We start from the raw sequence: 121,896 nt of genomic DNA on the forward strand, positions 1-121,896 counted from the left end.
CCACGAAGGGACAACCCTGAGGTCGGTGGTGTCGGGGGCAAAGAAGGGGGCCTTTGATGACCCCAGGAGGCTGCTGGGCACGTGCTGGGAGCCTCTGCTCATGGACTTCTGCTTGGCCTGACGGTCAAGCGTCCTCACTGTGGAAGCCGTTTTCCGCTGAGCAGTCTGTTGCTCGTATGGGACGTGTCCTGATGGCAAACACCAGGTCTCTCCTTGCAACACCTTTCTCCTGCTCACACGTCTTAAATACCGGCGAGTGTATACACATACGCCGATAAAAATACGTCACTGTACTTTCTGGCTATAATTATGAGCAATTAAGTCTATGTCGGAAAGTATGGAAAGTATACATAGAAAAAGAGATGAAAGAGGGGACCAGTGTCGTAAAAGAGTAAGAGTGGAAATCTTAAGAACAAAACCACAGATGGTACCATTTCTTCCATGTTTCTGTATGTTACACGTTTTTTATGAAAACAGACATGAATCTCCAGATGGAAAAAATAAACCTTCTTTGTAAGAAAGAAGGCTCTCACAATGGCACACTTTGGTAGCAGTAGGAGGAACCGGCTGGAGGTTCACGGGGCTGAAGGCGCGGTGGGCGTCACCGCGTCACTGCGCCACCGCGCGAGGGCTGCTGCCTCCTTTCCTAGAGCCCAAGAATAGAAAAATGGGGATGGGCCGGATTTATACCCAGAAAAATTAAAAATTAAAGCGCTTCTGTCTCACAAAAAGAGCAGGAGCTGGGCTGCACGGTCCCAGGCCTCTCCCCACAGAAGTGGCCAGGCCCCAACCAGAACGGTATGGCTGTCACTCAGCCACAACACAGGAGGCTTTATAGTCCCAAACGCGGCTTTTCCACGCAAGGCCCGGAGACATAGCTGCACATGCTCAGTCATGTGGCCTTGAGTGTACAACACTAATTAGGCCTGAAATTTCTTATTGTTGCCTTTGTTCGTGTGAACCGAGCTTGGGTGGCAGGAGTACAAATGTCCCCAAATGGTCGCCCTGTCAGCCTGTGACTTCGACGCGGCTCAGAATCCCACACTGTATTGTCCTGGGATGTGAGGTGGGATGTATTTGGAGGTCTGTGCCATGAAGGGGAAAATACACACTCACGGGGAAGGCCCACGCCCTTCTTCTTTCAAAATGGCAGTCCCCGACTGTCAACAGATATTACTTATCTAAGAAATTTCTGGCAACTGGCTGCGGAAACATAAGAGTTTGTCCTTAAAAAAAAAAAAAAAAAAATCAAAGGAGTAAAAAAATAAACCGGTAACACTTCCCATCTAGTTTCAAAGACAACACACCCATTAAGGCAGGGAGAGGGGAGTGCGCGCAGGAACCAAGTGGTCCCGGTGGGTCTGCAACGATCAGGTGGGAGCTCGGTCAGCCTTGGGGCACGGGGGGTGCTGTGCTGTGGGCTGGGTAGGGGGTGGGGGGGAGGGGGGTCTGGGAAAGCCAGAAGAGCAGGGACCCTCCCGGGAGGTCCCCGAACGCGCCAGGGCGCAGGCACCGAGCGCGGGCCACGTGTAGGAGGTGGTGCACGTCAACCGGCAGAGATGGAAGGAAAGATGGAGCAGAGGAGACAGACTGGGGAAGTTAGGGGTGGTCCCGGCATGGGGGGGAGGCGGTGGGGGGGAGCCAGACGGAAGGCTTGAATTCCAGCTCCTCCACTTCCTTGAGGCCTGGCCTCAGGCAAGTCAGTTCCTTTTCTTTCTCTGCTTTTTGTCTTCCTCCTCCTTCCCCCCGCCCCGCCCCAAATTTTGGCTTCATTCTTTTTAACGTTTCATTATGAAAACTTTCGAGCATGCACACAAGCAGAAAACGGCAGCGCGGCCCACGTTCCGTCCTCCCCTTCTTCCGCACCTGGCCCGCGCTGTCCCACCGGCGCGCTCCTCACGCCTGCGCTCCCTCCGCACCTCGATTAAGCAAGGCGTCCCTGCAGGCGGGAGAGGCAGAGAGGGGCGCCCGTGAGGGCCCACGTGAGAGCGGCATGTCCCTTAGACTCAAGACACTGAGGTCCCAGCCTCAGTCTCATCCTTAAAGGGCCGGCGCCCGCCCTCCCCGGGCCACGCCCCTCCCCACGGGGGGAGGCGTCCCGAGGAAAGGCCCCCACCTGGAGCCTGTGCCCCCTCAACAGGCACCGGTACCCGGAGGCGGCTCCAGGCCGCTCCGGGCGCGCTCGAAGCCCTGCGGTGCCCGGCGGGGTGTGCACGGCGCGCACAGCGGCTGCTGGAGAGGTGGCCGTGGGCCGAGCCACGACCTGGGACCGAGTCCGCACCCACGGGTGTGGGGCCCTCCAGAAGTACTTAGTGGGAGAGTAGGGGTGCGAAAACAGCGCCCCCCTTGTTCCTGCCGACCAGGACCTTCCCTGGGGCCCCTGTCCTGCCTCACAGCCCACAAATCTCTTTAAATGCCTGAAAGTAAGGGAATCGACAGTGTTTCTTCGTATTCTCGCGAGCAGATTATGTCAGCTCACAGGGCAGGCGAGGGCCCGCGAGCCGCGTCGGGTTGCCCGGGAGAAGGGATACCGGGTACAGGAAACACGACGTTGCCCGCGGCGGTCAGCGGAGCAGGGCGCGCGGAACCACCAGGCCAAAGCAGAGCTTCCGCCGCCCCAGCGTTAAAGGGAGTCCCTTCCTCGGCTCCCCACCCTCCCGCGGGACACTCCTGAAAAATAACACCCCCGTTGTAGGAAGCTTTCGCCCTTGTCTGAGACAAGGGGACGCGCTTCTGACCTTGGGAATCTCCCCACCGCGTTCAAGCAGAAGCCCCGTGTGGGCGCCTCTGCACAAAACCGAATTCTTCGCACAAAGAGGGAATGCCCTCACAGCCTAGACCTCAGCCACGCACGTGCGAGCCGGTGGAGGAGGCACAGTGGGGCAGCCCACGGCTGCCGTTAGGGTTTTGTATTCCTGAGTGGATAACACCTGGTTTCTTTCGGATCGGAACACAATCTCCATTAACGTAACTCCAACAACAGTCCAAGCTGGTGACCTAGAAAGGCACTTTCAGGCACATCCTCGCTGCTTGGAAATTAAAAGTGAATCAGTCCTTCCACGGTAATTACCAGGACACAGAACCTCAGGTGGGCCTTCCGCGCGGCACTGAGCCAGCGGGACACGGCTCTCGGCCTTGGCCAGGAGCCTTGCGGGATGTCAGGTGCAGGAAAAGCTGTTTCTCTGTGTGGGAAATACTGATGGAGACATTGGGAGAAATCGTTTGCAGCATCCACGGGGAGAAACAAGGAGAAAGGCCTAATTAAAAGAAGGCCTTTTTAAAGAATTGAACTTATTGGGGTGACACTGGTTAATAACATTATCTAGGTTTCAGGGGTACAATTCTATGCTACGCCATCAGCATATTGTATGGTGTGTTCACCACCCAAAGGCATCTCCTTCCATCACCGTTTATCTCTCCTTTACCCTCTTCTACCCCCTCTTCCCTCTCTCCTCTTTGTAGTCTCTGTTTAATCCCTTCGCCCACCTCACCCAGCCCCGCCCCCACCCCACCCTGCCAGCTGTCAGCCTGTTCTCTGTATCCAGGGGTCTGTCTCCGCTTTGGAAAAGGGTCCCCAGCCCCCCCACGAGGACAGTCCTCAGCTCTGCAGTTGTCGCAACCTCCTCCCCAAGGGACGTACGCACACAGCAAGGAAATTATACCTTTCTTTGAAATGCTGGTATCTGCACCCTGTTTCATTATGGAAGTGGAAATAATTTTAGAAACCAAAAATAAAATTAAATAAAGTCAGGACAAAGAATGTGCCTTGACCCCTGGTGCTTCGGAAGACGGTGTCACCCGTGTTGGTGACCAGGAGGGATGCGAGAAGACCAGAGACAGAAGACAACGCAGAGGAATAGTTGTCTCCACTTTAATTATCTGAATCAAGGAAAATGGGAACAGATGAAACCTTAGTAAGAGAGAAATGGTACATGCACTAAGGGAGATAGATCAATAAAACAACTGCTGACCTATTGTTGGTGATGAACATCCTTGCTGGGCTTTGTTTTACTACAGACACATCAAAGTTTCCTGCAACTCCCATAATTGTTCAAATGCACGCACGTCCTCAGTCTCCCGCCTTACAATGACCAGGAGGGAGACAAAGCAATCACCCAGGTGACAGAGGCGACTCAGCCCCGGTCAGACGGCTGACACATGTCTATTGTAAATTTCTTCCCGTTTCCATGTGATAAAGTGATTTTACACGATTGTGCATGTCCAAACTTTCTAAGTAAACTTAGTAAACCAGAGATGAAGATGACAAGCCTCAAATCATACATGTTAGAACGGGTTCCCATTTGAACCGCCTGTCGCTCATAGCTGTGTTTGTCACACCTCCGGTCACAGACACGATAGCAATGTTAATGCCATGGTCGTATACACAGCTGCATGAGAAGCAGTGCTGCCTCCTAATGGGTGGCTTTACCAAAACCCAAAGCGGGCACAGGTGGCTTTGCACACCACGCTATTGATCCATCTTGACTGCGGTTCCATTTGCAAGAGAAAGTCCCAGCTGGGCATTTTCTCATAAATTGGGTCAAGAGGAGAAGAATTCTGGGTAGCCAGAGGTGTCTCTGTGTCTCTTTTCAAATAATCAAAGGCTCCTTCTCCTGGCGTCCAGAAGAAGTAAAATGTCCTTGTCTCGGGGGTATTGCTTTAGTAGGCCACATGCCAGTAAGTTCTAGCATCTAGGAGCATGCAACAGCGGCTGGCATGAGCTACGCAGTCACGGTAGTATCAGGGTTTAATTAGGTCGTGTGCACTGAGATCTTTTTCATAGTAAAGAGAAAACAGAAGAACTGGCTTCCCCCCACAGCCATTACAGTAAAGAGTTCAAAGCTGCAATCACCCCGCTAGGGCAAGTCAGTGGACTGCGGAAGGAGCGGGCTGCAGCGCGCAAGCATGCTCACAGGACACGCGGACCCGTTCCTGAAACTCAGAAGCCTCCTGCGTCCTCAGAATCCCACGCTGGCTCAGAGCACCCAGCATCAGCACGACGGCAACGTGCCGCTCTAACACTCAACGCCACTGAAAGGGTAGTAAGGACTGGAAAATAGTATATCTGGTTTTTTTCTCACTGGCTAAGATTCTATCTCGTTCGGGAATGATTTTGCTTCATTTAAAAAACAAACAAACACACAAAAAACCCTTTTAAGAATAAAGGGCTGAGGTCTTTGTGGCCGTTCCTACGGGGCACACACCTCCGATTCCATTCTCCAGGGGAATGTACAAAGATAAATGACAGCAGAAGCACCCTGGAAGATGGGGTGCTTTCTGAAACACATGTGAAATATTCGTCCTTCTATCCAATGTATTACTGTCCTGCGCCTCCTGCAGATTCAGGGCGCTCCATACACATCATGAGACAATGAAGGTGGTAATGCGTTATCCCAGTTCTTTTTCCCAAATGGTTGAAATACATGAATTGGTCCTTTTCAAAAGTCAGTTTGCACGTTCTCTCAGTCTCTCTCCGGTGTTTTGACTTTAGGGTGTCTCTAGATCACAGAAACGAGGGGTAAAAATCAGGCAGCCGCCCCAAATGGCTTCGGGGTCCCCGTTCAGGGCAAGACCCTGGCTCCCGGGAGTGGGAGGCGAGCTCTTCGCACCAGTTTCCTGGGCGTCACGCAGGAGCCTTGGGCAGGGGGCCCTTTCCGAGGGCGGGAGGCGACGGGGAAGCCGGGACGCTGGGAGCCTAGACTCTCCGCCTCCCCGGGTCACCAGTGCTGGCCGGCGGCGCGGGTGCCCAGCGGCGCCTGGGACACGGCGGGCGCGGCGGGCGCGTCCCCCACGCCGGGCAGGACGGAGCGCACGGAGCGGCGGAACTCCTCGTTCCTCCACGTGTAGAGCAGCGGGTTGAGCGCGGACAGAGCGCAGCACAGGAGCCAGCTGGCCGCCTGCACTCCCCAGGGCACGGGCAGCGCGAGACCGCTGGCCAGGCTGACCCACACGAGCGGCTGCGTGGCCAGCAGGAAGACGCAGCACAGCAGCAGCACCGACAGGCCGCTGAGCCGTCGCTGCGCGCGGCGGGGCTGCAGCGGGGCCGGCAGGGGAGGCGGGGGCGCGGAGAGCGCGGGCAGCGCAGGGGCGCCAGGGCCCGGCGCGCGCGGGGCGGCGGGGAGCGCGGCGGCGGCGGCCGCGCAGCCGGGCAGCTGGTGCAGCAGGTGGAAGTTGAGCACGCTGACCCGCTTGACGCTGACGCGCACGCGGCGCACGATGCCCAGGTAGCAGTGCAGCAGCAGCGCCGTCTGCGCCAGCAGCGCGGCGGCCGCCAGCAGCGCGGGGTAGTGCACGCCCGGGGCCTCGGGGCCGGGGCGCGGCGCCCACGGCGGCAGCGCCAGCACGAGGCCCAGCGCAAGCGCCCAGGACAGCGCCAGCATGCCCGCCGTGTGGCGCCGCTGGTACAGCGCCTGGTAGGTGGCGGGCGCCCGGGTGATGAGCAGGTAGCGGTTCAGCGCCACGAGGCAGTGCGACAGCAGGGACACCGTGAGTCCCAGGCCCAGCAGCGCGCCCCGCAGCAGGCGGTAGCTGCCCCCCGCGCCGTCCCAGCCGCCGGGGGGCCCGGCCGCGCCGGCGGGCAGCAGCCCCAGCACCGCCTCCTGCGGCATCCAGAGGGCGCAGACGCTGAGGTCGGCAGCGCACCCGTTGACGATGAAGGCGTTGCTGGTGGTCTGCAGCTTGCGGAAGGACGACACGAGGTAGATGACCATGCCGTTGGCCAGCGTGCCCCCAATGGCCAGGCCGGAGTACAGGAGGGACACGGGGATGCGCCGGCCCGCCCACGACCCCTCTTCCTCGCAGAGCAGCAGCAGGGACCCTCCGGCTGTGGAGGACGCGGACTCGGAGGAGGAGTTGGTCATTCTGGCCGGCGCTTCACACCTCGCGGGCTAGCGCGGCGCCCGGCTGCAGGGAGGGCAAAGGCAGCCTTCAGCCTCCTGCCAGCGGCACAAAAGGCTGCAACAGGAACCTGGGCTGGGGGAGGGGGAGAGGCAGCCCGAGGAGACGGGGGCGGCAGATGACAGGTGCGTGCCTGGGGCGTGTCTCCGCGCCGGGGAAGGGCCTCTGCGCTGGGCCGGCGCCCGCGGGGGCCGTGCGCGGGCGCAACGCCAGGAACAGCCTCCCCCTGCCCCACGGGTCCACACTCACACACTCACCGTCACACTCGCACACGCACGCAGGGGACACTGCCAGGTGGAGCCCCTACTTTCCAGGAGGAAGCAGAGGTGTCCCAGCTGGGGAAAATGCCAGGGGAAAGGAGCTGGGGGTTACCTTACTTTGGGACTGGTCCTTAGCCGGCGGTGGCAGAGGGAGGGACGCCAGGAAATGCCTCCTCGTTAGCAGCATCTGTGGTCCCCAGATCAGCAGGACAAACTCAGCGGGGATCGGCGCCCAGAGAGAGTGCCCGCTCCTCCCAGGCAGCATCCACGCGCATGGTCCCAGGGCAGAAACCAGCAGCGGGCGGCGGCGTGGAGCCCGCTGAGCGGGCAGGGCCGCGGCAGGCTGTGAGCCCAGCCGGTGGGCAGGAGGCAGCGGGCGCAGGGGTGCCTGTCTGCAAAGCAGTAGCTGAGCTCCGCAGCGGAGCACCCACTCTGTGCTCGGAAGCAAGAGGGGTGGCTGACGAGCGAACCCACTCGAAGCTCTCTCCTGCTCAGTTACCCATTACCCAGGGAGAAGGCAGCCTTTCCAGGCGCGGAATGAATTATTCAACAGCTTCTAACTTGTGAGAGGAAGAAAAATATCTTGCTCCGAAAGTCCTGTAATTAACAAGTTTCTCCGCCTTGTCTTTTCTCTCTCTCTCTCTCTCTCTCTCAATCACCTTATTTTTCACCCCGCTTCATTTGTCTCTGCTTCCCCCTCCCCGCCCCCGAGCTGTCGATGCTAGAATAAAATGCAGTGTTCCCCCTCCTCCCAGTGTGCTGCATTCTGGGACCAAGAATTTCCCGGGGGGGTGGGATACTCCCAGGGCCCAGGACCCACCTCCTCCATCCCTCACCTTCCGAGAGAATGACTCTATCCTAACCAACTGACATGTATTTTGTCTGCGGTGCGGTGGGACACGGGTGATTATCCACAGAAAATCCTCTATCCGTTTAAATCACCATTTCATTTTCTTTCTAATCAGCAGCTCCTTTCAGAGTTTGGCTGGGGTTTCAGCCATGACCTGGTCAGAGGGTGGAAACACCGTCCGAAGGTGGGAAACGGAGTCGGGTGGGGCGGCGGCCAGGAGCCCGAGCAGACGCGGCGCACGCGCAGCAGCGCCCCTCGGCACCGCGCGCGGGTGCCCCGTCCCGCAGGTTCGCGGTCTGGCGGTGGCTCTGGCACAAGCACCGGCATCCGACGATAGGCCATCCCGAGTGGGAAACGTTGCATATCAGTCACCCCCCCCCACACACACACACACCCCCGAAGTCATTTTTCACCGGGAAACCATTACATTGGACACTTGGACTCCATACGGACTGGGGTCACGTGGCATTAACGAAACTCGCTGGGCAGGCTATCCGGGCTCCGGGGCTCTGAGCGGGGCCTCTAACGACGAGCCTGCGATGGGTCGTTTTCATGTTGTCAAATGCGAAGTTTCCGCTCAGCGACCCTGACCAGCAGCACCAGCATGGAAACTTGTTAGAAGTGATTTGGGCCCAGTGAGTCAGTCTCTGGCGCTGGGGCGCATGGGCCTCCGTTGCCACGAGCCCTCCGGGTGGCTCGGATGCTCGCTGACGTTTGCGGGCCACCGCCTAGACTGCCACCCTTGGCGGCGAGGCTGACGCTGTTGCTCCGGGACCACGTCCTCCCCCCGTTCTCACCTGCTCGCCCACTGCGCTCCTCCGCCTGCGCACCAGGTGCTCTGGGGACTTGCCGCCGGGCACGTGCCCGTCTCTCCTCTCGCTCCCACCCGGGCACCTCCCGTGGGGATGGGCCAGTGCATGCCAGCCCCTCGGCTGCCCCTCCGTGACCTGCCTCCCGCTTTGCCCAGCTAAGTGCTGCGCATCCTCCTGGTTGGGGCTCAGACGCCACCTCCCCCCACGGAGCCTCTCTTGATCCCCAGGGTGGGGCGTCCAGCCCGTGTGCCCCCAGAACACCTGAGCGTATCCCTGCCACCGCCAGCCTTCCCTGTGTACCCCAAGTGGGAAGCTAGTCTGGGGCAAGGCTCCCCTTGGCATCCGAGTGCCTGGCACCTGATAAAATACTCACAAGGAACAGCCAAGGTCGGAGTCATCCCGCCAAAGCACTGTTACCGATTTTTCAAAAACACTGTAAGCCCTGGCCGAGTGGCTCAGTTGGTTGGAGCATCATCCGGATTCAACAAAAGGCTGCGGGCTCTATTCCCAGTCAGGGCACACACCCCGGTGGCAGGTTTGCTCCCTGCGTGGGGCATGTGCGGGAGGCAACTGATTGATGTTTCTCTCACATCAATGTTTCTCTCTCTCTCAAACAAAAAATCAATAACCATATCTTCGGGTGAGGATCAAAAACAGAATAAATAAAAGGCTCTAAAAGCTTCACGTAACCACATCCACATGCTTCATGACACCAGATTACTTTTAAACAGAGCTTTTGGTTAACCACACCCACTCCATCCAAGTCCTGGCCCACCCTCATGGGATCCAGGGTGGACTTCCCTAATCCGCAACTTCATAATCCACCGGAATGCGGTATAGCAGCCGCCCCCCCACACTTGGGGAAACGGAAGGGCAATGGCGGCAATGACCCCGTTCATCACTTGTGCCCCGCCCTCTGCAGCCTCACTGCAGGGCGGACTCCCTGAGCACCAGCCTGAGACTGTCTGCAACCCCGTTTCAGAGGCAGCTCGGCTTCCTCAGCTCTTGGGCTCTCGGGGGTACCACAGCCGAGGTGTGTGTTGGCGGGTGCCCGCTTACGCTGTAGACGGGGTTTGCAAAGGAACACCGGCTCTGCACTGCATTAGAGCCAAATTTAGGAGCGATTCTACAGCAGGGGAGCGCTCACCTTCCAAGAGCTTTTAGAAACGAGGACTTGAGAGAAGCCGGAAGCTGGGAACGACCTGTGGTCTGTTCTGTCCTGAAGCCCTGGCCCTGGGGTCCGCGAGTCCGGGAATGAGGGCTCCCAGCTTTGCTCCTGCCCCTGGCACTTGAGAATCCCCAGCCTCTCCCCCCAGAGACAGCAACTCGCTGGGTAACGCCCGTGGGGGAGGGTCCGTGCCTGTGGCTCGGGGCTGGGGCCTGGAGGTGGCATCCAAGCTTCTCATTTTGCAGAAAAGATAATCGAAACACAAAGGCAGCCAACGACTTACCCAAAATCACACACCTAGAGACGGATCGGTGCCTTGAACTAGACTGTCCCATGACATGGACACCAGTGCCCGCCTGATGTCTTCTTCCTAACAAGGGAACGTAATAAACACCCTTCCTCACGCTGGCCGTGACATTACAAGCCTCTACATTTGTCTTCCTGGCATTTGTTGAACTGTGACCTTGGACTCCTGCAAGACGCCGCCCGGGCCTGGCCGGAGCTGCTGCCGGGGCCTGGGAATCTGCACTTTCACCAGCTCCTGAGGAGGGGCTTTCTCCACCAGCCCTCGAGCTTCACAAGCGGGGGGATGTGCGGACTGGGCCTGTGAGCGTCTGAGCGTCGGTTTGTGCGGCTGCCAAGCCATGTCTTTTCTGAACTGCGTTTTCAACTTTTCCAGGAAAAGCAATTTGAGCTAAAATTGCTTTGGCTTGATCTCTGTCCAGAAGGGACCTTTTTTCCAGTAAGAGGTCTAATATAGTTTATTTTTTTTTTAAATCTGCTTTACAAATATTTCTATCTGACAGGGATAGAAACTTGACGGAGGCAGCTTCATGTTTTTAAGCAGTTAGGAATTATTTTTGGTCGTTTAACTGATGAGATCGAATTAGTTTTCGTGCTCTGTGAGTGTGAGTGCGTGTGTGTGTTGAGTGCATGTGTGTTTCCACTTATCACTGATGGGGAAAAAGTATTGTACACTTTTTGGTACTCGGCCACAATTATTATCATCCTTAATTAGAGTTAAGCAGAGTTGACAGGATCTCAAACAAAATAAGAGGAAGAAATCTAAGAAACTATGTAATTTTCAAGACTAAATTAGAGTGATTTGGAAACAAGTAAGACAGCCCTGGCTGGTGTGGCTCAGTGGATTGAGCACTGGCCTGCAAACCACAGGGTCACTGGTTCGGTTCCCAGTCAGGGCACATCCCTGGCTTGCAGGCCACGTCCCCAGTAGGGGGTGTGCGAGAGGCAGCTGCATATTGATGTTTCCTCTCTTTCTCCCTCCTTTCCCCTCTCTAAAAAAAAAAACAACAAATAAGTTTTTTTTTTAATCACTCCTAAAAAAAAAAAAAAAGGTAAGAAAACCCAGAGCCACTATCTTGCACCTCCCTCCTCAAGGCAAAGTCATGGGTGGTTAGAAAACTATTACATTCTTTTCCCCGTGGGTCCTCCTTAAAGTTTAGCAAACACGGGCCCTGCAGGGGCAGAAATCACTGATGGCCTCACCTGGCCGGGTGAACACATTCGGGTTTCTAATGAGCAATGGGGTGCCGGTATTTATTCCCACGCGTCCTGCCGCCTTCAGAGCCCCCTCCGCACACCCCTGCTTCTCCGAGACGCTCCCCCGACCGCGCTGCCCCTCCAGCTTATCCGGGCTCTCTCCTGCGGTGGTCGCATTGTCCAGGAAAAGCGTGGCACCGGGCTGATGGTCCTCGTTTCCGTGCCTGTGTTCCTCAGAAGACTGTGAACTTAACGCGTTTAACTTCCTACCTGTCGTTCCCCAGTAGCCCCTCGAACTTTGTTAAATGAATGACTATCAATCCACAACCAACTCTGCAATCTGCGTGAGTGAACGTGAGGCATTTCAACTCCTCTCTCATTAAGCCCATTCTCTCCAATCACACACACACACCCCCGCGGGCAGCTGGTCAGCCTGTCTCAATCCTTTCTGATAAAGCTGCTTCAAAGTCCTGCTCCCGGCCCCACGCCAGCCCCCGCCAGACTTGGGGCCAACTTTCAGGCCTAAAGGCTAAGGGTCTTCCCAAGAAAATGAAGTCTGTGGAGCACCTCAATTCTGAAATACTCAGAGGAAATAGGAAAAAAATTAAAGTGCAGTGAAGTCAAAGGGTCCAACCTGGGCCCGTGTTGGGGACCTGGGAGACAGCATAGAAGACATGCAACCTCATGTGAGGGTGTCACAGCTCATGGACGGTGGAAGAATTACGCTTCACCAAACCCAAAGGCGAAAGAGTCTTCCCGAAAAGGTGGAAAGTAAGCTGAGCGCTAAAAGGATGGACTGTATGTGGCCCGTAAAAGATGCAAAGAGAAGCCTGTGTACCCAGGAGATGTTTCGCCCAGCCGGCCGAGCTGTTGGAACGCTGAGCACATTTGTGCACGAACAAAAAAACACATAGCATTTCAGATGTTCAGACAGAGCCTTTATTTAAGTACAGGACGTGCTTGAGAAAAAAAGAATTGGGAAGTATCATCTGTTGTCACAGTTACTTCAGGTGAGCAGACTCGAGGGAAAGGAGGGTTGGAACCTTTTGCTCTGGACATCTGGGATTTCTGTAAGAATTCTATTCCTTTAAAAATAAAAACAATAGATGGGCTAATAACAAGGTATGTTTTACATAAAATATTTGATGAAATCAGAGTCTAATAATAAGTCAGGTATATTCATGCCCAGAATTTGAGCCCAATAAAACCAAGAGAACAGTACATTTTGGAAAAGAATTGCTCAGAGTTCATTATTAAGATGACATTAGAATTTATATTTAAAAATCCCATAAATTATCTGTTTGTTAGATGCTGCGCATTCTCGTGTGAGCCTTTACCCGTGGAAGGTGCACAGGCAGGTTGCTGTGGAAACTTCAAGCCCAAACTCTCTGCCTTTTGGCCAACATGTCTTTTCAACAGCACATTAGAATAATTTTTTTTTATTTCAAAAATTTAATTATTTTCCCATCAGGCCTCAATGTCTGCATTCTTGGCTTTTTAAAGGTTTTACACGCTAGCTGAGGAGCAAGAGATGATTGATGTGCAGACATGTCTCTAAGATTCCTTGCCTCAAAGCATGCTCTATTTTCAAGGCAAGACAACTGCTTCACCAAACTTTTTCTAGGCCTGCCAACGTGTGCTTCAGCCCAAAGCTTTAAAACGCTGAGTATCACCCCATCCAGGTTGCTCGGTTGGTTGGAGCATCGTACTGCACAACAAAGGATTGCAGGTTTGGCTCCCTGTCAGGGCGCACACCTAGGTTGCAGGTTCCCTCCCCAGTCGGGATATGTACGGGGGAGGCAACTGACTGATGTTTCTCTCTCACATTGATGTCTCTCTCTCTGTGTCTCTCTGTGCCCCTCCCTCTTTCTCTAAAAAAATCAATACACATGACCTTGGGTGATGATTGCAGGAAGGAGGGGTGAGTAAAGGGACTCAATGGTAATAGGGGGAAAAGACAGTAAACAAATGTTTACATAAAGAAAGTGCAGAGTACTGTCCTGCTTGAGGTGCCCCTGGTATTTTATTTTGATGGGTATTCTTCCCAGCAGCCAGGCCGTATATAATGGACGCTGTTTGGCTACATGAAATACAGCAAAACGATCGCAGGAACTTGGCTGTGACCTTGGCCATCTCTGTGTTTAAATCTAGGCTGTCCCACGTGCCAGCTGCGCGACCTTGGGCCAGTCCCCGCACTTCTCCACCTCTGCTTCTCCCACCCAGGACTTCGCAGAGCTGGGCAGTAAGGGAGCTCAGAGGCCCTTCCTTCCCCCGAGTCATTTTGTTACCTTCCCTGTCACTGGGAGGAGTCTTAGCTGGGATGACACCTGTCTTTTCATCTGTTACTATTATTATTGTTAGCGTTGCTCTAGCGCTAACAATAGCATTAGCGTTGATTTTGTGGTCAGAACCCTTAAGGTCCACCCTCTTAGCAAATTGGTCAAAGGACACAAGCCTCAGCCCCGTGAGGTCTCCTGTGCAGCGTGCGTGCAGCCTCGCGTCCGCAGCCATGTGTTGCATTCCTCAGAGTCCGGGTCGCATCCATCCCGGGGAGCTGACGGAATGCAAGGGGTGCATTTGGCGTGCCTTCGCCCAGGTGGGAGGGACAAGCAATCTCCTTTGAGAGGCCCTTTGACCTCAGCTGTAAGTCCTGGAATCAGTCGCCTCAAAATTTGGGCCCACAACCCCCCTTTGCTCCATTCTTTGAAGCCCTCTTAAATCCTCTGGAAAGAGAGCCGTAATATAAAGAAAGACACGTTTGTGAAAAAAGGAAAGAAAGGGGGAGGAAGAAGTATAAATTGGTAGTTACACAACAGTCACAGGGATGTAAGGTGCAGTGCAGGGAACATAGTCCATAACGTCACAGTTGTTTGTGTAAGATGCCAGGTGGTGCCTGGATTATAAGGATCGCACTGTCACCTATACGAGTGTGTGTCGGCTGTGCTCTACACCTGAAACTAATTTGAAAGTGTTGCATGCAAACTGTGAGCGAAAATTAAATTAAAAAATAAACTAAAAGGCAAAAAAAAAAGTACATTGGCTGGACAATTAATCTCAATCTAAAGCCGAATATATGAGAAACGTTGCAGCCAGACTTGATTTCTTCCCTTTGCAATCGACTTTTTAAGAAGCCTCTGGTCCGCTTGCGTCAGACCAGCGGAGAAGGAGCCAGGTGGGGCCGTAACTCATGTCCTGTTTGGGGGCGGGCCGGATAAAGTGAGACCGGACAGGCGCGAGGGTCAGTGAACTTATGTTTGCCCTTTAGCACTAGCTCCAAATCATGTGATCTGCATTAAAAGTAGACTTTCAGGTTAAGTTCCTACATGCACTCACCAAAAAAAGTTTAAATTTCTCTAGCAAAGCTATTTTTCACCTTCTCAATATGATTATCATAATTCAATCCACAGAGAAGGAGCTGGGTGGGAATATATTACCATTTCAATTCAGCTCAAAATAACGGAATACAATTATTTTCCACTTTCCTTGCAACCTGTGTGTAAATAAAGGACTTTTGTACTGTAAATTACATTCTGCTGTAGTTGGAAATCTCCTTGCTTCTTCGGGGGAGACAGGCAGCGGAGGGATCCTTGCTTTGCTGCGCACCCGGCGCAGAAAAAGGCCCTGCAGCGCCCTGAGCTCCGCCCACGAGGGCGTGTCGGGAGAGAGCGCATCCTTACCTGACCCGAAACACCCGAGTCCCCGCTCAGCTTATGGACCAACAATTGGCTTAAAAAGAAACTCGAACATAGCCGTGGTGTAGCACATCACGGAGGAAAGAGTACACAAGAGAACAATTTTGAAAATACATTTGCAGAGCTCAGCGTTGGTAAATTCACGTTCTTGCCGTTGTTTGGATCACAGCTGAGTCCACCTATTGCCTCGCCTCCCCAAGTGTTCTCACGTCTCTGGGTAAAAAAACCTTGTAAACTCAATGACCAGCAGGTGAGAAATTTGTTGGTACTAGTTAATTGATTTTTTTTTTTTTACTTTTTTTTTTTTTTTTTGGTAAGAACTAAATCTGTCGAAAAAGACTTTCTGCTGTTTTAGACAGGTTCACAAATTCACAAGAAATCTCCTTGTCTAAGATGTGGCCCTAGACAACCTCAGGACCCAACTGTCCCACGCCGTGTGCGAGCTAACTGGCAGATTCCCAACTCAGGGAGCGAAGCTGTCTTCCCGCCCACCGCCTCTCCTATGTGTTCCGGGAAACTTTAAGACACAAAAGAGAAAGGATGAACCTCAGAGATATCACAACCCAAAGAGATCCAGTTTAATACGTAAAATATCTCCCATGGGTCTCCCTCCCAAGCCGGTGTTCCTTCCAACGTGTCGTAGAATAAATGACCAACCAGAGCCCAAAACACGGACCACGACCAAGCTTGATGAACAGAAAGGAAAATGAGAGAGAGAGAAACAGCAAGAAACTGACATCGTCTATGGAACTGGAAGTATAAGACGCCTTAGTGCCCACTGTCACTTATTTCAGGAAACGGCCACAGTGCGGGCACTCAGGAAACGGTGAACGGCCAGTCTGGGACCCTGTCTTGAGAAACTCGATGCAAGTCCCGACCGGGCTGGGTCAACGTAAACGATGATGAGACTTCCTTCAGTACCGTAGTCGCTCAAAACCCACGTTACAGAAGCCAGGGAAATGTGAATTGCATAAAACTTTTATTATTTATTAGCAGTGTATCCTTCTACACTTTAAAATAGAACAAAATATCTTTTGGAAGGTAAACTATTCATAACAAAATACATGTCAAACAATTTTTATTACTGCAGTAGAATTACTTTGCTATATACTTTCTATATTATATACATACACTTCTCGGTTTGTCCATGTATGCACATGTGTATAATAATCTTAAGACATACACATGTAGATACATACGACGAATACACACAGAGAAGTATGGAAAATTTACAGTAGTCGGTTGTACAATCACTTTAATAGCTGCACACAGATTAGTGTCCACAGAACTAAACTGTCAATATCATTCCCTTTCCACCTCTCAAATGTCATCTGAATCACTTGTCAATGATAATTTTTTAAAAAAATACTATCATCGGCCTATACAATGCACCAATCTTTTTTTTTACAATAACTCATAATAAAATATTTCACTATGTCAGCCTTCAAAAAGGTATACAATTTAATTCCACAATTTTTGATCCCTAATGAATCCAATTCACTTTATGAACTCAGTGCACTTTTTTTGGTACTGTCGTGCTTGAAGGCAAAGTCAACCAACCTGAGTCACACATTCATTCAAATGCCTGTTTAAAACTGTAAAACATACAGGAGGTGTTTTGCAGAAGCATGTGTAATAATCTCTCAAGGTACCTCTGCTAATAAATACATTATAAATAACCCAGTGGGTGAGAGTGAAGTACTTCCTGTTGAATCCATTAAGCAACATGGAGAATCAGGATCTAAGGCTCCCCGACTCCCCATAGAAACGAAGTCTCCTGGCTTCTGAAGGCCTGAATATAGTAAGACCACGCTTACGTGCAAGTACCACTAAAGAGTCCCTTCATTTTCACGTTGGGTTTCTGATAGGCTGGCCGTGTGCCTCCTCCAACACAGAGAACCGCCTAGCCGCACCCCTTTCGTTTTTTCTCCTCGTGGCTGTAAACCCGGGGCCCGACCACGTGGGATCTCAGGCAGCCGCGGGCATGTACCACAAGCAGAAGCTCCAGGGGCCGAAGAGCTCTTTGGAGAGCAGGAGAGAAGTCAAAGCATTTGGAATGTGGAGTCGCGTCGCGGAGGGCACTTTCGGGGGCAACACGCCGTGAATTCTGGTCTTCCACAGGGTGTTCCGTTTTGCGAAAGCCCCCAAAGGCGCAAAGCTGAATGGCTCAGCAACAGAGACAAAGGGGAAGAAATGGCCTCCATAGGCCGCACCAGACAGCTCGACTCCTGCTAGAGATAAACTTGGAGGAACTCCTTACGTTAGACTGACGTCCCAAAAGAACACACTGCCCTGCCGCATTCGTAGTGGGAAGATAAAAACCACTTTCTGAAAACTGTTTCCCTTGCCTTTTCTTAACAGGGAGGAACTGTGTATTCATCGTAGACAAAACCATCCTAAGCAAATTCAAAATACAAATTTTTGGTAACAAACAGCAAGAAAGTCTAAGTCAAAATATAGTCTAGCTTTTACGTAATTTTATATATTTATAAATTTATCAAAATAGGCTTTTAAAGTTCACAATACATACATAATGTAACACTGTACATGTAAATGTAATAACAAATGTATTACCGCAATACAGTAAAAATAACCGTTCGGAATACCAAAGTCAACGTTAAAACTGTCTTAAAAAGCGTTGATGGACAGAGTCTCAGTGCACTCAGTAGTCAGCAGCCGGAGGCGCCCGGCGCGCGTCTCTCGCAGGCCTGAGCGCTGGCTGTGAGTTAAGGGACGGGACGAGGCCCGTCCTCCAGCTCGTAGGTGCCTCGCGCCGCGCCGCTCGTCCAGGTGCGTCTAAGAGCAGCTCTCACCGGAGGGGCGAGGCCTTAGTAATGAACATATTCGGACTGCAGGGACTGTGCAGGGAGAGACAGAAAGGGAGGTTAAATTCCGTCCCGCGTGAAACCCCTAGCACATCACACAGCTTCTTCCGCCCATGCAAGGCAGCCTGGGTCTATTTTATAGAAGACAACTAAAATAAACCGAGAAAAGAAATGCGGGCAACAAAGCGTTGGCCAAGAATGAGGTAGTCAATGACGAAGGTCGCTGCAAGAAAAGCTTGTATTTCAAAGGGCTTACTAATTTATTAACTGTGATGAAAAATTAGGTATTAGTTGAAAATTGGTAAAGAGCACGAAATTCGCTTCCACGCTTTTGTGCGCTAATATTGAATTTTGCTCCAAAATATTAAATGGCATCTGTAACTAAACTGAAGATTGTTAGGCTGTACTTTAAGAATTTCTATACTTTTGAGCGTAGTTCAATACATATCATATGAGCGTTAATGCTGCTACAGCAGTAGAATTAGCAGTCATTTGAATACATTCCTTCAGAAGGGGCAAAATTAATAAATGTCTTACACATCCTTTGCTTTGAAATCTGACCTTAAGGTCCCAAAGCATCTGTGCTGATAGTCTGGCAGCCACATAAAACAGCAGGCAAGTTTCAAAAAAGAGTAAACAGTGCAAAGTCCACCCTTATCATCTCAGAGGAAAACATACAAAAGGAACACACCAGACGATGTACTCAGAATGCGCTGGTCACGGACGCAAACCAGTGGACACAGAGGAAGAGAAAATTTGTCTCACAGTTATTTCTGGGCAGCCAGTGGCAGCGAGAAACACAAATCAGTGTAACAGTGACAAAATTTCTTGCACAGTTCTTCTAATCCAATTCCTGAGAACTAGAGTTGCCACCACGCACCCTTTTCCTCTCCCCCAATATTTATTTTTCACATTGGTCCGCAGCATTTTATGACTAGGTCTTATTTCAGAGACTGGCCCATTTTGGTGATGGCAAAGGGATCGGCAAAAAGGGAATCTGTCCATGTTGCAAATAATTTACAAAAGGATTCAAACTATCTCTGTTCAGCTTCAAAATCCCAGAATTCTATATCCTATCAACAGCCATTTACTAAGTCAGCTTCTCTCAACCCCATAAGTGAAAAAGGTTCAGTTCTGGCATCTTCCAAGGGCCAAACACCACACTCTCATACAGCCGTAAAATGAAAAGACAGAAGTGTCGGCGTGAGATCGCACTAGACACAGCTGAGAGCAACGCTGCGCGCGAGCACAAGGTTAGGCAAGGCGTGGGCGGGGAGGGTTTGGGGCGCGGCTCTCGGGGCGCGAGTTTCAAGGAAGAGGTGAGACGTTAAGAGCTCCTAGAAAGAATGGTCGAGGGTTGGCAAGTCTCCTTGCAGGATGTGGCTTATGCCACGGCTTCGACACAGGAGAGATGACCAGGAACCAGGGCACGGCAGTGTAAACACCCCTGGCGAAGCAGAGAACAAAAGAGACTCCGAGAAAGCCCCAGAAGCGGGCCCAGGGCCCTGCAGCCCACCCACATTTAGGGTGCTGCCCCGGCCAGCAGAGCTTGCAAATGGCCAGCAGAACTTGCAAATATGTGCTTTTCCCCGTTTCTTTGAAAGAGGCAGAGCGGGCAGAGCCAGGTGGCGCCGCGGCTGCGAGAACGTCACACATGCACGCTCTCCACCGCCCGGTGCTCTCGTGGGACGAGCTGACTGTGGCTTTTGTTCTAATTAGAAAGTTATTTACAAAACCACTAAGGGGAAAGCTCCTCAGATGGCTTGTTCATTTAGAACTACGCGGCTTGGCAAGCCGCTCCCAAGTTCCAGGGCTCCTCCATAAACAGACAGAGCAAAGGAACACACACTAGGGCACATGAGAGCTGTTCAACCAACTTTCTTCCAGGCCAAAGTATTCTACGTCTGCATCAATCTGTAGTGGATCAAGGTGTGTGTGGACAGGTATGCTCTTATTGTATGGACTGCTGGTACCCACAGAACTGGAAAACCAAACCGGTCTCCAATAAATACCTTGAAGGATTTCTGTCCCTCGTGAGAATACGGGGCAGGAGCCTTTCCTCCCACGCGGCAGAGGCCCTCGCCTCCTGCTGGCGGTGAATCCAGCCTTCGGACAGAGCTTATCACAATCCCTCCTGCGTCCTCTGCCTCCCACACGCTTTGCACACCAAGCTGCCTAACACTCTGCAGGCAGGCCTCCGAAAACCAAGGGAGACGTGACTTGGCTGAAGAAGGGGCCTCCTCCTGGCACGCTAGTTAATTCCCTCAACGATCACTGAACGTCAACAGCGCACATCAGGCACGGGCGGATGAAAGTACGGCCCCAAAGTTCTGGGAACAAAAGAACACGTCCCGCGGTTTCTTTGTGTGACGTAGAGAACGTTAAAGGATGTGACGAGGTCAGTAAAAGGGGTCAGCAAATCTTTCTGGCATCGGTGTTTCTGAAACAAATCAGCTTCCTTTCATTTTCAATCAAACAAAAATCGTCACGGAAGTGGACTTAGGCAAGAAAGAGAATCCTGAAGGTATGTGCCAAGGCTGCTCGCTGCACAAAGGCGTAACTCCTGTCGCGAGGCCTCGTACTGAGAAAGCAGTGGCCGTATTTGGACGGTAGTATTTAGATTTCAGGCACCACGAGCTTCCGTGATGGGAGTATTAAGGGCCCCTCCCTCGTTCATCTACTTTCCAGCGACCTGTATCCTGACATTACTAACATCCCAGAAAACACAAGAGCCAGTTCTTGGCATTTTGAACCTTTGTAGTAAAAATGCACAGGAGCAACCAATGGTACTCCGTTATCCATATCATTATTGCTGTTGATTTTATTACTCAAAAATTCGCTGATTGAAGTACAGCTATCTGGAATTCTTAATAAACGAGATGTATTTCCTAACAGGTCAGTTATTCTGTTCTAGATACTTACGGAGTCCCGTCACTACGCCAGGCATAGTTCTAAACATTTTATCTGTATTAACTCATCCAATGCTCCAGACAACTCATTTTACAGGTGGGTAAACTGAGGCACAGGTCAGGAAAGTATGTAACTTGCCCAAGGCCTCGCAACCAGGCGGTGGCGGAGCTGGGACCTGAGCTCCGCGGTCTGAGCGCCGCTCTCGGCCACCCCAGTGCCGGGCCTCAGGGCCCGGGCGGCACCTGTCCCGAGCTCCCTCGCGGAGGCAGCGGCGCATTCTCTGCCCCCTCGCAGAGCAACAACCCGAGGCAGGGCGCCGCCCTGAGTGAGCGAGGAAACAGTAAACCACAAAAAGTCGTGTCGTACGCATTGCTGTAGAGGAGTATTTACAATTAACATTATGCTCGAGAGGACTGAATCCAAAATACTTTCTAGAAGTATTCTGAAAAGAAGTCATCTTTATAGAAACACACACGATTAAGTATTCTGATTATGTTTTCCTTAGGCTTCGCCAATTTTTTATCATTACCACAAGAATTAGTACCTAACGCATCTTAAATGTTAAAAAAAAAGAAAGGAAAAAGCCTGCAATGACTATGAAAGTGAAGTGAGGCCCGAGGCATAACTATTTTACAAGGTGGCCCTTATTTATAGAATCAAGAGATTTCAATTCCTCTGATAGAATACGCAATTTCATGTGAAAAGTCCAATACGGTTAGAGTGAGTTAAGACCAGATCAAGTTTATCATGAATATATGTATTTTTAGGGTATGCATACCATAAAATTAAAAATACAACAATAGTCAACCTGGAAAACAAGAGTGGAATTAGCTTACACTTGCAGCTCCCAAAACTGGTGTGTAAAAACATAAGCTTCCAGCAAGAAGTTTGTCCCCAGAGAGCAGCTCGATTTGACATAAAGCAAAACGCCGGGTGAGGAGATTGAGACACGCTGTTCTGTTCTGGACGGGGCTGTTACTCTGCTTTGGCAGGTGTAGGCAGTGACGTGAGAAACGCAGCTATTCTGGGGGTGTGTCTTTTTTAAACAGCCCAGTTACCTAATCATGGTAGAAACACATCGAATAACAGCTATCTGGAATTCTTAATAAACGAGATGTATTACCTAACAGGTCAGTTGTTCTGTTCTAGATACTTACTGAGTCCCATCACTACGCCAGGCATAGCTCTAAACATTTTATCTGTATTAACTCATCCAATGCACAGACATAAATACTGACAGACCGTTAATCAGTAAAACTATAAGATGGCTATCAAAACCAGAAGACTGTACAGAATGATGAAAGATTAAGGTCTTTGCCAGCAAATGAATGACATGCTATCTTCACATGCAACCACCGTGAACCCAAGGGCCCTATGACCCGGAATGTTAGTTTCCTACTGGGTCAAAATCACCATGTGCTTTTGCCATGCTGGCTTCATTTTTTTTCCCCTGCACTTCCCCATTTTTCCAAGTCCCTTAAGGAAGAAGAAAACAGTTCCCTCATTACGCTTGATTTGAGTTCTCCCTGTAGAGGCAAAACGCATCTTAAAAATTCTTTTGTTTCAGTAGCATAGGTAATTAAGGCGGGGGGTAGCAATGTTTGGCAATATGGTATCTTACTTTACACTTGATTTCAGTGTTTTAAGTTTTAATGAGCAAATGCGGGGAACGAAGCTGGAGGTGACTGTTTATCTGTAGCTGCTCCTGCCGTCCCTGTCTCTCTCCGGCTCTACAGCAGAGCTTCCAGGTTTTGAATCGTTTCTAAGTTAACAACATACAAAATGTGTGTGGGTTGATCGTATTTCCACAAATGTGGTTTGGCAGTACTCTAAGTATTTGCCTTTGCTAACATAGTAACACTTCTCTGGTTCAGCCAGTACAAACAGAACCTAATAATAAAATGCGCTTGAAAGAGATGCATACATTTTTCCATCGTGTTCTCTAAGCATTTCAAGGACCCCAAGAACAGTTAAGCCAGTTTGGGTTAACAGAAATGCCTCATAAAATATTCTCTCACCTTCCTGCATAACTTTTAATAGATTCCTTTTTTCCCCCTGGGGGAATTTAATCTGTGCTTTTCCACAGTGACAAAGGGCTCAATTGTTGTTGACACCCAGGTTGACTCAGCCAACCACCGCATGGGTGTTTTCTGCTCGGTCCAACACCAAAATTACATTTCAGTTTTTCAAATACGGTTTATTTTATTTTAGTAAAGCCACATTTGTAGGGAAAATAAATAAATAAATGCACGCTCAGATGCCTGGCTAGTAAAGCTGACGCTGAAATCTTGTTTTCCTGAGCATTTCAGCCGCGAGCAAGGATCTAACGCTGCCCTGAGCACCTTCTCCCTTCACTTAACATTCCTGAACCTCATTTTATCATCCACCTTTTAGTTGAATAAATATTTGTTAGGCGCCTACGATGCTTTGGAACCTGCAAAAAGCCATCCGGGGAGGGGGGAGGGGCAGGGACAAGTGACTGTGAGCACCGTGGGGGCGTGAGCACCTCCTGGGGACCCACAGGGGTCACCAAGGCTTCGAAGGAAAGGATCAATGAGCCAGGTCAGGAAGGCCACACCCGTCAGGGACGGGGGAGGCTGGGGCGAGGGCTGGGCGCGGGCAGGGTGTCGGGCAGAGCACAGCGCGGGGTGCGTGGGGTCGGGCGGGGGAGGCCCCAACTAGACGCTGCAGGCCAAGGGGATGCGCTGAACGATTCGGAGCCGCGAATGACGTCGTCATGGTGCCTGAGATGCGTGGCAGGGGCAGCGGGAGAGGCTCGAGGACGGAGGGAGAAGGTGCGGGGCAATTCCCGCAGCCCGAGGAGACCTCCCTGGGGACGTCGGCAGTGAGAACGGGGGACCGGCGTGGACAGCTCGGCGAGGGACAGACAGCGCGTGGGGGCTGGATGTGGCAAGAAGGCAGGCGCCGTTTGGGAGATGCTCCCAGCCTCGGGGGAGATGGGGAGGGGGCGCGGCAGGAGCCCCAACAGGGCCCGATTTAAGGAGGGGAAAGAAAAAAATGGGCAAATAACATTCCAAAAGTCGATGGGGACAAAAGTAACAGGAAAGAGGGGCATTGTCAAATGTTGTCACAACATTGTCAAATGTGGTCAAATGCCGCGGAAAAATTGAGAAGAATGAGGCCTAAGGAGAAGCCACCCGATCTGGCCTTAAAGCAGTCAGGGGCCGGCGGGGGGAGGCTTAGGGACTTTCACCAGAATGGGGGGGAGGGGGTGGGGCACGTCTCTTGCTCCAAGTTTGCGTCGCTAACTTTTCATTTACAAAAATAAATGCATCACTTAAAATTTCATCATAAAAATATGGCAGCGCTACTGGTCCTATATGATTATTTAACAGCGCCAATGCTACGACATGCATTCATGCAGAGTACCTGCTCAAAGCGCGTCCCCAAGGCTGCCTGCGGAGAAGGGACTGGGGACAGCGGGTCGGGCTGACGCCAGTCCCCGCACCTTCAAACTTTCCACCGGGGGCTGGTGTCCCCACGACCTCCAGAGCCACCCTCATCAGCCAGGTCTCATCGAGCCTCCCATGGAGCCTCTCCTGCCTACACGGCGCGGCCCGCAGCTCACGCCGCACCGCCCAGGATCCTCAGCGTAACCTTCCAGCTGTGTCTTAGCGACCCCTCCCCCGGTTCCCGCGACACTGGAGTACTCGCTGCTGTCACAAGAGTAGCGATCAGTGTGGGCACTGTCCAAAAGCACCGGGCAACCTACTGATGACTTCTCTCCATCACCACCACCACCCTGTCACCAAGGGTTCCTACCACGGTCACCCCAGCCCCCTTCAAAGCACGCCGCCAGGTGCACGCGCAGCACTCGCACAATAAGCACGCGGTGCTCTTTACCCTAAGCGGGCCCGCCACACCGCAGGAGCCTCGGGGTGCGCCAGAGCCAGAACCGCCCCCGCTGTTACTGTCCCTCTCATCGCTATTCCCGTGCAGGGGGTGGAATGTCCTGCCAAAGGACTCGCCACAGGAGGAGGCGGAGGCAGGATTCGAACCGAGGTCTCCCTGTCCCCAGGACCTAAGCCCTTCCCTGCCACACTGCGGCGGCATGGGCTCCTGCAACAGCCTCTCCTCCTCTTCCTCTTCTGGTCGCTGGATTCCTAGCAGGCTCCTGTGTGTCCTCCAAAGCCCATCTAAACCATGCCCCCGCCCTCAGGGCTGTCCCTGACCCTTCTGGGCAGAAGAAGCCATCCTCTAGGTCTCCCTCCTTTTTAAACTCCTGACACAGCATAGACGTGACAACATAATCAACAACGCGTGCTTTTTGGAGTCAAACGGAGCCAGGTTCAAATTACGGCTCCGTTACATATTTGTGGCGCAGTCTGAGGCCCAACATGTCAAACCTCAACGCTCAAGTGACTAATCGTTAGAACAGGGGCACAGTTCTTACCGCATTCACTCCCGTAAATGTCCCATGGTCCATGCGGGCACTCAGGAAATACGTGATGAGCGCCTACTATGTGCAAGGCGCGGGGCACACACTGTACAAACTAGAGACACCGGCCCTGCCCTCCCGCAGCTGATGGTCTGGCGGAGGCTGCAGACAAGCGAACAGATGATTCAAGTGCCAAGTGAGGAGAAGGGGCTATTAAGACCAAGAGCCCCAGCCAGGGAAGCACCACGACCCGACGTAGGCTCACGGGGTCAGGGAAGGACAGTGCCGGTGAGCACCCAACTCGGGGGGAAGTCTCTTCAAAATAAAACAGATCCAACACTCAAGACAGATACCTCAAGTGATCTCAACTTAATAAGATGCTTCCCCCGCCCACTCCATCGTCACACGGCCCTCGTTTCTAAGCGGTGACAAACTCCCCCGAACGTCACCGAGGGGAACACTGGTTTCTCACGGCGGGGCGCGGGGGCGGGTCACTGCATTAAGATGAAGCCTTGTGCCTTGCTCTGGGCAGTAGCAACCTCAAGGCCGGCAGAAGGGGCCAAAGAAATAAAAATAGGGTCTGACCGTGTCTCCGTGTCCCACCGCAGCCAGGAGGACTGCTTAACATTTGCTCCTGTGTTCTGCGTTAAAGCAGTTAGTGACAGAACAAGGAAGTCATTTTCACATGTTTCTGGGGGCTGAGCCGCTGCAAAGAACGAGAGAGAAAATGTGGCTTTCAAAAGAGAGGCTAATTACAGCTTTTAAAATATTAGACTCCCTCAGAATACCTGTCACCCCCACCCCTAGGAGTTTCTGGGTCTTTCTTAAAGGTGCTGGGAAGGTATTGCCATACAGACTCCCTGTCCTGCCTGAGGATTTTAAAACGCTGCTGAGTGATTTATTCCTAGTTAGTTCTTCAAGGGCTGTGTGTCTCACATCTTCAGAAGCATTAGAAAGAAGGTCAGTGTTATTTAGACAAGAAACCCACAGCAGTTAGAGACGCTGCACCAACAGGGGGGAAAAAAAAAACGCACAGCCTCCTACTTTGTGCCCCATCAAACGGGGATTTCCACTTTAACTTGGACTTTCTGCCAGCAAGCCAGCGGGGATAGGACTTGGAGGCTTCCCTCTCCAAAAAGACAGAGGGCTGTTTTTGTTTGGGGAGGGGTTTTTTTTAGGCCAAGATAAAGGGGGGAGAGTCAGCTCTATGCTTCCTGGAAGGGTCGGAGAAAGCAAAATGCCACCATGCTGGCCACCCTACTTAGAAACGCTCTTTCTTTACAATCAAGTGACCAATTCAAGAGGGAGAAGACAGAACTAGCAGCAGTCACCCACACGGATGACCAATTTAAATTTAATTAGCGGAAAATTATTCAGGCCAGAAAGGGAGAGGAGGAGTAGGAAAATAAGAAAATATGGACTGAAACCAAAATTAAGTAAACGGGGAGGGGCGAGGGAATCGACAATCATCCAAAGAATGCCACCCACAAAGAGGAAAACAGAGGCCCAGAAAACGCGGACTGTTGTTCCTTTCGTGTCCCCATGGCCTCTGGCATTCAGCTGTGAGTGCAGAGGACCCAAAACCTCCCACCGTGCGATCTGCAAGTATTTATACAGCTCTGTCTCTCTACGTCTAACGCTTTCTCTGAGAGGGGAAAGATCTAGGCTCAGGTCTCTTTAAAAAGAGAGTGGCCTTCGCTCAGTATTTGAAAATATCAATGGAATTCCATTTCTGCTGACAGGATAGGACCTCCAAACCTAGTTATGAAAACATAAATACAGCTCCATTTCCCACCTAACCCATGGTTACAAGGATTTAAGTTTTACCAACGCACACACGCCCGGACCATCGAGGGACCGGAGCCAAACGGAGGGGCGGGGGGAGCTGGCAGCTGCCTGCGTCCCAAATCCATGCAGGAATCTAGAGTGATGTTTAGAAACACCCTTAGGAATAAAGTCAGGCGGGGAAACTACACGAGCCAGGAAAGGACTCTGTGTACAGGAGGAGAAAAAACTCTGAAAGAGGCCCGAGCCAGGGGTGAGCGTGGCCACGAGTCCTACCAACGAGCACGTGTGCGCGCGCGCTCACACAGACTCACATATGCACGTTCGCGCACGTATATAGGCAGGCTCATGTTAGAAAAGCGGCTTCTACTCGGCCATCGAAGGAGAGTGGGCCACCAGCGCGTCCCCAGCCTCTCCCTGGATAATGCGGAGGAGACGTGTGGCCAGCGGTGGGCACGGGGCGGGGGGGACCCTCCCTCCCACAGGGCCACAGCGCCACCCCGGATCCGTGAGAGCGCTCTCCCTTCCCTGCCTGTCCTTGTCCTCGCAAATCGGAACTCACGTCCTCGGAGACCTCAGCTCCCTTGGAGGGTGCCTGGCAGCAGGGTGAACCGACAGGCTTTGCCCTGACGGGGCCCTGCAGCGGGGGCTGGCGGCGGAATGAGGGCTCGCGGGCCAGGTGTGTGGGAGGGCCTGCAGCCTGTCTCTTGCGGGAGGAGCTCACTTGAACCATCTTCCTGACACCGCGCCTTCCCTCCCGTTCACCCCAGGTGACCGCCCCCCACGAGCCTTCCTGGCCCCCGAAGTACTTCTGGGTCAGCGCCCCGAGGCGGCGGCACATTGCGGGGCCTACCGGCTGGCCCTGAGAACCCCTTGCTGGACACCCACACCACCACTGCCACAGCGGGTGCGCGGAGAGGTGGGAAAGCCCAGCGAGACTCGCGTAGGTCCAGGGTCGGGGACCAAGGGAACGGAAGCCGTTCCCTTCTCAGAGAAGCCACTTGACAAGCAGCGGGGGGAGGAGAAGAGACAGGAGGAAGAGCCCCGGTGGAAACTGGGCGTTTACTTGGAGAGGAGCCGCGGAAGGGACGTGCCTAGACAGTGTCCCGGCGCGAAGGCCGGGTCAGAAGGCCTCCTTGGTGCTGTTGAATTTCTTGGGCGGCAGCCGGGGTGAGGACCGCGAGGTGCAGGAGCTGCGGTCGGGGTTCTGAGGGCCCAGAGGCGGTGCCTGCAAACTTACGGGAATGGAGCGGCTCAGGAACCGGGCTGAGGATGAGGACAGGCCGGGGTAGGGTGGCCGGAGGACGGCGGCGGCAACGCTGACCGCGCCCGGCTCCTCCGTCTTGGCGCCCTGGGGGCCCAGCGGGCCGCTCGGGGCGCTCCGGCTGTGCTGGTTGTTGTTGAGCTCGGGGTGATTCCGGGCGGGCGCCTGGGAGCTGCCATTGAGGAGGTTGGTGAAGGGGGTGGCCACGAAGGCCATCTTGGAGGGCAGGATCTTTCTGTTGTCCGGGTCGTCTGCGGCAGCGTTCAAGTTCCCGAGAGAGCTGGCCAGGCGGGAGTTTATGGAGAAGCTGGATGGGAAACACACGGGGAAGGGGACACGGACAGCGATGGACATCAGCGCTCGTGCCCGGCACGCACGCGACCACGCGGGCGGGGGCGGAGGTGACGAGGACGGGTCTGACCGGCACCAGTGGGGACGGAGGGCCTCCACCATCGCTCTGGGCGACGTAATAATACGTGGTCCTGAGTCAGACACGTTACTTTCCTCTGCCCAGAGCAGTTCATTGGGACCCAAGAGGCTGCCTGAAACCACGGGACCGGAGATCTAGAACTAGACTATGGAGGTGCCCTTGGCCCCGGGGCAGGAAGTAAGGCAACGGGCGAGCAGAGAGCAAAAAGCATGAGATTTAGCCCATATGTATGTCATCACATTACACGAAACGTCCTTACCCACCGTGGCTCTGCCCGGCACCCAGGACAGAAATGACAATCAGAAGTGTCCCTACTACATGCAACTCAACTCCATTTTCGAGTTAGGCAGCCTATAGCGGGGGTGCTGTGGGGGGTCCCGCCTTCGGGCGTCGCTGGGCCCCACTGGAAGAAGAGTTGCCTTGGGCCACGCATTAAATACACAGACACTAATGAAAACCGATAAGCCAAAAAAGGTTTTAAGTAAATTTATGATTTTGTGTTGGGCTGCATTCATAGGCATCCTGGGCCACAGGCAGGCCACGGGTTGGACACCCCTGCCGGAAGCCATCCATGGCCTTGTCCCTGAAATTCAGGACAGGGACAGATGCTCGGAGGTCACAGAGCCTTCTGTGGTCCCCCCTTCCCCCCGGTCCCTCCTCCGACCGTCTCCCAACTCTTTGCGGCTGGCTTCTTCCACATCCCCTGGGGATCTCAAAGATGGGAGAATTACCTTCTTATACTGGCGCCCGAGGACAGGGAGCCTCTGTTTATCCTCTTGGCCGTCGCTGAAGGAGACGAAGCCACTTTTGAGGGCTTCGGAGCCGATGAAGACCCTTGCAGGGAAGAAGGCAACCTTTGGGGAGAAAAAAGGGCAACGCGTCATGTGCGCGCCATGTCCTCTCGATGGTCAGCAAGCGCCCAGGCGAGAGACACTGGCGCACATCCAAGAGGTCCCAGCAGAGCCCAGGCCCGGGGGCCGCACTGAGACAGCGCCTCTGTGCCACGCAGGCCTCTCACAGCCTTGCAGGCGCTCCCTGGGCTCAGCCGCGAGCTGCGAAGCCCTCAGACCCGCTGTGTGCGCGAGGACGTGCAGGCACAGTGGGAAAGCTCCTCGTTCAAAGTCACGTGGAGCAGGTGCCAGAGCTGGGACGGGCCCGGGCCCCCCCAGCCCTGCCCTTCACAGCCACCCCGCCATCCTTGGCCACTCCCCTTCTTTGCCGCTGGCGTTCCTGCCTCCCGTGTCTTTGTATTCTTCATCTGCCCTCTCCTTTCCACCCGGCAACTGCCCTAGCTGAGGCCATTGCTGTACCTTATCCTCAACGGCTGAGAGCATCTTTTCCTCTTATTCCCTAAAGTTCCTATTCTGAATAGCCTCCAGCACAATCTAAAACATCTAACGATGTCGCTTGGCTGTTTACACTAATTCATCTTCCCTCGGGGCCCAGAAAGCCTAACACCCTTGACTTGGCTTACGACGCCCTCCAACATCTGGCATCACCTCGCTGAGCAGGTCCACGTACCCACACGTCCCCTCTGCACAAAACGCCTGAGCGCCCTGCCCGCCTGCACTCACACCTTCGTCCAGTTTGTCCTGCCAGGCGTCCCCGCTCCACCTCTGTCTCTTCCCTTCCTCCTCCGCCTGACTCACTCCTCCGCTTCTCCATTTACGGGTCCAGCCCGCTGCTGCCTCTTACGGCAAAAGGCTTCACTGAACTCCCGCGGGGGTGCATCCTGTCTCACCCTCTCTTTCCGCAGTAAATCATAGCTTCTATGTCTTATATCACTGCCTGCTATTTGTCCATTTCCCTCGACATAAGGCTCATTGGGAGCAATGAACTATCTCTCATTTCAATCCCCAGGAGCCAGGCTCAGGTCAGGTGTTCGGTACACGCTTGCCAAGGGAACACGAAGGGGGAAACTGGCTCACATCTGGCAGCCCGGGCCCAGGCGTGGCTTTACTACCAGCTCTGTTTCATCCTGGACTGATCCTTCGGGGTTTTCCTATCTGCTGTAGAAAAGCTTATTTTCCTGTAGACTCTCCTTCACCATCGAAACAGCAGCTTCGACCTGGCCGGCCTCTGAGACTAGGACTCAGGGAATGTTGTGCAAAGAGGTAGCTCCAGCTTCTGCAGAAGTCGGGGCCCTCCCTGACTCCCCCTAAACACCCCTAAACGCAGGGCTCAGGGCAAGGCGACACGTGAATCAGCCTTCTCTCCCTCTTTTGTCTACAGTTTTGGTCACATGCCCCCCACCACCCCACCCTCACTGAGCCCTCCACCGGACCCTGTACCCCTGGTGGCCTCATATGACCAGGTAGTGTTCAGGGGACATTTGCCAGAGAAAAACACTAACATCTCCTCTCCAAATAGAGGGTAGAGAATAAAAAAAAACAAAAACTAGAAAATAAAGGAGGGCAGCAAGCACATGCAAAAACAGGGAGGAGGAAAGAGAAGAGTTATCAAATCAAGGCAAACGCTACCACGAGACCGGAAGGCAGTGCCAGCCACTGTCACGCATCAGGGGCCCTGCACGTGTGGGAGCGGAGTCACTGTCACAGCCACAAAGCCCTGCGCACAGCTTGGGAGAGCCAACTCCGCGTCCTGGGGGCACTGAGAACAACGCCCACCGGACGGAAGGGGAGGCAAGTGAGAAAGGGAAACGCTGTGCGCGGTTTATCTTCGCTGGTTTGAGGGCTGGGGGCAGGCACCTAAAGGATGGTGATATTTACAAGGAACTAGAAATGCAGCCTCCTCGGTGACAGTACCTGAATGGCTGGGACATGGCCCTCGGGTGCCCTTTAACGTCGTCCAACCTACAAAAGTCAAAGACACGTGTTCAGGCAGCAGCAGGCTCACCCAGCCCGGCCCAGACCCAAAGGCACACTGGGCGGAGTCAGAGCAGTAAGAACATGAACTTGGCCGAGGGCAGGACCGGGCACCTGGATATTAGTCTTCCTGCACTTCTGTAAAAATCCTAGAACCAGCAGGAAATCTACCTTAGTCATTTACTTTCCTCTTGATTTCCATTTGTAGCAAATTGCTTTTTAATCAGAAGGGGGACTTGCATCCGCTCAGGGTAAAATTGTTTGATGATGGTACCATGATGTCATTTAAAAAAAAAAAAAAACTAAATTCCAAAAATACTAGAAAATTCCTCGGAGTAAAAAGGAAAAATAGAAAAACCCTATTGGAGCGAGCCTTCTACAACCTGCACTGTAGAAACTCTTGTTTTCCTTATTCATTTGCCAAATTACATTCCAACTTACCCCTTCCTTGTCCTTGCAATTTCTTAAGAATCAAATATAGATGCCTGAACGGCATTTTAATCAATAGGAAGCCATTTCTTAGAGTTTAAAGGGGAAAAACTGGTGAAGGGAAGAGATTAGTAATCTCAAGAACCCTCCGCTGACTTGGACAACGTACGTCACAGAGACAGCAGCGACTTGGAACAGCGGCGGGTGTGAACACCGGCTCTGTTCGAACTGCGGCCAGGCTGAGGACGACCTGACCCCCCACCCCGCCTCGGCACCCCAGCCAGGTGCGGGTGATGACGCACGCCTCTCAGGTTTGCTCGGGGAGGCCTCACGTACGAGCTGAGCGCCTGCCGCGGCTCCGGGCCCAGAGCGGCTGCCCCGTGAAGGGCGCACCTCCTCGGCTCTGCGGTGCTGGCCGCTGGTCAGGACTAAGCTCCCGGCTTGCTGAGACGGCATCTCACCTCACTGTAGAACACGGCCCCTCAGCCTTGAGCCGCATGAGCTTTTATGGCTCAGCTCAGGACACCAGCACTCAAAGCACAGGTAACGGTGTGATCGGACCCGATCCGGCTGGAGGGTGACAATCCTCCCCAGGGGACACACGAACACTAAGTTGCCTGGGAGTCTGCTGGACATTATCACGCTGGCAAAACATTCTACCTGCTACATGTGTCTCTCGCTTAAAAGTCAGAGAAAAGCAATCATTCCCCACCACACCCCTTTGTGAACTTACCCCCCATACATTCCCATCGAAAGTGTCGATGGCATTCAGATTTTTGCACCTACGGGGACCTGAAGCCTTTACTTGAATCTACTCTGAACTGTCAGCAGGTCTCAAATGTTAGAGTCAGAGGGCAAATTCCATCACTTGCTCCTGATGAGCCGTCTCGCCGACATCAAGATGGTCTATCGCTTTCCAGGCACAGGTAGGAATGGCACACTCACCTCTCAAAAAGAGAAGGGAGGCTAAGGAGTGAGGTCCACCCAAGCCTGGCACACAGCGCCTCTCTGCACGACCAAGAGTCCGACAAACGCCTGTGAAGATTTGCCACAGGAAACCCCGGTCGCAGGAGGGGGTGGAATTCCAAAAGGAGTTTGGAACGGAGTCCCACAGACAACGGACTGCTTAGCACTTTAAGGTGGCATTTTCAAGATGGACGTGCACAAGTTACCTTCTAGAAGCTTCTAAAATTGAGCTCCTCCCCACAGTGATAAAATAAGAAACACATAACACGAAAGAGTAATAAACCAAAACACGAGAGGTAAACCAGTGCTCGTGTAACGATATCCAAAACGGGGGATGAAGGGTTCTGTCCACAGGTGGCGCCGCAGCCTAAATTCACAGGCGAAACATGGACCTACCTGAACGCGCAGGACGGCAAGGAGCGGGGCTGCCTCTGGCTCTTTAAGGCACGCAGTTTGTCTCCTTGGGTGATGCTGTTCTTCATCTCCACGTCTTCATCGTCTTCCAAGTTATTCTGGGGAAAAAGTGCATGTTCCACAGAGCGGTCATTATGAATAACGTGATTTTATGTAGATTTCTTACTACATCATAGATTCCGTCTGTATATATTTTATATAAATTATCTTAAATCGCTCTAATGCTCTACAAAGTCCGCATCGTTCACGTATAGAGTAAAGAATGCTTGACTGAGAATCATGTAAGGGGCAGCATGGGGAAGGGAGTCCATGTAGAGCCAACAGCACCGTAGTAAGTATGCACGGTGTCAGGTGGGCGGTCGCTTTGTAAACTACGTAAGTGTCTCAGCACTATGTTGTATACCTGAAATTAATATAATATTGTCGTCAACTGTAGTTAAAAGTTTTTTGTTTTTTTTTTAAAAAGTAAGAACACTCAACTATTCACCAATGAGCTCTCCTGGTCATATTCCCAGTCAAGGAAGCGCGGGTACAGACGTAGTGGAGTTTACAACGAGCTATAGTTCCCATGGACTGCAACCAGAGAGACCCTCACGCAGACAAAACCACACTTTGGAACGTGGCTTAGACACAGGCTGGCTCAACAGGCACTGTACAAGGACATTTCTAGAAACTACCAGGAGTCATCTGAGCAAATTCCACAACTTGCTTGCAAAATCGAAAGCTACAACAATTTAGAATACTAAGCCCGTCAAAGCCCTCAAGAGCTTTCCGAAAGGAGTCCAAGCTTCCTGGAGGGGGGAAGCGTATTTCCTACTGAAAAATACAGAAGCACTGTGCCGGGTCTTTTCCGGCACCAGCTCACATTTAATCCGCACAACCCGGAGGGTGTGGGGGAGAACCATGACCCTTGATTTATGAGTGAAAAGGGGGAGGTGCTCCTGGAGCCCACACGCTTCGTGAGCGTCAGACTTCTGGTCCTCGGACGCCATGTCCCTTCTAAAAGACAGGCCACGACACGGCAGTCCTGTACCAGCCGTGACTGCGTGCTGCCCATTTCCTCACCTGCAAAACATCAAAAGCCCTGCATCTGCCAAGATCCCCTCCAGCCCTCACAGTCCCCGCTCTGTCTCTGTAGCTCAAACTCCTGTTTGACGAAGGACACGCAAAGGCAGACTTCCCTCAGCCCCCTGCTCGTCGTTTCTGATAGCCATTCCTGGGCCAACCTGCCCCTTCGCTCCCTGGCCCCCCGCCCCCCCGCCCCCCGCTGGGGTCCACGGGGAGGCCCGGGGCTCGGCAGGCACGCCCCTCTGACCACCGGCACCTTGAGGCGGGGGAGGACGAGCCAAGACCTAGGACACACGGGACAGGAGCAGGAATGACGGTGCGAGCGTCCTGGCCAAGGCGGTCCCTCCACGGGGTCAAGACGGAACCTGAGTAAAGCAGGCCAAGGCCAGAGCCAACGCCCCGCCGGCCACGGCCCCCAGCTCAGCGTCCCGGGGTCATGTGACTCACGGACAGACGACGGTCTTGTAAATAACAAGCGACCGCACAGGGTGTGCGCGTGCGTTCTATTCCCCCCATCGTTCTGTCTACACGCAGCCTGAAGACCAAAGGGTGAGCCCCTCGGCGGGGTCCAGAGGCTTCAGGCGGGCGAGGCAAGACCTGGCGAGCAGGTCACTACAGTGGAGAGTGGCTGCCGGCGGGGGAGGGGCTGAGCGCCGTGAAGACCAGGCCCGGCGGGGAAAGTGGAGCACAGCGGGCGATGAAGAGGGAAGAGCCATCGCAGGAGAGGGACGGCAAAGGGGAGTCTGAAATAGAAATGAGTAAAAATAGAAGTGAAAGGATTGGAAGACAAAGATGAAAATGGAATTTTTAGCAGGTTTAAATAAATGATTTGGCTCGGAAGGGTGGATGAATCATCTCTCAAGGTCTCTCCGGCTCCGGGATGTGGAGTCTATGAGGTGCAAACGTTGTGGGAAGGCAAAGGGGTCGTTTCCATAGTAAGTCGCTTCTGGGTGATAACAAGTCTGGGTTCAGCAGAGCCCCCAGGTCTGCCTTCTGTCCCTCCTCGCCGTCACCGTGCAGGCCTCTGTCCCCCGGCCCACTCCCGTCACCAGCTCCCCGGCCTGCCCCCGCCCTCGGCCGCACACGGACGCCTGCCCGCCACCGCCGGGGCGACCCCCCCACGGGTGCCTCTGCGCTCTGCCGCTCCCGGCCAACAGCCTCCGCCAGGTCCCAGCGTGGTCCTGCGAGCGGAAGGAAAGGGGCCGAAAAGCAGGGCCTTAGTGACCTCGTTCTGACCTCACAGTTCTCCTTCTCGGATGCACCCCGCTCATGAGCCTGTGACGCAGAGAACAAATTCAGCGGCGAGGATTTACAAGCCGCAGTGTCTCAGCGCTGGGCCCGCCATGCTACGCCCTTATTTGCCTGATGTGGGATTCCGGGCCTCCGCGACCACTGCAGCCCCTGGGCTGACCCCACATCGCTAAGGCAAGGGCGCCTACGGGCCGGCGGGCTGACAGTGGGCTGCTGCCCGGAGCAGGAAAAGACAGGACAAGACAACCACAGCTGCAGGAGGGATTTGCTTAGACAGGCTGGCTAAGGTCGCGTTCAAAGTCACTGTAGTGAGAGACTGAAGCCACGTGGGGACCTCGGGGCGAGAGGGGCAGCAGGCAACAACGGCAGGAGGCTCCAGGGCCAGGGCGCCTGGGCTCCGACGGCAGCCGCGCTGGCTGCTCTGCGACCCTGGCAGGTGGCTTCCCTGCCACGCCCTCAAGCCTGTGCTCCGGCGGGTGGGCCCAGAAAGCATGCCCAGTCCATACAGCTGTTGTAAGGACCGAGCGCGCAATCCATGCCAAGTGCCAGGACAGTGCCTGGCAGGCCCACGGCAGGTGCCGTCTCGGTTGTTTTTCTTGCACTCTAAGCTCTGTTTCACTCCTTAAGTATCTGTATCTTAAAGGGCTTCAAGTTCTGTCTTCATTTTTTTTTTTTTTATAACCCTAAGACTCAATGAACCCTTAGGCCCCTGGCTGTCAAAATGCGCACTTCTGGCCGGTACTATCTGGATAGCTTGGACCATTAGCGATTTCATGTCTGCGTTCTTGTTTGTTTCCTGTGAAACTGGACGCCTTCTTATTTCATTTGAGCAGTGCTGACAAAGGCTCAGTGGCCTTGGAACAGACTCCGCAGAGGGCAGGTAGAAGCCCCATCCCTATGGAGCATGTCCCCTGGCAGGGAAGGGCAGTAAGGACCGTGGAGGACAAGGTGGGGACACGAAGTGAGGGCGGGGTTCCCCGAGATGGAGGCCGGGCTGCATATACCAGAACCCAGCGCAGCGCTGACAACCGGGCTCAGGGAACAGAAAGTCTGGGTTTTTCAAAGTTCTCTCCCAACTCTAAGTGGGTGAAGAGAACCCACTGGATCCACGGCTGGTCTATTACTGTGGCCTGAATCTCTCTGGTCGATACTGAGGTAATTTTCCTTTAACCCACCTCCTAAGCATTAAAAAACTATATAGTCAAACTCTCCAATTTTGTAATTACAGTGCTTCCAAATAACCGATCCCAGGAAAATTCCTGTATGCCTAGAAATCAAAAATTAATTCACTTCCCCTGCTTTGAATATGATGTCACTTTATAAAAAGCAACCTGTAGAAGAATATTGTCTATTTGCAGTTTCTTGCCGTACAAGCTAAATAAACCCAGACTCTCCATGGGCTTCTCATCCTGAACATGGGTACGGAACTGGAAACACATGAACACCCTGCAAGCTTTCTTGACCGATTTTTCTGCCTGGAATTCACAGGAACAATAATAATAAACCTAACCCTATTGTGTTCACTTACAAGTAGACAAACGCCCATGTTCACGTCACGTTCTGAGAGCGAGATAAGCAAGGCAAGACACAGGCTTACAAGGAGCGCTTGCACACAACGTCGCCTATCTGTGAAGCGGTCCGAGGCCCAGACGCGTGTCGCGGTCTACAGTCCTAACCACACCGTCCTTCTCTGGTATCTCTGGGTTCTTTCATTCGGAAAACAGCAGCACTTCCGAATGGCCACGGCGGAAGTCATTCGTGTCGGGGGATGTGGAAAATAGAAAAGGGGAGTGAAGCAGCACAACATCACTCCTCTGTCACAGCGACTTATTTTATTATTTTATTTTATTTTTAAATCCTCACCCAATGATATGTCTATTGGTTTTAGGGAGAGAGGAAGGGAGAGAGAGAAATATTGATTGGTTGCCTCCCCTGCATGCCCTGAGCGGGGACAGAACCGCAGCCTGGCAGGTGCCCTGCCCAGGAATCGAACCCGCCACCCTTGGTGTATAGGGCAATGCTCCAACCACCTAAGCAACCCTGCCAGGGCCAAACTGACTTATTTTACCTTTCAGTCAAAGTGGGATCTAAAAAATTATCAGGATGCAATGTTCTAACACCAGCTGTTAATTTAATACAGGCTACAACACAGAGAGCACTATCTTCCTACACGATAAATGTTTTCCAGAGAGACGAATATATTTTCCGTTGAGTTCAAAGGTCGTAACTCAAAGCCCTAGTTACGCGACCCCAACCTCGGAAGAAAATGCCGACCGGCAGGAAAAGCGTTCCTCCTTAGCTCCACATCAAAATGCCAGTTCAGACCATTTCTGTTGGCTTTGAATGGGCCGGACTACCACCCAGAGATGAGAAAGAGTCAACAAGGGCTCTGAACGCCAACGTGACCTTGGGTAAGATGTACATTTTGCCAGGAGAGATGACCCACCCAGGTGAACTCCTCCACTCGTCAGCGGCTGTCTTAGAGGACACGCCACGGGCTGAAAAATGGGTCCTCTTGGCAGCCCCTCCTTTGTCCCTGAAAAAAACTCATTCTCCCTCTTCAGGCGCTCTGGTTCTCTTTCTTGGCGAAAGAAACACGTCCGAGGTGCCAGGGGCCGACCTAAGGGAGCTGCGACGTGTCCCTTCCATTCGGCCTCCTTCAGGGACCTGCGGTCTCAGGAACCCCCTTCTGCCTCACGCAATGCCAGTCTGCCCTTGCTGCTTCAATATTTTTAACAGCTTTTTTTTTTTTTTGCTCCTTTAGGAGCACCCATTTCTCCAGGTGGCCCAACTACTAGACAACTCTGTGACCTCGGGTAAGTCACGGATTTTGTGGGACCCCGGTTTCTGACCCACACACGAGGGCACTAGAACAAACGATTTCAAGGCCGCTTCAGGCTCCACAATGGCCCCCGCCCCTGATTCTCACTAAGCTACTTTCACTTCCATTCAGAGGTAGCAGGACGTGATAGGAAAGACGTGGATTTGGAAAAAAAGATCCACGTGGGGAAATCGTGTTTCCAGCACTGAGGTGGGAGTGTCTCTAACTCTTCAATTTCCTTCCTATAAAAGAGAGATGATAGGGCCTGAATCGCCGGCTAGTTATAAAGGTTAAATCAGACCATGCCAACTATTGACAGTCGTTTGCTTATAATAGTCTTAATTTTTTAAAAAATTGCCCCTGGTTGTTTTCAACCCGGGGCTTCCTTTAGAAATCACTATGAAGCGGAAGCTCTCCATAATCACTTGTGGCGTGAATTATTTCTTCAGTCATCACATTAAAATATTTCTTCTTGATAGCTATTTCCATTTTCAAATAAAGAGTCTGTTTCTTTAATTTCCTTTTTTGTAAATATTCCCCAAATGAGAGTGGCCTCCTTTATAACTGCGCTCCTGAAATTACAGCTTTCTGCTTTTTAAGGATAATTGCTTTCCCCGCTCTGATGCTTGCTTTAGAGGTGGATGCCTGCACACCCCAAGTTCTGGGGCTCCCCGCACCTCAGAGAAGCTACGTTACATGTGTTCAAAGGTAGAGTTCAAGTCTTATGGGGGCACAGCCATCTCCCCAGGGAAAACTCACCTCTCCAAATCTCTCCGTGTTTTGTATTTTGGATAAGTTTCCACCAATAGACATGTCATCCAAGCTAGAAAGAATTTTATTAATACTTCCTTCACTGGACGGTCTATTTTTCAGTTTGGATCGGAAAATGTCTCCCTGGACCCATAATGATGCTTGTTTTCTGTAAAAACGGAGAGAAAACAAAACAGCCTGTAAAATAAGGTACTATCATCTCGGAAGTATAATGTCTTATGAGCAAAAAGGCTTGCAGATAAACACTTACAAATCAGAACAGGAAGATTATGAAGTCTTAGGACAAAAATGAAAGCCACTTTCCAGTACCGCAATAAGTTAAAGTTCTATATAAAACACAAATAACCATCTTCCAATATAGGTCTAGATAGCCACACAGGGGTTGACTATTAGAGGTGCTCAGATGCTTAGAACAAATTCCACAGCAATAAAGACGGTGAGCCCCTTTGTCTTTTAAAGATGAATTGAAATCTGTAGGTTATGCTGGGTGTACGCATCAAGTGGGAGAACGGCGGTGGCTATTTTCTCTCGTGGCAGGTTATCTTGCCTTTTGGAAGCAAACCACAGAGGAATTTTTCTGAGCCTAGGATGTGCAAATTGATGAGGTTAGCGTAACAACTCAATCACACTGAACTTTTCTATTCCAGCTGTAAAAATAGGTATTCAAAACAAACTCTTCTCGATTCTTTCTTCCTTCCTGGAAATCTTCACAGAACCATGGAGTAGCCTCCCTCCTACTTTGCACTCTCAAAAAAAATCTTGCTTTAGTTTTTGCTTCCTCCAAACTATTTCCACTTAATGCTGTACGTGGCATAGCGCTTTCTCTAACGCTTGAATCTTATGGCCGTAGCATAGTCCTTGACAAGGTAGGAACAGTTCAAAAAATAATGGTTACATTTATAAATGAATGTCTTGGGCCTCTGGTCAAACCTCCCAGGAATAAAGAATTACGACTTCACAGGGAGAGAAAATTCAGTTCTGTCAAAGACAGGGAAAAATTTAGGTGAAGTGAAACAGAGAAAGGATAGGGGTATACAGATAAGACAGAATCCCTGGCCCTCAGGAAGTTCCCAGGTTAGTATGGGGGAAAAAAAAATCTGAATCCAGTATTAAAGACCCGTAACCAAGATCTGCTGAGGACCCTGGGAGAAGGGGCTCCTGACTCAATGTGCAGGCATCGGAGAAAAAGCCTGAGCATCCAGCCGTACCTGGAGAGGCGAGCAGGGCTGAGCCCGCAAGGGGAATTCCCAAAGCAAAGAAAACATGGGAGCGGAAAGAAATAGTGAGATCAGAGAACACGGCGTGTTTTGAAAACTGAGGTGGCTGAAGTAAAAGTGAGATGAAAGAACTCAGCGTGTTTGGGAAAAACGGTTGTTTGATTTGGCCCGCGAGGCAAGCTGGGGAATTCAGAGCCGATCTCCAAGTTGAAGGGAAATGTACCGGAGCTCTTTCATCCTCTCTTCCATGGAGAGGCTGCTTCCAAATCCTGGCGATTGTAACTAATGCTGCAGAGAGCATAGGGTGCATATGTTCTTGTGAATTAGTCTTTGGGGTTTCTTCGGGCAAATTTCCCGAAATGGAATCGCTGGGTCATATTTTTTTTTTGAGGTAACTCCATATTGCTGTACTACTTGGCTGTAAAAAAGAAGAAAATGTCACCCTTTGCGACAGCATGGATGCACCTGGAGAGTAGTACGCTAAGTGAAATAAGCCAGTCAGAGAAAGACAAGTGCCATGTGATCTCATTCCTACGTGGGATCTAATGAACAAACTGAAGTAACAAGCACAACAGAGGCAGCCTCACAGATGGAGAGCAGATGACAGTTTGCGGGTCGGGGCTGGGGGCGTGGAGGGATTGAGCGAAAAAGAAAAAGGCAAAAGGACTCACGGACACAGACAACACTGTGGGGATCGCAGGGGCGGAGGGGACAGTGGTGGAAGAGGGTATGGGGGGGTGACAGATGGTAATGGAAAAAATTTAAATTTGAAAAAGACTGAAGGGAAGACCTTCCAGGGTCTTTAGGCGGGAGGAGGGAACATGATGTGGACTCATGATGAAGGCAGAGAAGTTTGAGGCTGAAAGTAAAAAAATTCCAACTGTAAATATTATAAAATGAAACGTCTGAGAGTGCTGCCGGCCTAAAGATGGAAATCACACAGTGACACCTTTCACGTGTTCAGCTTAAAAGACTCCTCCTGCCCCATCCCTGGAGACTTGATGCGAGCCTGAATATCAACGATGAGTAGGTGCCGAAGCCGGTTCCGCGTTGCTAAGCGATGCAGCGCAGCAGCGCTTCTCAGGAAAAAGTGGCTCCTCCTGCAAACCCCTGTCTCTCGACTATGGAAACCACGCCAGCTTGTATTGTGGTATCTATTGCTCCTTAAAAGCTTCATCTCAAACAGAAGTGAATTGTGTATTTCTAAGTATTTAGCATTTGAACATCAAACACTGCGACACTAACACACCAACTCAAAGCAAATCCTCCGGGGATGTAGTACGTTTCCCAAGAGCATGTGCCCCTCCCCCTAAAGAATGCGCACTTGGAAATGGCAGGGCGACACCTGTCTTGATGCAAAGCAAGCCCTGTAGAGGGAAGCAGCTGGGGTCATTGTTCTGGGCCAAGTCCTGGCCCTGGACTGGCCAGGCCTGGGACGTAAATAGTGAACTCAGCCTCCCTAAGAGCCAAGCTGTAGTTAAGTCTGACACTGAGCCTTGAACCTTTTTTAAAACCTGCTTTTTGAATTCCCCTGAAGAAAGTCAAGTCAGTTTATGGTTTTGGACGCAGAACAGGGGGCGGTCACTGTACACCTGGCTCTGCCTGTGGCCGACCTCCCCTCCCCCACTCCCCGAGTCACCCTAACCCTGTCTCCACAGCGTCCAGCTCCCTGCCTCCCTCACCTCTCCCCTTCCGGACACACTGATCCCGTATGACCCCACCCTGCCCCAGGGCCCATCCAAAGCCACCGTTGGGTCATTCTGTGGAGAAACCCAACCCACTTTCTAACTCAACCTGCAGCTCCTCTACTGCGACTTCGGCACCAGCCTTGGGCATCTCCTGACCCGCCGCCCCAGGGCTACTGTGGGAACAGAGGCCGCTACTGGACAAAAGGATCGGGCTAATGATATCGTCTGACTTGATATCCAAGGAAGGCGCCCCAGAAAGCAGGACGCAAGTCTCCGGAGGTGGAAGGAGACAGGTGTTCAAGGAGAACTGCGATCACCTTGTACAAAGGGAAGACTTAATAGGAAGAGGTTCAGAGAGAATTGAGGAGGGTGTAGGGGAAGCTCCTGACTCTGAAGCACACAGGAAATGGAGCTAGAAGGGAGAGAAACGATTCGAGAAATTCCCGGAAGAGCCAAGAAGCTAGATCTAATGTAGGTAAGGAAGCCCAGGGACCGCTGCGGTTGGGGTCGCGTCAAAATACACACTTGATACCTACACCCAATGCGTTACTACACCTCTAACCCTTTTCACACAGAAAACCAAACAAGTATCACTCGATCTTCCACGGTAACTGGATGAGTATTCCAAGATAAGTTTCTGAAGCCACCATTGCCAAAAATTCTTCCCGGCACCTTATTTTATTCTTGTTTAGCCAACAGATTCAATGCCAACTGGCCATCAAGTGAATCGAATGATGCGACAGTAAATACTGAAAAGCGATTCCCAATTTCTTAGTAACTGAGTGTTATTGCTAAAATGTAACGCTCAAATACAGTTCCAACTCAAGCCTAAGCTTTATGCTTGTTAGTCTAATAAATAAACCACAAGATGGCCTAGGATTATTTTAAATCCTTTTATTTCTAATATTGTAGATTTTAATTTTTTCTGTTTTAGGAATAGCAATTTCTTAAAGCTTTAAAATAGATTATTAAGAGAAGTTAATCCACTTTCCTTGATCTTATGCACGTACCCCCCAAAATAATAATAATAAGGAAACAGTAGGAATCAATTATAATTAAAAACTCAAGCTGTCATTGTTAGACATTTTCAAGCATTCTTCCATTTCTTGAACAGGTGTCCTTCATCTTATTTTTGGTAATGTCCTGAAGTAAAAAGCACTGGCTGAACGATTAATTTCTGGTGTCACTCAGTTCAATGGTGAGATTTACCAAATGTTCTACACACCAAACCGAACGTGCATTAAGTTGACATGTGCAGGCAGAGACTGAGCCGCAGACCCTTGTTACACGGCGTGGGGGGTGGCGACCAGCATCCCCTGGTGCCTGTGGGAAACGCAGCGGCTCGGGCGCCCCCACCCCCACTCCTGGCTCAGGAACCACGTTTCCTGCGCAGGCCCCCCTGAGGCTTAGGCGGCTCGGGATTGAGAAGCGCTGTAGACAGACAGCGGAACGAGAACATGAAAAATATCCAGCCGACCGGACATGGGCAAAAATAAGCGGAATGAGGGAAATTTCTGATTTCCGGATTTAGAAATAAAAAAAGAGTTCAAGCACAAAATCGTCACGTCCTTAAAGGTGACTTCACACAAAATGGAAGCTCCACGCTGCCAAGACTCCGCTGCGTGCGAGGTCCGGGCTGAGGTTTAATGAGGTTTCCAGGAGGAAGTTTAAAAATAAAGACCACAGCATGACGTGGGCCTCGTAAGGAAAACACCCCGGGAAGTGAGGTGTATGAGTGTGTACATATAATATAAAGAACATATATACATATAATCGTCAGATCTCATCACTTCTGTGCTCAAATCCCATTGCTGAGCATCCCTCTCACGCAAAGGAAGGAGGCGGAAGCCTGGGAAAGCCCGGGAGAGATGCCCACACGTGCCGCGCGGGCTCCAGGACATGGGCCCAGGGCCACAGGGCCGGGCCTCAGACACGAGCCTGCCTTCGGGGGCCTCACCGAGGGCTTCTCCTGACTGACTGCAACGCCACAGGCACCCAAGGAGTCAGCCGCCTGGAACTACAGTAGTGGTTCCCGCCCGAGGAAGGACCCCCAATGCTACGGTTTAAGTGCCTATCCACGAAAAACACCTTTCTTTACAACCGAGAGCGCCTTTGCCTCGTGACTTGCTTTCTCGGCTGTCGTCTGGAGCTGTGGCAGAGAGCGCGGACGTCGCAGGGGGCGAGAAGGGGGATCGTGCAGGTGTGGAGTGGTACTGGATGCCCGAGGAAAGCTAGGCGACCTTGGCCTGTTCTCAGCAGAGCGCCGAGTGCCAGGTGAGTCCTCAGTGGGAACCTACTGAATGAACACTCTTCCAAACAACGGTTTTAACAGATGCCCAGTGAGCCAGGCTTACAAATGGTTTTGCTCTCTCATCCTAAGGTCATTTGTTCAACTTCAGCAGGAAGCTGGACGACAAGCCCCCAACACACACACACACACACACACACACACACACACAGCACAGAGCTCACGGTTCAGGACACACATGGAAAATAGTGGAAACCACAGGTAGAGAATCCAGTCAAGGGTAAAGCTCTTGAATAACGTAGTTATTCTACCCATTTGTATCTCATAGGCCAAAAGCCTAACAACTTCTGTCTTCCTAAGGCTCCTGTTCTTGGGTATTTTTTTCTTGAGTATCACTACAATTCTGCCTCACTCTCTTAGGCTGTGAGGTGCGTGAACATTTTTCCACACTGGGGTTCTGCTCGGTTAGTCTCCCAGGAATTGGTAAGGACAGTAATTCCTCACAGGCTCAGAGCCCTGGCACCATTTCCGAAGTGAGTCACTCCCTTACAGCATCTTTCCATGAAATTTACAGTTGTGTGCTTCTCAGGGACAGAAAATGATTTAAAGAGAAAGGAATGAATTGTATAGAAAAGGATGCTATCCAAAATAAAGCCATCCCAGCATCCAAAGAGAAAAAGGAGTGAGATTTCAGTATAAGAGATCATTAATTGACAGGGCCCTAGAGCTGGACCTAAAGACACTGGTGTTAATTTCATCTTCTCGCTTTATTAATGAATGAATCGGTGGTGACTTCCAGTTATTTTTAAGGGGAAACCAGAAAGGCTGTGCCCTTACAGATTTATCTGTCCCCTTTGTGGACCAGGGCTTGACAAAAGGCTAATGCCCGGGTACAGGAAGGGAAGAACGGTTTCTAAGAATTCTCCTCGGGACCGCAGGGCCAGGATGGACCAGCTCGCCCTTCCTTCCTGGCTAACGCCTGCGTGGCAGCCACACAGAGGCTGACTTAGCTGTCCGGACATTAGCGACCCCCCGGAGTCACCGATGGACCTCAGCGCGGGTTACTTTTGATCTCCATTCTGCTTTGAGACATGCAAACAAAAAAGACTGAAAAGTGCCACGTTGGACAACATCCGAAAACCGTACTGTGCCCGAGGACACGACAGGAAGGAGGGCAGCCGAAGGGGCTGTCCCGGAACGAAGGGAGAGAAAAGGCACAGTCTTGAGCCGCCCGGCGGCAAGACTCTACAGGAGGTGCCGACCGCACTGGCATCGCCGCGGGCTGACACCGTCCGGGGAAACTGAGGCAGGGGTGACCAGGAACCCAGGCGTAACCCAGTCAGGGGGGCAAGAGACTTACTCTTCCAAGAAGTGCTGCTGGGGTCCTATGATGGAGCCCGGCCGGCAGATTCGGATCCAGGAGATTATCTCGGCGTGCGTGAACCTGTAATGCTTCATGACGTAGCAGGCTATCAAGGTGCCCGTTCTCCCGAGACCGGCTGCAAGAGAGGGCACAGACCGGAAATGCACACCGCCACCAACGGACCCCTCCCGTGGGCCCTTCCTGCTCCAATGTTCTGCTCACACTGTTTCAGGAGGGGACGGGCTTGGGGGCCAGGGGGCCTGTTTTCGCGTGAAGCACCTTCTGCCCTGATCCACACCAGGGTGCTCAGAAAAGAGCTGGGTGTGACTCTGGCCTCCACACAGCTCTCCTTTTACCAGATGAGCTAGGAGACGCTTGCCTTTGTTTCTGCAGAAGCGCTCACTGCCCGGACACCTGCCGAGACAACGGGCGATCTTGGCGGCGGGACCCAGCCCAACGGCCAGGAGCAGGGCCTGGAGCAGGGCCCGGGGTTCGACCGGTGCCGGGGCCCCTTGGATGGCCTTTGTGGGGACAGCAGTGGCTCCCAGGCTCCCCTCCCTATGCGGGGGGCTGCCAGGGTCCCTCTTAGGCTCCTCACCATGCACACACTCACATCAAAATGAAGGCTGTGCAGAAGATGTTCCAATTTCTCTGAAACTGAACTTGCTTCCCCCATTCAAAAAGAGTCTATAATTTAATCTATAAAAAGAATGTACTTTGCATTCTCACCACCGTCAGGCAGCATAGGAGCGTTTCGCTAAGTTTTTATAAAAACTTTAACAAATTTGTCGGAGCGTTCATAATTAAGGGGCTCCCTAGCCCAGCAAGACAAGGAGAGGAAACGTATTCTATTTACACCGAGCGCCATGCCAACTGCGTGACTGCTCCGGGCACTGCCTGAAACCCCTATCGAACGTCAACAGCCACACACCAGAACGTCACTGCATTGCCATTTTTTACATGATTATTTGTGCTAGAAAATTTCAAGAATTCACAGCCACCGGTTTTCTCAACCAGAAGGTGACCTGGAGACACTGAATTGTCGTGAGACTTCACCCATTCCTAGCAAATCTGTTCCTCGTTTGGCTCTCCGCACAGGACTTCATGTCGTGGCACGACATGTCCGTCCTCTTCCCGACAGCCATCAAGGTGCATTTGACATGGAGTGAGATTCCGCTGCCTCCTCCTTGTAGTGCCGCTAAAATGCTCAAGGCTGTCTGAAATCCCAGAAAATTAAGCTGACTTAATTAGGGCAGATGTCAAAATAATTAATGGGCCCATAACAGATAACTATGCTATTAAAAGCAATACAGCTGTAATTAAACTAAAGGTATAATCCTTATAAAAGAATCCTAAGTGTGTACACAAGTGGAAGCAAATGAAACACTCTCAAAAAGGTGTTACCACATGTAAATGTGACCTTCCCGCACAAGAACTGACCTCAGTGCTGAAGGACCTGAGTTTAGGACTGCCGGTCAAGATGGCGGAATAAGTCTACAGTGTGCTCACCACGTCCCATGACCACATCAAAATTACAACTAAATCATGGAACAACCGTGCTGAGAACCACCGTCAGACTACCCATATAGAAGTCCCACACCTAAGAAGAGGCTACACCGAGACTGGAATGAACCAAAACTGTGATAAATTGTTTTAAGGCTAAAAAGAACAAACCAAAAGGCTCCGGTTTTAAATAAAGATGTAAAAACAACTCCACACTACAAAATAAGTGTCAGCATTCACAGACCAAGGATATAGTGGAGAGGAATACCCGTAATGGGGATGTTTACACCAGAAAGTATGTTTCACAATGTTCGTTAGTGAAGAAAGCGATCAGGAGAGATGCTGAGCTTTAATAAAAGCTCCGCATTTCCTCTCCCTTGAACTCGTCAATCCAAGACATGACACACAGACACAATACATGACTTGGTCCTCACAAAACGAACTTTCTCAGAAAACAGGCCAAATTCACCCCAGGGAAAATACTGATTTTCATGACACAAAAATAAACTTTGAAAGAAGGCATGTGAGTGTCTCCTCCTGAATAAAGGTAACTGCTGTGTTCCCATGAGCTCTCAGATTCTATTTGACATGCTATTGTCAAATAGACATGCGTGAAAGGCAGGCTTCGTCTTGGGCCTGGGCCATCATCCTTCACAGAATGAGACAGAAAGGCAAAGTTAGGGTGCATATCGACCACCTCTGGGGCAAGCCTGTTCACCAGCACCCCGCTGTGACCTGCTCAGAACTGAAAACAGCCATCGGCAATGGGTGAACAAAAGACACCTTCCTAAGAGGCAGGGAGTCCTGCGTCAGGGCTCCGTCCTGCTCAGACACAGGGTGGGGGCTGCGTCAGTGTGGCTGAGCCCGTACCAGGAGCCCCTTGGCACCTGGGCCACGTGCGCCTCACTTCCCTCCCCCTGGGTCCCAAGCGAACGCAGCTTTCGCTTGCGCTCACATGTTCAGCAAAGTACCTCCACCTACTCAAATCTTAAACATAGAACAGGGGCCTGCTAAATGGTATTTTAATTGCTGTCAGAACCAGAGCTGAGCGTGTCTGAATAAGTCAGTCACAGCAGCACCAGGCACGTGAACAGTGCGATCCCCGACACCTACCAGAACGATTGGCACAAGACGCAACAGACATGTGAACAGCACCACCCAGAGGCACTCTGAAAGGCTGCATGTGGGGAGCGCATCCCAGGGAGGCCAAAGGGATTCCTCCCGCTTCTCGCTGGAATCAAAGGCCCCAGCAAAATACCTCCCACCGCGCCCGAGAGTCTACGATGGCGTCTGAGCCCCCTCGACAGCTAATGCTTGGAGCAAACATCCTTTCCTATTCGCTGAGCAGCTCACACAAGGTTGCCAGGGAAAATACAGCATCGTATGTTCCGTGCCCTGAGCCATACCAAAAAAAGTATTCATTGTTCCAAACTGCATTTTAACTTGAAACTCTGACCACCTTAGGTCGTCTATAGTGCCCACCCCTAGAGAGCAGAGATTCGTTTACAGAACCACGTCTTGCAGTTCATTCAAAGAGACAAGCTAACTAGCCAGTGGCTCCAGGGTGCTGCTGTCCCCTAGCAATGGGCAAGGAAGACAGTCAGCGATGCAAACGGCCCGTGGGCAACCGAGGGGCCAAGAGGAAATCGGTCCAGACAGCCGCTGGGCCAGCAAACGAGAGTATCAACTGTCCGATGGGTGGAGGAGAGAGGAAAGGAGACAGCCAATCCTGGAAGGAAAAAGAGAAAGGGAAGCCACAACCCCTTGCCTCTTTTGACAAGTGTACCTATTCACAGGTGCCGTGACGGTGGCCTACAGACACTGTCCCCCTCGGGGAGGGCCTGGCGTCAGCGAGCCTGACCTCAGAAAGGCCACATCGCTGCTGCTGAGCCACATCCAAGCAACCCTTTCCTAGGGAGGGTTTCTTTCAATAGGTCTGTGTCCCACTTTTCTGAGACCAGAAAAGATCTCTTTTCTCTTCTAAGACACGAGCTGGTTCTGCCAGACGTGATTTGCTGGGCCTGGGCTCGTCCCCTTTCGGGGGCCCGCGGCCGGGCACGCACCTTTGCAGTGAACAGCGATCGCCCCTTCCGTGTTCTCGCAGATGTTCAGGAACCTCCGCACGATGTTGTCGCTGGGCGTGCTGCCGTCGATGAAGAAGAGGTCGTAGTGCTCGAAGCCGGCGTCCGTGAAGCGCTTGGCCTCGTAAATCTTCTTGTTCAGCCTCACGATGGCTGTCACATTGTGCTTTTTGAAGTAAGGGAAGTAGGCTTCGGGGGCGTGGAGAGGGTACCCTAGGGGGAGAAGGACCCGCAGTCAGCTCGGCGGGGAACCGGGGGACACCCACGCCAGCAGGAACGTTTGTGACAGGCAGCAGCGCCTCAGGGGGGCCGTGCAGCCCAGGACAGAGCAAGGCCCCCGCCCTTCCCTCCAAGCGGCCGTCTGAGGAGCTGGGGGAAGCCCCGCAGAGGGGAGCCCTCCCCTGGTCACCGCAAAGGGCTCCTTCCCAACGGCAGTGGTCAAGTCCCGGGAGTGCCTCCCGCCAAGTCCCAGGCCTCGCCCCCCAGCTGGCCTGCAAAGGCCCATTGTCCCTTCTGGTGCAGGGGACAAAAGCTTTTCAACTGTAGTTAAAGCCTTTCTGCCAGGTGGACAGCCTCAACCGATAGTGCAGCCCCCCGCCAAAGGGACTGTTAATTAAGCGCTTATTGTGTACAAACCGCGATTGCCTCTTTTTTTAATTCTCAGAACAGCCTGTGAAGAATAATTAGCCCCATGGAGCAGATTCAGAAACTAAAAGAGGCTGAGTAATTCTTTCGTAGACATTTTCTCCTGGGGGAGCTCAGGCATTCCGCCTCTAGACCCGCTTCTATGTGGAGGGGGTCCGGCGTGACGTGAGTGTCCCCGGGTGCTACAGTCAGCCGGGTCACAGACACATGGCCGGGATTTGGTCGGTCAATCGAGGGGAACCCTGGGGGCTTTGGCCCCTGCAGGCCTTGTCGAGCAGCCTCGGGCGGCGAGGGGACTGAGCTGCCAGCACACACCGCCTGCCGCTGCGGTGCCCCGCCAGCGCCCCTGGCTCTCGGCAGGCAGACCAGCTGAGACGCCCTCGCTCAGAGCTCGTCTGTGGAGCCCGCGCAGCGGGCCAAGGGGGCCGGCGGTTTCCGCACTGTGACCCTGCCTGGGTTTCCTGCCGCCTCCAGCCCCGCCATTTCTCCTTTTGTCTCAGCCCACCCTCTCGCACCTGCCCTAAGACGCATTTCCCAGATGACCTGTCCAGCTGACTCCCTGCTGGTTCTGAAATTGGGAGGCACCAAAGGGTGCCTCCTGACTGTGTGGCTTCAATGGCTGAGGACAGGAGCGGCTGCAGCTCCCGGCCTCCCTCGCTTGACCCCACGTACAGACCCCAGCCCAGCTCTGCCGCAGGTCCTTCAGGGCTCCTGCCGTCAGCCTGGCTCCTCCAAGCTCCCACGTCCGGTGACCCCACTCCTCTCTGCTGTCCCCCAGCCTTAAAAGCAACAGCTGTTCCCCCGAGGAAATTCTGGTTTCCTCAGTGCTGCCCGTTCGCTTTTGGGCCTTCTCGGTAACAGCCGCCTCCTGTTAAGTCCCCTCTGTCGAAGCAGGGCTGCTTCATCCCTGCCTGTACCCCGCGGGCCCATTGCCCCCTTGCATCCTGCTCATGTCTGAGGCTCGCTCTCGGGCCGCCCCCCGAAGGCCCGACTCCCCAGCATAACTCTCATCAGTACCCTTGGGCTTCCTTTGCCAGGGTTGGTTCTGCCTGCAGCCCAGAGCCCGAGGGTACACTTGGCCAGGGTCCTGCCAGGGTTGCGGATGGAATCGGAAGGCAGGCCTGACCAGTCCACAGCTCAGATACACAATCTCCCCTTCAAGCAAAAAAAAAAAAAAAAAAAAAAAAAAAAAAAAAAAGGCCATAGAGCATGTTGGCAATCTTCTGTGTAGAAACAATGCCTCATACACACACATTTAGGAAAACAAAGGCTTTTCGACTTGGGAAAAATCGTATCTGCGCTCCTAGTTGGTTTGTTACCTTAACCGTTGTTCTTTTCAGAAAAGAACACTGGACAGTTACCAAATATGGCAACAGGACACTGAAATCGTAACGATGATGATGATAATCGTACCTAACGTTTACTGAGCACTTAGGATGTGCAGGCTCTAAACCCTACAGTTACGGAGTGCGCCTGCCGGGAGGGGGCGCTGGCCCCGGAGCGCACAGCGGGCAGGAGGGGAGGGCGCCTTGGAAGCCTGGAGTCAGATGCTGGGGTCTGTGCTGGGGCGCCTTTAAGGGAAAAGAACCAACGTGAGGCTGACTGCTGGGCCTCCAAAAAAACTCGGGACGTTCTATGAACATTAGGAGCTGCACTTCCTAGAGTTGGTGAGCAGGTTTCTTCGAGATCCCCAAAAAGTGCTTCCAATGAGCCCCCCTCGTTGTACAACCAAAAACAATGGCAATGTCCTATGACCTTCGGAACCTTTGCTTGTGGGCGCTGCTTTTAGCTCCCTGCACGTGGCTGACAGAGCGCTCGGCCGGCCCTGCTCCGTCTGGCCGCTAGGTGGTGCCCCGACCTCAGTAAAAAGCACAGGCAGGGCTCGGCGCTAACCGCCCTTCAAAACAAGTTTCTAGGGCTGAGAGCAATTGAAAAATCCGTCTCTTCCCCAACCCTTCATTTGAAGTCAATAAACTGAAGAACAGCAGAGTCAAAGGGCTTACCCCCTCCCAATCACTATTAAACGTAAAACCTGCAAAACGGGCAGGCAAATGGAGCAAATAAAACATGAGGCTCATTCGTGGTGAAAATGTAATCAGAATACCTGCTACCGAATAAGCACCTATGATGTGCCCGACACTGTGCAAAGCACTTTATACATCACCAGTCCCCGTTAGATCCCTGCCAGGTGCCCTCTGTTCCCCTCTTTGATATGGGAGGAAACTAGGACTCAGAGTGGGCAAGAAGCTCCAAGTTCACCGGGCGGGGAGGGGGAGGGGGAGCCGGGCTTCCACCTGCGCAGGCTCCGCCCACCCGGCGGCTCCCATTGGAAGGGCAGGCTGACCTTCAAATGGCTGGCATTCCCGTCTCCAGCTGTCTTTCTCCGCACTGCCTTTTTTTTTTCTTTGTTTGTTTGTTTTGGGGGGGCGTTGTGCGGTGTCTTTCTTTTAAAATAAAGAGGGGAAGGATATCACCACCTGAGAGTTCCGTGGGTTCATTTGTCTCTTTTTTAGAAAATTTGCAATCCAAAATATGCTTCAGTCTACTGCTATATTATTCATTGAACCAATTCGAACTTGTTTAACCAGAAAAAAGGCAGGGCTCTCCTCTTCCCCACAGTCAACAGCAGCTCTCTGTTGACACAACACGCACTTCAGGCTCTCACGACATGCTCTGCTGGGTTGTGGGGCCACCTTGGGCGACGTCCTGGCGACAGATGAGCAGATGAGTGCGAGTTCCTTCCAAATCTACCTCTTCTACTATCAACCCCCTCACCTGACTTTCAGCCGCCTCGGGAAACACACAGCTTCTCAAGTCAAAAAAAAAAAAAAAAGTGTGGCAAGATTGCACTGTAATTGGATCAAGTTTATTAATTCCATCACAAATTAATTTTAAGTTCAAAAAGCATTTATAAAGTTAAAGCCCTTTACAGAAAGCATGATGAAGCTTCTAGTGAATATCGGATCTTAAAATGGGCATTCTAGTAAAATAGCAGTATTTTACCAACGACAGCCTTAACGAGATTGTCCTAGACGTAAAACCGACAATCACTAGGTAAACAGCACTTTCGGGCCTTCCTCTTTCCTCTCACAGTGAAGGGACACAATAAATGCACGGGGAAAATAAACAGAGGTATGTAGAGCAATATCTTACATAATTACAGGGGACCTTTTAACTATATTGCTTAAATTATGTACTTCCTCTGTAATAAAATTTAAAAGAACACGGAGTTTGGACTCAGAGAGGCCTGTGTTGGAACCCACCTTCCAGCTGTGGGAACCCGAGCAAGTCAGGCCAGTCCTCGGGGCCTCCGGCTTCTCCGGCCTAAAGCAGGTCCCACCGGCCCCGCAGGGAGGTTTCGATTGTTAAGAAGACGGCCCACAAAAGGCTTGGCACGTCCCTGGCGTGCAAGCCAACCGTGGCTATGACCATATCCCTGTATTTGGTTCGGAACCAAAAAGAATTTTTGAAAGATTTTTGACAATTAAGAATTATCACCCAAAATGTTTGTATCCTTTTACCTAGTGAGTCGACATCTCAGATTTCAGAGAAGAAACTAGAGTTCCAATAAAAGATCTGTGAACATGCCTGCCCACCGGAAGTTTTTTAATTAGTCCTCGTCCCAAAATGATTGATTGATTGACTGATAGAATTATGGCACAGTCACTGAATAAAGCCATTGGAAATTATAATGAAGGTGCACATACACTGCCCATGGGAAGCAGTCTGTGTATGTTACACGAAAAAGATGCTAAAAGACAGCAATTACATCATGATTCCATACTTGTAAAAAAAGGTAAATAAAAATATTTTTATAAGTGTCTCTGGGTGTGTATTCACACTGAGAGAGAAAAACATGTGTGCAAGTAAAAAAATAAAGAGAAGCAGAAGGAAGGAAAATTAAAATCCCCAAATAATCCCACCACTAACTAGTCACCCTAGAAAAACCTGGGGAGAATTAGAGGTCATTTTATGCTCTTTTTTTATTGGTTCACCTGCATTTCCTTCTTTAAAAAAAAAAATAAGCAAGTAGTACCTCTCTAAAAAAATACGTTAAATGATTTTTTTAATTACACCTCATCTTCTAACATCATAAAACACATGAATTCTAAGTGGCAAACTCCATTCCACTTCGCCGACGACCCCCACACGGCGGAGGCACTACCGAAACCACACGCCTGCGCAGGTTTTCTGGGACTGAGTCAGGTCCTCTCCTGCCCAAGGCCGATGGCAGCTTTGGTCGGTCCTGCCCTCGGACCGCCTGTCGGGCGGGGGCCGTCTGCTCAGACACTCAGCGGGGCACCCCCAACGGCCCCCAGGGAGAGGTTCATTCATTCATCGAGCCTCGGGCTGAGAACACTCGTGGGCAAATTCCCGCGGAGCACGCGATTCTGGCTTCCCAGAGGCCCCCTGTCTGTTAGCTGACCTCTCCGGGGTCCCTGCCCCCCGAGGAAAACTAGCCCAGGCAGCTTCCCAGGTGCGCGATGTCACAGGTATGGAACGATGGGCACATGTGTGCAAACTCCAGGAAGTGATCGAGTCTAAATGCATGAATAACGATATATGACAAAACTAGATTTTAGAGTAAAACACTTGTGATAACAATGATGAAAGAAGACTAGTCTAGTCGGGGGATTTCAAATCACGTCCCCTCGCAGGACGGGTGGTCCGGGGCTCTGAGCAGACAGAGAGCAGGGAAAGGAGCTATTATGTTTGTTGGTGGCGCTTTAAAATTTTGAGTACTTCTCCCCTAAATTACTCTTCACCCTTTGGTGACTGTCATTACCTGTCTTCTAGGGAACGCTGGCGGGTGAAAAAAGAAGTAGAAAATAAATACTAATGAGGAAACTCAAATAGCTGATCATGTTTCGTTCAAGAGGCTGATGTTTTGTTTTGCTTCTTTTTCCTGAGTGCCGTGCCCCAGCGTGGCGTAGGCTGCAAATGAGCGATTTAATGACTGTGCGCGACCGAACTGTCCCGCGTCATGAAGGAACCACACAGATCAGTGTTCAGCAGCTCAGCTCTGGGATGGAGCGTCCGTTACTTCACGACCTCGGGCAAATTCCCACTCACAAGCCTCAAATTCCTCCTGCATAAAATGAAGATACCAGCACCCATGCCTCTTAGGGGTGTGCGTGCATTCAATGAGGTGATGCTTTCGTGAGCTAACCTCTAGCACATAGTAGGTGCTCAATGAAGGGCCCCTAGTGTTGCCACCGTCATTATCAACGAGGCGTTCCCCAGAGAATACTTCGATGCACAGCACCCCGCCGCCGGTAAATCAGGGCCGCTAGGAGGACTCGGTCACCTTCTTATGGGTCTGACCAGCTTCTCAGATTCCCCCCTGACAACTGGGTCAGGGGGGCGAGCGTCCCGCCCAGGACAACGGAAGTACCTGCCACGTTCGGCGCAGAAGTCACACAAGCGACTCAAGTACAAGACACCGCCACTCAGGTTTTCAGGTTCCGAGTATGTGTGGGCGAACGCCACCGAAAGAAAGGGTTTTCGGAGAAAATTAAGAAGTTAAGGATGAACGGAAATAAATTCGTGGAGGGTAAAGTAAAGAAAAACCTACCATTTTCGATTTTGCTTTGTGGATGTGGTCCGCTAAATGCTAAAAATTTTCCCGGGACAATCCAGTTGAAGTCACCGTTTTCCACTCGCTGGCGGAGTTACATGGGAAGAGAGAAGAAACGCACGTTATAACTCTCATACAACCGAGGAACCCCTAACAGATAAAGCTGCTTTCGTTCCATGAGGGCGGGGCTCACCTGGCGCACGTGACCACAGAGTAACACAGGCTAAGTAAAAACGTGCGCTGCTTCTCAGGAGGGTTTTTATGAATTCAATCCACCTCCGCAATTTTTATCTAGACTGTACAGCAGTTCTTAAAAGCTGTATTTAAGGAGAAGTACTTTGCTTAAAATAATTTGGTCTCCTGGCCACTCTGCAATGGAAGGCAATGAAAACAAACATTGCTTGTCCCGGCAATAAAGGAAAATAAGAGAAAACAGAAAATCCATGCACTTTCCACGAACGCCGAATATGTACATTAAACAATAAAAAAATATATGCATCAGGGTCATGATGAACACGCTCATCTTTTTCTCTGTTTGTGTAGGTAGTTATCTGTTGCCAATGTTGATTCTGAGCCTGGGAAACGGAAGGACGCGGGAGCAGGGGCAGGACCTCGTGCCGCCCCCAAGGTTACGCTGCGACCCGTTCGGCCCAGGTCGCCTGCCGCGGCTGCAAACCACACAGCTCAGGGGTCCGCAGGAGAGGGCTGTCGGCAGGGGATCCTCAGCAACGCGGCCCCTCTTCCGATAGTGTTTTCATGGGAAATCTCTCCGTGTTTGAAATTTGCCGTTTTAAATGACGTCTTAAAACACACCGGCGGGCCACCTGGGAGAAGCAGGTGTCAGCCCCCGGCCTACAGAGCGAAGGGGGCCTGAGGAGAGGCTGGGACCGGGGAGGGGCCGCGCACCCCCCCACTGCCCCACCCTCCCCTCCACGTCTGCCCCTTCCCCGCGTGCCTGTGGCCCCTGGGGACACCGACTGGGGCCGGGCTGGGGCACGGGAGATCCGGCCGGGGACCGGACACGTTTGTGCAAAGCATCCGAAGGCCCGTGTCACGGCCTCGTCACGTGAGCACCCTGAGCCCACCCACACCCCCAGCCCCACCCCTGCCGCCAGGCCCCGCCCCCAGGCCCCAGGTGCCCTCCCTGCCCCCTCCTGGGCCGCGGCGGTCGCAGGAGAGACCCTCTCCTTCCCGGAGGGAGCGGAACTGGGCGCTGGGTCGCGCACCGCGCGGTGGGAGCTTGTGTCTGCGAAACATTACATTGGAGGAAGGCCTTCAAGGACACCGGGCAACCTCGACTGTAACTCCTCCGCTGCCCCCGGTCATTCCCAGGAAAACCCCACTGGGCCGCTGGCTCTCCTGATTCAAATGCAAATGTTTCTCTCCAGTTAAAAATGAAACGCTACACACGACGACGCTACCTTATAAACGACTGACTGCACTGCACTAATCTAGTCCTAACACAGAGTATCTCTACGACGCCCTAAGCAGATCTTCAGGGTCTTACGAGGGCCAGCAGTGCACGCCCCAAATTAATCCTCCAGCACAGCTAGCTATTTAGAGCCACCCAAAGAAAGGACCCAGTACGCAGCTCTTCAGGACAAACATTTCCTTCGTTAAATAAAAACAGTCTCCACTTAATGGTCTGCTACCTTTCTTCAAGGAAGTGTTAAGCTTAAAATAATATTTAAAAATTTGAAAATAAAGACATGCTCTGATCATCCAAGGGCTAAAACCAGTTCTTTCATGAACTGTGGAAGAAAACAGGCTTCTACACTCCCTCTTCCTGTCTCCTCAGGCACTAAGCAGGTGTAGGTAAATGCATTGTGCTACGTCTGTTTATCTGGGTTATAGGCATCCCGTTGGTTAAATAGTAACCTTTCATAATCGATCATGGGGCAGAGACAATAGATTCACTTACAGAATCAAAAGAATATGTTTGCAAACCTTAGGAAAGTTTGCCTAAGAGGTAATGCAAAGACGTTTGCAAAGAGGTAATATTGTGCTGTGTTCAGTAGCCTGGATAGGTGGATGGAGTAAACAAAGAGATTTAGGTCTTAGATCCAACTCTGGAAAAAAATTATTAAGAAAGGTATAGCTTTTAACTGACTACGATAACATAAGCTTACTTTGGTAAGCTTCTAAAATTAATATCTGTGTCTTCTTCATAGTGAATTATACAAATGTCAATATTTATCAACAACAGGATATTTAAGATAACACAAATTGGTTTTTCTAATTAAACATACGCACACACTTCAAAAAAAAATCAGGCTCAGAAGGGAACCGGAGGTACAATGCCTCCTAGACCGACCACATTTTGTAAACAAGCAGCTCAGCAAGGATGAGGCAAGAGGGCGATTTTATTTCTTCCAGCCCAAAGCCTACCACCTACCAGTGCTCTGCAGAAAAATCACAGATGTTCTTACTGTTCAACAAAATAAAATTAAATAAAAAATCTGTACTCCTAAAACCAATGTATGTAGATGTTACTATTTACTTTACTAGAGAATTCTCAGCCTACAAAAGATTCACCAGGTTTCGGAATAGCTACCTCTTCGGGTTTCTTTTGTACTATCACTGGATTTGAAAAATTGAACTTTTACAACTTCTAAAAACTACACCTGCGCCCGTGAGGCACACCTGCATTGCAACGGTCACAGGTACATTTTTCAGCCCAAACCCTGAGAACCGTTTGGACTACAAACGGTTGTAACAGATGGTAAGACAGGGAAGGGAGGCCTTGGGGCCGAGGATCACAGGACTGCTCCTTCGGGGACAGGTGCCTTTTCTCAGACAAGGCAGACAGACAGAGTTTAAGCACAATCCAACCTTATTCAAACGTGGGCTCAGCCTTTACTGCACATCAAGGACTCGAACTTGGTGTCACGCAGAAAATAATACCAAGTGTCCCTTCTGTGCCCTTAAGGCGTCTGAAAGAGGTGGGGATGACAAGTCCCAGTAATAGCCGCAGCGCACACACAGGCCCCGACCCTGGGCTAGGCCTGCCCAGTCACACAGCGCCCGTACCCTGTGCAACTCCAGGAGGCAGGCGCTCCCATCCTCCCCTCTGCAGGCAGCGCTGTAGGCCCAAGGCTTGTGTCTCTCCAGGGTCACCGGTTGAAGCCTAATCCCAGGAGGCAGGGCCCTCAGGAGGTGATTGGGGGTCAGGAGGCCAGTGACCCCGTGAGCGCCGTCAGTGCCCTTAGAAAAGGGCCCGCGGAGCCGCCGGGCCTCTCCCACGGCGCGCGAGGAACCGAGGAGAGACGACGGCGCCTGTGAACGCCGGCAGGTCCTTCCCGGACGCCTAACCTGCAGGGGCCTTGTCTTGGACTCCCCGCCTCCAGAACCGGGAGAAACAGATGTCCACTGGTTAAGCCCCCCAGTCTACGGGACTTTCGTTACAGGGCACAAACTAACGCACGCACGGAGGAAAATGTTGCGCTGGACTTCGATAAGCGCTATAATTGAAGTACATAAGCGGTTTAACCGTGGCACGAAGACTGAGAAAATCAAAGGCAGAAAGAACTACAAAGTCTCTTTTCATTCAATTAAAAAGTGCCTTTTTTACAGGGGAACACTTTGTAAAGCATACGACAGCCTAACCACTATGCTGTACACCTGAAACGGATACAAAGTAATACTGAATGTCAACTGTAATTGAAAAAAACACTTTAAATAAAGTAAAACGATATTGTGGGGGGAGAAAGTGCCTTCTTTATAGTTCCCTAACTTCTAGAACAATAAAACAGTGTTGATAGCCCTGTTGTGTTACATAAACGCAAACAGGCTGAGAGGATCGGCACTTTATGAGCTTAAAGCACAGTACACATTCGAGTTAATTTGGTTTAAATGAAGTTGCCGCACCATTCGGCTTTAAACAACATGCTCGATTATTAGGTTCGGTTTGTTTTGGAGAAGGGACAGTGGGGCAGAGGGGGGGGGGGTGGCCGCCGCACCTCTGCTGGCCACAGCAGGGACAGGGAGCAATGGTGGCTGGGGACAGGGAGGGACGGCCCCACCAGCCCGGACCAGGCGCCGCTGCTCTCGGCGACCTCAGGGGCAGGAAACGCATGCGTGTTTGCAGGGGCTGCTCCAGGGCTCAAGCCGTACAGATCCGAGGCCACCAGGCCCACAGGCGGCCGAAACTCGGAAGCGAGGTCCCCACTCAGGAGGGCGCATCTGCGACTGGCCAGCCAGGGGCCCCCGACGGCAGCAGCTTTGCAGGCCGGCGGAGGACGCGAGAGGGCCTGCGAAGGAGACTGAACACAGTGGCCAGGGACAGGCGGAGGAGAAAGCCCGCGGCAGGGCCTCGGAGTCGGGAGGCAGGCGGGGGAAGAGATTCTAGGATTAGAGGGTGCCCAGGAGGAAGAAGACCAGGCACCCGCGCAGGGCTGGGTAGCTCTGCATCGGCAAGAGCGGTGTCAGGACAGTCGCCAAGAGGAACGCCAGACCATAGTCAGTGGACAGAGTCAAGACCGCTCCCCTTAAGAGGTCTGGAGGGACAGAGGCCAAACGACACTTCAGGAAGAAGGAAAACCTGTAGGAAACTTCTTAGGACACATTTTAGGGGCCTCACCAACATGCCCACTGCCCCAGCGGTGGGCGTGGCACAGCCGTGGGAACATGGGTCCCTCGGCCGCACCCACAGCGGCAGCGTCCAGGAAGGAGCCCTGCTTCCTTCAGCGGGTGGCCTTGCAGTGCCCTGACCCCATGGCAGGCTCGCTCCAGGGACGGGCTTCTCGTCGTTCCCTGGAGAGTCAAGCCCCCGTGGGAGACACGCCTCCACGATCCCTCCAGGTGCTCAGCACCAGCGTGCACGCCGGCGTTCGGCAAGGGGCTGGACCCCAGCCTGTGGCAGAAGGTCACATTTTCCGAGCCCCGCCCCCCTCCCCCCGCCACCCCGTGACCAGGAGCACAGACCGAGCAGCATCCAGACGACAAACCCTGGTCCAAAGCAAAGCCCTGAGACATCACACCGCAGGGTCCAACAGCCCAGCCCCTGCTGTCGGCCTCAGGTGGCCACGCTGAGAGACGGGGGACCTAAGGAACCCTGCCGTTCTCAAGGCACACGCCAAGGGGCGACCGGCGCAGCCATACCACCTGGTCTGTGTGACAGTTCACTGACGAACTGCAAGGAGGGACGCCACAGTCAACCCAGAGACAGCCTTTGTCCGTGTAGTAAACGAAACGGACGTCACAGGCAAGCCCTGGGTGAAGGTGACAACATCCAGCGATCCGTGCGGTGAATAACTGGTTTAGGAGAGGAAGGAAAAAACCTCACTCGTGCAGCATAGATTGGGTGGTAATGAAAGGAACATCCTTTCAAGGAGCTGTCTACCACAGTCAATTTTTGCCCTGGACTGTGAGTGCAAAATCAGAAAGGATTCTTAATTCATATGCCTTGGCCTCCTTCCATTGAAAGGTAGTTACTTTTAACGGATTATATAAATATCCTGAAATGGGCTATCGTCCTCGTTTAGTAGGCCTTGTCTCTCGTATTCATCATCCTTTCATTTGGCGACTGTCCACACCTGTGGGCCAGCGTGGCGAGGCAGCCCCCACAGGCTGCTGCCGGAGCGACGGGACAGCTTGTCTCCACCTTCTTCTGTGAGTTCATCTGTGTACAGCCAACACAGGAGCAGCCTCAAAGGGGCAAGCCTTCCGGAAACAGTGGAAAGCCTGTTTTGTTTTGTTTTGTCTTGTGGACAACCCAAATCTTCCCTGGTGTTCCCTAGGGCACAAGGTCCATTTTTAATTTTTTAAGTGAACTGATCAATGGTTAGATTTCCAGGGAATGGCTGCTCTTAGTTCTCAAGTTCTTGGAGAATCCCTTAAGAAATCTGTTGGGAAAATACCGCTGTTTAGACACAGATTCTTCGCAGAAGCTTCTGGACCATCGCCTGGAAAATACCTTCCTGGATCTTCAGAGCCTAGCAGCCAGAATGAGATCTGTTTGATCGGCGCAAACATGAAGACTGTTCCGAACAGCTCGGCAAAGGACCAAGAGCCCATACTTGGAAAGACACTTTTGTTTATCGATGCATAACACAACGGCCCGTTTGTAAGTCACACGAGCATAAAGCAAGGGCATGAGAGACCTTGGCCCAAGCCTTCTTAATGCAGCAAGGCCTTGGAGGTCTTCAACGTCCCCTTATTGGACGGCCTAGCTCGGACAGCCCCTTTGCCCGAACTCTGCGCGGCTGCACAGGCAAGGCGTTACGCAAAAGCTGTGCGACAGTGTCAAGGGAAAAAACTCAGCCAGCTCTTACAACTCAGCAAACGCAGCCGCATTTCAAATAAAAGGTATGCCAACAAAAGGTCGAAAATATTACAAGGAACAAATCCAGTTTTGTTTTCAACAGAGCCTGAATTTTAAAATAAGAGTAACTTACAATTTCACCACCAAATTATTTTTCTTATGAAGATGGAAGGTAAATGTCAATGAAGACTCAATGAAAGAATATATATAGATACGGCATTTTCTGAAACTAAAATGAAGACTCCTGGTCAAAGCTGAAAGGACAAACTGACAATGATAGGAAACTCCAGACTGATTTCTTTTACCAGCTGCTGCATTTGCAATACCTGAGTGTTAGTGGGGAGTGAGGGGGTGTGGAAACAATTTGATCGACGTGTAATTATCTCTTACAAAAAGTTAAAAGGTACAAACCTCATAGTGTTCATATTCATCCACATCGAACGTCTCAAAGTCGAAAAATCCATGTTGTAATCCCTAAAAGCAGAATTGGAGTTAGTCTTTTCCACACTAAATTGATAAAGGCTTCTGCCATCCCTCAAATTCCCACTCACAAACGACGCCCACTACCCGGAAGGAGGTCACTCGGGGCCATTGATTCGAAAAGCATTTCTAGAAATCAGCTTCTAACCTCGGTCGCTTTGCTTTCAGCCTGTCTCACAAGTGGGACTAAACACTTAGCAAAACATGAAAGTATGTCCTACAAAACATGTCTCCTGACTTCATTTACATGATTTTGTGTAAAATCATTTGTGTCAACAAAATGCATACCAGCAAATTTAGTTAAAACCTATTGGGGCTACATAATTGATTCGTACCTAAGTATAACAGAATATATCACAGTGATTAACTTTTCAGATAGAAGAAAATCAAAAATTCTTAGGACGGTTTATCTTCCTTTTATCATCGGGATGTTTGGAAAAAAGGGCACCTTGACTTCACAGGCCCCTCTTTGTTCCTAAAACTCCACTTGGCGAGGGTTTGCGGTGAGAGTTTCTGACAGAGTGGAACCACACGTGAAGGTCTTACAGTGCAGAGGCCAGAGCTGATGTGCTCAACAACGCGAGGAAAAAGTTGACACTCTTTTTTCTAACTAATGACTTAGAACTTTTAAAAACTATCTGGCTTTCGAAAAGGGCAGCGTCCTTTATTTTCTAAGTCCTAAGGATGATGGTACAATGCAAAACCACAGTTCCTTTAAAGGTCCATGAGCAAGTCATTAAACACAGCAGAAACCATGAAGCCAGGCTCCAACGCATCTATCTATCTTTGAAAAGAGTTTAGAGACCAATGTTTTCCAAAATGCAGATCACGGAGCACCTGCCACAGAAGCGCTTGCCCTAAGTCACGTTTAGGATGCAGGCGCCCAGGCCCCGTCCCAGGACCGTTAAATCAGATGCCACTGGGGGTGGGGGAGGGCAGACCAGCGTTCTTAACCTGCCTTCCTAGGAGTTCTCGTGAACACTAAATTCTGACAAACTGGTTTAGACAACTCTTAGAGAATAAGCAGGGCAACTTGGTTCATCCGCACGTACCATTCCAGAGAAAACAGTGAGAAATATATCCCTTAAGCTACTACTTTCCTCCCTTGTGAGAGTCTGAGTCTACGCACGCACGTTTCTGTGTGCAGTTCGCGAGCGCACACGAGTCACGCTTGTGACACACCAACACATGGGAATCAGAGAGACGTGCTTCCCAGAAGGCAGAGCTGCGGCCACACCCTGTCTCTGTCCTTAGGAGGCTGAGCGGTCACTGCCACAAAGCAAGCCCGGGGCATGTGTCCCGCGGAAGGGGTGTCTGAGGGAAATGTGCCGCAGCTGCTTCAAGACCAGGTGGGCGATCCAGCAGGCACATGCTGTGAAACCTCGTGCACATTTGGGGAAAACAACCCCCACGGTTGATGCAGCAAGAAGTCTGCAGAAGACCAAGTCTCCCCTTTCCTCTGCAGACAGAAGCGTGCCATGAATTTCTAAGTTCAGTCAGGGGTCAGTAGTGAACACAACAACAGTGCGAGCTCTTTCTAAATTTCACACGTTGTTACACAAGAAGCAGGCCGTGCCAGAGACATGGCAGGAGAAGCAAAACGATGATGACGCTGAGGACGACAAAAATGAAACCGCCTTTTTCCCCAGGCATGTCTTCAACTGCTGTGATTGCAGATTACGTGGCGGCTGCTAGCACTCCACGGCCTCTTCTCTGATGCCACTAGAAGTGGGTGCCGGCAATACGACTTGCAAGGGATGGACTAGAGGATCTCGATAGTGTTTAAATTAAAAATTAAAACGTGTGAAAGCTATTTGAAAGTTTACAGAGTTTAAATTCCCTTCTTTAAGCCGCAACAGTAGTGCTGACATCCCTCCGACAGCAGGCAAGGACATCGGCGCCTTCCCTTTCCTCCCAGGAAAGCCCCGAGCCGGCCACAGCAAGGACGCTGGTCTTACCTTCCTGATTCCCTGCAGGCAGTCGAGGATGGTGAGGTTGTACGTGCAGTTTCCGAAGGAAGCGTCCCTGCAAACACACACACAAAAGCTCCCCGTCAAACATGGGCGTTTCCACGTTCAGTTAAGAAAACAGTGACATCAGCGGGGTGCATGCTCCTTTGGCCTCCCGGCTGTCGCCGGGGTAAACACGCGTGACACGTGAGACCCTGCTGGTTAGGACGCTGAAGCTCTTCTGCAACGGCTGCCCCCCGTGGGCAGAATTCATCAGAAAGCGCGAGCAAGAGCCCGGGCTCTGGGGCCAGGCTGTCATCTTCCCCCACCTGACCTGCGGGGACCTCGGGCAAGTGACGTCACCTCTGTGAGTCCTCGCGTCCTCGTGTGTGAAACAGAGGCGCGGAGAGCAGCTGCCCTTCACAGGCTCAGTGCCGATTACATTACAAAATAACAGAAAGTCCTTCACATCGCGCCCAGCAGAGGAAGCACTTAAGAAATATTGTGACAGCTATTATTATTGTTAATAGCGATTAATAGAACTGGACTGTTTCAGGAAGTAAAACATGTGCTAAACACAACGGTGAAAATGTCAGGCGGACGATAGGTGCGGGGCGACAGACCCTGGCAGCTATTTTCATGGGTGAGACGCCACCCTCCCAACCTTTCCCCCAGAAAAGCAAGGATAAGGCGCTCATGCGTCCAGGCGGACCCCCCGGGGACCCCCAAGGGCTTCCAGCGCCACGAGGGGCTCTCTCCAAAGGAGCGGGAACCTCTGCCCCTAAAGCCAAGGGCTTCATCCTTTATTTAAGTTTTCAGAGCGACTTAGCAGACCTGCTTCAGGCAACGTAACACTGAAGTATCAAGTTCGGGTCAGTTAAGCAAGAACTGGCACCGGAGCTTTAACACTAGCACCGTTCCAAGGCGTCCGAGGCAAGAAACTCGACCTCACGGCTCTCAGGCTCCCTGCCCAGCCCCCGCTGCTGACCCAAAGGGACGGAGCGGTCAGGCACCCGCGATGACAAGGCGGTCCCAGGGCAGCAGGAGGGAGGGGCGAGCGGTGTTCCATGGGGAGAAAACAGCCTTTAAGGGCTTCAACGTAATAATACAAAACTGAGCTTTCTGGCCCAAGCAGCCGAGGTAGCTCAAACCAGTGGCCACTAAGCCATGAATAAAAATGCCACTTCGACATCATCGAGTTTCAGCGTCCTGATCACCTGGTATAAAAATGTTACGTTAGCAAAGCAGCTTAACAGAAACGTTTCCCAAGTCCTGAAGTTTCAAAGTTAACCCTTGTAAACAGAAAGGGTTACTCTAGATATCTGTCTGATCTCAAGAACTCTTCTGTTGAATGCCTTCGGAACTCCTGGGTCAGCAAAAAAACAGAATAACCCCTTTTCCGTAGATCTTGAAAAAACATAAAACATCTATGGGAAAGCAAATATTCATGGACTAAGCCAGAGGAAGAAGTATCTGGGGATCCAAGACAAAATACGAGTTTGTATGGATAACCACACACGTTCCCTTGTCGGCATCTGTTTCTTTGGGACAAGGGTTCAGGGTCCTGTGAGTAGCAGGGACCCTTCGGCCACGTGAGGGACCCTTTCCTCAGCATAAGCTTTAAATGCATAAAATAAAATGCATAGGAACAACAAGAGTCCCTCAATTAAATTTAAAGTTAGCAAAATATAAAACGACCAGTTTATAATACAGCAATATGTACTTTTTTGTGACTATACTACACAGCAAGGCCTAGGAGCGGTCTCATAAGGACCATAAAGAAGAAATAAACATAAATAATATCCATCTTAGGCTACATGGAACAACTGTAATCGAATAAAGTATGTCTATGACTTCTATTGGGACGAGGTCATTTATGTTGCTAATACTGCTATAGTTTAGGTACAACGTTTATAACTGAATGTCACCTTATAAGGTTCGTGCAAATAAAGATAATCATTTTTTGTCATCCACAGTTACTGACTCTCTAAATTGGCTCCGCAGACCCTAGATTAAACACACTGACTTCCGTAAAGAAAAGGCGGGGGTGGGGGGGGCACAGAAAACCTGTGCATTGAAAAAGGATTACAAAGACCTGCAGAGCCAGCAGGCGGTCCTTGTTTCCTCGGGCGTGCCTTGCCACGCCTGGGCCAGCGAGGCACCCCACGGACCCCGGCGTCAGGGAGCCCCAGGCCCGGGGTTTCCGGCTGTCTGCAAAGTGCGGGACACTGCCCTGCTCTCTCTCGACCTGGCGAAGCCACATGTTTCCCAGTGACTAACAAGAGCGCTGGTGGCCTGAGGGAGCAGCCGTGAGAGTCAGCAGGTCCCCTGACTGAACTGGGACCCAGAGCGGCCAGGCCGGCTGCACAGACAGGCCCACGTTCACAAACTGGAATACGCAGCCCGGCACGCGGTCACATTCAGCCGCGTCCTGAGGACTGGGGAAGGCGGTGGAACGCCTTTTCTGAACAGCGACCACGCGGGGTGACTTAGATGCGTCATTAGCACATTTAATCCTCATGACCGTCCTGAAACCAGCAGGTCCCAAAACCCGCTCCCGAACTGGCCGGGGAGAAATGGCTTCTCGGTGGCGCCTGGCTCAACGCAGTCAAACGAGAGTGACCGAAAAAGGGAAGGGTCACGAAAACCTGTGATATATTTTTGAGGGGAAAGAGAGAGAGAGTAAAGGTGGCAGAAGAACCTGAGAATCTCCCAAAATCTCCCTAAGAAAAAAAAAAGAATTTTAAAAGGTTTTTTTCCTAATGGACTACAACAAGGTCAGAGAGAATAAGAGCGTACGCAAAGGCGATAAAATTCTGAAACCTGGAACTCAGAGAGACGAGTGGTACTAAGGCCAAGAATCGGAAAACTAAGGGGAACGCGAAAACTCACAGAATCAACCCAATTAACACCAGGTAGCTCCCCAAGGGCTCGGGAACGGGCAGCGCCAGCTTCCTCCGGAAGTGAGAACGAAGACAAGGGCTGCAAGGGGATCGGAAGTCCACTGAGCAAGCGGAGAGATTTTACTCTACAAAAGCAACGCTAGCTCCCGTTGTACAAATCCATCTCTCCCGTGGGCTTTCCTCAACCGCCCAGGACAGTGGGAACCGCCGGCAACAGCACGGTCGGCCCCGGCAGGCGGCGGGGCGCTGCCCCACGAGGGGCCGGGGCTGAATGGGAAGATGGCCGGCCACCCACGGGTCGCCCTACAGGGTTCTCGGAAGAGGGGGCAAGTTAGGGAAACACCAGGCTCTGTCGGCCTCAAAAATCCCTTCCTCCTCCGAAAGCAGATCTTTAGTTAACACCATCGAGTCTCTTTCCTCTCCATACCTCTCTCCTGGGTCCTTCCCAACAGAACTAGAACCTTTTCAAATCTCCACCATCTTTAAAAGGGAGAAAGAAAAACCACCCAAAACCTTTGGACTCTACAGCCTCCCTTGAAAACCCAGGCTTCTTTAAAGAACGACGCATCTTCCTCCCTCCACACCCCCCCCACACCCCGCCCCCCCATCCCCCGTCCCCGCTCCCTCGCATCTTCACCTCCCGTTCCCATCCTTCCCACCCTCCCCCGCGCCATGAGCTCTCCTCACTGAGCTCACCGAGGGTCTCCATACCCCCCAGCCTGGGGGACTTTTTATTTAATTGAGAAAAAATTCATGCTTTTAACCTTTTCAAAGTGTGCGATTCAGTGAGTTTTAGTATATTCACAATTCACATCTCCACTAATCCCAAAACATTGCTGTCGCCCCCTAAGACGACGCTGTACCCACTCACAGCAACTCCCCACTCCCTCCCCATCCCGCTCCACCCCTGGCAATCACGAGGCAACGGGGCCTCCCCAGGGACATTCTGCCAGCAGTATTATACCTAACATGTCGGCAACAAGTGTCTCCGGCCTTTGAATACCCCCTTCACTTAATTCCTGAATTTTTCGTCGACGTCTCTGAACACAACTCCTTCCCAATCTCCTTCGCAAAGCCATCCTTCGCCTCCCCACCTTACAAAGGCAGGGCTTCCTCAGTCACGTCCAGGCTCACATTCTTCCCACTCTCTCCCTAGACCGGGGTTCCCAGCTTCCCGGGAGGTCCCCTAAAACACAGACTGCTGGGCCCACCTGAGTTTCTGGCTCCACAGGTCTGGGGCCAGGCCTGAGGATTTGCATTCCTAACGCGGAGCTGGGTGGTGCTGATGCTGCTGGTAGGGGGCCCGCGTTCGGAGACCCTGCCCTACCCAATCTCATCTACAAATTGCCATTTCTCTGCTAACCACCTCAAATTTCCCTCTCTAGTGCAAACTCCTTAAAACTCCAAAACAGTATGGACAACGATGTAGGTCCCATTCCTGTCTGGGTATCTTAAGGCAGCTCGAACTCTCAGTGCAAGAGGCCTCTTGAATCTGCCCGCACCACACCACCACCGCAACCACCGCAACCACCGCAACCACCGCAACCACCGCAACGTGGTCCTCCGGCGCTCCCCAATCTCAAGCTACAACCTGAGGGCTCCTCCATCTTCCTCATCCTACCCGCCACGGCGCCCCGTTGTCTTCCCCTCGGAAGTGTCTCTTGAGAAGTTCAGCTGCCACCTCCCGGGGAAGCTAAACTACTGCCTCAGCCTCCCCACACCCACTCAGCCGTTCTCCTCAGTCTTCACTGCGGCCAGAGCGGCGTCTGTAAAAGGCGAGTCTCCCCAATGGGAACCCTTCCTGACTCCCCACAGCACCCGAGAAAGTTCAAATCCTCCATCGGAGGCAGGGCCGTGTGGTGCCTGGCCTTCCCGCCTCTCTAGCCGCCTCCTCACGTCACGCCCCCTCAGTCTGCACCCACCACAGTGGCCTCGCCTGAGCCACCCCCCCACCGCCCCCCGACAGGCACTCTGCTGCCCCCACAGAACCTCTGCTCCCACTGGTCACACGTCCTCCAGCTCACCTCGCCGACATCACCCAACTCATCCTTCAGATCTGAGCTCAAAGATCACCTGTCCCAGGAGAAACGCCTCCAACCCGACCTGGCCAGCTGGGTGCCCGGCTTCTCTATTTTCGTTAACTGTACTTTAACATTATATCCTGCTGTGCTTATTTGATTCGCTGCCCCTCTATTGAACAGTCCCAGGAAGGCAAGATCTGTACGTTTTTACTCACTGTTGTCTCTGCAGGACCGAACACAGAGCCTGGCACCAAACAGATATATAAACATTTAAGTCAAGGAGCTTGGGAGCTCATCCCAAGGAAGTTTCCTGTAATATTCTGTGGTTGCTCGTGTTCACTTGGTAGCCTAACATCTTAATCCTCACTAGCAAGAAAAACCTTCTTTGCATTAACCCAAAATCCCTCCTGTCCATTTAAGACCGTTTCCTTCTGTTCTCTTTGCCTAAGACTATAAATTGAACAGAACTAATAGCAGGGATGCGCCAAGTAGTTTTCTCTTCCATTGCCAAGGGGTATTCAACAGTTTTATTTTAACCCAGAGAGGCTACAAAGAGCTTTTGGATTTAAATCATTATACCAACATGCTACAGCGGGCTTTAAACTCCCTGAGCTTTTGTGTTGTGGCACCTTTCCGTTCCCAGTTGTTTGCTTAACTACTCGTTCGCTCCTTCATCCACTCACCCATCCATTCCTCCCTTCGTATTTATGGAGCCAAAGATTTACTGAGTTGAAGAAGGGGACACATTATGTTGCCATGTTCCTCATAAAGGACCACTGAACCCCGTGGGCGCCACCTGAAGGGGAGAGGGTCTGCACCCCCTTCCTGCCTGGGAAAACTCCAAGTTCTTGCCCTTATCTGTCATGCTAGTTTTACCACGTATTGCATTACTCTCTTGAACAGGTAAACACAAGGTGTTCTTCCTTTAGGAGATAATGTAATACCCCAAACACCAGGGTTTCTAACCTTTCATCTCTGCTTTAAAATAAACCGTGGGTCTATGACCCCCAACACGGAAGACGAATGTTACAGCCAACGACCAAGACCGTCTAGAGACAGACAGCGGGAGCTCAACCTCCTGCTTGGCCACCTAAACTCCGCCCATCCTGACCGTTCTTCTAAACGCGACTTCCAGCATGATAGTCCCCTGAACCACAAAACGGTTACGAAGTGATTTTTAAAATCCACAGAAGTATGACAATGGGTGGGGCCGTAGGTAACACTGTTGAATGAGAAACTGAATGAATGAATACATGTGTAGGTGAACTAATTGGAATTTTACATTTATTTTTACGTTTTGCATTTATTTTGCTACAAAGAAGTAGAAGAAAAATTACATTTAAGGAACCATCCACAAATAGATACCAAGAGAAAGGGCTCGATCCAACTTGTCCCAGAGCTGAGAGTCGATTGGTGACTGTTCAGAGATTTGGGGCCCAGATCAGCACTGGTAGGACCGTGCACACTCCCTGGTCGTCCGCAAACGCTCTTTGATTACCGAGCCCGGCGACCAACACCCTGCTGCTAAGAACCTAAGAAGCTACTCGGCGCGTAGTGACCTCAGACAAGTTGATTAGGAGATGAAACCAGAGAAGAAAGAACATGTTTACACAAAATAATAGGAACACATTTCTGGTAATGAGCCTGTTTGAAAAGCAAAACAGAGGCAAGGTGTTTACAACATGGAGACCACACGAAAGAGTCAAAAAGAGGTGGTGACAGACAGTGGGCGTGACTGTGGTCCACATTGGTCTTGATTCTGTGATTCTGTGTAAATTCTCTGGATAGTAACTGCCAGGGTATCTGTAAATACCTGCAGGGCCATGGTTTGGGAAGCAGCTCAGAAGGTATCTTAAGCACCCGTGCAAGCACTGGGCTAAATCCCATCCACCCAACGACCACAGGGCCATGAGCTTCTGAAGGATAAGGAACATCGATGCCCAGAGTCTAGTACAGGGCTGGGCACATGCCTAAGTTGTAGATGTTGAATGAATGAACAAGTGAATGAATGAATGAATGAATGGGTCATTACCCCCTGAGGCTAGCTAGCTCTTGGACATGCACCATGGAGAATACAAAAAGACTAGCAATGGGCCCCCCCCCCCCCCGCCCCAGACGGCTTGGTGACCCTGGGACTGTAAAAATAGGACTAAAAAGAACAATCTGAGCCGGTTTCCATAGCTTGAGCCACTGAAGCAAAAACTGGAGTAGATGTAACTCACCTCCGTACGTGGAGTTAGTGGGTCATAGAGCCTGACAGTTACTTTCTGTTATCAGATGTTATATAACATCTGATACTTTAACAAGAAAAATAGGATAAAGCGTCTGCTTTTCCTGGTGATCCAAGTTAGCCAATACGCCCCACCGCCGGGAATGGAGTCAACAGTTTGGACTAGATAAGCCATCTATTTTCACCTATTTTCAACCCTCAGGAAACTGGCGCCCCTCGTTATTCAAAACTCACGCCGATTTTTCTCCCAGAATAACAAGCATCAAAAGCAAAGGTTTAGTCAAGATCCACGGGTGCAGGGCCCCAAAGATCAACACTGAGAGGCTGAGAGGAGCTGGCCATCACAGAGAGAAGTTGAGAAGGAAAGGAAAACCTTCGGAGAGCATAAAATAAACTCTGCTTCTGCATTTGTGATAGTCAAGGGAAAGATGCGGCGCGGAGAGCTTTCCCTTTGAAGTCCACAGTTAATGGCTAAATAAACTGACAAAAATCACAATATCATATGTAAGCGAACACGTATCTGGTTCAACCCTTTAGGTTAAGAGAGGTATCTTACCATGACACCTAACAGCTGCCAGCACATGTTTACTCTGCTTTAGAAGAATCAAGGAAGCAGCCTAATGCCTCGCTGTGAGTTGCGGACTCCCCGGAGCCTTTGTTAGAGACCGGCGAGTTCGGGCCTGCCCAGAGGACCAGAGCCACCGCAGCGGAGACGTCCCATTGAGAGTCTGCCACAACGGTGAGACAGAGCTCCGCAACAGAGGTCGCCAGGAGTCCTTCACGCACACACAACAAACCCACCCTTCACACAACCCTCTGGATCCCTTTCAAGGGCAAATGCCATTGAAGGACTGCCGGTGGGGGGTCTGTTAGAGGTTGTTTGGCCTAAGAGAAAACCTGAACTTGCATCTTGCTGTTCATGGTAAATAAAATCCACCGTTTGCTCGGCCATCTAGTTCCAGGGCTCTCAGGCAAAAGCACAAAGACAGATCCACAAATGACAGTACATTATTCTAATCCCAAGAGATGTGGACGGGGTGTCCTAGGGTGTTTCGGAGCAAGAGTTCTGCCAGACGTTAATAGAAACTGGGGGAGGTGGGGGGAGGATTCAGGATGAAGCACTTGGGAAAATCCCAAGTTAAACAAAATTAAAGCGGTTACTTGATTAATCAGAGACATTCAGAATCTTAAAAATTGGAACTTGCTTTATAAATCTCCAAGATAGAGAGCTCTAAACTTATTTGATCCCTAAATTTTGGGGGGAGAGAGGTCATGGTAGATAGTATAGAGCTGTCGTCCTCAGCCCTGGTAACGCACTGAACTCACGTACGTGGTTTTTAGAAAGCCCAACACCCAGACCAATTCTGTCAGAATTTCTGGAAATAGAACCCAGGCATCCACACTTCCAAAAGCTTCCCAGATTTTTAAACACCAACGATGGGAACTAATGTAACTTTGGGAAACACTGGCCTATAAATTCTGCCATCTGCTCCACGCTAAAGTGACACAGCCACAACAAAAATGCATTCCTGGGCCCACCCAGGAAGAGAGGCCCCCTCCACCGCCCCCGGCTCCAGCCCCCTAAAAAGAAAAACCAACCACTCAGCTAACAACTGGTGGCAGGAGAGCCAACATTCCGCCAGCGTTTTTCCACTCGACGGCGCTGCAGCCCGGACCTCCGCCTCGCCTCGGCTCCCTGCCACGGCATCTCTTGTCTGCGAAACTAGGACCCCGCATTACTTCTTGTCTGTAGAGTCTGATTTCCCATTTAATTTTATACGTGACAGGAAAATTGGGTTTTGGCAGACCGATACATCGCCATCGATACCAAAAGAATGTACCAAGCTGACACCATGGACCAATAAACTGAGAGTGTACAATGAATTTAAAAGCACAAGGAGATCTAAAAGAAGAGCTGTGTGCGGTTATACTGGCTGCCTGTTTTTGTGAGACTGAAGCGTTTTTGCAAACTCTGTCCTGTGAACCCCCAAGAAGGCAGATTTGGAAAACGCTGCCATTGATGGCTAGGGCCACAACCGGGGAATAAGACAGTGTGTGGTCTCGCGGGACGGCAGACCAGCTGCCGTTCACGTGACCTGGCGGAAGGCTAGAAATTGGGCCCCCGCTGACGAGATCCCTGCCAGGCCCGCCCACCCAAACTCTGCTGGCTCGGACCCCAGGACCGAGAGCCCGCTGCCCCCTCAAAGGTCCACCTCCAAGTCCACGCTAGAGATGGACGGACTCGAAGAACCAAGGAGGCGAACGGCGCCCCTTTCCTCTCATTTTCAGCTGAAGTCACTCTTGGTAAATACGTTGGCTGGCTTAGTACAGGTGAAACGCACAGTGTTTCACACAACGACCTATAGTCGAGGGGAACACCCTCATCCTGACATCAAACCGCACGCCCCTGGGTGTCACACCAAGCCAGAGGTTAAAGCTTCTCCGAAGTCTACAAGACCTAATGGAATCACGGACAGACAGTAAATGGGGTGGGGGATGGGGCGAAGGGGGGTCCAAAGGCACAAACTTCCAGTTTTAAGATAAACTCGCACTGGGGATACAAAATACAACGTGATGACTACAGTTAGCACTGCCAACCGGGACATTTGAAAGATGCTAGGAGAACTGGATCCCCAAAGCTGTCACCGTAAAGAAAAGCAAATGTTTGTAACTCTGTGAGGTGGCAGGTGTTAATTAAACTTACTGTGATAATCTATATAGTCTATATAATTATATAATCTATATAATCTATATATAATTATGCTGTACCAGTGTATCCAACCCACGGCCCCTGGACCACATCCCAGCATGGCTATGCATGCGACCCAACACAAAATCGTAAATTTACTTAAGACCTTTTCATCAGCTCATCAGTTTTCATTAGTGTTTGTGTATTTAACGTGCGGCCCAAGATAATTCTTCTTCTTCCAGTGTGGCCCAGAGACGTCAAAAGGTTGGACACCCTGCGTGTACACCTTAGACTTACACAGCACAATATGTCGATTATATGTCAATAAGACTGAGAAAGAAAAGAACAGGCAGTCAAGTTACCCAAATCTTTTTTTTCTTAATTTGCCTCATCTTGAAACGATTTTTAACTACATTAACAGAAAACTATAATTTCAATATTTTAAAGATAACTAGAAAACTAGAAAAACTCGGCCAGGGAGTCCTTTCTGACAATGCATCTGCACCGCAAATGTCCCGGGGCACGCGTGTCCCCCCCGCCCCGGTCGTCATGAAGACAACCCGTGCCATGCAAAGGAGAAGCTGCAGCACCGAAAACCGGCGCCGAGACAGCGTCTCTCGTTTTCCTCCTCACAGGAAAAGCATTTGCAGGCTCACCCCCAACATATACCCTCCAAGCCCCGGCTCCAGGGCCCCGCTGCCGCCGCCCTCTGTGTTCCCGTCTCATGTGCCTCGTCGCTCCAACAAAGCCCCGCAATCGCTCACAAACCTGCGCGCTCGCACACCGGACGCCGCCTTCCCTGGGGCAGCTACCTCGTCATCCCGATCGTCGTGGGACCCCGAGACAGTCACGGTGACTGGTACGGAGGAAGCAATAAATAAAGTACCGCACAGGTGGTTCTCCGGCACGCAAGGAGAGGAGCCGGCCATGCGTGGCGGAGAGTCAGCCACGCAACAAATCATCGCAACGCAGACGTTTGCTGTAACAGCAGACACAGCAAATGCAACGGGGCATGGGCAACATGTGACAGGGAAGTCCAGGCCAAGGGCCTGGAAGCCTCCCCAGGAAAACGAGGAAAGGCTTTACAGGAGCGGCTGCTCAGGTACATGTTTCTTAAACGACTAAATCTTGAAGAATGGCGTTACCTAAATTCACAGTGGCCTTAAAAACCCCTTTGTTAGAAAGACACTAAAAATAGCGCGAATGGGGACACAGGCACTTCCGCGAAGAGAGCGCACGGAGGCCCCAACCGCACTTCGACAAGCCTTCAAACGGCCTTCAGTTTTAGGAAAATTTTGAACAGTTAAACGTGATACATAACTGGAAGGTCCTTGAAGACATCAAGTGTTTAATGTGTTGATACAGCAATGGATTAAAAAAAGAGAGAGAGAAAGTCCAGGCTTGTGTGAAGGTACAAGTGTAATTTCACAACAAATGGTGTAAAAAAAAACACCTAGCAGACAACGGAACCCAGATTATAAAGGAAAGCCAAGGCTGCGATGGTGGACCAGAACAGCGTGAAGATGACTGTTTTTAAATTATTTTTTAATTGAATGCATTAGGATGACAGTGGTTAATAAAATGATATAGGCTTCCGGGGTACGACTCTACAATACATCATCCACGTATTGTGCTGGGTGTTCGCCGCCCCAAGTCAAGTCTCTTTCCACCACCTCTACCCCCCTTTACCCTCTTCTGCTTCCCTACCCTGTCCCTCTGGTCGTCACCGCACTCTTGTCTGGGTCGACGAGGTTTGTTTTGTTTTCGTCTTTGCTTAACCACCTCCACCTTTTTCTGAAGGTGATCCCTGAGGCCACTGCATTGGCCTTCCTCAGTCTGGACCACAGACTGACATCGACTCCCATCTTATCTTAGTATTAGGGAAAATTAAGTTTTTTTCATCAAATTCCAGAAAACTCGCAGTATTATCTTTCCCACTAAGTCATAAATGCACGATGTCCTATTTTCTGCCTCACACGCATGGTTCGTGAAAAGTCTGGATTTAGAAATGCAGCCGAATATAAACACAGCTCCTGGTGTCCTGAGTTACAAGAAAGGCACAACTTGGAGCTACGTTCAAGGTCAACCTGTTAATAGGAAACAGGTGCCTACGCCAAGGCACAAATGCCTCAGATCTGCATTCTGCATGCTTTTGTCACATAATGAATAGCTTCACCAAAGAGATTACTAAAATCTCTTTATGCCCAACAACAATCCTGTAATTTCCTTTAGAGTATTTTCTCAGTTTCTTTCTTCTAAAATACATCTGAGGCCATGGAAACTAAAAAAAGGCAATGAAAATGATAGGAAATGACCCAAAGGTTTACCTGTCAAGAGACTGGTAAAATGTATCCTTGAACATTTTGCAGAAATAAGACAGAATGAGGAAGGACGCTGTCTACGTACTAGTATCAAAAGATATCCAAGGTGAGTTCCATGAAAAAAATCAAGGTGCAGAATAGCCTATACAGTGTGCTACATTTTGTGGTAGAAATGGGGGAACTAAGAATGCACCTCTTTATTGGCTTAAATGCACGTATAGAAACTCCAGCGGGATAGGAATGGACCAACACAGGGGGCAGCCAGGAGAGAGTGGGCAGGTAGGAACTGAGCGTAAGAGGGAGCAGATACACTGTAAACCTTCTTCTTAAAATTCTTAAACCATGTTCATGTATTTATATTTTCAAGCATTTGCATAACAAACAATTTAGAAAAATAGACTGCCACTGTAATCATTATGATTTAATTCTCCATTAAGCAGTAATAATTTTTGTGCTAGCTTTCCTTCCATTCAGATCTTCCTAATTATTCAAACATTCTAGTTCTCAGGAAACAAATTACTTAGCGCATATAAGCTAAAAATACCATCACACTTAATAACCTGTCACTGTTTACCTGTCCTTCAACAGCTAATGCGCTCATACTCTAGGTTGCTTGGGAGATACTTCCTCTCACTGCTTTACCCTCTGATTTCACTGAGAAGATATCAAGTACAGGGGGGCTGCCTTCCCCACCGCCCCTCCCCACCTTGGTACCAACCCCCTCACCAATGCCTAGTAATGCCCCCTCCTGTGGTCTGAGAAACAGAGGTAAGAATCCCTGGAACCTTAAGGGATCCATCTTAATTTATTCATTGAAATATTTACTAAAAACACCTCTAAGTGTCCGGCACTGGGATGCACGCTCTGTGTTTATAGGAGACTAAGGGGCAGGGACCAGCAAAGAGGCCTCCTGGATCTCTCCTGCTCCCTCCTCCCCCTGGTGTTGGCAATTACAATAGCAGAAACAAAAATAAGGAGTCCATAAGCTTGTAGATTTGGGCACACGATAATCCAAAAAGGCAAAAATATCAGAATCATTCACAACACTATCAGAGATGACTATTGTGGGAGTTCTGGATATATTATGTTCCCTTCTATTTTTTAAACAACCTCAAGTTTACCTAAAATTTTAAGAAACCTTCTTAAGGTGATCCTTCAAAATGTCCTTTCCCAAGAGTGTAATGAAAAGACAGCCTTCCTTCCTCAGGATAAAAGCCAGATTTGTGGGCGAAACAGGGGACTAGGGGCTCCCGCTGAGCGTCTGCTTCTGGGAAGACACTTAGAGGGTCTTATTCTACATCCTCAGCCCCTGACATTCGATCAGAGCTCAACCACGGCTCGTGAGGGGAGAGAATGAATAGATGAATCAATGCCGTAGATCACTGCACGCTAACAAAGCTGGACACAGTTGTTAGCTCCTAAATCGGGCCCTCCTTGCACTTAAACTGTCGAGATTTAGAGAGGACCCAAGGGAGGAATTAATCCCTAAAAAAGAGAAAGCTGTTCTACTCTTACTGGATAGGGAGGGGGGAAAAGTCTGCAAAAAAAGGAGATAATAAAAACCACCATCTCATTTCACTCCTTATAACATATAACAGTGAAAAAAGACAAGACCCCAACGCCAAGGTAGCGCGCTCCCCGGCAAGGCGCTGCAGCCCACGGCCCGCCAGCAGGCAGCTGTACCTGAATGGAAGGTAGGGGGGGTTGGAGCCAGACAGGAGAGCTCGGTAGGCTTCTTCTGGTGTCTTCTTCAAATAGATGACCTGCGACAGATAAACAGCGACACTTAGAACACCACCAAAGAATGACAAGAGACTAGATGACTCACCAAATTCACATGTCACCTCTTCCTCTTTGAGGGGCAACTGTCGTGGTGACAAATGTGAGTCTTTAGACAGCGGCCAGGCTGCCCGAGTCTCTTTTGCAGCCTTTGGCCTAAGGACGGGTCAGAGCTTAGAGACGGAAGGCAGACTCACAGAGGCCGCCCAGGGCTGTGTTCCAGGCGCATGAACAGGTGCCCCGGCCGGGCTGTCCCGTCCGGGGACGGGACAGCTGCACCCTCATGGTCGCGCTGCGCGCTCACCAGGACCAACGTGGGCCGGCCACCCTGTCCTTCATGGACGCTCTGCCGTGAGGCAATGCAGGGCCTGGAGGACGCTGGAAGGCCCCGTCTCAGGGTGGGCACCACAGCCCTGGGAGGCCTATTGCGTTCTCCGCCGGCGCTGAGGACCACCCGGGTTGCTCTCTAAATGCTCACGAAAGTCACGGTGAGACAGGAGCACACGCGCGCGGCTGAGAGCGCTGCCACACGGGCCGGCCTGGCTCTTGACAGCAAGGAGACTCGAACCCCCGGGGTCCCGCAGGACAAGCTACTCTTAAAGGAGTCGCCAAAAAGGAACTGCCAAGCCGGCCGGCAGCTGCCCTGGGATTGGGGTAGTGGCCAACAGGTGGTTTCAGGACCCGAACACTCTCAATAGAATTGACTTTCTTGTGGGGCAAAGACAGCGATTAACAATAAACAGTCTGCGGTGAGTGCTGGGAAGGAAGTGAACAGGCTCCCGAAACGAGCCGGAGGGCTGCGTGAGGGTAGGAGCCGGGAGGGTCTCTGGGAGACATGGGGGTAAGGTGTGCAGGAACAGAGCCGCGGTCCAGGCGGGAAAGAGCTGGCAATGGGACAGAGGGCAGGTCCCTGTCACTAGGGCGGAAGGAGCCAGACAGCCAGACAGTGACGAGCCATACCCATCGTGAGAAACTCCACCTTCATTGCAAGTGCAATTTCATGCTTAATTCTGGCCCAGGCCACCGGCCCTCTTCCTCTAAAGCCTGAATCAAATGCGACTCCTAGAACCCCCGCCCTCTGGCCTGATGCCAGGACTGCCTCGCCAGTCCCAGCCGCAGAATCACCCCCATTTCAGCGGTGAGACTGGCGGCCCCAGGCCTTACAAGACAGGGCGTCCCTCTCTATGAACAGTTCCTCCGAGCTGCCAGCGATTCCGCGAGCAGTATGTGACACGTATGTAATGAGGAATAACTTCAGGACTAGAAAACGCCTCAGTTCGGAATTCCCTGAAGAAAGAAAACTCAAATAAATATGGGAAAAATCCGCCCGCCTTGAGTAAGACCGCTGCACGTTTGTTTGACAAGTAAACATGAAGGTCTGATACGGGGAAGGCCAACCAAAGCGCGTTTCCCGCGAAGCAGAAAGAGCATAGAAAATGGAACCACCGTGAAAGAAGGATCTCGACGTGAGGCCCGGACTCGACCAACGCAGACTCCTGTCTCGAGCTGCAGCTCAAATCATCCCCCAAAATCTGTTTACACCGACCCGGCTGTAAAACAGGCTGTAAAACGGCTGTAAAAACCGTTTTCAGCACCCAACACTGGAAGGGGATTTTGCTGTGCCCGCCGGGCAGGCTACGCGACACGGTCGGGCCGGGTGGGACGCAGCCGGGCACCGGGCCCGCAGATGCGCAGCCCGTGGAAGCCCACGGCGCCTGCTGCAGGGACGGCTGCCTGGGGAAAGCTTCTGTGCTCGGCTTAGATCATTAAAGCTCACGCCACAACGTCTGCAAAGCAGAGTGCGCTTCCCAGCTCAGGGACAGCTGCCCCGGCTCCCGGGTGCCGCCCTCCTTCCTGCAGGGTGGCCGCCCCGGGGACCCCTGCTTCCCGCCAGCCCCCCAAGGGGTTCCGCGTCTGCTCTTACCTGCATGACTTAGCACGCAGGCCCCACGTGCTCACACTGTAAGGGGAGAGCCTTTGTTTTTATTTTTATCCCAGTGCTACATTATTCATAAGTGCAAAGTGAAACCCCACAGAGGCCACGGATTCCAGGAAGGCTCCAGGGGCGGCTGAGGGCAACGACCTTTCAGAACCTGAGGACGGGGCGTGGGCAAAGGCTGGGGACGTGTCCCCATAAACCAGGGCACCGCTGAGTGCACACACGCTGGGGTCATCAAAGCACCAACCTCCACGTTTCGCCAGGAGAAAAATGCGCCGCGGAGTCTTATGCCAGATCTTCTTAGATCTGTCTGCTGCTGAGAAGAGGAGAGCAGAGACGAGGCCAACTGGGCCCAATGAAAGCTCGGAAGGAAAGCCTCACTGAAGTGTCGCTGCGGCGGGTCGGCAGCTCAGGAAGGTAAGGGACCTGCCAGGTGGCGCTGCTGCTCTGGGAGGGCGTCAGAATCCTGACGCAATGTGACTCCGAAGCCCCAGAAACTCCCCACGACACGTCGGCTTGAAGATACGGAGACAACAGAAGCGCCAAGCGTGGAAAAAAAGACCCCCGCTCTTCCCTACCCCTGTATGCCACCTGCCTTTTAAAATCAGGTGACTTCCAAGTGTTGCCAGCAGTCGTGTCTGAGATATAAGGCCTGGGGGTAGGGGGGAGCCCTGGAGGAAGGAGGAGTCTCCTCTCCCCGTCTCCACTATCCCCACATTCCTTGCGTTTTGTACAGACACGTATTCATTTGTTCTTTACAAGCGGAGGAAGGGAGCCCGTTATGAAATGTTAAATGTATACTCTATCTAAACATAAAATTTATATTTAATTAATACTCAAAAATGCATTACCGGATATTCTAATACTGCTAAGAATATTTTCTGAAAAACATTCATTTCAAAGCGTCGTTTAAATATCCTGATTTGCCTTTCCTGCTTCTCGGAGGAAAAAATAATAATACGCTGTCAACCCTACTCCCAAGATTAGCATGTATACATCCAAACGGGAGGAATCTTCCTGGACTTGTAATTGATCAACTCAACCAGAGCGCCTCACACAGGGCTTGGCGGGGCCACGCCAGACGACTTCTACGCAGTGAGTTCGTGCATCCCTTTTATCTGCTTCTCCTCAGGACATCCTCGGAACCTTCTCAAAAGAATAGCATTTGACACACGCTTTTCATATGTTTAACTGACTAGGAGCCAACCAATTAAAGTGATTCTTACTTGCTTAACTCACTTTGAAGCCAGGTACCGAGGACCCAAATAACTAACTCTTAGAGAGCCAGCATCCTAACATATATACAAATATATATATATATATATATATATATTTTTTTTTTTGCTATGAGAGTTTTATTTAACAACATAATAAAATTACAGCACTGCAAGCTAACAAGCTAGCATGGCATATGGCTCACCGTTAGCCAATGTTTCCCTCGCTTAATTCATGGAGCATCAGCTCCCACTTCTGCCCCAAGGAGCACCAAGTACGGCCATTTGTCTTTAAATAGCCATTCTCCTTTAACTTCATTTATCCTAAAGGTTTTTATGTCATTGCTGTCATTGCGAGACCAGCATCACTTGCCATAGTGTCTGCCTGTAAGTGAGTATTCAATTCCGTAACTTTTAAAAATGTAAAACTGTTGGTGCCCACCACGCACCGTGAAGCAATGTAGCAAACACCAGGTATGGACTCACTTTAGAGAAACGGCAGGCCAACCTGCTAAACTAAATACACTCCTCTTGGAATTGATTGGCAAATACTTTTCAATCAAATCCTCTTCAGACAGCCCAGCCAGGTGGCCAGCTCTTCACCAAGATAAGGTCCCAGCCTACCTGCCCAGGAAACGTGTCACTGTGCCTTAAATAAACGCCATCCACTGGACTCCTCACCATTCCCTGAAGGGGCCTGAGAGCACCGGGCACCTGAGGTTCCCTGGACCGCTCTCCACCCCCTCATCTCTGCCCATGAAAAGTCTCCCTATTCATTTCCTTAGCCCTCACCCAGCACTGCCTCCTCCGTGCCTTTTCTTCTTCAGCTCGGAAACCCTGCCCTGTGCTCCGCAGACTCAGTTCTAGGAGTGATCACGACCACAAAAATGACAATAAAAACAGAAGGGGACATAGAGCGCACGCGGCGCCAGGCCCTGTTCTAAGCACTGTACAGGCTTTGGCTTGTCCACCCTCAGTGTCCACCCCGCGTTCCCAGTATCACCCCCGTTTCCGTCTGACACACGGACGCTCGAGGCAGTTGCCTGAGTTCACACGGAGTCGGGCCGCCCAGCTCCCCAGACGCACGCTAAACACTTCCTGACGCCCTGCACAGCCCAAGGGGAGTATTTCCCTGCACACTCGAGCCGAAAGCTCCTGGGGGCAGTGACCGAGGTCTGCAAACCCCGTTCACCCTGCACGGCCTCCGGTTGGTCGGAGAGACGCTCGGTAAACAGGGGCTTCACAGGCGGCTGCTGGACACTTGCAAGAGGCGGAGTGTGCACCCACCCTAGAGGGTCGATTCCAGCTCATTAACTTTTAAATCCTGTCCCAGCCGTAGTGGAAATGCCCAGGGGAGGGAATGACATCAGCTTCCTGAGCCCGCCGTGTGAGAGCATCACTGGCTCTAGTCAGTTCTTCCACGATGTGCTGAAAGCGAGCGAGGAAGAGAGATCTGTATCCGCTGAGAGCAAGTATTTCCAGCCTGGGGCCAGCCCAGACTTTCACTCGCCCCCCTCCCCGCGCCAGGCCTGCGGCTGCACCCACACGCTCACTCCCAGCCCCTGCTGAGGGGCAGGAAGCCGCCGCGGGGCAGAAGTCCCCTAAGATCAACATGCATATACTTAACAAGGGCCCAGGGAAGGTCTGCAACCTCGACAGGGAGCTTAAATTCAGCGACAGCAAGGGCTCCGACCCGGGCTGGAGAATGGATGGTCCGTGAAGGACAGGGCCGGACCCGAGCCTTCCTGGCTCCCTGGGAGCGTCTACAGGGCCACCTCCCGCCTCCCTTGGGGCCACCGGTCCAGGTCACGCTGGCAGGCCAGCCCTCTCTGGCAACCTGGTGAGACCAGGCTCCTCCTCACGTCCTCAGAGCCGCCTGCCCTTCTTGCAACTCTTCCCCCGTCTGTCGCCACGAGTTCCTGCGGTTACTGCCGTCAGCCCGCCCGGCTGGGCTGCAGGTCTGAGGGCAGGACTCCGCACTGCGCCCGGAGGACGGCACATGCCCCCCAAAACGGCTGTATGAACAGGGAGCGGAGAGAAGGAAGGCCTCGTGCGTGAGAGCGAACGTGACGGCCCACAAACCACGGACCGCCTACCTGTAGGGGACCTCGGAGCCCACAGCCGAGCTGCCTGGGCTCAAGTCCAGCCTCCTTCTTTTACTTATGGGCTGAATGGCATTAACTCTGCTTCCACTTCCTTACCCGTAAGGAGGAGATGGCAACTCCAACTGGCCCTAAGGTTGACTTTTGGGGAGAGTGAAGTAGCTAATAATATGTGTCAAGTGCTCAGGCTTGTATCTAGCACATAATCCTTCTACGGCCAGGGACCACAGAAAGGAGATGAACTTGGGTCCCCGAATATTTTTTTCTCCTTGTCACCCCCCTGTGCCCTTGTGAATCTGGACCATGACTATCAACGTTTCTGACACCTTAGCCCTCGAGACTGGCTGTGTGTACAAACATCAAAGCATGAGGCTGTACACGCGCCGCCCGCTGCATGCCACAGCCGCAACATAAGGATCCTCACGTAGCTTGGCCTTCTCTTTTTTTTTATTGATTTTGAGAGAAAGAGAGAGGGAGAAAGAGAGAGAGGAAGAGGGAGAGAGAGGGGAAGACAGGGGGAGAGAAATATCGACCTATTGTTCCACCTCTCCACATATTCACTGTCAACCTCCTCATTGTTTTATTTTACTTTTTACATTAGTTTTTATCGTATTTTTTCCATTACCATTTGTCCCCTCACCTACCATCTTCCACATCCACCCATCCCGCCTTGCCCCAACCTTCTCATTTTAAAGAACAGACATTGACCACACTCTCAGTTCCGCCTCTTCAAACAGCTTCCAAGGTGCCTGAGCATCTGCCACCGTAACATCCAGGCCCGGGCCCGTTTGTCAAATCGGTTGTCCTGATACCAGGAGGTCCGGAGGTGGCCCATGTCTCCCTCCAACAGTGTGCATGTAACCAGAAGAAAGCTGATGCTATGCCCGTTTTTCCTTACGTGAACTTCTCATGAACAAAAGAATAAGAGGACCAAGCTGGGTTTGCTTTTCGAGAGGAGAGCAATGGCCAAGTCGCCTGCAAAGAAGGGACCACAGAAGTCCACGGAATGACTGTCTATAAAAAACACTATGAAGTAAGTAACTCTGCAAAGAATTAAAACAAAAAAACTTTTCCTTTAAAGCCTCTTCCGTGGTTCCCAAGACTTTGGTTCTCAGATTTCTTAAATGTCAGGGCACTTAATTTATAAACCGCTTTTTCCTGAAGACAGCATTAAGTGTTCATTGTCATACACAAGCACTAACAAAATGTTTGATTTTATTATTTTTAGCAACATTTTTCCTCTTAATCATTTCCTCCCATTATACCCAGTGACTGAGAAAACAATGTCCGTATTCAATTTTAAAGCTTTAAAAAATAGGAAAAAGGCAAACAATTCTCAAATGCACATTTCTTCAAATGACTCTACTTCTGTTCTAATTGCTTATGGAAATGAAATAAATATTCAGTGTTACACAATCACAACTTAGAGAGCTAAATCAGATTACAAACCAGAAATGCAACTGAATGTTTAAAACAGCCTGTGTTTTATTCGGTCTATTTTAAATCGCTTGTACTAAACAGCCTAATTACTTAAAACAGAACAAGAATGAATGCATCCTGCCTCCAACAGTCTTTAACTCATCGTAAAAGAAGGTAAGTCATTCTTCCTGTTCTTCAAGTTTTGAGTCTATTATAAATCACAGATTTCCAGGCCTGCAAAGCCTAAGACAATGCCTCTGCTTAATAAACACACAGCCAACACTAATTACAGCATAAGGCGGACCTGATGCCAGGTCTCTACCTCTCTGGCTTATTTCTGCCATAAAAGTATTTAACAACCACCTGGCATCCTTATGAAAACAAGGTCTGGAAATGGCTGTTTTTGGTTGAGGAGACGTTCGCTCTAAAACACTCTCATGTGACATCTCTTTCCATATTAAATTGAATTTGACATACAGTGGACGTGGCTGTGTGTGTTGGAGAACTGGTTTAGAATAGAAACGCTCTCTCCACGGCTTGCATGGGCGCAATTCAGGCAAAGCCCACGGGAGCCCTGCGACGCCCGCGTAGGAGACCCACAGCCAACATCAGCCATGTGTGCTTCCCCATCTAATCGGAGGGGAAGCAGCATTCTCAAACCAGCCTGAAGAGATGTTCTTCCAGAGCTGACAACTACCACGAGACAAACTCGCAGGGCTGGCCAGCAGAGTCTCGGTGACTCGGACTCATCCTGGCTGAAGAGAGCTGACGTTCCAGCACAGACGCTGCTGAACCAGCATTTCATTGAACCAGCCCAGCCCCTTTCCCAGGAAACCAAGGAGACACTGAGCCTGTGTTCTCCACACACAGAGTTTACGGAGGCCTGGGATTGGGGAAAAGGAGAAATGTTCGACCCCAAGAAAGCCTGAGCTCTCATCGCACGGATGCTGAGCCCAAGGCTGTCGTGTGGCAATACGCAGGCACACACAGCCCTGTGTGTCACTGCCAGAAAGCAGACTCTACAAAACGTAGAACCGGGCTCGCCCCAGAGCACCGCCGGCACAGCACACACTCCCAAATGGCACGGTCTCCGCTGAAAATTCCTTGTGCTGAGTTTCACTGCGTACTTTGGTTATAGAGCAGGAGTTTTATGGTGTGAAACCTTTCAAATTAAGAAAGTGGAAAAGAAAAAAGAGTGTGTTCTATAAACCAAGGACTGAATTTGATCATGCTTAAGGAGCAAAGGACCTTCATTTAAGATAGACTTCATTTTGGATAAAGATGTAGAAGATAGAGCCACTATAATAGGCCAAGAATCAATGTTTAAATCCACTTAACACCGGTGACCAATTACAGACCATCCTTAACTTGCAAATTAATTATATTCCAAAAGCTTATTCGTAAAGCTGACATTTAGATCTCCGGAAATAATGTCCCAAAGATAAAAGCGTGGAGTTCTTAGTTTCCTAGGCGAGTCCAAAAATGATTCTATCTTCCATATTATCATGTGTTTCATAGAAAATGCAGTAGAAAAACATTTCAAAGACTCACCTAAAGTAATTAAAGCCAATAAGGGTGTTTGTTCTTTAAATTACCTTACCCCAAGGGGGTTGAGGGAGGGCGAGGAGGGCAAAGAGGGTCAAATACATGGCGACGGAAGGAGACGGGCCTTGGCGTGCTGGGCACACAATGCAACGCACAGATGACGTGTTACAGGATTCTACACCCGAACCTATATAATCTCATTAACCAATGCCACCCCAATACATTTCATTTTTAAAAAAAGATATCCTTGAACATGTTGATAAGGCCTCTAAGGTGAACCCTGACAGACTTCGAATGTTTGGGTTGGTGCTTTCTGGTATCTCCAGCTGCTTCAAATTGCATTGCTGTCTTCGATATGTGGCCTTACGTTCAGGATGGATTCCACCTCTGCGGCATGGCAGACAGGGGGCTGGGCGGTGTGCAGGGCAAATGGGAGGGGAGCAAGATCTCCTGATGTAACCAGAGGGAAGTAATTGGAAAGAACAGTGAAGGAGAAAAATCAAAAACTGTCTGGAGTTCCCCAGGAGGAAGGCCTCCGCACTTGGCCCGGGGTGGGAACCCGACCATGTAGACCGCAGTGGCCAAAGCATGGCTCGCATCCCATGGACTTAGGACAACTCACGGCCTACGCACATCTCTCGCAGGGAGAGGAGGCGGGCCAGACAACCCATTGTATTCATTTTACTAACTAGAGCATGTACCTGAGGGACCAAAAACAAAAAAAGGCCATCTTACTCTTTTTCAAACTGAAGAAGTCTGTAGGTGAGATGCTATCCAAACTTCTAAGACAAAGCTTGGGAACTAAATCTCAGATCCTGAACCTCATAGTAACCTGTAGGCTGCTAGTCTTTGAGTGCACTGAAGAATAGAAAACCAACAACGAACACAAAACAAGGAACTGGTTGTTCCCTTCGAGTATTTACAAAGAGTCGTTGCTTAGAGAAGGCAGGAGAAATAGGAGCTGCACAGTCAGCCTGGTGTTTGCAGAAAGGATTCTGTGGCCACTGGGCCGTGCATCGGCCCGGCTGCTCACATATGGCCACGTGCCCGAAGGGCCCTTCAAGAACACAATAGAACTCATCATTCTTCAATGTCTATTCATTTTTTAAGCAGTAACCATGTTCCCTGAGTGGTTTACTAATGTCACACACAGTAGAACTGAAACAAATGAAGGCAGCTTCGAGCAGAAGTGCCTTAAATGCAACCCACAGAGCTACTGCAGACAGACCTACTATGCGTAACAGACAGGAAGTCCATTCTCCATCCCTGTGGCTGCTGGGAATTCCTCCCACGACTTCCAGAACACACACAAAAAGTACATTCCTCTCCGTTCAGGGTATCAATAAAATGAACGGACATAAGCTTTTTCACACGGAAAGTAAAGGTCTAGTAAGATTCAAAAAATGTGTGAGTAAGCTGCTGTAAACATATGCGGTGTGTCACACTTAAGTATACGTATAGTACTGAATACTGTGTGTGTGAAGTGGTGGTAAATCTGAGGGTTTATTTACAGCAGAGAGGAAGCTTGTTATCTAGAAGCAAAAAGGAAAATTAAAAAAAAAAAATCCTGAAAAGATGTATTCAGTTAAAGTTGAGAAACAACCCTTCCGCAAATGAAAAGCAAACAGCTAGTTTTCCTAGCCCGCAGCTAAACTGAATAAAAGATAACATCACCCTACCCATCTGCAGAAGACTAACAGAATTTCCAGATTCACAGAGTTGAGAATTAAACAGGCTGTGTGATTTTCAGGAGCCTGACTTGTCTCAAAGTCACCGAAAGCACAAGCCGACAAGGAGAAGAGCCTGTTGGCCCACGTGCAGGCAATTGTCACAAAAGCCCTCCTGCCCACGAAGCCATAAAAGGAAGGAACTGGAGACCGGAAGTCGCCCTGCCGGGCCAGGTGCCCCTCCCCGTCCACAGCAGAAGTCAACACTACCCTTAGACCCACCGCAGCCGCCACTGAGGTTCCGAGGGCACGAGTGGCGGACGCCCGCTTGGTCACAGTCCTTTTAAGGTAAATGCCTTTATTATTTTGAGCCAACATTTTTCTTGATAATTTCCCCCGTGATTTTAAATAACCGTTGTTTAACCTGTAGCTTTGTGCTGGCATTTTAAAGCGGTCTGACGTTGCCAACTGACAGATGCATTGTGAGCTGCAGATGAAGGAAATGAACGTCCTTGATCCGAACAACGAAAACAACAAACAAACTCAGGGTTAGTTGCCCTGGTTTGCCATTTTCCGGTGATTTAAAACATGTACACACAAACCACTTCTAAATAATGTATGTTCTGACGCTCATTTTCTACATAATCAGTAGACTGCACAGGTTGAACAGGCAACAGGTCCACTATCAGCAGTTCCAATTAACCCTCTTCATATTCCGGTATGCGGAAGTACTTATTAATATGGCATTTTAATAAGGAACAGAGTTTAAGGTATATAAACTTCCTAACTGCTTACAGAAACATGGACAGATGGGTATGATTCCTAGGGGTCTACATCTATTCGTACCAATTAGACACAGGAAACTTCTTTTTTTAAAGAAAAGAGACTGATCATCACTTTTCAACTTTTAATGATCCAAATACAGGAAACAAATTTAAACAACACAAACTCTTCAAAACGTGAATAAACCTGTAAATAAAACGACAGGGATAATAAACCTCATTACTAATAAACAAATGATTAGTAAAACAATGAGATATCAACAATTAAATGTTGTCCTTATAGTCTCCAGAGCCCTCCCAGTGCCGGGTAGGGCTCACCTGAGCTAAATAAATATTTACTGGATTAATGAATGCCTGAATACACATCTCAGAAATGAGGAGTTCACTTGGACTGGCAATCATCCTTTAAAATGGAAATAACATACAAGGAGGGGCGGGGCAGGGGAGGTCACCCTCCGCTCCTTCCGGTGACAGACACCGGTCTCAGAGCTGCTGAGCGAAGGCAGGATTTAAGAGTAAAAAGGGGTAGAAAGGAGGAAAGACAAGCAGACAAAAAGGGGGAAACTGCCTTCAGTTCTTGAGGGAAAGACAATAGCTGAGAAAACGTGGACGCCAAAGGCCACGCAAACTTCCTGCCTAGAGCCACCACCTCACCCTCAGCCGCACTACAGCTGTTAGGTGGGGTGTTATCTCTGTTTTAGGGTTAAACAAAACAAAACAAAACAGGAGTTCAGATGAGTTAAACAACTTGCTCAAGGCATACAACTAAGCAGAGGGTTCAAGGTCGAGCTTACGGTTCTGCTCAAGCCATGCTCCCACCTGCGACACCAGGTGGAGAGCGGCGTCCTTGAAATTAGCAGGAGACTTAAGGTAGAAGGTAGCCACCAACGCCTCCCGCGGAATCTACGGTATCAACGGCAGACGCAGACGCGGTTAAAAAGTCTACAAACCTTCGCCCTGTCCCCTGGACGCAGACGTGACACCTGGTCGGGCCAGCCCGCGTTCCTCTGGAATCAGACTCTGGCTAAGCAACGTGGGCTCCAGACTGAACGAGGCGGGCAAGGAAAATCCCACCCGGCTGCCTCCTCTGTGCAAGCAGCCTCCACAGCCCGGAAAAAAATCCTGATCCTCGACCCCTGCACTTAATTTTTTAAGCCAAACCACTGCCCTCCAGGTAACCACCCCTCAAACACATTATCTTCCACCCTTCCGTCCTCACGGCCTGGCCCAAATTCTCCTTGACCCCTTTACCACCGTTCTGGGAACTGAAAACAATACGGTCACTAGTGAGGGTTTGGTCTGCAAGCACATGGCAAGAGCCTAGTTAACTCATGCTTATGATTTTTTAAAACCATCCTGTTCAAACCGCTCTGAGAGTATCTGGGAGGCAGGGGGATCCAGGCCCTGAACCGTGAGCCGCACGGAGCACCGTCCTGGGGGAGACGTGCCTTCCTGCGAAGCTGCTCTCTCCTCAGACTCTGAGCCCGCCGCCCGCAGGAGCACACGTCACAGCTCGGGGAGAAGGGGTGCTCGTGAGTGGGGCTCCCCGGACATGTGCCCATTAGCGTTCAGCGCCACTGCGACCTCCGACGGGCAGTCTCCCCTGCAGCCCTGGCTGCCGCATCCCCCACCGAGGAGTGTCTGTGGCTTTCCTGCTGAGCAGGCTGTTCTCTATATTATCTCCTTCTTGACACTCAGGGAAGCGCTGAGATAAGGCAATGAAAACACAAAAGCTTCGGTGACACATGAAACTTACAGCCGAGCGGGGGACCACACGCAAAGCCCTGGCTCTGTAGGCGCTTATTTGCCACGAGACCCCACACTGAAAAGCAAGGTCTGACAGTTGCACAACATCACAAATGTGCCTCACGCCACTGAACTGCACACTTAAAAACGGTCAGGACTCATCCCAAGAAAAAACTTTACGTCACTGTGTACGGTGACGGGTATTATCTAGACTTTCTAGCCAATTTGATCGTTTTCAGAGTTTTCCTCTGACATCACCTTCCTTCTTTCTTTGACATTTTATCACTCCTTTACTTCTTCCTTCAGGAGATAGTCATGCAGCGCCCACTGTGTGCCGGGCACAGTTCTCAGCTGATGCTCAGAGTTCAGATGCTGAAATAGTTCCATAGTTCCCCAGCCAGCAGCACCCCACGCCCTGCATGCTGGCCCCGCCTCATCTCCTTCCTGGGATGCCCCCCACCCTGGACTTTCCCAGGACTCAGCGCGGCAGGGAGGCTCCCTTGTGGCCAGCTTCCAGCCTGCAAATGCCTGGGCCTGACCCCTTGTTAGATATTTTATCACCTACTAGACACGGCAGGGAGTGAAACGGGCCAGGACGCCGCCCTCTGGTCCGGGGGAGAGATGATAACCAAGTAACTGCATACATGAGTTGGAGAACTTCAAACACAGTGCGGCGGAGAAAGTAAAACAGCAAAGGGCTCAAGGGTGGCTGGAGGTGCAGGAGCAGGTAGACAGGAGGGAAAGTCTCTCCGAGGAGGTAGCATGAGAAGCTACCAGGAGTGCATGGTCTGGGGTAAGAACTTTCCAGAGAGAGGGAGCAGAAGTACCGAGGCCTCTGCTGGGAACCGGCGTGGCAGTCTGCGGTCGCCAGGCCAGCGTGACGGACCATCTGAGTGGGGAGGCGCCGGGGACAGACAGGCCCGTCAGGGAGGACCTTAAGGGCCCTGCTGCAGAGGCGGCATATTCTCATGGAACTCCCGCCGACCTCTCGTGTGTACAAAGAATGAAATTTCTAATCAAAATTAGCTTGGAAAAGTCTTATCTAGTTATGAGCAAAACGGCAGTATATGCAGGGTTTCTGTTTCGTTTGCCTACTACAAACACCTGATGGATGAATAAACGGATTATGGGTAAAAATAACAACCATCATCCTTCCCATTCAATCGAGGATTTCCTTTAATCCCCCCTTTCTGGGCATTCTTCTTATTACAAGACTCGTACAGCCGTGGACTCCAAGCTACGCAACGCCAACACAATTCCAAGCACTGCAATGCCAAGGGTCTGTCATTAGCTCCTGAAAGTAAAATCCAAGAGGGGACGGCCCCTCAGTACCGGGTCCACACTTTCCATTCTAGATCTGTCCCCAGGCTGCTAAGACTCTTCACCTGCTCCCAAGGCCACTGCGCACGTGGCCAGGATAACACGCAGCCGTGGTAGCGCCCCTTACAGAAAACAGTCTCAGCGGCAGTACTTACGGCGTAAGCACCTATCAAAAACGCTGCATTCGCTCTTTTCCGTTGATCGAAACAGGTGTAGTGCACTATCTTCTTTCTTGATAAACTGTATGACTAGAAAGAGAGGATAAAGAGCGTCAGCGTGGCCACAGAGACGATGCCGACAGGCACAGAAGACAAGCATCCTCTCTGATCTACTCAAGATGGGTCACAGGCAGGGAGCGTGAACAACTGCCACGTCTGTGGCCTTTGCACTAAGCGCCTGGGGTAGGGGAGGGTCCCTAGGTCAGCCTTTCTGCAGCTCAGCCACAATGGAGGAAGTGACATTGAAACAAATGTGGAACCTCTCCAAGGAAGGAGACTGATCCATTGGAAATAATTAAGTTATTAATGAGCATCTTTATGAGCAGAAACCATTTTTGAAGATGTACCCTTGGTCTTGTTTATCAAGTCCTTTTTCATTTTCACACCATACACACCCCCAGAAAAGCTGTCTGTTTTATTTTACACACTTTGTTTTTATGTGTCCACCATCCTTTTTCCACTTTAAACGGTTTAAAGGTCCATATTAACTAGGGTACCACATTGATATTTTCTTTCTCAAACGTCCCATAATAAGCCCCTCTTAATTATCTGGAAATAAATGGTTACTGGAAAAAGATGGACCAGCAAAAGGATGACATTAGCAAACATCTTCATACAATGGCCATCTATTAAGTTCGTGGGTTCCAAGAGTTATTAAGCACCTGCTGTATACCAGGAAATATGCGACATGCTCAAGCAGTCGGCTAAATCTAAAATAAGCAACATGGTGTGTTGTACGCATGCCAAACAGGAAAAGAACTGCACAAATAAAAAGATCCGTTAAAACGAAATCAAGTTATTAATCAAAACACAAAATACACATAAAACAAGGAGAACACTGATGCAACTCAATAAAACCCCCTAATTTCCTCATGTTCCCAAAGTTATAGTGTTTTGGGGACATGTGGTTTTCACAATGCATAAGCACGTTTTCGTATGTATCTATAAATTCACACTGATGGTAAAAGCAGCTTGTGATACCTGATGCGTTGACCACAATGCACAGAGCGTCTGCATTTGGAGAGCCTGTAGAAATGCAACAGAGCTCAACCACCTGCCTTTCTTTACCCTGCTATTTCCTATGAGCAGAAGAAACTCTGACTCAGACGCGGACTCCAAGATGGGCCCGTACGGAACATGCTGGCTTCACGAGTAACCACTGGAAACGCAGCCTCAGGACAAACCCTCACCACGCAGGGCAGGCACTTGGTGAAAACAAAGAATCACACGTTCTGAAAACGGCATTGCTCTCTGCCGCTGACCTTTGCAAAACAAGTATTTGCCTCAGAGCGGGTTTCCTGTTACCAAAGTCCTTGTTTCCAGATAGGCTTATTAAACTACCCCTATGAAATAAAAGTGTTACAACAAACACATCGTATTCAGTCGCGTTCAGTGGAGTGAACACCCTGAATTTATCCAAAGACTTCAGAGTCTGGTCTCCTGGCTTTCTTGGTCTGACATACTGTCTGCCGGGTAGTTCTTTTCTATCTTATTTCATTATTTGTTTGTGTGTCTTTGCCACTTACTGTTCTCCATCAGTAAGTTATGTTGGATTTACAAAGAGGGATGCAAGGGTCTTACGGCCTAAGCATCTTCCAGGGTCTCTGAGTCCCAGCCCCCAAAGGCTGCCTTCCACGGGCCGGGCCCCACAGACGAGAGTCAGACCGAGCAGAAGGGGCAGCGTCCGGCTCCCAGGGGCCCAGGGCTGACACTTCCTGGTTCCCGCCACACCTGCGGGGAGGCAAACATCGGCGACCTACCTTGAAGTTCAGCTGATGTGTTGGGATGCTCTTTTCTGCTGAGAATTTAGGTTTCGTAACAAACTGCTGCTATCGTTTAAGAACGTGGAATTAAATTTATTGTACAAATACCCTCCCCCCAAAGGGGGCAAACTCGTACTGGTGGTCCTCCATCATCCATGGTCTTTTTCTGTTTGTTTTTGAATTTTTGCATTTGTTTGTTTTTAATTTTTCTCTTATTCTGAAGTATATGGAAGGCGGAGACCTTCTCAGACGAAAACCATGAAGCCCGCTGGAGGACAGAATTCTGGAAAAAAGCTTTCTTTTCACTATGTAGGTATAAAATTTTTTCAAGTATATACAATGCAAATTCAAAGGGTAAGAACTTCAGAAGAATTTTTTAAACTTTAGAAGCTTTCAGAAATTACACCAGATTTTAAAAAAATCCTCAGAAAAATCTACCTAGAAATTTTAACTCCTTTAAAATATCTCCTCTCGGGAGCTGTCCCCAGAGTAGAAGCATGCGTGACTTTTTTTTAACAACCGTCACCACACGTATTTACAAAACTGTTTTTCTTGTGATGAGAACTCTTCAGACTTCCTCCCTTGGCAGCTCTCAACTACTAGACTCACCATGCTGCCGTTACAAGGATTGACTTTTTTCCTGAGAGTTTTCCATCTGACTTTTAGGAATAGTTTTAAAACTCCCAGCATTTACCTTGCTTAGATGTTTCTGGAATTTGAGTGTTTTTCTCACTTGCGACTCAAAAGCACTACAGTGAAGAAATGCTGCTTCGTGAAAGGCAGCCTCTCCCAGGTCAGGTCACGGAGCTCATCCCCAACCCAGGGAACGTAAACTAAGTCAAGGTCGATTATCGATAACGCATAAAAATCCTCATTTCCCCTCCTAGCCACAGCCAGCCGCCCACGTGGGCCAGCCTGCCCCACGTCTACACAGCCATGCGGCCCAACAGAAGACAGCTGGCACCAGACCGAGAAATATCAGGCATGACAAAATGCTTTGCCTACTGTTTAGCCGATGCTTTCTATGATTCAGTTGATGTACACAAACTCGTTACCGTTTTCTCCTTTCGAATATTAATTAAACACGTCCCTCAAAAAAAAAATGCCCTGGCAAGGTGGCTCAGTTGGTTGGAAGGTCATCCCACACACGAAAGGGTTACAGGTTTGATTTCTGGTCAGGGCACATACCTGGGTTGCCAGTTCAATCCCAGGTTAAGGGCAAGTATGGGAGGCAACTGATCAATGTTTCTGTCTCATATCAATGTCTCTCTCTAATCAATTAACGTATCCTCAGGTGAGGATTAAAAAAAACCTGACCTTATAACATATCAAAGCACCCTAGAAGAAACAACATCGTCCTCCAACAACTCAAGTGCCTTCAGAGGAACATCCATCTCATCCTTTGAGCTCATTCATGGAAGAACTTGACCTTGCAGGCAAAGAAGGGCACAGGCCACACACAGAAGCTGTCATGTTTATGAATGAGTCCAGCAGATATTTTCTCAGTTTCTACCCAGATTCCAGGGAACGTCACGCCTCCCCATTGGACGGGGCCTCTCCCCTGGCCAGGCCTGTCCCCTCTGTGGTCCGTACACCGACCAGGCCTCCAAGGAGACCGCATGCAAACTTACACCATCGCCCTGGCTTTCGGGGAGCCACCTGCTCCCTGGGAGGACATTTTTGTTTAACATGAGCAGCTCAGCGATTACAACAACCCTGTGTACTGCAGCAAAGGAGACGTAGAAACTGGTAAAACAAACTGGTAAAAATTTACCAGGAGAAACTAGTAAAGGCGAGGATGTAACAGAAGGAACACAAAGACCGCGGGACCATTGGGCCTGCTCTGCTGCAAGGCAGCACATGACTCATGACAAACTAGAACCTGCAGCCACCGTCCACGCTGCATTTCAGGTTTGCATCCGCAGCGAGAGCACCCAGCTTTCTGAAGCTTCCACGTCAACACAGCCCATAACAGCAGCAACAACAGCAGCTCACACGTCTTGGTCACTTGCTCCAGTCCATCGCTGCCCGAAGCAGTAGGAACAGAGCCAGGGGTGTCCTGTTTGACCGGACACAGAGTGACTCACAAGCCCAGGGCCTGGGCGAGGCTGAGATACAATGTGTGCGCTGTTTCTCTCTTTATCAAGAGAACATAAGCCTGGAACCAGACACGGCCTGGCTCACCACGTCGGCCAAGGTCCCCCACATCACATCACAGAGCCGAGCTCGCCCAGCGAGCGTGGTGACGGGAGAAACCCAGGACTCCCTCCCTGAGCTGGGGGACGGATGACCGTGGAAACCTCAACTGTAAGGCCGGGGCTAGTTTCAGATTCAAAATTTACATAATCCGCAGGTTGAATTGGTTGGTATTATTGAAACTTTTCAGAAATAAACAATAAACTAAATAGCCATCTAAATTATATTTTATTACTACATTTTGTACTCTATTTCATCCGCCTAACAGGCTGGTTCAGAGACACCTGCGGAGACTCTGACTCAGAGGGCCAGGCCTGCGAACCTGCAGCTCTACCAGTTTTCCCAGCGATGGGGGCCAGCCGCCGGTCCAAGGACCACACACAGAAACCCACTGCGCGAAGACAGTGCCAATTTTGGAGAAGACAGTATGGAAATGTGACTGGTCCCACCCCCGCAAGTGTTCTACAAGGACCTAAAACTCTGTCCCTCGGGTCGAGTAGCCTCAACAGGCATTTAAATTCTCTGAGGATTTTCCAAATCATGCCCCGTGCCTTTTAAGAGCATGTTATTAAAACACACGCACACATTTCCCCAGATTCCGCAGAAAACGTTATAACGATTTGTAAATCCTTGCGTGATGACACCTTCAGAACAAGTTCCTTTAATGCTCCAGTACCTAAGCTGCCTGAATTCACACCGTTCCACAGGTTCCAAATCCAGTAGCAACAGGACACACGTGTCCTGCGCCAGCAGACTGAGCTCCCACCTGCTGCTCCCATGCAGGGATCTGCCCTCCGCATCGGATACCGCAACACCTGTCGGCCAGACACCCAGAATTTAATGGAAATTTTCATAAACTGCCAGTGGGCACCGTGAATTGAAACATTTTAAACAGTGATCGCGCCTCCCAAAACAGGTCTGTGGACCGACTGCAGCCCATAGGCCGCCCGGTCACTCAATGTGGGGACCAGGATACCACAGCTGAAGAACACCCTACCTGTTGGTTCAGTCAGCATGAGCTGAGCAGCGGTTGTGTGGCAAGCACAGGGCTCAGCAATGTGGCCACGAGGGGCGTGGTGCCCCAGTCTCTGGTCTCTAAGTGCTCAGAGCCTGAAGAATATCTGACCCTCAACAAGGGGGAAGTACTGGCCAAGGCTTAGTCCAAATGAAAGAGACTAACCACCCTGCGATGCAGTCCTACCACAGCAAAGCCAATGCAATGATCTTAATTACAGGTACAGTAATTGTCAAACAGGTTTAAAAAAAAACAACAAATAACAGGTGGGACTTAGTTCTGCGTATCTATCAATTAGCATAATTGAACCTATAGAAACTTACAGACCTGCATTGCTCACCTGAGGGAGAATCAAAGTTTTAGCTCTCTCGTGTAAACCATGACAAGTGTGCCATAGAGCATGTAAACAGTTAATGGCCCTTGTAAACCAAAGTACCATGACTGCTATGATAGAACAACATAAATTAAAAGGAAGGTACTAGCCCCATTTTCTATCTCGGAGAAGAAAGCTCCGGGAAGGTTTGCATTCCAGTGGGTCCCCTCCTTGTGAGAAACAAGCCAGCGACGCGGGGAGGGAGGGAGGGAGGGAGAGAGGGAGAAAATGAGGACAGGCTGCCCAATCACGAATGGCCCGGGCCATCCGTGGACGATGGTGATGACATGCACAAATCATGCTCAGGACAGGAGACCACAGACCACGGAACCATTCACAGCCCATAGGTGCGGCAAGGAAGCACAAAGCCAGAAAATAAGGGAGTTCAAGGCCAATTTAAAGAAGGCGATTTTTCAGCAGCCCTCCGCGTGCCATGCTGAACAGTGACGGCTCCCCGTGGCTCGGTGAGAACACTGTGTCTCGTTCAGCTGAGTGAGTCAGCCCGTGGAGCTGGGCGGCCCAGAGCGCAACCTGGTTATGGGATCTTTAACAACAGACACAGCCCAGGCACCGCCCTACCACACAAGCAGGCTCTGCCGGCCACGGGGGTCACACTGAGCAGCTTACAGCCCGCGGTCCATGGTGCGCAAAGCATCATTCTCTCTCAGGTGACCAGGCTAGCCCAGCAATGGCCTCAGCAATCAGTGTCTCCATAGCAACAGTGGTCCCTCGCACTGCCAAAGCGATTAAAACAAGCAGGTCTTCCTGTGAGCGGCCATGACCTCTATGTGGTTTACCTCCAACTTTCCCAGGAAAGGGATATTCTTGAAAATTGTCTTTGGCTGTACACAAAACAAAATACGGTTTACGTTTTCATTCAGAGCGCCAGAGAAACAGGTTGAATGGTTTCGTTTAAAAAAAAAAAAATGGGGGGAGGGGTGTCTCTGTGGGGCCCGCTTCGTTTCAAACGCAGTGTATCGCATTCATGAGACGGCACATTTGATGAAGGTCGAAGTCCAAGCGTCAGAGCAAAGTGGCTCATGGACATCGTTTGGTCCTGTCGATACCACCGCCCAAAGCTTCTGGGGATCCTCTGTAAAGGGGGCTCTTCTCGCCTGGGGATTTCTAAAGGGCCACAAGGGTCCCAGGCCCTGCAAGCTCCACGGAAGCCCCCTTGCCCGCAAATTAAAGCTGCCTGGACCCCTGACACCTCTTCAAACGGCATGAACTCGCTCCAGAAGGTGGCTGGCTCCCCCCGCTCCCCACGCTCATGAACCTGAAACAGAAGATAACCCCGTGAAGAAATCTCAACATGTTTTTGTGGCTCTAATGAGAGGGTGGTCTGATCACTGTATCAAAGGAGTTCCTGTGTACAACGCCCCGCTCCGGGGGCCGGTGCCCAGTTACCGGGTAGGATTACAGCACGCGGTCCCCGAGCTCCAAGCTGCCTGTCAGGCCCTTCGAGCGCCCGGAAAATCGGCCGCTTCCCCACGCCCACCCCTCTTGTTCTACCCGGAAAGGGCCGCGTGGACTCTTTTGTACATTGAAAATTACATTTCTGTCAATATGCTTTCAGACCTTTAAAAATAGTCCTCAAGAGGACTGTAATTGGCCTGTTGATTCATCAGAGAAAGTTGTTTTTTTAAAAAAAAAAAAAAATCACTGCCCTAGAAAATGTCCCCTTTTTTTCAGTCACACTCTTAGATTCCTCCCCCACGCCCCTGGCCCAGGCTAGGGTTTTATTTTCCTCTGAGGGGAAGTGAAATCAACAGTTAAAACTGCATTGACTAATTTAGAAAAAGCTGGTTGAATCATATCACATTTGTAAAACTTTCAGATCACTGAATCAGCAGCCAAGATTTTCTTCCAGGACTGAGTCTGAGGAAGGTGGTCAGTGTTGAAGGCGCCCTTCTTGGTCTTCCCTGAGGGCAGCCGCCTTGCCCAGCAGCCCTGCGGGTCCCACGCGGTGTCCTCTGCTCTGTGCCCAACCGTCCCTCCCAGGACCTGCTAAAGGTTAAAAATCCTCTCTGAGGAAAAATGTCAACACATACCCAATGTGACTTATAATTTCAGAAGTTTATGAATCCTCTAAAATACCAGTGTAATCATCGCTGGTCTGGCCTATCCATCATGGATGACATTTCACATTAAGTCATTACCCAGCTTTACAAAGTGCGCTCATTGCATAGATCACCCTTCCTCTCTTTCCCTCGTTATGGCAACCGTGGACCAGAAACAGCCCACGACAGCCCATCCCTCCTTAATTCCCGTATTTGCACTTTTTAATGGATAGTTTAAAATAAGAAACAGGTGTTTGGTTGGCGATGGCAGTTTCTACGTTTTGCTTTTTTTAATCGAAGCAGATGTTTGATGGAGAATTTTTCATTCTCGTCGACATAATTAAAACAAACGCCATTGGGAATTAAATGCCTACTGACATGCGCACCAAAAAAAGAGCAGTATGTCAGCCCCCTCGAACCACCAACTTGAAAAGTACCTTGGAACATCTGAAAAATAGGAAATCTGCGTTTGGGAGAGCGTTCACTCTGAGACATCACTTAGCTACACAAGGCATCATCGAAAGGGAGAGTGAGTCATCAGAGGTTTACTAGGAAAAATAAAAATTTCCAAAGTAGAAATTCAGATGTGTCTGACAGAGCTAGGAAACCACACGGGAGAATTCAAAGATGCTGTTACTGTTAAAATAGTGCCAAGTTATTCGGAGAAGGAAAGGAACTGGAGGGCCCAGTAAGTACCTGCCGTCCGCTCAGGGGACTCGGAGGACACTGGGGCAGTTTCAGTGAGTCGGGAGGACAGAGGGGACACGGCAGAGGACTGAGAAGTCAGCGCGGAACGAGGATGTCCACAGGCCGAGGGCAGGCTAGCGGGAAGGGGTGAGAGGCCCGGTCAGTCAAGGTCCACAAACCCTGACTTGTCTCCCCGTGTTTGGTGGCCCTGTGCTGGGCACTGGGGACGCAAAATTCCAAGGCACGTCTCCGTGCCCTGGGAGCTCGTGTCTAGGGAGAAAGACAGACGCAAGCAGGCAGTAATTAAAATTGACCGGGAATGGGCTCCTGCATGAACCGGGGAGGCACCTCCAGCCGCGTCCGGAAGGACAGGGAGCGTCTTCCAGAACTGGAGGTGCCTGAACAAGGTCTGAGGGAACGAGGAGCTATTCAACTAGAGAGGGCAGGGCCTTCCAGGCCACCCGGGCGGCACAGGCCACTGTGCGGGGCAGTGTGGTCTGGGGCAAAGTGCGGGGCGGGGCGGGGCGGGGCACTCAGAGGGGCCGCCGTGGGCAGTGAATCAGTGAAATGCGGGCAGGACCTCACCCACTGGGAAACGCGCCAAGGGTGGAAGGGTCAAGGCGAAGAAGACAGAAGGTACGGAAGCCAGGTGCCCGAAGGCAACCGCAGCAGGTGACCCTGGGCTGCCGGCAAGGCCCGCAGCAGGCAGCTGACGGACCAGCGGGAGTCTGAGATGTCACAGGGCTGAGAAACCGAACGTGGGGTGTGTAACAAGAAGACACAGTCAGGTGAGCGCAGCCTGGAGCCTGGGTTCCGGGGAGCAACGCGGCTGGAGCGGCAGTCGCTGGTACCGAGAGGCGGAGGCGCCTCGAGAGGCAGTCGGGCAGCGCTGTGAGCGAGCGGGAGGTGACTGCGCACCCGTGGCAGAGAGAAGGGGCACGGATAAGAAGTACGGTCAAGAGCCTGGCGCGCTGGCCGCGACTCGGCCCTGCGGCCCTGGGCGCGCCACGTGCCTCCGGGGCCTCCCTCCGCGCCTCTGCCATCAGCAGCCTGGACCCGATGGCCATTTCGACTCCTGAAGTCGCATCGGGCAGCTTCCTCACATGCACACGGCGGCCAGAAGGCTGCGCAGGGGTTCCTACACTTCGCGGAAGAACTGCCTTCATTGGATTTCCTACCGGCAGTCACAAACGTTCCATGAGTCACGTGCTTCCGTATGGGACTTCAAAATGCATAAAGCTCTTCTACATATTTTTGCTACTGTAATTCTCTCCGTGAGAACTCCATGATCTTTAGAGAAAGAAAGAGATTCTACAAGGTGGAAGCAGTTGCAGCTTTCAACTGGTAAAACCAGTCTTTTTTCTCCTAATAAAGAGATGGGTGCGCTTTGACATAACCTGGAAGTTCTTAACATCTGGGTTTTGAAAAATACATTCCTCCAGCACCTAACAGGGTGCCCCCTAATTGTACTAAAGCTGGACGTGTCCTTCCAGGCATCCACTAGATCGTCAGATACCTGAAGTGGACCAAGGGGACAGTTCGGGCTTTATTAAACTTTCATCATGTCGAAGGAAAGCTCTGTAAATGAAAACACCTCAAAACGAGCCCATGGACCCACTTACCCACACGGTGTTCAGTATAGAGCACAGTAACAAACAGTCCTATTCAGTCCGTCTACCTGTGTAATTGCTATAAGCAGCGCACCAAGTCAGACAGAAATTGCCTTGTCCTAATAGTGATTCCTTTCTCTTCGATCCCTGCAGGTTAAGTAGCAAGGTCCCAAATTGCTCGTTACAGTACCCAGTTCACATCAACCACATACATACTAACAGGTCCAACCAAGAAAGCAAGGAAATCCCTGGGTCCTTCGAGGAAGAAATGGGCCACTATTATTTACAAATCATCTTTCCCTCGTTAACGCATCCACTAAAAGTCCATTTTATATTTTTACAGGAAATCCATGTTAGGATATTATGTGCTTCCGTGGTGATTACAAAAATTTCAACTTTTTAAACTGTAGGCGGCAGCTTCTTTTCTGAAAAATGAAGATCGGTTTAGGGAAAGTTACACACATCTCTTCGAGTCACACAATACTTTACAAATTAACTCCTTAAAAAGTTCATTGCGACAGATCTTAGGTTATATAATTACTGACTTTAAAAATAACTTTGGTGGCATGTGATGGCCATTTGGCCTTTTGAGCTCAATGGCAAAAATGTGTGAGTTCATCAATACACAACGTATCTTACAGGAAATTCTCCACCACAGATTGTCTTTTATACCTAAGTTCAGAAAAATCCAAGCGAAAGGTGACCAGCAGCTACAGGGACCAGCACGGTCCCACCAGGAACATCTCACGGCATGAATACACTACGCGAGCCGTGTAATTTAGCCGGTATCCTTACGAGGATGCTGTGAAGCATTTCACCTTCCATACGGAAACATTCTATATTAGATCCTCATTTAGAAAATTGGAAGAAAAAATAAATATTTCTTTCTACGCAATGAAATGGGTTTACCAACACTAGGAATACCAATGTCACTTTTCTAGTAACATGCTTAGAGTCTAAGAGCAGGAAAAAAAAAAAAAGCCACATGTAAAATAAAAAATCTAGACGAACATTCAACGTATGATCCAAATTCTGCCATAACCAGTAAAATCCATGCCCTGCCCCTGCTGGTTCATCACTCTTACTCGGCCGTTAACTCTGCAGAGACGCACCATTCAAGAAATACGCAAAAACCTAGATCCTGATCGGGCAGAAAGCGGTCTGAGCCAGGGCCCCCACCAAGCGGGGGTGAGCCCCTTCGGCACCCGGTAACCCTGCCCAGGAGCAGACCACAGCTTTCAGGAAAGCCAGCCTCAGAGGGAATTTGATAGACTCATTAACGACAACCTGGAAGGTTTTGTGCTTTCTTTCTTAGATCACTGTTGCAATGACTTCATTCAGCTCATATGTCAGTTCATCCTGAAAAATGAAAGAGGTTAACATGTCCTTTGTGGGGTACCCAGGAGGATCAATTTCAGCTTCTGCGTGAACGACTCCCATCAATTTCCCAAGATCAGTGTTACCCAACTAAATGGCATGCACACAACGCTCTCATCGGTCAGCCTCACGGTCCAGTTTTTAATACCAAAACACAGACATCACCGCAATACTCACTTTTAGTTTCTTGTTTAGTTTACAGCAGTATCTGTACACCATTGCCAAGTTCAGAGGTCCGAAATCTGCATAGAAACTGAGATTTAAAAAAAAAAATAGTAGTTAGTAAAAATGTAATTTTCAGTAACATCTGTGCTCATGTTATTTTCATTAAAGTTGCAATCAAATTTCAATTAACTTCAGGAATAAGGGCCAGTTTATAACTGATTCACAGGCATCCAAATAACCAACGGCTTCACCCTACTAGTGCCCTCCAGTTACTCTAACCAGTCTCTCAACAGGGAACTAATTGGACAGTTTTGAGTTCCACCTCCTTTTATCTCCCTGCCAGGACCTTAATTAAGTAAAAGGATTGCAAAGCAGGCAATGGTAGAACCACACGAACATAACACATATGTGGCCTGCACTTCCTGGTTTTCTCTTTTTTCCCCTGTTTTATTGAACGGATTGGGGGGACACTGGGTAACAACATTATACACGTTTCAGGGGCCCGATTCCACAGCACGTCATCTGTGCGCCGTGTCGTGTGTCCACCGCCCCAAGTCACGTCTCTGTCCATCACCAGCGCGCCTCCCTCTTCTCTCCTCCGCCCTCGCCACCCCTGGTTTCATTTCTTTATCACCTACTTAATCGTGAAGTTCCCGGACTCTGGGTTCCAACTCCAACTATTCCCCTCGAACTTTGTTCTCAGTGTGCAAGTGTCCCAAATCCAGTGGCCTCTGTGTCATTCCCCTTGAACCCTGTCACTCATGACACATGGGCGGGGCTCCCTCTCTCAACCCCCTGGCACCTCCAGGACACGGCCATCAGTCTGCAGGTCGTCCCCAGCCGTGACTGGAGCCCTTACCCCTGCGGAAAACAGGCAGCTCCTGGCCTGAGACCCAGCCTCCGTCTTGTCCCCCTTCGGCTACCTCCTGCTCGACGTCGCGTCTCCAGGCCTCCCACCGCCGGAAACTCAGAACGTCCAACACTCAACCCATCGTCCCTTCCCGTCAGCCCTCCAGACTGAAGACTCTGCTTCTCCTCTCCCCCAGGCAGGAGACCCCTCCGCCACACGAGGCCAACAAATCAGGGTTAATTGCACTTTCACGCATCAAATAAGCTACTGCTCTAGTTACCCCCCGCCCTTTGCCATTCCTACTTCAGCAGCAAAAGTCCAGCTCCGCCTCATCTCACACCCGTATTATCTGAATTCGCTCCCCCGCTGCCCAGTCATCCCACAGGCCAACCTTAGAGAGCGCGGACCTCCTCTCCGAGTTCCCAGAACCCCCGGTCCGAGCCCCCCGCCGACCCGCTCCGCACGCAACCCCATCCCGCGAACGGTCTTCGCAGCGAGGCCTCCCGTGCCCAACTACAGAGCAAGCCCCTCACTCGGGGGTTGTATTTTCATACTGATCTGCTTGGAAAATGGGCAACTCGTAACAGAAAACTTAATGAGTTACTTTTCGTTAAGAACATTTTGATGCTCAATTTCGATTTGGCCTACACCATATGTTTACTAAATACCCAGTTTTTAAAAAAATACTCAAAAACCCCTGGTTTTGAGGGAATCATTTGACTTCATTTTTTTCTGCTACCCAAGTTACACTATCAGAGATAAGTCACTGCCGCCTATGTCACATCTGCCAATAGCCACTTGCCTTACGTAAGTAAAGAATACAAACTCACATAGGGATGTTCATTCATGTTAGCCAGGTTAGCAATATTTTAGAACTTACATTCCAGGTAACACCAAAATTAGTGTCCCTGTCCACAAGCATCATGACAGTAAGGACACAGAGATGCAAAAAGGAAGGAAGGAAGGAAGGAAGGAAGGAAGGAAGGAAGGAAGGAAGGGAGGGAGGGAGGGAGGGAGGAAGGAAGCAAACTTTCAATGATTTGGAATAAAAGATTTTGTTTTATTTCTAAGGTTCGCAGCGTGGGGTTGTGCTTTAACTATGAACAAAACACTCATGAATCCCAAATGTCCTATGCCAACAACTCCTCGTTACTAACCAGCCCGAGACCTGCCAACGAGAATCCACTCAAAAGAAGCTAAACGAAAACAAGTACACAAATCAGCACCTGCCGGCACCAACGAAGGCAGCTCTGGGTCGACCTCAGAGATTTCCTGGTCTTCAGGTTATCGGGAGCAAGGTGCTTATCTACAGTATCTTGTTTTTTCCTACTTGAGCATGGATATTGACGTGCAGAATTTTAAGGAGGTGTCAAATATGCCCTTGGATCCAAGGCAGGGAATGAAAGGGCTGGGCTCAGGCAGGGCAGAAGAGGAAGAATGGAAGGCCATCAGCCTGGGGACAGCGGACAGGGCGGGAGAGCCGGCCAAGATAAGACCCACAGGGACGCAGAGGGACATTGACCAGGCTGGGCGGCGTCTCCTCCCTCCTGGCGCTTCCCAGGAGAGGCCTCCAGAGCCACAGCCTCGCAAGGCCCCCGCCTCCTCTCAGCTGCAGGAGAGAAGGGCAAGCCGCTCTCATCTGAGCAGGAAAACCACGGACCCCTTATGTGTCATCATTTCAGAGTGCCCTCCGCCCCCCCTTCTCAGGAATGAATCAATGAACACGCGTCCCTTACCTGCTGGATTTCCTGTGGGTTTTGCGGAACCAACTCTCATTGCAGAGGGTCCACTCCTGGAGGAATCATTGCTTAAAGCACTGGAGTACCTTTTTTTACACATCAGAAGGTGCATCTGAAATGTTCCGCTCAGCCAAAAGAAGAGCTGCATTCCAAGCAACACTCATTCATTCAGCGACATGTATGACTGCCGCCTCCGAGCCAGGCAGTACCAGTTAAGATATTTCTAAACTGAATTTATTGGGGTGACATTGCTTAATAAAAGTATATGGGTTTCAGGGGCCCGTGAACATAGGAATCTAAGAGTGCCGACAATACAAAAAATAATCTTAACTGCATTATAATAAACAGGATGAAAACTAAGGCATGCCAACTCTTCAGTGTTTTACCAGCACTGCTGACACTTTTTTGGTCCATTGATTCACTCACTCGTTCTTTCCCGAAAGCCTGCTAAGCACCACTCCTTCGCCTACAAGCAGCTCACCACCCAAAGAGACGACAAGGAAATATGCGAACCCAGTGTGATAAGTGACTAGTAACAGCAGCCACCACTGCCCCATGAGATGGTGTGTCTGTATGTCTGTACATATAAAATTTGGGTGAAACTCATCAGCAGAGCCCTCTGGACTACACGCGCCCCCAAATATTTTCCCTATCACTGAAGCATTATCAGTAACCCTCCGGGCAGGTGATAAAGCTCCTCTACGGGGCTGAAACTCACAATAGTCAAGTTCCAAAGAGTCCGAACTTGCTCAGCAAACACTAATCTAAGATCAAAGTACAGTCCGAGATTTTGCTCAAGGCCTTACAGTATAATGGAGCACAGTCTCACAGACGCTGGCTTCCGGGAAACAGAGTGCAGGCTGCACGACCAGGAAGCTGCCCAGCTCCACATCTGCCAGGGAATCCGAGGGAAAACTAAAGGCCACTGGGAAGCAGGGGGCCCACTCCCTCCTGGGTCGCTCAGGGCCTCTGGGCCGATATCTCAGCTTCTCCGGGACCCCACGTCCTCATCCATCAAATGAAGCTGCTGAATTAGAGAGCGCCCAAAGTTCTCATCCGAGAGTTTATTATATACTCGCTACCGTTTATATTATGTCACATCATAGCACATCACATTTCTGGCCATTGTTTACCTTCTAGACGATTCTATCTTATCCTCTATAATTTATATATCATAATGTGGAAGAGAAAAGAGCTCTTAGCAGGGGTGTCCAGCCCGCAGCCCGCAGCCCGCAGCCCGCAGGTGGCCCAGCATGGCTATGAGTGAAGCACAACACAAAATCATAGGTTTACATAAAGCCTTTTTTTCACTCATCAGTTTTTGTTAGCGTTTGTGTATTTGATGCGTCGCCCTAGACAACTCCTCTTCTTCCAGTGGGGCCCAGAGACACTGAAAGGTTGGACCCCCCTGCCTACAGACAGTTACCCCACAGGGTGGTGATCTGATCATAAATCCCTAACGGGGCAGCTCAGGGTGCGCAGTCGTGCCTCAGGCCTATGGCCTCTTTAGTGAAAGGTTGTAAGCCAGCCCTGTCCACTGTTCTTGCGCATCTGGGTTAACACACCTTTGAAACACCAGAAGCACGACCCCTCGGAGGGGGTAGTAACCCCCAAGAGAGCACATGATCTTGTTCACTGTCCTGTAACCCAATCCCCGCCCTGCCTCCTCCCACCCCCGGGTACTCCCGCCTTAATTCCAACACAGAAGAGCTGCGAAACCAGCCCTCTCCAGAGCACTTGCGATCCTGCTCCCCGGCGGCGTGCGCCACCGGCTTGGCTGAGATGAACTCTTACAACAGTTCTCTGCAGGTCCGGGCGTTTCTTACGTCGACGACTCTGGTCGTCTACACTGCACGACGCAGCCGATGGTCCGAGCGCCTCCCCAGGACCTCTGGCCCCGGGGCTGGGTCCCCGCCCAGCAGGCATCTCCCTTTGGGGGTCTCCTCAGGAAGCGGGAGGGCCTCCCAGCTTCCTCCCGGAAACTCACTGCTTTCTGCGCAGCTGGAGGACAAACGCACAGGCCGGAAAACCGCTTCGCAAGGTGGGAAGCTGGACATCATTACCGGTTACTTACCCACATCACGTGTGGCGCTTGCTGAGATCTCAGAGGAAGAAGAGACCCCACTCCTGTCCCCCGGTGCCTCACCTCGGTGTTCAGGAAAACCCGAGAACACGACACCGGGGCTATGGAGGACCCTCCTCCTCTTAGTACTGAGGGTGCAAAGGGGGCCCTAGGGAAGGTAACCCCACAGGGTGGCCTGATCAGAAATTCCTAAATGGGCAGGTCCTGGCAGGTGGTCACATCCCAGGCACGTAACTTTTTTAGCAAGAGGTTTATCTTTGCCCGAAGCCAGCCCGGTCCATTTTTCTCGCATATCTAGATTAACCCACCTTTGAAATAAGCAAAACCACCCTCAAGCCACATAATCTTAACCGCTCTGTAACCCAGTGCCCGCCTTGCTTTCTCCCGCCCCCTGCACTCCAACCTACGTGCCCTCCTTGATTCCCAGCGCAGAACTGTCTCTCTCTGCAGCATTTACGATCGTGCTTCCCAGCAACTGTCCTCAGTCTGGCCCAAAGAGATTCTTATAAAACAGTATCTCTACAGGGCTGGACGTCTCGTAACCCGGGGCAAGAAGCAGGGCCACAGACGGCTTCAGCTGCCGCTCCTGTAGAACGGCTCCGGCCTTGAAAGCTCAGCGACAGACTAGACGGCCTCGGGGAGGCTCCCTGCACCAGGGTCTGCAATTCTGTGGCTTCCCTCTTCGGAGCAAGTCCATCAACGACACCCCCCTTGCAGGCTCAGATTAAAGAAAACAGAAGAGAGGAGTTCAGGAATGCACGGGCAAGATTAAATTCACTCCCACAGACGCATTCTCCAGCCGAGTGAACTAAACGCTCTGTCAAAGCAGGTCTGGGAGGCACCAGGGCATCATGCATGTGGCGCTGGCAGAGGACGGGGTGGTGCCCTCCCCCACCCCCCGACCCCGTGTATAACAGATTCGCCCTCCTCACACCTTGCAGAACCACTGAGGCTCTGGAAAGGAAAGCAAGTGCTCTAAGCCATGGAGGTGATCCCATGGCCTCTCTAAGCTCTTGGAATTAAAACCAAGACCCTAAAACACACCCGTGAGGCCCGGGGTGGTACAGCCCCCACCTACCCCTTTGGGGCCTCATTTTGTACCATTTCCACCATTTTGCACTAGTAAACTCCAGCCAAACGATCTGGTTTCGTTCCTGCCGCAGGCCTGTGGCATCTCACCCTCCCCGGCCTAGAAAACTCCTACTTAGGCGTAGGCCTCAGCTCCCATCACACAGAAATGCGTCCCAGATCCCACTGCGGGTCCACGCGCCCCCACCCACCCCGACACAGCCCGCCCAGCTCGCAGGCCAGGCTCTGTTGTTAGGTGTTTCCAAAGAACAATTAGGTCTTCCCTTCTGAGCACTTAGAAATAACCCAGTGTCTAAATATTGGTTTAACGGTCTCCCGCCACCCACTGGGCTCCGAGCTGTGGAGCCTGCGAGATCGGCCGCCTCCCGTGCAGGGGAAGGTAGGAGCTCCCGCGCACAGGACCCCCCACAGCCTGCACCTGGGGTGCTGGCTTGCTCCAAATGTGGCTGGATCGGACCCAACCCCCCAGCTAAAGAGCCTGCCCCCAACTATATGCATGGCCCAACTGCCTTTGACTTAGGAGCCCCTTCCCTCTGCCCGAGAGAGCTGCCGAGCGGCAATCGGCCATGGCCTTCGGGGTTTGGGGGGCTGGAGGCCCGCAGAGCCGCACGGTTTTGGGCTCGAGGGAGAGGCGCTGTTCTACAAGCCCACCGTCCACAGCGTCCAGAGGAGACCTGGCTAATAGTTGTTTTTGTCTCACACTCAGAAAAAAAAAAAAATGTTTCTAACATTCCAGATTAATTCAGCTGCAGAGATTCAATACATTGGCTGCTAGGATTAATGAAAACGCTATCTTAACTCTATACTCTCTTAAAAGAAAGAGAAATGTACAGCACAAGAAGCATATAGAAATGTATAGAATAAGGTGAAGGGATGAGCCAAAGAACATATATGAGTAACTCATGGGCACAGAGAACAGTGCGGTGATGGCCAAAGGGAAGCGGGGGGGGGGGGGGCTGGGGGGGGGGGCGAAGGGGGGGAAGGGGGACATCTGCTATAGTGTCAACAATACAGATAAAGTAAAAGGAAGGAGGGAAGGGAGGAAGTAAATCAGTTACACAGTTCAGAAATCTCATCTGGAATATAAAGGAGAATCACAAATAAGCCCCAAAACACAAAGTCGTCCTGTTTTTTCTGAAGTCTGCCATAAAACCCACGCCCTTTGCCTGAGTTTCTAAGAGAGTCTCAGTCTCATTCAGTCTATTTAGTCTTACGTTGCACCAAAGGCTAACAAAATGTGATGTCTGATTTCCATGCCCAGAGTGTATTCGGCGCATCACACAGACAGTGGCTGGCGCACCGACAGTGATACCAACAAACCCCCCAGAAAGTCCGTCACTCAGGCGGCACAGTTGTCCCGTTCTCCACAGGGGATACGTCCCACGACTCCCAGTAGGTGCCTGAAAGTGCCGACAGTATCGAACCTCGTAGATATGAGGTTTTTCCTATACCTACACCCCTGCGATGAAGTTTATTTTACACATTAGACACAGTAAGAGTTTAACGGTAGTAAAATAGAACAATTCAACAAGACACTGTAATGAAAGTTATAGGCATGCTTCTGGGGCCATTATTAAGTAAAGTAAGGGTGACTTGAACACAAGCCCGGTGACACCGTGACAGTCGATCTGATAACTGAGAGGGCTGTTAAGTGACCAGCGGCAAGTAGTGTGTTCACAACGCGGACAAAGGGATGATTCACATTCTGGACGAGAGAGAGGGATGGCACGGGACTTGATCACGCGACTCAGAGCAGCGAGAAACTTAAAACCTATGAATTCTCTATTTCTGGAATTTTCCATTTAATATTTTTGGACCGCGGTTAACCACAGGTAACTGAAACCAAGGAAGGCAAAACCGCAGATAAGGGGGACCCCTGTCGTCAATCATCAATAAAAACTGGCAATAAAGTAAAACAACCGCATGACACAAGATGTGTAGCAAACAGATACCATCGGCTACATAATCAGAGGGCCCCTTATTCTTTAGGCGCCTCTAAAGCTGCCCCTGAATTACAGTGAAACTGTACAACCCAGGTATTCCTAACAACAGGGAAAACAGCCGATCAATAAATTCTTCAAAAAGGCGGAAATATAGATCCACTTCTGAAAGGTTCCCATAAATTGTAAAGCCTTGGTACTTGATATTGAAATTTTTGATATCTGAATATTTGAAATATACTTGGATATTTCTAGAGGGGAGTCCCCAGATCCTTGTAGACGCTGCCTCCCTAACGTGCTGCGTCCTAGACAGGCTGAGTGAATGCGTGAGTGGAGTGCAGCCATTGAAGACAGCAAATCTGAAATCAACCATTTTTTCTGGTTCTCCAAAGAAAATTAAATGTTTTAACAAAAGAACAAGTCCAAACAAGCAAATCCTTCAGTCCATCAATAGGATGTGAACATCCTTAAGACAAAAATATTATGTTAATACATAAATGAAATACTTTATGCAAAATCTATAGTTCACACACGCTGTTTTCTATAAAGAATTCACTGTCAGTCACAAATAATTTTGACCACGTACCAGATGTTTCCAGGTGGCTGGGGACTGGGAATATTATGCACTTTCCATAAATAGAGCAACAGCTGAGTCTTTGGTGGTCCTGAAAGTATTTAGCTGACTAATCAAATCATTTTATAAATTTGTTTTCTTTTTTTTAAATTTTTATTTATTGAGCTTAAAGACGGAGAGAAAGAGAGGCAAGAACAGAGAGAGAGAGAGAAATATCAATTTGTTGTTCCACTTATTTATGCATTCACTGATTGCTTCTTGTATGTGTCCTGACTGAGGATTGAACCTGCAACCTTGGTGTATCAAGACAACACTCCAACCAACTGAGCTACCTGGCCAGGGCTTGTGTATTGTTTTTTTCCTTTTTTTTATCTTTTTCTTTTTTATCACTAATAAAATCAAATTTTAATTAAATGAAACCTAATGCTTAAAAATATATTTGTTAAGAAACTGAATTCCACACTGAAGTGCAGAAAGCCCAGCTGCATCAGTGAGCCAATAAGGAACCAGAGGTCAGACGTCCCACCCACCTCCCCAGACTTTGAACAAGGAAGTATCTAAATATCCAGGATGGGCATTGTTTATTTTCTGCCTAAAGATCCCAAAAGATGAAGATCCTCTATTACTTTCATAAGAGACCCCCCTTTTTATTTTGTCTTCCCCTCCCCAAAATAAAACAAAGCAACAAGAAGCAGCTTCTCCTTCTGATTTTAAGCCAGAAACTTTGAATTTACCTTCAATTCCTCCTCCTCCTCCTCCTCCTCCTCCTCCTCCTCCTCCTCCTCCTCCTCCTCCTCCTCTTCCTCTCCGTTCATCTGGTCAACCCATCCTTCCGAGCCCCTCCCCAACCTGGCCTTTCAGGTCCATTGCTAGGACCTGGCATACCCCACTGCTGGCCCCAGGAGCACTGTCCAAAAGCGCAGCTCTGGTGGGTCTCTCTGCCATTCACAGACCAGCAGAACTGAGATCCAAATGCCCCCTCGTAACCCAGTCCCCCGCAAAAACATGTCCAGCCTCGCCAGTGCACCCCCTGCATTCAAACATTTCGCCTGACCTGACCTGACAGAATCTTGCTGGTCCCAAACACTGAAATGTCTTTCTTTCCCTCTGTCCTTCCTCGTTCACACACTCCTTCATTCAGCTGAAATCTGTGCCCCCGGCACTGTCCTGGCTGGCGGGCCACTATTAATAGTAAGCAAAATCAGGTAGCACTTGTTCTTGAGGACATCATAAAATATACTCTTTGCTCTTCCACACCCTCGCAAAGCTCGCTCAGACGTCACTGTGAGGCTCCATCTCCCTGGCAGTAATAACCACTTCCTTCCCCGGACCCCTCACTGCGCATTTGCAGCTTTTGTCATTATTTATTGCCCTGTATTTGCGTCTGCTTCCTCCCCCTGTCTTTGTGTGTCCCCAGAGCACTGGCAGAGTGCTCGGTACCAAAATCTATCCCAACTTAATGTTCGTTCCTTCCACAGCAGCTTGCGACTGCTTATGAGGCTTAAGTGATGCTTTTTTCATTTCCCATAAAAATGTTAATGTGTTTGTTTTCCTTTTTTCAGTCACAAAGGTGTATTCAGCTGCGGCTCAGTAAAAGTCACTGACTGCTGGCTACGGAATGTGTTTATGAACTTACAGAGGAGAACAGCTCACGTCCCAGGAGCTTACTTCAAACAAAATAAACCTGCCTGCGGGGACTGGCCCTGCAGGGATGGGCGGGGACAGCTCCCTGCTGGACTCCTGGTGGCCCATTTGGACCTCTGTCAGGCTGCCTGATAAAGAGACTCACCCTCCTGAACCGAGTCCTTAGCGCCTCAGTTAAGACTTGCATTTTCACCGAGTTTATCTCCAGCAAACTGAAGGAGCTGATAGCAAAGATGAGTGGCCCACTGCGAATGCCAAAGAGGTCAGCGCAGCCAGTGTTTAAATAAGTCAAGATCTAGACGGGAGCATTGGACTCCAGTGGGTCACAAAACTGGGCAATGTGCACAGATATGTCTACTTCCTCATCACTAGACCAGTGCTGTTAGTCATGTACACAGAGACTCACACGCACCCGCACGCAAGCACAGGCCTAAACCTCAGGTGCGTGACACAGCGTGGACAAAGCGGCCCTGAACAATACTGGGCGATTTTGGCCAGGCTAGGGTAGAAGGAAGGAGAAAGGGGGAGGAAAGTATAAACCTACCATGTTTTAAAATCCAAAGAATTTTCTGAGTTTTTTAGGAAGATCCTATACAGAAACCGTTACATCTTACGTTAAACCAGCTACAAGCAGCGAGGTTATTTCATCGGCCTGCAAAAGCAGTTCTCGGAGGCTTATGAAAACTGGCTCCTTTTGTCTTCAATCGTCCTATTAATATATGATGATAATTAACTCAATTTACTCTCTCTCTCTTTCTGTCCCTCTCTCAACAGTCCACTGCAAGGAGAAAGAGTAAAATTATACTCACAAAAGTGTAGCCATAAAAAAAAAAAATCTTGAGTTACCGCCACACATTTCCGGGTACAGCCAGCACATGACGTCTCTGCACACAGTCAGCTCCACGTTTCTCACCAAAGCCATCGCTGCCCAAGTTGGAAGGTCCAGGCGCAGAGGGAAGGGCAAAGCCTCCCGCTCAGGGCAACTGGGAACTTGCTGGAAGCCTAAGAGTGTGGTCTCCCCGGCCCACTGCCTGCAGTGTGAATCCCAGCTCAGCCACTCTCCAGCTCAATGACCGCAGGCTCTACTTACGCTCTATGGGACTCAGTTTCCTCATCTGTAAAGTGGTCACAATAATAGCACCTAACTCCAAGGGCTGTTCTGAAGATTAACTGACTTAATGGGTGCAAAGCACAGAGAATGCCGCCTGGCACAGGGCTTTACGTGCTGCGATGCGTCTCTGAATTCAACCAAACCCCCTCTTCCGCCTACACCCCAGTGATCTGCAGGGGGCGGGCTGCCCAGGGAGGGCCCGGAGCTCACGCACAGGGGTGTGTGAGCGGGTGCTGAAGTGCATGCTCCTTTCCATTAAAGCAACCTACTTGCCACATATTCAATTTGAAATAAAAATTAAGCCCTGAACAGGTGCTCAGTTGTTAGAGCGTCATCCCGATACACCAAAGGTGAGGGGTCAATCCCGGCCAGGGCACATGTAAGAAACAACCAACAAATGCATCAGTAAGTGGAACAACAAATCGATGTCTGTCTGTCTGTCTCTCTCTCTCCCCCCCCCCCGTCCCTCCCTCCCTAAAATCAAATTTAAAAGTTTAAGAAATTTTTTAGACTATATATAAATAAAAATTAACTTAAAAAGGGAAAAGGTTTCTTCTCACTTTTACCTCACCTAAATATACTCCATTCCCACACACATTTCCAGGCAAGAGAAGTGTCTCTGTATTTCCAAGATGCCCCAGGTTCACATTTTGACTCAAACCTACGCTACCGACCCCAGAAAAGAAATCATTCTTCCATAAATTATTTATCCAAAGTCCCTGGCGGTCATATCGGGCTGCTTTAATAAAGTGTAAATGAAAACTGAACGTTTTACATTATTTACATCTGCACACGAGCTACCGAGTCCTCACAGAGGCGGCCCCTTCCTCGGTGCTTACAACGTGGGTGAAATTCTCCAACCCGCTTCAGCGCCTGCTCCTCGTCGGTCCCCAGACCGTGACCACGGGGCGCTCCCCGCTGCCTGGGCAGCCCTGCCCTCCGCAAAGCCAGGGAGGGAAGAGGCGAATGCAGGCACGGCTGGACGTGAACAGCCCTCCCCCGCCCTTCGCGGCAGACCCGCCTCCCCGCAGCAGACCCGCCTCCCCGCACCAGCGTCGCCACAGCGGGCGCGGGAAGGGTATGACGATCCGCGTATTTGATTTTGCACACTTTGCGGCCAAAAAAATGTGAGCCAAGTTATAAAGAGTAAGCCTGCATGTGGATTACAGGCCCTCTTCCCAAACCTGAGAACTGTCCTTTCTGGAGAGTCGGGCCTTAGCGGCAGCTGAATCAGACACAGAGAAATCTTTGAAAGGTTCCCTTTTCATGGGACCTTTTGTCCCACAAGTGGGTTAGATTATACTCTGATTTTAATTCTGCTCTGTGAAATCATAACCCAGGGATATAACGCATGCTCTCTTATCGGCCACATTTTAGTAAAGCTGCTCAGGCCTCTGTACTAACATGGTAAGTTCTATTTATAAAGCGAGCAGAGCATTCAGACTTGCACGTCTAACAAAGAGCCTTCCTTCCCTCCTGAGGCCACTGGGCGAAATTTTCTCCGCCGGCTTCTCGGGAGGCTGCCCGCTGAAGCCTGGGCACTATCGTCCCGAATGACAATCTGCACGAAACACAGCTCTCACCGGAACGCCCACAGCCTCCTGTTTAAGGCGTCTACTTCCAGATTCAGAAAATAACAGCTGCATTTCCGAGGTGACCAAGGAAGCCAGACAGGCAGCCCTGCATTCAGCACTGGGCAGATAAGGACACAGGCCCGGGGCTGTCTGGGGGCTGGGTGATCATGTGTCCCCTCTCCTTGGAGACAGACAGGTACGTTATGATAGGACGGCCGAGATTGTCCTCGCCACAAGCCGCCCTCCATGGCCAGAGCCCAGGTCCCTACCTCATGCCCTTCCCGGGGCTTTGCAGCCCCTCCCGTTCTCCGGAAGAAGGGGCGCTGACACGTCAGGGACTCCAGTGTTTCTGTCCTCGGCCCTTTCTGCTGTCACCCGGGCCCCGCCGATGGCGTTCAGACCTTGATGTCTTCTCTTTCTTTCTCCCCAGACTTCTCACCATTCTCACTGCACTGCCGTTACTTTGGGGGAAACTGCCCCACAGAAGAACTTCACGTTTACGGGATAGCCCTGAAATTCCTTACAGTCAACGTAACCGAAACGGAACGCCTGGTCCTCGCGCCGAGGCCGGCGCTTGCACCCCTTGCCCTGTGAAAGGTTCCCTTTCAAAGGCTTCAGGTAACGGCTCCGGCAGGCTCGCCGCGATCCCCGCTGCCGTGGGGACTGCTTCCACCCCTCCTGCTCCTCAGCACCCCACCCTCCCGCCCGCCTGACCTGCTGCCAAGCCCACGGATTCGGGCCCCTCCTCGCCACCGCCACCACTGCCACCAACCCTAACCGAGGCCTTGATTTCTTCACCCCAAACATCCTAACATTCTTCTAAGTGGGCTTCTACCTCTTGTTGAATCCATCTAGGGTATTAATACGTTGAGAAAGGATAAATGTCCTCCAGCACCAGAGAGCTTGGCTACCTATTCCAGCCCCACTACCTCGTACTTCCGTGGCTTTGGGCAAGGCCCCTCGTCACATGCACATGAAGCATGATCATCGTACCTGCCTCCTGGGGCTGCAGTGCAAGTGAAGCACCTACGACGGACAGCAGCTGGCACGCATTTAAATGCTCCGTAACGTTCGCGATTATTCGGAGCACAGACTCAGGCTTACCGTGCCCCCACGGCCCTCAGGAGCCTCCCACAGCGTTCCAGGACGCCGCGGCTCCTCGCGCTGACACTCAATCTGTCTCCAGCTGACCTCCCGGCTTCAGATTGCACATCCCCACTTGCCCTGTATACACGCCGGGCAAACTGGAGGACTTAGCAGTCCCCGAGCGCCCACGGAGCCGCAGAGCACCCCCTGCACCCCGGCTCTGCTCCCTTCTGGCAGCTCTCCCCTCACACCCAGGCCTGGTGAGACTCCGCCGCCTCCAAGCCAACCTCAACTGCCCCATGAGCCCCTCACCCAGACCTGCGCCCACCCGCCGGGGAGCCCCTCGGAGCCCAGGGCTCACTGCGGCCCTGCCATTCTCCCGCCAGGCCTGGAGCTCCTTGAAGGCGCGTGCGCATTCGCTGCACTGGCACCATCCAGCCCTGCGTGGTCTGCTGGGTCAGACAGAGCTGTTGGGGGTCAGCAACACAGCCACCGCTGTGCCATGGCCGTTGGGCAAGTCGAGGCCAGAGGACAGGCTCTGCCAGACCGAAGGCCTCATCCTAGATGCCAACCACATCAAAACTCACGGTATAAACGGACAGTCTCCAGACCAGTCTATCTTTATAAGACACTGGTAATAAATATTAGAGGAGTGTGACTGGTAGTCCTATCCTGGAATGCCCACCTAAAAATCACACCAAACGTGGTCCTCATCGTCCCGACCCGTGGGGCTCGTCATGGCGCAAAGAGAAAGGTCGCCGGTTCAACTCCCAGTCAGGGCACGGGCCCGGGTTGTGGGTTCGGTCCCCAGTCGGAGTGTGTACGAGAGGCAACCAAAAAACCGTCGAGCTCCGGCTACATGTAATTCTCTGCCGGATCTACCATCCAAGAGCAGCAACTCAGACCTCAGTGGCTGGAGCATGTTCCTGTGAACAACCTCGAGCACGTGAGCCACCGCAGGACTGGACGGGATGGCACAGACGCCATCCCGACCCTCGGACTCCGGAGCCCGCCAAAAGAAAGCCACACCAATGCCCCCAGTGCCCGTTCCCAACAACAGAGCTAGCGAGCTCTCAGTAAACCCTGCAGGCAGTGACGTCACACAGGTGCAGGGGGTCAGGCGTCGGGCCCCAGAGTGCTCCCTCGGTCTCCCTCCGGGGCCCAGCTGTAACCTGACACCTGGGGCTCAAACCTTTCCCGCAGCCGCTCGGGGCTTCAGAGCCGCGGCAAAGGGCCCTTTCATGACCACTTTCACTTCAGCCACTCAAGGAGCGCCTTGCTCCCCGGGGAGAATGTCCCCAAGACATCAGTTTCAAGAGTCCCGAGGAAGAAGTGACAATCAAAGATTGTTTTCCATCATGTAAGATAAGCTCGAGGATACTCACTCTTGGGATGCCTGGCGGGGCCCACCAATGCTCGAACCGCCCAAGTCCCTTTAACCAGGACAAGTCCTAGGAAGCTAACTAGAGTGACTACGGTTCATTTAATTCGCTTCCTCGAATTGCACATTTAGATAAAGCAAGAAGGTAAAATTAAATGTTTGTTAGAATATATTAGACTACTCTGAAACATCAGCTCTTTCAATAAAAGGACATAATCAAGTCAATTCAGCCTTCTTGTTCCTTATTATCTGTTGCTTTTATTGAATAGAGATTTGGCTCTAATTAAATTTTTACTATACTTCCTATTGAGTATTAAGATACCTTTTGCCTGCAGACCAACGGTCCTCCGCAGAAAACAGTTCCACACTCTTATCTTACTCTCTCGAATCCAAATCCCAGAAAAGCAAAGTAACCAAGGAGAGTAAACCACACTCCTGCACCACCCCGGGGTGCAGGGGAGGGAAACGACCCTGCCAGGCTCGGAGCACCCAAGGAGAACACTTGTCACACGGGTAAAGTCATCTTCCTCACAGGGAAAAAACTTGAATCCAGCTTTGTGCGTCCCATTTTCCAAAACAACATGCCACACAAACAAAACCGTGCTGAGCACCAACAGCAGCCTGTGCACCGCCAAGGCTGGAGCCCCCGGAACACGCCCACTGCCTGGACTCCGAGGCTGATCCACACACACCCGGCGACTCACAGGCCACTGAAGAGGCGACTCACAGGCCATTAGAGTCTGTCAAGGACAGAGGGCTCTCTCCCTGGTCCTGCTCCGGGAGGGTTAGCCGTCCACAACTGCAAGGCTGCCCTGGGGGCCAGAAGAACTAACACACACAGAGGTCCAAAAGGCCTGAGGTGTGGACAGGTTCGAATCCCGTGCACCTTCCCTGCGCCTCTCCCCAAGCACCTGAGCCTTGCAAAATTGGCATTTTTACACTTGCACCACAGGGGAAAGTGGATAAAACGGCTAACGGTGCATAGTGTTTCTTCATCAAAGAGCCCATAAGATAAATGGTTGAGAAAGAGACAAAAAAATACAAACTTACTTTTCATAGACCAGCTCCTCATCGATGGAGAAATAGTGGATATTTACTGTGCTTTTTGGTCTATTCCTTAAAGTAGCAAAATATAACCGATCTGAAAGACAAGTTTAAAAGATGGGAGAAAACATGTGAGAAGGGGGGAAGCTGGAGGTGGGGGTGGTGACAATACACGGAAGATCAAAATAACCAAGGCGACCCATTATTTAAGGACCATTCACACGTGGGATTCTTGCAGAAACCTGATCTCTCCCAGAAAGGGACGGAGACGCGAGAAGAGCACAGCAGTCGGAGAGGCGCGCAGAGGACCCGAGTGAGGAGGGGCTCGACGCGGGGCAGAGCGCCCCGGCACCCTCGGTTCCAGCCAGCCGGAGCGCGAAGAAGCCGAGGGAGCGCTCAGAAGTCGAGGGGGGGCGCCTGGAAGCCGGGGGACCCGTAGAACTGGAGATGCAAGTTGGGTTCAGAAATCTCCAGCCACTGCGGAAGGGGAAGAGAGGCGAGCCTTCCCCTACGGCTCGGGGAATTGAGAAGAGGAAGGGAGGAGAGACAGCGGGGTGTGATGGAGGGCGGGGGGCGGGGGGGTCCCGAACACCGAGGCCGGTAAGACTGAGATAAAGACGACCTAAAGGATCCTCCGGTGCAGCAGCCCCCGCGCCCCCCCCCCGCCCGCCCCGCGCCTCCGAGCGGCTGCGTGCGGGAGCCGGGCAGAAGCCGGCGCTGTCCCGTGACCCGCGGGGAGGCCATCCGAGGGAGCTGCGGAGGGAACGAGGGACGCAAGAAAGACAGAGAAGCCGGAAGCAGGGGGTCCTGGGGGAGAGGACGGTGGCGAGGGAGGCTGAGCGCGCGCGCGCCAGCTGCAAGACCCCGGGGCCCCGGAGAAGCCCGGGTAGCGGTTGGGTCGTAGGGGCGACAAGTGAGGAGTGGGGGCCCAGGGGGATCGGAGGAGGCGGGGCGGCTGCTCCTCACCTTTCATGAACTCGCAAGCCCCGATTAGTTCCCCTGACTCCGCTGCCATCTTAAGCGAGATACGCACGGGGGAGGGCTGGGTCGTGGCCCGCTGAGGACACCCGCCCCCGGGGGCTTCCCCCCTGCCCTGGAGCCGGGGAGCCTGCAGTCCCGAACAGCGAGCCGGTCCGCGAGAGGCAGCGGGCGCCGAAGGCGGAGGCGGCCGGGGGGTCAGCGCGCCGGGCGCCCCGGGGACATTCCGTGGGGAACCCGAGACTGCTCCACGCGGGACGCACACGCCCCGGGCTGTGGCCGCTCCGACCGGGACCCGGCTGTCGCCGCTGCTCCGCCGCCGCCTGGCCTGGGAAACGCAGAGCCGCTCGCACGGCCGGGCAAAGTCTCCTCCCGGCTCCCAGAGTGATCATGGAGCAGCCGACTTCTGGCCCCGATCGCGCCCGTGGCTACTCGGCGCGGCAGCGGGGAGGACTCCGATGCCCGGGGCTGGCAGCGGCAGCCCCGACTCCTCCTTCACCGCCTCCTTTCAGCAGCAACTCTTCCTCCTCCTCCTCCTCGTCCTCCTCCCCCCGGGCCCGCCCCCAGACCTTCCTCCCCGCCCTCCCGCTGCCCCTCCACTTTCACGGCTCCGCGGCCATCCCTTAAAGGGACAGCCGGCTCCTGGCTCTGCGCGGCTGGCGCCCGTCACCAAGCGCCCCGCGGGGTCATCAAGAGCCGGTTGCTAAGGCTTTGTTGCCGTCCGCCAATTGCTGTGAGCGAAGCGGGGCTCTGGGCCCGCAGGAGCCGGGCACGGCCTCCGGACCCGAAACTTGTGAATGAAGCGGTGGGAGGTAGCGGCTGGGATGCGCTGCGTCCCCCGCTCTCTGCATCCACGCACCCACGTTCTTCTAAACTCTTGCACACACGCGCGCACACAGACCTCAGCTCTCCGTGCCCTGCCTCCCCTCTGGCTCATCTTCCAACCAACCCCCACCCCACCGCCGATGGAGGTCCGTCTGTATAAAAAATAAAAATGAAAACAAAAGTGCTACCTCCTAGCTCAGCTCTCGTACTGGTTTCCTCTACACAGAGTGGACTCTGATAGAACGTGTGCTTTGTTCGCACGCGAGAAAACGTTCCCATCCGGCCCCCCTCGTACTCTGATTTGGGCCGCCCGTGTGGGCGCAAAACCATCACAAATGCCCACCTTTATAGTAGGGGGCGGGGCGGGGCGGGCGAGGCCCCCCCGGGGGCGGAGACGGGTGAGGGCGACTGGAGCGGGCCCCCTGTCCTGTCGGGAAATTAACAAAAGAATGTCCTTCGGCCGTCTCGGCAGAAGCGCGCAGGGAG

The 121,896-nt window shown here is 51.1% G+C and overlaps 2 protein-coding genes across 3 annotated transcripts; both read right to left on the reverse strand.

Annotated features, from left to right (window-relative positions):
* Nucleotides 1-5,717: 5,717 nt before the first annotated feature.
* GPR88 (G protein-coupled receptor 88) lies at nt 5,718-6,860 on the reverse strand. Its single transcript, XM_054564800.1, has one exon. It carries the CDS (start codon nt 6,858-6,860, stop codon nt 5,718-5,720), a length of 1,143 nt encoding a protein of 380 aa, XP_054420775.1.
* Nucleotides 6,861-28,221: 21,361 nt separating this feature from the next.
* CDC14A (cell division cycle 14A) lies at nt 28,222-121,095 on the reverse strand. Of its 2 annotated transcripts, XM_054564996.1 has the most exons (16): nt 120,574-121,095; nt 119,614-119,704; nt 103,505-103,580; nt 98,391-98,435; nt 92,184-92,276; nt 78,199-78,278; nt 64,361-64,427; nt 62,334-62,396; nt 55,658-55,745; nt 49,420-49,650; nt 45,851-45,989; nt 39,326-39,485; nt 33,409-33,524; nt 31,558-31,605; nt 29,524-29,646; nt 28,222-28,669 (listed from the first exon to the last, which is right to left on the reverse strand). In XM_054564996.1, exons 1-16 carry the CDS (start codon nt 120,620-120,622, stop codon nt 28,222-28,224), a joined length of 1,917 nt encoding a protein of 638 aa, XP_054420971.1. In that variant the 5' UTR covers nt 120,623-121,095. The 2 variants fall into 2 exon arrangements, with proteins under 2 accessions (XP_054420971.1, XP_054420972.1); XM_054564997.1 differs by lacking the exon at nt 98,391-98,435.
* Between the last annotated feature and the right edge of the window lie 801 nt (nt 121,096-121,896).

This window comes from Pteronotus mesoamericanus, unplaced genomic scaffold (genome assembly GCF_021234165.1).
Source record: "Pteronotus mesoamericanus isolate MK-2021 breed Mesoamerican mustached bat unplaced genomic scaffold, CSHL_Meso_final scaffold_99, whole genome shotgun sequence".
In the NCBI taxonomy this organism is placed as follows: Eukaryota; Metazoa; Chordata; class Mammalia; order Chiroptera; family Mormoopidae; genus Pteronotus; species Pteronotus mesoamericanus.

What these genes read in the sequence shown, in the direction of transcription:
- GPR88 (XM_054564800.1), bottom strand. Translation starts at nt 6,860, where the DNA reads ATGACCAACTCCTCCTCCGAGTCCGCGTCCTCCACAGCCGGAGGGTCC.
- CDC14A (XM_054564996.1), bottom strand. Translation starts at nt 120,622, where the DNA reads ATGGCAGCGGAGTCAGGGGAACTAATCGGGGCTTGCGAGTTCATGAAA. An exon ending in TTTTGATAGGTGCTTACGCC is followed by an intron (nt 78,279 to 92,183) that starts GTAAGTACTGCC and finishes TATCTGTCGCAG; the next exon opens with GTCATCTATTTGAAGAAGAC. An exon ending in GCCTGCAGGGAATCAGGAAG is followed by an intron (nt 62,397 to 64,360) that starts GTAAGACCAGCG and finishes TTCTGCTTTTAG; the next exon opens with GGATTACAACATGGATTTTT.